The 123,335-nt window shown below is 38.8% G+C and overlaps 2 protein-coding genes across 4 annotated transcripts; both read left to right on the top strand.

Moving 5' to 3' along the window:
- The first annotated feature begins 24,965 nt into the window (after window positions 1-24,965).
- LOC150015232 (guanylate-binding protein 1-like) lies at window positions 24,966-43,990 on the top strand. Of its 2 annotated transcripts, none has more exons than XM_090269697.1 (12): window positions 24,966-25,141; window positions 27,347-27,555; window positions 28,664-28,791; window positions 29,926-30,035; window positions 30,276-30,472; window positions 31,084-31,326; window positions 32,189-32,469; window positions 33,244-33,456; window positions 33,837-33,939; window positions 34,178-34,371; window positions 35,463-35,596; window positions 43,429-43,990. In XM_090269697.1, exons 2-11 carry the CDS (start codon window positions 27,366-27,368, stop codon window positions 35,577-35,579), a joined length of 1,776 nt encoding a protein of 591 aa, XP_090125823.1. In that variant the 5' UTR covers window positions 24,966-25,141; window positions 27,347-27,365; the 3' UTR covers window positions 35,580-35,596; window positions 43,429-43,990. The 2 variants fall into 2 exon arrangements, with proteins under 2 accessions (XP_090125823.1, XP_090125824.1); XM_090269698.1 differs by having other exon boundaries at window positions 43,426-43,990.
- A 1,653-nt stretch (window positions 43,991-45,643) lies between these two features.
- Window positions 45,644-103,440, top strand: KYAT3 (kynurenine aminotransferase 3). 2 transcript variants are annotated; one of them, XM_090269700.1, is made up of 14 exons: window positions 45,644-45,937; window positions 49,645-49,744; window positions 71,594-71,652; window positions 72,199-72,343; window positions 77,325-77,474; window positions 79,883-79,969; window positions 80,762-80,887; window positions 80,996-81,116; window positions 88,113-88,189; window positions 89,182-89,271; window positions 93,056-93,242; window positions 97,707-97,780; window positions 98,052-98,138; window positions 103,247-103,440. In XM_090269700.1, the coding sequence occupies exons 2-14, from the start codon at window positions 49,646-49,648 to the stop codon at window positions 103,307-103,309; spliced, it is 1,365 nt and encodes a 454-aa protein (XP_090125826.1). In that variant the 5' UTR covers window positions 45,644-45,937; window position 49,645; the 3' UTR covers window positions 103,310-103,440. The 2 variants fall into 2 exon arrangements, with proteins under 2 accessions (XP_090125826.1, XP_090125825.1); XM_090269699.1 differs by having other exon boundaries at window positions 45,644-46,230.
- The last annotated feature ends 19,895 nt before the right edge of the window (window positions 103,441-123,335 follow it).

Below are 123,335 nucleotides of genomic sequence, written 5' to 3'. Positions count from 1 at the left end.
CTCCTCCTGGCTAGATTGAAATGACCTTAGTATGGATGAAAATTCTCCCCATTACCAGTCTTTATTTCCAAAAGTAGGAGATAGACAACCCTTACTCCCACACCCTCCCATAGAGAGGCATATGATTAAGATTCTGCCAAGCAGACCCACCATTGTGAGACTTAGATGCAGATTTGAGGCACCAGAGAAGCTATCTTTTTTTTTTTTTTTTTTTTGAGGTAGTTGCTTTCCTTCAAACTTGAACGTGGGGGAGTCCAATTCTTCAGAGTTGACACTGGTAGAGCTTCTGGCATTGGATGTGGAGATCATGGTGCCAGATGGCAGGGCCTGTGATATTTCCCCTTGAGATGCCTCCATGATATGGGTTGCTGATGCTGGAAATCAAGACTTCTGATTTGAGGTATGTTTACATGCCTCTTGGTCCAGGTGTTTAATGATCTGGACTTGCTGGTGCCAACAGTCTCTGACTGCTCAGGCCTCAGGATCTTAGAGACATCCTGTGACTTAAAAAGAATCTTGCTGAGTACTCCATCTTCCCTGATGTTGATAAGGAAATCAAACAAAACTAAGCACAAATGATCCCTTCCTGTTAGTGTTTAAGGAACAGTGCATCCCTTCCATAGCCTTAAAAGAATAACTGATTGGATTTCTGCTTTTCTGTTTTTCAATCTATAGATGATACATAGACTTATCAGGAAGCATTCTCTTCAGTTAATCCTTTAAGCTTCCTCTGTTGTAAGTTTCAAGTACATTGTAAGCATTCCTGGAATGTGCCTGTGAGCTCATTCCTGGACCCTCCCTGTTGATTAGCATATCTTCAAAATCCAATAAAAGGAAGGTGCTTGCACTGCTCAGTGCTGATCTTGCCTGAGCGAGCAGCAGCCCTCCGACCGTCCCACATTCTGTCTGCTGGAATTTCTTGCGTGCCCTCGACCACAAAGTACTACAACAGGTTGCATTGTTTCTTACTGAATAGCTGTATAGTCTGGCTCCCTCCGCATCCTCAGAAATTAACCCTCACATGTATGATCACAAGGTCTCATCAAGTCCCCATAAATGGGGAAAAGATAGTCTTTGCAACAAATAATATTGGAAAAACTGAATATCCACACACAAAAGAAGAAAGTTGGACACTTAAGCCAATATATAAAAATTAACTCAAATTATAGTATAGAGCTAAACATAAGACTGAAAAATATAAAACTTCTAGAAGAAAACATAGGGGAAAACTTCATGACATTGGCTTTGGTGATAATATCTTAGATATGAGACCAACAGCACAGGAAACAAAAGCAAAAACTGACAAAAAAGACTACATCAAATTTTAAAACTTCTGTGCATCAAAGAAAACAGTAAAAAGACAATTCGTGGGATGAGAGAAAATATATTAAAATTATATATCTGATATTCAGAATATATGAAGAACTTCTACAATTCAAAAACAACAAAAACAACCCAGTTTAAAATTAGTCAAACAAGCTGAATCAAAATTTCTCAAAAAAAAGATATGGAAATGGCCAGCAAGCATATGAAAAGATACTCAACATCACTAATTATTAGAGAAGTGCAAATCAAATATCACCTCACACCTATTAGAATGGCCACTGTCAGAAAAGTAGAGAATAACAAATATTGGTGAGTATATGAAGTAATTGGAAATATTATGAAATGTAAGTAGGAATAAATAATTATGTACCTGCTATGGAAATCTGTATTGTTGTTTCTCAAATATGTGATCCAGAAATTATAATACTGGGTATATAACCAGAAGAACCAAAGGCTGCATTTTGAAGACATATTTGCAAACCCATGTTCACTGCAGCATAATTTACAGTAGTCAAGAGGTAGAAGGAACCCATGTGTCCATATCAACGATGAATGAAGAAAAAGTGCTATATACATACAATGGAATGTTAGCCTTAAATAAAAGAAAATCTTGTAACTTGTTACAATATGGATTAACCATGAGAACACTAAGTGAAATAATCTAGTTACAAAAAGACAAATACTTTATGATTCCATTTATGTGAGGTATCTAAGGTAGTCAAACATAAAAACAGAAAATAGAACAGTGGTTGTCAAAGGCTTCAGTAGAAAATTAATGAGAAGTTGTTTAGGGTACAGAGTTTCAGTTTTGCAAGATTAAAAAAGCTCAAGAGATCTGTTGCACAACAATGTGAATATAATTAACATTTAAGTATATTTAATCTGTACACATAAAAATAGGATGGGATTTTATGTTTTATTTTTCTTTTAACCTTTAAACAGGGATGTAGTCTTGAATATGGACGGGAACGCTGAGGTAATTCCAATAAGCAGGATGAATAGCCAGTATGCACGGAGGACTGTGGCTCGCTCAGACCAACAGTGGAGAGCAGGAAGCCTCATCCTCCTTTCATTAGGATTTCAAAAGTTACTAAAAATAGAACGGGGTGTGAGCTTTACAGCCAACAATAAAAGAATTTTTACAGGTGAAAGAATTCTTACAAAGTATCATTAATATGTGAAATACAGACAGGGTAACTTCTGGTTTTGATAACATCTAACAGAAAAACAAAGCAGATCCACTAATCATCAAGGCCAGCCCCAATTTAAGACTTTATCTTCAAGGAGGAAGATGGAGTACTCAACAGACCTCTTTTCCTCAGGATTCCATGACCCAGTGGCCTTGAACAGCTTAAAGCTGCAGGCGGAGACGAGATTAGCTCATCATCTCCTGAGTCACAGGACACCTGGGCGGAGGGACATGGGAATGCCCCTACCCGGAGATCTGTGTTCCTGCAACACAGGAAAAATAGAAAGATAACAATGCAATGATATACTTAACAAATAAAACACTAAAAGGGTTTTAAAAAAGTACAGCAGTAATCCATACCCTGAAATGAAAGCAATTAACTAAAAATAGTATCTGTAAGTCAGTTTATATTTGCCTGTTATATCCAATATATTCCCAAGTCTGGAGGAACTTCACACAGTGACCCTAATTTTCACTGAGAAGAATTGGTTGGTAAGAGGAGCCAAAATAGAGCACTGGAAAAGAACCTACTATACTATTAAAACAAAATATAAGTAATAGTCATTTAAAGTATGGTATTGAATTTACTAGAATAGACAGACAACAGAAGAGAATAGATGGTTAAGAAATAAATTTAAATATAAATAAGAACAACCATGAGGCCATTAAAAAAAATTCAATCTATTTCCTATCAGTGACAACAAAATAAATTTCTCCTGGGTAAAATTTCAAATGTTCCAATTTGAGATCTTGAGACTAACTACTTCAGTAATCCGTGCTCCTCCTTCCCTCTCTTGTTCATTCCTTTGCTGTTATTATTCGGGTGCAAGTCAATCTCACCCAGTAGATTAAGTCGTTTTTAGGCCAATAATAATGTGTAATTAATCTTCATACACCCCTGAACACCTGGCACAGTGCTATGCACACAGTACATACACTCTATATATTACAGAAACAGGGGAGTCCAAAAATCCCCAGAGTTTGTGACTGGGGGATGGGGAGAAGGAAGCAGCTTTTAGAATGCCTCCACATGCCTGAGGCTGGTGGCTAGTGTCTTTTTTATGCAAAATGGCTTTAATGAATCCAAAGCCTCAGGTAGATGGGAGGGGACTTGAACCAGGGGATGGTATGGAAAAAGCACACAGAGCCTACGTAAGGTTCTGTGAATGGTCAGAACTGTTTGCAACGCCCACTGCGTCAGAGGACGCAGTCCGGGATATATAAGCAGCTGCAGACATTTTGGCTCTCTCTCGCTCATGCGCTCGCTCTCAGGCTCTCGCTCTCTCGGGTGCTCCCTCCACGTGGCTTCGTGAAGCGGCCTTCTCCATGTGGCTTGGAGAACGGGTCTCCAGGCTGCTTTAAGAGGCTCTCGCCATGCGGTTTTGAGGAGAGGAGATCCATGCGGTTTGCAGGAAGAAGGCAGTTTGCAAGTGTGAGAAACGCTCACAATAAAAACTGGGACACAGGACTTGAGCAGTAAAGCGAGGCCTTTATTCATGAGTCTGCAGAGCCTGGTGCACCCTCACAGCCAGGAGAATGTGCTCACCAAGTAAACAAAGGAAACTGGTTTTATAGTCTTAGCTTCCCCACCCTGAAATTGCCACCCTAAAGTGATTATCTTTTCCACCCTGAAATTGCCACCCTAAAGTGATTATCTTCTCCACCCTAAAATTGCCACTCTAAAGTGATTATCTTCCTTGCCCTAAAGTGAGAGCGATTAGCTCCCCCTCCCCTCTCCTTCTTCCCCGTTTCTCCATTACTGGTTACTCCGGAGTTACAATCTAACACGGTTATCTAAATGCCCCTTCTGTGGTTTGTAGATATGCCAGTGCTGTCAGCTCCCTTCTCAGAGACCCTCTGATTATATTTGCCCTTAAGACCATTTAATTACATTTGCCATTTGTTACTAATGACTTTTTACTGGTTTGGGAGTGACTATGTCCTTGTTTCTGACACAAGGAGGCTGAGAATCCAGGTGGTTCTGCATTGAGAGCTGGAGGGCACCACAGCACAGAAAGGACCTCCCCAATCAGAACTGAATGATTGGCAGCTGCTGGTAAAGCTGAACTGTGTTTGGAAAGTCGTCGTCGGCAGCCGTCCGTCTCGAGAGACGATGGTGTAGCTTCTTAAGAGTCTATCTGCACCGCCGAGAATGGCTGTGCAGTCCGACTCGGGAGTGACACGGTATCTGTCTCCTCCCGTGTTGAATCGACATCTTGCGATGACGCTAGATTGTCCTCTCCAGTGAAGCTGAAGCTACAGAGCCTGGGCAGGGTGATATGGAGGGTCTGCTGTTGCCCATGAAGCAGACCCCCCCTCTCTTCGCAGCTGAAGGATCCAAGGGAAAGACGGAGTCAATACAGCTTGGCTTCAGGTGCGCCGCAGGAGTTGCCGGTGTTGACTACAACGTCAAACCGCCTTAGGGACTCCGGCTCCGGATTTTCTGTCGGGGTTTACTCCCTTAGCCTTTCCCCTGAAGAAGTATGCCACAAGGCAGCGGAGGTTTTTTGGAGTCAGAGTTTTCCTTCTCTGATGTGCCCTGACTGGAAGATCGAACCAGCGACACTTAGCTCGCAGGCCGACGCTCAATCCACTGAGCCAAACCAGCCAGGGTCAGTTTGGAAAGTAGGGAAACGGTTTCTCTAACTTTCCTAAAACTAGCCTGGTTTGGTAGGGGGGAGGCAAGGATATGTGTTTGTGGGTGTTTTAAAGAGCATAAGACTTAACAACAGAAATCCGCAAATAACTGACTTCTGGCCAAGATGGAGGCTTAGACGGACACGCTAGGTCTCCCTCTACAACTAGAGAGGAATACAACTACTTCAAAACAAAGGATAACTAGAAATTCCAGAAAATAAAACTACACGGAAGCCCAACATATGAAGTTATAAACCAGCGGCGCCCTTTGGGCAGGTAAAAGCGAAAGGGGGCGGAGCTGTTTGCGGTCGCACCTGGGACAGCGGCGGGGAGAACAACCCCGGCTGCAGTCGAACCCCCGGCAGCTCGCGACCCCAACGCTGGGGAAAGCAGCCACCACATCGCCTTGAACAGTGAGGCCCAGGGGGGCGGGAGGACGGATCCCTGTCTCCTAGCGGAATAACTGTGTGAATCCATCTTGGACCCCCGCCCCCAAAGAAAGCGCCACAGGGCTGCGAAATAGGTCGCGGACAGGCGCCGGTCGCTGGATTGTGACGACTACACAGGCACTGCCCCCTACAGCCGGCCCAAGAAAACAAAACGCATCTGTCAAAATGAGGCAGACAACTATAGAAATCCCGGTGGCACAGCTCACCAGGCAACAGATGGAGAACCTGACAGATGAACAAATAAGAAACCTGTCAGAGGCTCAGTTCTGGACCATTGTTATCAGGTGGCTTACAGAATTCACAAAAGATCTGGAAAAAGATGAGAAAGAAGCGAAAAACACTCATAATGAAAGGAACAAAACCACATACGAGACAGATGGTGAGGAAAAAAAATCCAGAGTTCATTTCAACAAACTGGAATATGGAGAAGGAACAAGAAATCAACCAATGCAGGGAGAGGAAATGGGAAGCAACGATGAGAGGATCAGAAACCTCTGGGACAGCTATAAAAGGCCCAACATAAGAATCATTGGTTTGCCAGAGAATGAGGAAGATGAACTAGAACTTGAAAAATTGAGTGAAAATATAATAAAGAAGAACTTCCCAGACTTGGGGAAGGAAATAGACTCACAGGTCCAGGAAGCACAGAGAGTTCCAAAAAAACTGGACCCAGGGAGAACCACTCCAAGACACATTATAATCAAAATGTCAAAAATTAAAGATAAAGAGAGAATCTTAAAAGCAGCAAGAGAGAAGAAAAGAATTATGTACAAAGGGGTCCCAATTAGACTATCAGCTGACTTCTCAAGGGAGACCCTGCAGGCAAGAAGGGACTGGCAAGAAATATTCAAAGTAATGAAAATCCAAAACCTACAACCACGAATACTCTATCCAGCGAAATTGTCATTCAGAATAGAAGGACAGAGAAAGTGTTTCCAGGACAAAATAAAACTGAAAGAGTTCATTAGATCCAAACCACTGTTATATGAGATGTTAAAGGGACTGGTTTAGAAAAAGGAGGATCAAGACAATGAAATCTAAAATGAAAACTGCATCACAAGAAACAACAGAAGCTAGGGAATTGAAACCAAGGCAAACTAAACAGGCAACGAGAGTGGAAAAAGAACTATAGGTACGGAGAACATATTCGGAGGAGGTCAACAGGGAGGGGGAATGGGGAGAGGGAGGGAGATGATATAGGAATTAAGGATCATGGTAGGAGGGAATGGAATAGACAGAGAGAGGTTGAGAAGAACTGTATGCACAACTAATGGACATGATCTAAAACGGGGGGACAACTGGAGGGAGGGGGGCCACCGGGTGGAGGGGAGCAGAGGGAAGGGAAATTGGCACAAATGTAATATTATAATCAATAAAACACATTAAAAAATATATAAATAAAAAAAAAGAAATCCGCAAATAACTAAATCTATATAACAACAGAAATCTGCAAATAATTAAATCTATATAACTGTTAAATAAAGAATTCTTTTTCTTTTCACCAAACTCTGGTATTGAGAGTCATAATTTTGGTGGCAGACAATCGGGCCCCTAACTAAAGAGCCCGTGGGTTTGTTTTCAATTGGAGCAGCCCAGGGGTTCTGCAACATATACACAAATATCACAGATTGTTTTTGCTGACTTGCAAGTCCTGCTTTCATTTTATATGAGACTCAGTGACCCCAAGTGAATAAAAGAAGTACTGCGCTGAGTACCCTGGAACATACTGCAGGGACTTCTTCATCTGAAAAACACCTTAATATAAAAACATCCCGGAGAAACAAGATGGCGGAGGAGTAAGTGGAAGCTACACTAACCTCCTCCCAGAACGAGTCTGGATTTACAACTTAAGTTTGGAGAAATCATCTGGAATAACCAACCGAACACTAGCTAGAGAGAAGTCTTATAACCACAGAGAGACAGAAAAGGCCGCTACATCACAACGTGACCAGTACGGAGTGTGGAGACGCGGAAGGACTAGCTGGGCTCACAAGGGTGGCAGCTGAAGGGACTAAGAAACAGCTCAGCAGCCGGGGGATCCCCCTGAGAAGGACAGGGTCTAAACCCCCAGCTGAACTTCCCAGCCTACAGTAACAGAGTGGAAAGTAAAATAGTATCCAGCTGAGAAAAGCAAAAAGCCACAGGGTTTCTTGCTAGCCGGAGAGAAACAGCGGGAGAAAAAGAGCTCTTAAGCGGATCACATACAAAAATATTTTGCCCCCACTTACCCTGGGCTCAAGCAGAGGGAAGGCAGAGAGGACTGGAGATGCTTGGGGAGAGTTTGGTGTGGTGGCTTTGAGGGGAGAGCTGGGGAAGCGGCCGGCCGGGTCCCAGTGCTGACTCATTCCCAGTACCGCAGGCAGACCATTCCCAGCCAAGTGGAGTCAGCCTAAGGGGAAGCAAAAACCCTGCCTAGAGGAATTAAGCTGCCACACCCCCAGTCCTTAAACCTGATTGCTAATCACAGATTGAATAGATTAACAACTAAAAGAGACAGACAAAGGCAGTATATCCCTGGAAGTCTCCAACAGGCTGCCTAGGCCCAGACTGGTACAGGATCTGACGCCACCAGGGACAAATCCAGGAAGTGCAGATAATTCTAAGAAGCACCAACAAACAATAGGAGTCACAAAAATGGGGAGACAGAGAAACAACCCCCCATCGAAAGGAAAGGTAGAATCCCCAGAAAGAGTGCTAAATGAAATAGAGGGGAGCAAACTATCAGATATGGAATTCAAAGCATGGATTATGGAGAAGCTCAATGAGCTCAGTGGAAATTACAAGGAACTCCAGAAAAACTACAAGGAACTTACTGAGAATTACACCAGCATGAAAAAGGACATAGAAGCTATCAATAAGAGCGAGGAGAAAATGAAGAATATGATCTCTGAATTGAAGAACACAGTAGAAGGAATTAAAAGCAGGCTAGAGGAAGCAGAAGATCAGATCAGCGAGCTGGAAGACAATGTAGACAAAAACTCCTAGACAGTGCAACAAAATGAAAAAAGATTGAACAAGACTGAAGAGGCTCTAAGACAGCTGCAGGACAACATGAAACGTAATAATATCCGTATCATAGGAATTCCAGACAGAGAAGAAGAAGAGCAAGGGATAGAAAACCTCTTTGAACAACTAATGACAGAAAACTTCCCTAACATGAGGAGAGAACGAGTCACGCAAGTCCAGGAAGCACAGAGGGTTCCAATGAAGATGAACCCCAACAGGCCCACTTCAAGACACATCATAATTAAAATGGCAACATTCAAAGACAAAGAGAGAACCCTAAAGGCAGCAAGAGAGAAACAACTAATAACATACAAAGGAATTCCAGTAAGTCTTTCATCAGATTTCTCAGCAGAAACACTAAAAGTCAGAAGGGAATGGCAAAAAATATTCCAAGCAATGAAAAGCAAAGGCCTAAAACCAAGAATACTCTACCCAGCAAGACTCTCATTCAAAATGGAAGGTTAAATAAGGAGTTTCCAAGACAAAAGAAGGCTAAAAGAATACATCTCCACCAAACCAGCATTGCAAGAGATGCTAAAGGGTCTGCTTTAAGAAAATGAAGAAAGAGAGACAGAGAGGAACACGAGTACAAAGGGGGAAAATGACAATGAATAAGTACTGAAAGAAAGAAGGAACTTCTACCATTTGCAACAACATGGTTGGAACTAGAGAGAATTATGCTTAGTGGAATAAGCCAGGCAACAAAAGAAAAATGCCTTATGCTATCACCTATTACGGGAAACTAATGAACAACACAAACAAATGAGAAAAATTGAACGAGAGGTATGTAAACAAGGAATAAACTAACAGTAACAAAGGGGGAGATGGGAAGGAGAGAAGGGGGTAAGAAGGGGAAGGGTCTAGTCAAAGAACATGTATAAATGACCCATGGACATGGACAACTGGGCAGGGACTGAATGTTGGAGAAGCGGGGGCAGGGTGCAGGGAAGCAAGAGGGGGAAAAAGTGGGACAACTGTAATGGAAAAACAAAAAAAATTTTAGTGGGGGAAAAAATAAAAATATAAAGAATGGAAATGCATGTTCAATGAATATTGGAAGGACAAGCATTTTCCTTCACACTGTGTATATTTTCTCCCTATCTGATTCCTCCAGAGTTTGGCATTCTGAACAAGTAAGTAATGACATAAGTTTCTTTGCATAAAACTAATAAGACCAGTTGTTAATAGAGGTTTTCTTTTTTTAACTAAGACTTTGACTGGAATATCATGCCTAAAGGAGACATGCTTGGGCTTTGGTTGTTACCAAAAAGCCCTGAGGAACTGGGATTGACTTTGGAAGGTAATAAAAGTCCATGAGATAAAAGGCCTAGTACCTTGGATGGATGCGCAGTCCATGGTAATCTTTCCAGGGAAGGAATGAAGGTTGTTTTCCTGAAAGATGGCTAGATGGGACTTTAAGGCACAATGGAAAACCAGAAGGACTTGGAAAAGACAGATGTTTACAGGCAAGGCTAAATGCCAGGTACGTGGTTCTGCTTCTGTGCCTTGAAGGGCAGACTGAAGGTCACCCTCAATGTTCCTTGCCTAAGTTCCAGCAAAGCAGAACTAAAGATCATAAGTGATCATTTGCTGCTCTTGTTGTGTTTATGCAAATAACCAGGATCATTTAAAAATGGACTTAATGCAGTCCCTTTAATGACAAGGAGGGTAATCTTAGGGAGAAAAATCGCAGTTCAAGGAAAATCACAATGCTCAGTGGTAGACTATAAAGTAGTGCAGCTACCCGTCTTTAAAGTTTCTTTTCACTTAAAATTTGTTTTCACTTGAAAGTTAAACTATGTCTGTGGCATTATCAAAGATATTTAATTTACAGGCAAGAAGAATGTCAAATGCCTTGCAACTGAATGTCTTTCTGGTAAGACACTCCTACAGATTTAGAGACTTGTACGTGGGTTATGTTACATAAATTAACATGTGTCTTCTGTTTTCAAAGGGCATAAGCCTACGATCTCATTACATGAGTGATTGTCTGTACGTATAGGCCTCACTTAATCCTGTCTGCATTGCTGCCTCCTGAGACTCAATGGTTTGGCTAAACTAAGTGGCTGGGTTGGTGAAGAATGGGGTGGTCCACAGGCTTCACTTTAAAACTGGTTTCTCTTTTCTGTCCTAAAGGCTTGGACAGAAAGAGCCCAGAGGTCTGAGGGGGGGGTGGGGGAACCTAAAATATTTCCCTCAGCCCAAACTAAGTATAATGGGCAAAAGGGTTTTAGACAGGTGAGATGTACCTGGCACACCTTCCTCCAAAGAAGCCCTTCTTTTTCCTAATGTGGGACATTGAAAAATTAATCCATGCCTTTTGTCATCTAGTGGTTATGGATTGAATGATGTCCTTTAACCCTGTTGCCAAATCTGTTGCCTCCAGAATACAACAAGAATGCCAGCCTGGAGGCCATTCTTGAGGAGCGCAGGGGCAGAGGTGCGCTCATCCATTCCCCAACCGTACCCTTGGGTCGCGGGGGCGCACATAGGGAAGTGCTCTCACTTACTGGCCCAGGTGCGCGGGCCGTGAGTCCAGGCGTCCCTCGGACACTCCCCAACGGACATAAGATCAGTGCCCCAACAGGCAAAGGGAGGGCCCACTGAACATGCAGAGGACCATGCGCAGACACCCCTTGCCAGCTCCCGTGGGTGCCGGGCGCTGGGCCCCAGGCCGGAAAGCAGACCACTAGAGCCGGCTCTGTTTGTACCCGCCCAGACAGGTGAGGGAAGGCAGGCGGCTGCAGCACGGGAACAGCGGGCGGCAGCAACTCACGGACGCTCACGTCCACTGAGCACAAGTATCCGTGGCCCTGCCCTAAGAGGCGAGAGACCAACTCCCGGAGCTCGGCTCAGCGGGACTAAGGGCACCGGCGCGGCGCGCGAGTGCGAAAACACCTCAGCCAGGGGAAAATAGGCGCCAATCCCGGGGAAAGCTCTCGGGCCGCCTGCTCGTGCAGGGACCCGCGCAGGGGCACCTCGGCGCGAACGGGGAACCACAGCGGCCCAGCAACAATAGGCTCCAACCGCGGGGCAAACTCTCGGGCCGCCCGAGTGCGCAGGGGCTCGCGCGCAAGGGCACCTCAACTGGCTCCAGTGGGCAGCAAGGGAGCGCGCTGTGCCGGCAACCGCAGGCGCGCACCAGTGCTGCAAGAAACAAGAACCTCTGAACCGCTGCACTAGACCAGCTGCGGACGCAGAAAAAGAAGGCAACACAACAAGGCTAAAACGGAGTAAAAAGATCGCTTTTTTTTTTTTCAATTTTTTTCTCCCTTTCCTCTTTCTTTCTTTCTTTCTTCTTAATTCTTTCTTTTCTTTCTTTCTTTATTCTTTTCTTTCTTCTCTTTTCTTGGGTTTTTTGGGGGGATTTTGGGGGGGTATTTTTTTTTTTCAATTTTTTTCTCTCTTTCTTCTTTCATTCTTTTCTTTCTTTCTTCTATTTTCTTGGTTTTTTTGGGGGGGTTTGTTTTTCTTTCTCCCCTTCCAAAAAGAATAACAAACTTTATCTCTAACGTGTTGCATATAACCTCTCCTTCTCATCCTTTCTCTTTAATCGTTGTTTATTCGTTTGTGTGTCTAGTTTAGCCCCCCTATCACTCTAAATAATAGAATATAATTACTATATAAACCCATACAATACAATCCCACTTTCTTACTATATTATGCATTTTTCTATCCTTTTCTTCTATTTTTATTAACATACAATGTAAATATTACCTACTGGCTTGCACAGTCTCAACTATTATTAATCCATCACCCCTCTATCAAAAATTATATTTTTCCTCCCCCAAAACAACTCTTATCTATTTTTCTTATAGTATAAAAGCTCTAATCTCTTTACATTTATATTAATACGGGCTTGTTGGCTGATGATAGCAGGATAGAGTGGGGGATACTTTTTGAGGGTGTGGGTCTCCTGCCTAGGCTGTGTGTTTATGTTTTTAACAGCATATCCACAAAAGAACTCAAGACAAAGCAGATAGAGTGACTCTCAACCAACTAGCCAGAAGGAAGAAATATAACCAAACAGCATAAACAAACGACATAAAGGGTAACTCAAGAACATCAGGCTCAGGATATCAAAGAGACTGCACCACTGAAACCCCCAGATCTCCCATAAAGAATCTCACACCACAAAAGAGGGAAGTCAAAGCAGACTACCACCCCCAAAAAACAAACAAATAAATTAAAAAAAAAAAAAAATCCAACATGGTAAGACGCAAAAATAACCCCTCAATGAAGAGAAAAGAGGAATCCTCAGAAAGAGAGATAGATGAAATAGACATAGCCCAAATGTCAGACATGGAATTCAAAACAATAGTGGTAAAGAAGCTCAATATACTTGACATCCTTAAAATCAACTATGACAACCTCCAAGGAAGTTACCAGCAGCTCCAAGAAAATTACAGGGAACTTGCAAAGAACTACACCAGCATAAAAAAAGACATAGAAACTGTTAACAAGAACCAGGAAGAACTTAAGAATGCAATCTCTGAACTGAAAAACACAGTAGAATCAGTCAAAAGCAGACTAAAAGAAGCAGAGGATCGGATTAGTGAGTTAGAAGATAATGTAGAGAAAAACTCCCAGACAATACAGCAAAATTAAAAAAGATTGAAAATATATGAACAAGATGTAAGGGAATTACAGGATAGCATGATAAGAAATAATATCAGGATCATAGGAATTAGAGAGGGAGAAGAAAAGAACCATGGAATTGAAAAACTGATAGGAGAAACAGTGACAGAAAAATTTCCGAACCTGATGAGAGAAAAAGTTATACAAGTTCAGGAAGCACAGAGAGTTCCAATGAAGAGGAACCCCCAAAAACCCACTCCAAGGCACATCATAATTAAAATGGCAACATTCCAAGACAAAGAGAGAATCCTAAAAGCAGCAAGAGAAAAACAGGGAATAACATAAAAGGCAGCTCTGATAAGGCTATCAACTGATTTCTCAACATAAACATTACAAGCCAGAAGGGAATGGTCAAAAATATTTCAAGCAATGAAAAACAAAGGCCTACAACCAAGACTACTCTACCCAGCAAGGCTCTCATTCAAAATGGAAGGTGAAATAAGGAGTTTCTCACACAAAGAAAGACTGAAAGAATACATCTCCACCAAACCAACATTGCAAGAGATGCTAAAGGGAGTGTTCTAAGAAAAAAAGAAGGAAAAAAAAGAGAGAGAGAGGAACAGAGGTACAAAGGGCAATGAATAAATACACGTCAATAATAACCTTAAATGTAAATGGATTAAATGCTCCAATTAAAAGACATAAGGTAATGGAATGGATAAGAAAACAGGACCCACATATTTGCTGTCTACAAGAAACACACCTCAAAACAAAAGATTTACACAGACTGAAAGTAAAGGGAAATAAAAAAATATTCCAAGCAAACGGACCGGAAAAAAAAGCCGGTGTAGCAGTCCTCATATCAGACAAAACAGATTTCAAAACAAGGGCAATAAAAAGAGACAAAGAAGGACATTTCATAATACTTAAAGGAACAATCCATCAAGAAGATATGACTTTGATAAACATATATGCACCCAGCATAGGAGCACCCAAATACAGAAAGCAAATACTAGAAGACCACAAAAAGGATATCAACAACAACACACTCATAGTAGGGGACTTCAACACTCCATTATCAACAATAGACAGATCATCAAAGCAAAGAAACACCAAGGATATACAGGCATTGAACAACACACTAAACCACATGGATCTAACTGATATATATATAGAACTTTTCACCCCAAAGAAGCAAAATATACATTCTTTTCAAGTGCACATGGGACATTTCAAAGATAGACCACATGATAGGTCACAAAACAAGCCTCAACAAATTCAAGAAAATTGAAATCATATCAAGCATCTTTTCAGATCACAATGCCTTGAAACTAGAAATCAACCTCAGAGAAAAAAATCAAAGACACCCAAACTCATGGAGATTGAATAACATGCTATTAAATAATGAAGGGGTTAACAATGACATCAAAGAAGAAATCAAGAAATTTCTAGAAACTAATGATAATGAGCACACAACAACCCAAAACCTGTGGAACACAGCAAAAGCAGTCCTGAGAGGGAAGTTCATAGCAATACAGGCATATCTGAAAAGGATAGAAGAATCTCAAATAAAAAACCTAACCATAATGCTACAAGAACTAGAACAACAACAACCAACAAAGCCTAGGGCAAGAAGAAGGAACGAAATCATCAAGATCAGAGCAGAACTAAATGACATAGAGACTAAACAAACAATCCAAAAGATCAACAAAACTAGGAGCTGGTTCTTCGAAAAAATCAACAAAATCGACAAGCCTCAAGCCAGTCTAATCAAGAAAAAAATAGAGAAGACCCAAATAAACAAAATCAGAAATGAAAGAGGAGAAATCACGACTGGTACCTCAGAAATACAAATGATAGTTAGAAATTACTTCAGACAACTGTATGACAAGAGATTTGACAATCTAGAACAAATGGACAAATTTCTAGAAACATACAACCTTCCAAAACTGAATCAAGAAGAAGCGGAAAGTCTCAACAGGCCAATAACAAAAAAGGAAATTGAAACAGTAATCCAAAATCTCCCTGCACACGAAAGCCCTGGACCGGATGGCTTCACAGGCGAATTCTACAAAACATTCAGGGAAGAACTAACTCCTATCCTCCTCAAACCGTTCCAAAAAATCCAGGAAGAGGGGAAAATCCCAAACTCTTTCTATGAAGCCAGTATTATCCTAATCCCCAAACCAGGTCAAGACACAACAAAGAAAGAAAACTACAGGCCAATATCGCTAATGAACATTGATGCTAAAATCCTCAATATTGGCAAACAGGATCCAGCAATACATCAAAAAGATCATACATCATGATCAAGTGGGCTTCATTCCAGGGATGCAAGGATGGTTTAATATTCGCAAATCAATAAATATAATACATCACCTAAACAGAATGAAAGACAAAAATCACATGATCATATCAATAGATGCAGAAAAAGCATTTGATAAAGTACAACACCCATTTATGATGAAAACACTCAACAAAATGGGAATAGAGGGAGCATACCTTAACATAATTAAGGCTATATATGAGAAGCCTGAGGCCAACATCATACTCAATGGACAAAAACTGAAAGCATTCCCCCTGAATTCAGGAACTAGACAAGGTTGTCCCCTCTCCCCACTCCTATTCAATGTAGTGTTGGAAGTCCTAGCCACAGCAATCAGACAAGAAAGAGAAATAAAAGGCATCCAAATTGGGAAAGAGGAAGTAAAACTTTCATTATATGCAGATGACATGATAGTATACCTAGAAAATCCTATAAACTCCACTAAAAGACTACTCGATATAATAAGTGAATTTGGCAAAATAGCAGGGTACAAAATAAATATACAGAAATCTAAGGCATTTCTCTACACCAACAATAAAATATCAGAGACAGAGACAAAAAAGAAAATACCATTTACTATAGCAACAAGAAAAATAAAGTACCTAGGAGTAAACTTAACCAAAGAGATAAAAGACCTGTACTCTGAAAATTACATAACATTGAAGAAAGAAATTAAGGAAGAAACAAATAAATGGAAGCAAATACCATGTTCTTGGATGGGAAGAATCAACATCATCAAAATGGCCATACTACCCAAAGCAATTTACAGATTCAATGCAATCCCTATTAAAATACCAGTGACATATTTCACAGACCTAGAACAAATACTCCATAAATTCATATGGAACCAAAAAAGACCCCGAATAGCAAAAGCAATCTTGAGACAGAAGAACACAGCAGGAGGAATCACAACACCAGATATCAAACAATACTACAAAGCCACTGTGATCAAAACAGTCTGGTACTGGCATAAGAACAGACATATAGATCAGTGGAACAGAATAGAGAGTCCAGAAACAAACCCACGCCTCTATGGTCAACTAATATTTGATAAAGGAGGAAGGAACATAAAATGGAGTGAGAAGAGCCTCTTTAACAAATGGTGCTGGGAGAACTGGATAGGGACCTGCAAAAAAATGAAACTAGACCACCAACTTACACCACACACGAGAATAAACTCAAGATGGATCAAAGACTTAAATGTAAGCCGTGACACCATAAAAGTCCTAGAGGAAAACATAGGCAAGAAAATATCAGATATCTCACGTAACAATCTCTTCACGGATACATCTCCTAAAGCAAGAGAAATAAATCAAAAAATAAAGAAATGGGATTACATCAAACTAAAGAGTTTCTGCTCAGCAAAAGAACACATCAGCAAGATGAAAAGGAAACCAACCATATGGGAAAACATATTTGCCAATGACATCACAGACAGGGGCTGATTTCCAAAATATATAAAGAGCTGATACGACTCAACATCAAGAAAACAAACAACCCAGTTAAAAAATGGGCAAAGGACCTGAACAAACACTTCTCCGAAGATGACATACAGAAGGTCATAGACACATGAAAAAATGCTCAACATCATTAGCCATCAGGGAGATGCAAATAAAAACCACAACGAGATACCACCTCACACCAGTCAGAATGGCCATCATCAACAAATCAACAAGCAACAAGTGCTGGCGAGGATGTGGAGAAATGGGAACCTACTGCACTGTTGGTGGGAATGCAGACTGGTGCAGCCACTATGGAGAACAGTATGGAATTACCTCAAAAGATTAAAAATGGAACTGCCTTTTGAACCAGCGACTCCACTACTAGGATTATACACGAAGAATCTTGAAACACCAATTCAAAAGAACTTATGCACCCCTATGTTCATTGCAGCACTGTTTACAATAGCTAAGTGCTGGAAACAACCTAAGTGCCCATCTGTAGATGAGTGGATCAAAAAACTGTGGTACACTTACACAATGGAATACTATGCAGCAGAAAGAAAGAAGGAACTCCTGCCATTTGCAACAACATGGATGGAACTAGAGAGAATTATGCTTAGTGAAATAAGCCAGGCAAAGAAAGAAAAATACCATATGATATCACCTAATACAGGAAACTAAAGAACAACACAAACAAAGGAACTAAATAGAACAAAGAGCAGAATAGCAGTCAATAGGGGGGAGGGGGGAGGGAGAGAAGGGGGATAAGTAAGGGAAGGGTTTAGTTAAAAAACCTGTATAAAAGACTCATGGACATGGACAACGGGGAGGGATATGATTGCGGGAGAGGGGGTGGGTTGGGTGGGGGAGAGAAATTAGGGGAAAAGGGGACGAGTGTAATTGAAAAACTAAAATAAAAAAATAAAAAATAAAAAAGAATGCCAGCCTGTTAAATCAAGCATGCCATTGTCCGGAGACAGCCAACTGACCTGGAATCTGCACGATCCTTCCCCATGTGGGAAGGCCACCCTCCCCTCCACATCCCCACTCTTATTAGGGATTTCTGGACCCAAGGGTAGGTAGGACGACGACCATGTCCAGCTTGAAGCAGCTAGAGGAGCTCGAGACTTTCACCCATTGTCCTTTATAAGATTATAAAGGGTCTTAAGTCTGAGAGGGAGAGATTGCTATTTTTTATTGTTAAAATAATTAATTAATTAATTAATTATTTAGAAAAAAAAAGAAGAATATATGAAAGGGTGAGGCAGGATAGCTTGTATGTATGACCCATGGGCATGGACTTGAGGGGGGATTGTTGGGGTAGGGGGGTGCTGGGTGGAGGGGAGCAAAGGGGAAAAAATTGGAACTATTGTAACAATATAATCAATAAAATATACTTAAAAAAATAAAATAAAATAAAAAATAAAAACATCCCACACCTGTAATTCAGAGTCTATCTGGACAACATTTGAAATCCTAAGCACATATACGTATATGAATTTAATGTAACAATAACATGCAAATTAATTTGATCTGTGACTATGTTTTAGAATAATGTAAGTATTCTATCTAGAGACTGGAACTTCAATTACACTTGAAAGTAAAGAAATATAGCTTCCTCATACCCAGCATTTAAAAGAAAAAGTCCCTAGAACATTTTCAAGCATTCTGACGTATAAACAGAAAGCACAAAACCAGCACAGAATTCATTGCTCTAAATCGGAACTGTTATGTTGGAATCTAGTTCATGTCTGGGAAACTAAAAGCTGTTTCTGCTTTCACTTCCAGTTGACATGTGTTCAATAAAAATACTTTACAAGTTGTCCTTAATTGACCCAATACATTCCTTCCTAGTGAGAAAAAGAAGAGACAGACACTTGTAATTTGTAAAAAGAATAATCAGTCTGTTGTAGGCAGTGAGGATAAAGTGGAGACACGCAGTCCCAGTATTTTAGTCAACTTTTGCAAATACAGAGCTATGGATGAACCTAATTTGACCTCTTTTAACACACTGACTCATCATTTGAGAGAATTCCATATCAACCGCCAGAGTCTTGTGGCTAATGAACTGTTATTTTAAAAAACCATTAAACATCTTTAAACTCTTTACTGGTGTGTAAAATACAAATAACAATACCTACATTATACACATGTGCTGAAGAATAAATTAAGTTTAATTAATAACACTGTAAAAAATTTAGAACCACAGCAGTGCTTACATTTAGGAGGTTTTTGGTGGTTGTGGCACCACAGACCCAGCACAGGTGGGGTTTGGACCCACACACCGCACAGCGGATGGCCGTAGTAAACCACTGATGCATTTCCCTATTCATTTTTCTCTCTCTTTTTCATTCTACTAAACTGCATAAAATGACATTTATGCAAGTATTCAAAAAGAAATTGACCACACGTTAAAACAAGACGTGCTGATAACAAACGGTGACTAGAATGCAAATACAGGAAATAATGCAGAATCAAACATCATTGGAAAATTTGGACAAGGGGTCAGAAGTGAAGCAGGAAAACAGCTCATGGAGTTCTGTGAAACAAACAACTTGTTCATCACAAACACGTGCTTCCAACAACCAAACAGATGTCTACATGGACATCACCAGATGGCCAATATAGAAATGAAATAGCCTATGAAATTGGAAGCAGAAGATGGAGAAGCTATAGTCTCTCCTCCAGATACATTTTTAGGAAATACACAGTGGATTATTGAGGCATTATGTCTGTAACTAACTCTCAAATAGTTCAGAGAGAGAAAGAAAGTAATGTGGTAAAATAATGTTAAGGGATTTGGGATAAGTTTTCTTTCTATTTTTGGCCAAGTTGGTGAGGAATGGGTATTAATTCTTCTTTAATGTCTGGTAGAAATCACTAGAGAAGCCATGTGGGCCTGAGCTTTTCCTAGTGGTAGTTTAAAGTCATTTTACTTGTTACAAATCTATTCAGGTGAGATATTTCTTCCTGAGACAGTTTCAGTAGAATGTGTCCTTCTAGGAGTCTGTCTATTTTTTAGATGAATTTGTAGGCATACAGTTGTTCAAAATATTGCCTTGTGATCTTTTTCATTTCTATAACATCAATAGTGATGTTCCTTCTTTCATTCCTGATTTCAGTAATTTGAGTCTTCTGTTTAGTTTAGCCAAACTAGACTTTTAGTTTAGCTCAAAATTTGTCAATTTTGCTGATCTCTTCAAGAACAAGTTTTGTTATCATTGATTTTTTTTCTATGATGTATTTCATTATCACAACATTCATTTACAGAATTCTTTTATTTTTTCCCTTCTGCTTACTTTGGATTTAGTTTGCTTTTATTTTAAATTATCCTAAAGCTAAACCATATATAGAGTATATATCCATATATATGTATATATGTACATATATGCATACGCACATACATATGTATATACATATATTATGATCTGTCCAAAAAGTATCCTGCTATGTAATATGAAAAATAAAGACATTTACTGAAGAAGATACAAGAAACATTGTACATAGGACAATGGTGCCTCAGTTCCCTTCAAAGTAGGCACTTGAGACCTCACACAGTTCTAATCCCCATTAGCTGCCCCATTGTATTTTCCTGAATCTCATCAATGGTCTGAAATCTCTTCCCTTTCAAAGGTGATTTTAGTTTTGAGAAAAGCCAGAAGTCTCAGGGTTCCAAATCTGGGGGCTGAGTCACCTGGGTGATTTGATGTTTCACAAAAAACTCTGCACAAGACATGATGCATGAGGGGGCATATTATGGTGATGAAGCTGCCACTCACCAATTGCCCGTAGCTGTGGCCTTCTCCATCATCTGAATAGTTTCCGCGGAGGAATGTTCAAGGTTAGTGCAAAATTTGATGCAGATTTATTGTTCTACTTACTGAGTCATTTTGAATGCAATAGCCACACAGTATACATGCTCATTCAACAGCATCTACCACTCCCACTGACTAGTACAGTGAAGTCATCATTGTTCACACATGCACATTCTAGTCTACTCTCTTTAGCTTCCAGGTTACATCGAAGTCACACAAACTTTTCTCATTATATAAACAATTGTTGAACTTTTCCAGACATACCATATATATATACACAATATAATATATATTTGCCCTGGCTGGTTTAGCTCAGTGGATTGAGCGTCGGCCTGCGAGCTAAGTGTCGCTGGTTCGATCTTCCAGTCAGGGTACATCAGAGAAGGAAAACTCTGACTCCAAAAAACCTCCGCTGCCTTGCGGCATACCTCTTCAGGGGAAAGGCTAAGGGAGTAAACCCCGACAGAAAATCCGGAGCCGGAGTCCCTAAGGCGGTTTGACGTTGTAGTCAACACCGGCAACTCCTGCGGCGCACCTGAAGCCAAGCTGTATCGACTCCGTCTTTCCCTTGGACCCTTCAGCTGCGAAGAGAGGGGGGGTCTGCTGCATGGGCAACAGCAGACCCTCCATATTACCCTGCCCAGGCTCTGTAGCTTCAGCGTCATCACAAGATGTCGATTCAACACGGGAGGAGACAGATACCATGTCACTCCCGAGTCGGACTGCACAGCCATTCTCGGCGGTGCAGATAGACTCTTAAGAAGCTACACCATCGTCTCTCGAGACGGACGGCTGCCGACGACGACGATAATATATATATTTTCTAAGAATATACCTCAGTCTGATCTCTGTATCTTACGAATTTGTTTCTATTTTGTTTGCAATTTTGTTTATTAGATTTCACATATAAGTGAAATCATATGGTACTTGTTTTTCTCTGACTGGCTTATTTCACTTAGCATAATACTCTCCATGTTCTCAGAGGAGACGAGGGCTGGGGAGCTGAGTGAAAAAGGTGAAGGAATAAAGAAAAAACAGAAAAACTCATAAATACAGACATCAGTATAGTGATTACCAGAGAAAAAGGGACTTGGGGGACATAGGAGGGGGTCAAGGGGGGATAAGTGGTGATGGAACGTGACTTTGGGTGGTGAACACACAATACTATATACAGCTGATGTACTCATATTATAGAATTTTATACTGGAAGCCTATATAATTTTATTAACTAATGTCACCTGAATAAATTCAATAAAAATTTTAAAAGAATATACCTCAAGTTTTCACTAAATTAATCCCAGTGCTATTATTTTTACATATACATTACAAATTACATCTATAGAAGTAACAACCCCAGAAATACAGTTTGATAGTTATTAATTTGTATAATTTTATGTCTTTTAAAGAAGTTGAAAGAGAAAATAAATTTTTAGGGCTTGTATTAACTTTCTTACTTACAATTTCTGGTTCTCTTAATTTCTATGAGTTCAAGTTCACAATTGGTGTCATATTTTTATTTCAATAGGCTTTGAGTCCACCTACCTCCTTTGTTCTATTATTATTAAATATATAACATTTATGTATGTTATAGACCCTGCAATACAATTATATACATAGTTGTATACAATTGTTTTTTTAAACCGGTTAAGAGAAGAAATCTTCATTTATACTCTCTTTTATAATTACGTAATTGCCTAACTGGTGCTCTTTATTTTTCGCCGCGACCCGCGCAGCTCGATGTCAAAACCTAAGGTACCTGGGAGGGGGGTGACCTGGAGATTGAAAGAAAAACACAGACACAAGACACAAGACACAAGATTAATGCAAAGTGGGGGTCAGTTGGTCCATTGCTCTTGGATGGAGAGACAATGACACTGGCCTGAGTCCACCAAGTTTATTTATAATGTTCCATTACATCAGCTAACCACCATGCTGTTATTGTCTGTGTCTCTGAGTTTCAGTTTTATATCCTGCATGAGTGAAATCATATGGTTCTTCACTTCTTTTCTGACTGAATGACTTCGCTTAGCGTGATATTCTCAAGATTCATCCCTGTTGTTGCAAATGGCGTATTTCATCTTATTGCTGAGTAGTAGTCCATTGTGTCCTGGCTGGTTTGGCTCAGTGGATTGAGCGTCAGCCTGCGAGCTAAGTGTCGCTGGTTCGATCTTCCAGTCAGGGCACATCAGAGAAGGAAAACTCTGACTCTAAAAAACCTCCGCTGCCTTGCGGCATACCTCTTCAGGGGAAAGGCTAAGGGAGTAAACCCCGACAGAAAATCCGGAGCCGGAGTCCCTAAGGCGGTTTGACGTTGTAGTCAACACCGGCAACTCCTGCGGCGCACCTGAAGCCAAGCTGTATTGACTCCGTCTTTCCCTTGGACCCTTCAGCTGCGAAGAGAGGGGGGGTCTGCTGCATGGGCAACAGCAGACCCTCCATATCACCCTGCCCAGGCTCTGTAGCTTCAGCATCATCACAAGATGTCCATTCAACACGGGAGGAGACAGATACCATGTCACTCCCGAGTCGGACTGCACAGCCATTCTCGGCGGTGCAGATAGACTCTTAAGAAGCTACACCATCGTCTCTCGAGACGGACGGCTGCCGACGACGACTTGTTGCAGACATATTCAGTCAGACAAGACCTTGCAAATACCTGACCCATCAGCAAATGTGGACAATCAGGCAAGACCTTGCAAATACCTGACCCATCAGCAAATATAGACAATCAGGCAAGACCTTGCAAATACCTGATCCCGGCCAAGCGAGTTGGCCTTCCTTTTGTAACTTTGTTACAGAGACAGGGGTGTCCAAAAATTCCCAGAGTTTGCGGCTGGGGGATGGGGAGAAGGAAGCAGCGTTCAGGATGCCTTCACATGCCTGAGGCTGTTGGCTGGTGTCTTTGTTATGCAAAATGGCTTTAATGCATCCAAGGCCTCAGGTAGATGGGAGGGGTCTTGGATCGTAGGATGGTACTGAAAGAGTTTACAGAGCCTGCGTGAGGTCCTGTAAATGGTCAGAATAGGTTACCACACCCAATGCATCGGAGGACTTGGGGATTTAAAAATAAGCGGCAGACATTTTAAGGGGGCTGACCATGCGGATTTAACGGGGTCTGACGATGCAGTTTTAAAGAAGGGACGTACCTTGCTGCTTTGAAAAGGAAGGCTCTCCATGTGGATTACAAAGGACTAACCATGCAGTTTACAAGGAGGCTAAGAATCCATGAGGTTTTGGATTAAAAGCTGATGGACACCATAACACAGATGAGGTCTCCCCAATCAGAATTGAATGATTGGCAACTACTGGTAAAGCTGAACTGTGTTTTTAGAAAGTAGGGAAATGGTATCTCTAACTTTTCTAAAACTAGCCAGGTTTGATAGGATGAGGCAGAAATATGTGTTTGTGGGTGTTTTAAAGAACATAAGACTTAACAGCAGAAATCTGCAAGTAATTCAATCTATATAACTGTTAAATAAACAATTCTTTTTCCTTTCACTAAACTCTGGTATTGAGAGTTATAATTTTGGCAGCGGGCAATCAGGCCCCTAACTAAACAACCCGTGGGTTTGTTTCAATTGGAGCAGCCCAGGGGTTCTGTAACAACTTCAGCTTTCACAGTCCCCTACACTTTTTCTAGATGATTTTGTATTACTGAGGTCACTTGTTTCCTGCCCCAAAACCAACTTTTGTATTTCTTGTAAAGTCAGTATGTTAGAAATAAGGCTTCTTCGAGTCCCCACACTCTAGAGCTGATCTCTGTGTTTATGGATGGCCTCACTCCTGGACAAAAATCTTTGAACTACTGCTCCTCCCTGGAGCAGGGGTTAACCTTTGGTCTTTTACACTTGTCTCCCCCAGCTTGGAAGCTCTATCCTGCAAGTGAGCCACAGTGAGAGTGATCAGACCAGGTGGTCTCAGCCTGCTATGAGTGAACTACAGCCTTCACTCTGAACGGTGGAGATTGGAAGCCCCCAGCCTCTGGTCACACAATCCAGGAATTTAGTCTCTGCAACACTGTGTTGGAGGGGGTGAGAAATGTAGCTGAAAGATGAGAGAAGAGGAAGCCACATCTTATTGGCCATACCCACTAGTAGTGAAGCTCCTGTCAAAATGAACTAGTTGAGAAATCCTGAGATACCCACGTACCCGCCCATCTGCACAGCTTTCAGAAATTCCTTCCCTGTGATTAGTTGTTGCTCTGTATACAGTACTTTCAGTTTCACATTACTGTAAGTTCCTGCACTTCCAATTAAAGATGTTTAGGAAATCCAGAAAGCCTCATGACATCAGACGGGTGAGTTAAAAACCCATCCATCCAGTCAAAGACAGACAAGTAACAAAGCCTCCAACCTGAACTGAGGAGAAAACAGGTAAGAACTTTACTCTGTCGTCAAAGCGTCTTTCTCTCCACCTCTCAAGGCCCTGTCGTCTGAGAAATGGAGCCCAGGATAGGTCAGGGCAGGGGTGGGAACGGACTTCTAAGGGTCGGGTCATTTTCTAAAAAACGACCACCATGAAGATAGGTTGCGGCTGAGCCCAACACGGGACAGAAGTTTAGGTGAAATCCTGGAGGTATCAGATGTCAGCATGTCCCTAACTGTCCCCTCTGTGCTTGTGTGGAATTAGGCACCAGCAGACATGGGGCTAAACGGAGTTTGAAATGCATTAGGATTGTCTTTCTCTTTGCCAACACTGTCTGCGTTGGCTGAGGACACAGTAAATTTACCATTGTCTTGGATGGAAAGGCTCAATTCTGATCCGACTGCAGCTAAGACCCTGAAAGGGCTACAAATACGTTATTTTCATGAGAAAGAAAGAATAGTATATGAGACGCAGTGTAAAACAGCCACCTGACGCTGTTAAAGACTAAGAAAGAAAACCCTGGAACCCAGAGTGAAGGAAAGATTAACAAAAATACCATACTTTTAAATCAGACATATAAGCTTTGTTTCAAAGTAGATTTCTCCTCTTAGAAGTAACCCAGGTTCTGGTTGCCGGACTGGGAGAAAGGCTGAGGGCTGGGTGAAAAAGGAGAAGGGATTAAGAAGTACAAGTTGGCAGTTACAACACAGCCACAGGGATGTAAAGTACAGCATAGGGAACGTAGTCAATAACATTGTAATAATTATTAATGCTGCCTAGTGGGTACTTGACCTATTGGGGGATCATTTCTTAAGTTATATAAATTTCTAACCACTATACTGTACATCTGAAATTAATATAATATTGGATATCACTATAATTGAAAATTAATTTTATAAAAATAAAAATAGCTCAGGTTACCTAGACTCAATTCTTAGTGCAAACTCCCTTTTTACCTCTTTTGGCCGCACTACTTTACTGAAGAGTTTTCTCTTTAAAAAGTCTACTGTGGTCGTCACTAAAGCTAACATTTTGTTTGTCTGACCCCTCTGTGGTCTCAGGCAAGTTTGTTCTTGCTTTCTGGAAACTCTGCCTCTGAATTCCTTGGCTTGGTTTGAGCTTCACTCCTCACCTACTTGCCTGGTAGCTCTCTCTCTCCTTTCAGCTCTTTCTCCCCCTTTTTCTTCCCTCCCCGCCGCCCAAGTCCCGCTCTCCCACCCCCACTCTTCCTGTTTCTCTTCTTGTACCAAATGGGGAAACAGAATAAAACAGGAAAGCTAGAAGCGCATGGCTGAAAGTATATTTTCGTTTACAACGTCTTCTCTAGCTCTCATGATCTGCCTCCTGATCTTTTCAGCTATATCTCATAGTCTTTTGTTCCCTTACACACACCCATATATAGACAAACATGGTTTTTAGCAACATTCAGTTTTTGCAGTTGTGCAGTCTTACCCCCACTTAATTGGAGGCTCATTTATTGTGAAGCTAATGAAGCTGAAGTATCAGGGCCTCTTGTTTACACAGCGCATACCACGGCTTTGGGTAGGTCTCCAGTCCTGTGTTTCATATGGTCATACATTTTTATAAAATTTGCAAACGTAAGTCATATTGGTTCCACTTTTGGAACAGTAGTGCAAAGAGTTCTATGAACACTCATTTCAGAAAAGTAAGTACAACTGATAGGAAAACACCCCCACACATTTAGAATCTGTGAAAATTGTCCAAAGGGCATACATCAAATGATTAAACATTCACAGAAGTCTTTATTGATAACAAAATTAATTAATACATACATCAATACTGAATTTCTTACTTATAGCCAAGATGTAAAATACCCTCTAAACCAATTCTATTTTACATTTAATGTCAAGTGTAAAAATTTTTATGAAAATCCAAAATGAAAGTTTTCCATAGAAAATTAGATTTTCATGAAAGTAGTTAAATTTTTTAAGTATATTTTATTAATTATGCTAGTACAGTAAATGTTGATCTCACTGTCATACCAATTTTTTTTAGTGGACTACTTTGATGATACTTCTGTAACTTTCTAAAATAATACAGATCTTCCCCTCATCTATCTCACTGTTGACACAAAATTTTTGGCCATGCTGGGGAATTCTATGACTCCACTGTGTGAATGCAACATAACCAGCTGAAAGTTCTTGATCAACTTAGACTGGAAATTCTAATTCATTTCATCTTCTTGCTTGCAGATAAAGTGACATTTTAGACATGACTTCAGCGATCCACATGCCAGGCCCAGTGTGCCTCATTGAGAACACGAAAGGGAAGCTGTTAGTTAATCCGGAAGCTCTGAAGATCCTGTCTGCCATTACCCAGCCTGTGGTCGTGGTGGCCATAGTGGGTCTCTACCGCACTGGCAAATCCTACCTGATGAACAGGCTGGCTGGGAAGAACAAGGGTGAGCGACACCAGCAAAGCTGTGCTGAGTCCCTTCTGGCCATCCACACTCCCAGTGTTGAGTATGGTGTTGCAAGGAGAGAAAGCTGGAGATGGGGAGGAATACTGACAGCTAACTTTCAATCTACAGTTATGCTCTTATCCTTACTCTGAGCTGAGTCAACTCACTGTCTCTTTCCACTTTGTCTTAATTTCTCCTTTTAAAAGCATAAAATTTTATCCCTTTTCTAGAAGTGTTTAATTTCTTAAAGAAATCGCCATATCATCTTCCACAGCAACTATAGCATTTTACACTTCTCCCAGAAATGCACAGAATCCTAATTTCTCCACATTCTCCCCAACACATTATTTTGCATTTTGAGAGCGGTCATTTACATAGGTGTGAAATAGCATCTTACTATGGTTTTGATTTGCATTTCCCCAGTGAGTAGTGATGTTAATCATCTTTTTATGCGTTGATTGGTTTTTTGAATATTTTCTTTTGAGAAATGTCTATTCAAGTCCTTTGCTCATTTTTTAATTGGGTTATTTGTTTTCTGGGGTTTCACTGTAGGACTTCTTTATATATTCTTGATATCAATCCCTTAACAGATCCATGACTAAAAAATACTTTTCCTCATTCTGTAGGGTATCTATTAAATTTTATTGATCCACAAAAGTTTTAATTTTGAAGTCCAACTTGCCTACTTTCTTTTGTTGTTTATGCTTTTGGTGTCATATCCAAGAAATCATTGCCAAATCCAATGTCATGAAGCTTTCTCCCTATTTTTTTTCTAGGAGTTTTATAGTTTTAGCTCTTACATGTGGATCTTTCTGTATATCACCATTGCATGTGATGCTGGCTGAACAGTTTTCATATATGGCTTTTATTATGTTGAGTTAGTTTTCTTCTAGTCCTAGGTTGGTTTGTCTTGTATCATAAAAAGGTATTGAATATTTTCATGTATTGGATATTCAAATTTCCCTGTTTCTCTAATTGTAAGATTAACATTAATACTGGTTGTGGTTTTGGTTTTCTCTCCTTACCTTGAATATATTAAATTTTATCTCAATTTCCAGAAACATCTATTAAAACTCCACTCCCTCTTATCTCCTCTCCCCTTCTGCAGGCTTCTCTCTGGGCTCCACAGTGCAGTCTCACACCAAAGGTATCTGGATGTGGTGTGTGCCTCATCCTAGGAAGCCAAACTACACCTTAGTTCTGCTTGACACAGAGGGCCTAGGAGATGTAGAGAAGGTAACTATTAAAGATTCAGTTTGGACCCTTGACTGCTGTGGCTCAGTGGATTGAGCATCGGCCTGTGAACCAAGTGTCACTGGTCCGATTCCCAGTCGGTTGCACGTCAGGTCCCCAGTTGGGGGCGCAAGTGAGAGGCAACCACACAGTGACGTTTCTCTCCTTCTCTTTTTCTCCTTTCCCCTCTCTCTAAAAATAAATATATCAACAAATAAACAAATAAATTTTTTTTAAAAAGTCTTAAAAAAAAAGACTCAGTTTGGCAATGAGCCCCCCCATCTTTGGATATTCTCTACACTATTTAATTTTTATTCAAATAAGAGCTTGCACTGAACCAAAATATGTTTTTTTCATTTCTGTTTATGTTTTACAAGACCAGTTTTGCAATCAGGGGTCAGAAAAATATTCATAAGGCAGAACCCTGAAAGAAAAGCATAGTGGTCAGTAGATAGTGTTTTAGTTATTAACAACAGGCTATAAGCTAAGCCAGTTAACCCAGATGCATAAAGACAGTATAAACAAGATCAGTGCATGAGTCTTATCCTGCGGAGATCTTCAGTTAAAGATTAATGTTCAGATGTCCTATACTCTAGTTTAAACTTAAGCTCTATCATTAACACAGTGGCCTTAACAAATTATTTTACCTCTTTTAATCTCACTTTTCTCATCAGTAAAACAGATATAAACAATCTATATTTGCCTCATAATATTGTTTTGAATATTTGAATATTTAATAAGAATGGAAAGTGTTAGGTACATAATTGCTCAATAAAATAGCTGTATTATTACTGTTATATGGCAATTTTGCTGTAAAATGGAGAAAATTCAATACAAGTTATATTTAAAGACCTAGAACACTTACCAACCTTGACTATCTGTTTTGCAATTAGCTGCCAATGATCATAAGAGGACCTAGCAAGAATCAGTATAAACCAAAAATACTAATCAGAAAACTCCAAGTCCTACTAACAATCATTTTCATTTGGATTTGGTTTCTTCTTATAGGTCATTAATCAAAATAAACAAACAGATAAACAAAACCACTCATTAAATGAGCATCCTTTTACATTGCTGATCTCGAAAGTGCCGTGAGAATGAAACATAATCGTGGCCTAAATTTGTTCTGATTTCCAGGGTGACAACCAGAATGACTCCTGGATCTTTGCCCTGGCAATACTGCTGAGCAGCACCTTTGTGTACAACAGCATGGGGACCATCAACCAGCAGGCCATGGACCAACTGCAGTATCCTTTCTGTGGTCAAGGATAGCATCAAAATCAGAGGGAGACCTGTTAAAAAACAAGGTGCCTGAATATGAATCCTGGTGAATCAAGCAAAAAATAATACAAGGGAAGAAGAAAGATCCTATGTGCCTACTGAAGAACTGGCACTTGGGTTAGAAACAAAGGTTCCAAATATGTGGGACTAATACGGGTTGAGGGGCACTGTTCTTTTACATCACTTTTCCTTAGTTTGCTGCTCAGCTATGTGACAGAGCTGACAGATCGAATAAGGGCAAAATCTTCACCTGGTGCAAATGAGGTCGAAGATTCAGCTGACTTTGTGAGCTTCTTTCCAGATTTTGTGTGGACGCTGAGGGATTTTTCCCTAGACTTAGAAGCAGATGGACAATCCATCTCACCAGATGAGTACCTGGAGAATTCACTCAAACTTAAGCAAGGTAAAGGGGACTTAGAATTGGCTATTGGGAAGGGTGAGACATTGGAAACTATTGCTTTTTTTTTCCTACTTAGTTTTCCGCTCTTCTCAGCTGGCTATTACTAAAAACTAATGCTTGTTAATATCTGAATTAGTAGATTTGATTTTGAATTATCTTTCCCCCTGTTCTAAGAACAAGTTTTTCTTTCAGCTCTCCTTGTGCTGTGATCAGATTGATTTTACCTCCCTGCTTAGAGCTTGTCATGCTGTAATTAGCCAATGACAATGAAGTAGAGTGGGCATTTATTTAAAGAAAATAAATTAAAGCATGAACAGTGCACTAGTCCAGGGGTTGGCAAAGTATGGCCACAAGCAATTGATGGACAGTACAGCCTGCCAGCAGTCTTATAAATAAGTTGTATTGGACTAATTCTATGCCCATTCATTTGTAGATTGTCTATGGCTGCTTTCATGCAGTAATAGCAGAATTAAATAGTTGGAAAAGAGACTATCAAAGACTAATATATTTACTAATATCAATGACTTCAAAGACTAATATATTTACTGTTTGGCCCTTTACAGAAAAGGTTTCCAAGCCCCTATATTAAGCAAAGTCCTTTTGTCTTTCTTCAGGTACCAGTCAAAAAGATAAAAATTTTAATCTTCCCCGACTCTGTATCCGGAAGTTCTTCCCAAAGAAGAAATGCTTTGTCTTCGACCGGCCCACTCACCGGAAGAGGCTAGGCCAGCTTGAGACCCTACATGATGATGAGTTGGACTCCGAATTTGTGCAACAAGCTACAATCTTCTGTTCTTATATCTTCAACAGTTCCAAAGTTAAAACGCTTCCAGGAGGCATCAAGGTCAATGGGCCTCGTGAGTCCTTTTTCCAGTCTTTACTCTCAGTGTGAAGACTAAAGGAAGGTGAAGTAACATCCACCTAGTGTCAGCTTTGAAAAAAGCAAGTCTATATCTGTGGTAGATTCTAGATGACACAACATTTCTAATAGGTTTTATTAGTCAAATTCCTTGGTTGAGAAAAGATAGGAAAAGACAAAGAAAGAAAAGAGCTCTATTGCTTAAGATTGCCCTAGTAAACTGGACCTGTAGTATCCACTGGGGTAGTTATTGGACAAGTGTGGCTATCTAACTTTAAATGTAGATTCATTAAAATTAAAGAAAATTAAAAATTCTGATTACACGGCTATATTTCAAGGCCTCATATCTACACAGGGCTAGTGGCTACAGTACTGGACAGCATGTCTGGAACACGCCCATCCTCACAAAATGTCTTCTTGGACAGTGTTCTGTTAGAAGAAATAACATGAAGGACTCCTTTCTAATTGTTTCACAAATAATGATTTTACAATTGCTTACCACAGACCAGAACTGATGAGAGAGACAAAAGTGAGGGAGGTACATTTCCTATCCTAACAGTGCTTGGGGATAAAATACATGAGCTCCATACACACAGGCCTATGGAATCCAGAACAGAGGTTCTCACCCTTTGGTATGTATTCATATTACCCAAGGATCTTCCCAGAGGAGGGTCCGATTCAGTTGATCTGGGGCAGAGGCTGAGAGTCTGCATTTTCAGCAAGCTTTCAGCTGATGCTGAGGACATTGTTGCTGTGTGGAAAATGAGTGGTAAAAGATATCAGATTTATACAAAATAGACTGTTTCCTCACCACTACTACAACAAACAAACAATAATTATTATTTGTTCTCTGTCTGTAGGACTGGAGAGCCTGGTGCTGACCTACGTCAATGCCATCAGCAGTGGGGACCTGCCCTGCATGGAGAACGCAGTCTTGTCCTTGGCCCAGATAGAAAACTCGGCTGCAGTGAAAAAGGCCATTGCCCACTATGACCAGCAGATGGGCCAGAAGGTGCAGCTGCCCACGGAAACCCTCCAGGAGCTGCTGGATCTGCACAGGGCTAGTGAGAAAGAGGCCATTGAAGTCTTCATCAAGAATTCCTTTAAGGATGTGGACCATTTATTCCAAAAGGAATTAGCGGTAATTTTTTTCTTATGTTTATATGGATTGGGGTCTCAGAAAGCAAAGTACTAATAGAAAAGAAAATGGGTATTTATTATGAGAAGGAATTCTTACTAGACTTTAAAATGATAAAAACCACTATTGTTATTATTATAAGAACCAATTTTATTATGATTTGACTCAAAGCTTTGAAACATTTTTTTTACTCATAAACTAATACTCTTTCTCATAATTTAATTAAATGCATATAGGTAATAATCAGAGCTCCTAAACAAATTACATACTTGTTGATATCAGACTGATTTAATATTATAGTCCAAAGCAAAGAAATATGTAGCCTTAGTTAATTTGAGCAGACTTGTATTGAGCCACATTTATTCCACATGCAATGATTGGTCCAATTTGAAAAGCGTAAGAGTGTATTTGTAGGACTGGAGAGCCTAGTGCTGACCTGTCAATGCCATCAGCAGCGGGGATCTGCCCTGCATGGAGACCACAGCCCTGGCCTTGGCCTAGATCAAGAATGCAGCTGTAGTGCAAAAGGCCATGGCCCACGATGACCAGCAGATGGGTAGCATAAGTGCTAACACAGAGCTAGCAATCTCTGCCATAAGCTTTACCTCCAAGGAGAAAGGGACTTCAATAGAAACACAGGATCAGGAGGAAAGATGAGGGCCTCTTAAGTTTTCTTAGGGGTCACAGACTTTATTTTTTGAGAAGCTTTTCCAAAAATTTTGAGGTCAAGCTAACATCTTCTCTGTATTCCTTTTACTTCCTGTTTTCACATTAAAGGCCCAGCTAGAAAAAAGGCAAGATGACTTTTGTGAACAAAATATGAAAGCATCATCAGATCGTTGCTCAGCTTTACTTAAGGATATCTTTGATCCTCTGGAAGAAGAAATAAAACAGAAGATTTATTCTAAACCAGGAGGATATTATCTCTTTATTCAAAGGATGAAAGAGCTGAAGAAAAAGTACCTTCAGGAACCCAGGAAGGGAATACAGGTAACCAACATTTATCTCTGTCCGTTGCTCCCTCTAACCCCACACTTTCCTCCCTCCTTTCTCCCTTTACCTCCTTTCCTTGGATCTGCTTCACTTCCTAGCCAGCTCACCCCACATGGGACCACAGCACCAACAGCTCCAAAATTAGAGCCCTCACTCAAAGAACAGACTCTCCATCCATATCAATATTATAAAAGATTCTGCTCTGTAGGGTGCCATACTTGGCCATCCTGGAGCATGTGGGCACCCTGTGACAGGGCATCTTGGCCACCAGACACACCAGGGCCAAGAGAGCAATTCCCAGAGGAAGAGGGTAGGCAAATAGGAATAGGCACTTACAGCTGTTTCCTATTACTAACTCCATTTTCTCTGCATCTTAGAGTGAAGAAATTCTTCAGACATACTTGAGGTCCAAGGAGTCTTTGATTGACACAATTCTACTGACAGACCAGACTCTCACAGAAAAGGAAAAGGAGATTGAAGGTGAGGAGCAAGTCAAGAGACTACACAGCCTCAGAAGTTTTCAAAGTTCAATTACTTTGGCTAGGTGAACCTGGGGTTTTTAAACAATAGCAAAAGAGCAAAGATGCCTTTTACTAGCTGAAGTGAGCTCTGAGTAGGGCATATGCAGTCAGTAGTGAAGGCGACAGGTAAGTGTACAAAGAAGAAAAAGCAACGTGGCCACCCATATGAATTTTTCTTCTTCCTTTCCTCCTGACAGAGCAACGTGTGAAAGTTGAATCTGCAGAGGCTACAAAAAAAATGTTGGAGGAAATACATATAAAGAATCAGCAGCTGTTGGAGCAGAAAGAAAAGAGTTATCAGGAACATGTGAAACAACTGACTGAGAAGATGGAGGCAGAGAGGGCCCGGTTAAAGCAAGAACAAGAGCAGGCTCTCACTCTTAAACTTCAGGTATTGAATTGCATCACCTTGAGGTTTCTCCTTTTGTTTTCTCTCCATTCTCCCTGATCTCTTTGTGTAGCTGTTAGACCATGAAGCCCAGAAGGACTTTGCTTGCCCACTTAGACTTTTCAAGCACTGTCTGTCTGCCTAACCTGGCCCCTGCCTATGTCTGGTTATTAAAAATTTTATTGGCATTTATATTACATCTAGTCCTTTATCAGTATATTCTTCCATCAATGGTAGCTATTATCTGCTAGGCATTATAAAAATTATCTTATCTGTTTTTTTGCTTAATATTATATGAAGCAAGAACTGCTCTGTCCCATGACTTAGGTGAAGAAACAGGGGTTCAGTAAAGATTAAATAACTTTTATAGGGTCACACAGGTTGGTAAGATATCTGAACCACCTTCCCACTCAGAGGAATCCACGATGACTTTTTTCTGTCACATATGATATGACTGTAGTTCTAAAAGAACCTACGAGCAGAAAGACTCCTTACTCCCACACCTGTGTCGTTCTGCCACTCCAGACTGTGTTCTCTGCGCTACTCCCAGAGTGTGTGGTGAGCAATGTGCAGAAATCCAGTATGGACAGTTTGGGGCCTGGATTCCCTTATTTATATTCTACTACTCTTACCTCCAATCTGTGAGGCTTACATCAAATTCACTGATTTAAAATTTAGACACTTCATTTGGTTTGAAAATTTATTTGTTATGTTGTGTTATATGTGTGTATATAGAAGATTCTCTGTGTGTATGTGTATATAAGAGTCTATAATGCACAGATAAGATTTGAAAACAAACATATGATTAAGACTGCCCAAAAAGATTGTGTAGGATTAATGGGATAAAAGATTAAGACTTGTACTTTAAGTTCATCAATACATCAGAAGGCATAAGCCAAAAATCTTTCTGAGCTAAGGAGGCTCAAGGACAGTAATCACAAAGTTAGGATGCTCAAGAGAAAGTATAATAAAAATTAATGAAAGAGAAAAGTTCAAGAAGAAATTATATACTAAAAAAATCTATGAATGTGGAAAAGAGAGAAGTTAGAGATTTGCTTACTGCTACACTTTATTCACTTCTTGTCCCTTTTTAGGAACAGGCCCGGTTAATAGAGGAAGGGTTCCAAAAGGAGAGCAAACAACTTCATAAAGAAATAGAGAACCTCCAGAATGACTTGAGAAGAAGCAGGAAGAAATGCATCTTAAGCTAAAGACCTAATGAACAGAGGTTTGTTGTTCACTCTTTACTGAAGGCATAACTCACACAATTGGAAAAATGTCACGACACTTGAGAAAAAGTGACCTATTTTAACTGGGTATGGGAAGCCAGTGTGCTTGGTGGTGGCAAATGTAGCTCAGCCCCAGATTTGGAAAACCACTAGGAGTGTGGTGGCACACAGGACCCACTCCACACACTGGTTTTCCCGTGGGGAACCAGGTCTATACTTCTACAATAGCTAAAAAGCTTGCTTTCTGCTAAAGGAGCCCCTCATCCTGGGCTGAGAACAACAGATGTTCAGAGTGTAACCTTGAAGCAGTTTCTTAGGGCCTGTTCTGGGCTGATTTTCAAGGACAGGATGTAGCTAGATGAGTTATCCTTATCATCCATGCATGTGTAACATTCTTTTCTCTGTTATATAAAAGTAATAATTATATAAGGCAATGATTGGCACAATGATTCACAACTTTCTTGGATGTAATCCAGCTAAAGAATTAAAAGCCTGTTAAGGCAGGGGCAAACTGCACTTTCTCCTCTAGAAAGTGGCCAGTTTTGTCCCCTCTTCTCCACAGGATTCTTGCAGTCCATGTGTATTTATTCATTTCATTCACAATGCCACCATGGACGCTGCTGGTCGGAGGTCACAGACAACTGATAAAAGGAATCTACAAAAAATCCTTCACCTAACATAGTTAATGATGAAAAACTGAATGCTTTACCCTTAACTCAGGAACAAAGCAAGTATGTCTTGTATGTCCACTCCTGGTAAATGCTATACTGAAAGGCTTAATACAATATGGGGAAGGGGGGACCAAGAAAGGCATATAGATCAGGAAGGATAAAATAAAACTGTCTTTATTCACAGGCATTATGATTATCCATATAGAAAAATCTCAGGGAATCTAAAAAAAAAAAAAACAATAAAGAACCTTGGAACAAATAAGTGAGTTTAACAAGGTTATAAGATAAACACACAAAAAATCTATTTTCCACTGTATTTCTATATAAAAGCAATAACTGGAAACCAAAATTAAAAAAAAAATACCACTTACAATGGCTGTCTTTAAAATAATGAAATACTTGGGTAGAAATCTAACAAAACATGCACAAAATCTCTATACTGAAAACCATTCTAAAACCAAGAGGTTATGGAATCGATCATGATCCATGAATCTCCTTAGATTCTAACTCCCTTGCAGTTTTCATGATGTTCCTTTTTACTCATTATAGAAAAGAAGATTCGGGGCCTTTCTTTATAGCGTTAGCCCCGACAAAAGCATTATTCATTAAGTTCCACTGAGCACTAAAAATATGTCCATTTTGTGTGTCAGGCTTTTATCCAAGTAGAAAGAGGGAAAAAGTATGGCCCAGAACACAGAGTGCCACATAATATATCTACCATCTACACACACACACAAGCACATCCCACCCTTCCCACCAAGAGTTCTTCAGCACAGGATTTCACAGAACACAAGACAGGCAAACTTACCAGTTTTTATCATGGTGATTGTTTTCCCAACCTAACTTCAATGCAGTCCCTAGGGAATTAGGTGAGCCTGTGGGAGTTGGGGGAGGGGGGGTGGGTAGCAACTGCTTAGGCTATAGGGATCATTTATTCAAAAAAGATTGATTGAGGATCTACCACATACTCTACCAAGGAGTGGTGAATACGGAGATTAAACAAATAAGTACAGAAAACTAAATACCCAAGAAATTGAGGGGAGAGTATTTCTGATTTAGGAAGGAGTCAATCTACTCCCACTACCTCAGGATATCTCAGAAGGCTCCTTAGTATGTCTTAACCATATTCACCTTATCAGTCAATTTGTAGGGAAAAAGGAATTTAAGTTAGGAGGGGGAGATTCGAAGAGAGAGAGCGCCCAACCCCTGGCCCCAAAACACAACTTGAATAGTGTATCATGCTCACAGCATCTCTCGGAGTGAATTGGTAAGTGAAAGAAATGAAGAAAGCCATGAGCTCCATCTAGTGGTCAATATTTTAATTTCTTTTCATGGCATTTTAATCACCAATTTGTTCTTATTTATTGCCAGTCTTCCCCACGAGAATATGAGCTCCATGTGGACAGGAACATTGCCTGTTTCATTCATCACAGACTCAGCTGTCTAGAAGGGTTCATGGCACATTGTAAATCAAGTAATACATATTTTTAATCCTATGAGTATCTTACATGAAGTTTATCATCCCAACATAATTCCGGATGCTTCTACCTGAATGTGTAACATCTGATTACTAAACATCATATTAAAGATACTAGAGTAGAATATTCGCCCTCTCCCTTTCCAAAAAGGATTTCATTATTATCCCTTCTTTATAAACCTGGAGAACCTCATGTTGATTTACATTCCTGCCATTGCTTGGAGGATCTACCTGACATAAATTAAAGCACATAGCACTGACCAGCAGCAGTGCCAAAAGGATATTGCGCACTATGACAAATTGAAAGCGTAAAGGGAAGTCCCCACTGAAACCCCTCCAGGAGCTGAGAACCTGCATAGAGCCTGTAAGAGAGGGGCCTCTGAAAGCTTAAGAGCTCCATCATGAATGTAAATCAGGAACTCCAGAGGCAAAGCCAGACTGAGAAAGGGAACAGAAAACCTGCCTCAGAAGAGCAATGCCTACCAGGCTCTAACAGAGTGATACTCGTGTAGCGACGTTTTCTAATACTATTAATCAGAAGCCACACACCTAGTCCACGTCTTGAAGGACACACAATACTTGCCAAAGTTTTCACAAGGCCAATTTTTATTATTATATCTTACATACAGACCTGATGTTTTGAATGAATTTTTCCCTACCAGTCTGATTTGTAAAGTCAGAATTCTCTTTCTCTTTAAAAATTGCTCAGAGACTATGAAGAATTCCTCAGTGACTCGAGTAACCAATGCTAATATTAAATTGCTATAAATCCAGCCTTGTGTGCATGTGACTAGATAGGCAGACAGACATGTCGATAAATAGATACACAGTTACCCTGGACAGCCTGTTTATAGGTAAATATACAGGTTCTATTATGATTTTTGAAATATTTAAGCTAATGTTTGTACAGCTATTAGTATATGGCTGGAAAACATTAATTTATTTTAATAATACATACACACATAAAATCTAGCATTTAAAATAGCTACATGAGGCTGAAAACAACATAACTCTTGAAAAATGTAATTGTATATATTTAAAGTATACAAGTGCTGATTTTATATACATATACATTGTGGAATTATTTCCAAGATCAATATAATTACCACAGCCATCACATCACATAGTTAACAGTGAACGTGTGTGTGTGTGTGTGTGTGTAGTGAGAATGCTTAAGATCTACTCTCAGCAACTTTCAAGAATAAAACTATAGCAGGAATGTAAGGTGGAAAAGGCTTTAGAAACTACCTAGAGCAGGTACTTCTTAGTACAGGACTAGGGTTAGAAGATAAAGGAAACAACATTGTTCTGCCTGCCACATCCTTAGTAGCCAGAAGTGACAGCCACCTCCTGAGAAGCATTTCCAGATAATGAGGCATTGCCAATATCTTCCACCTTGATCTCCTCCCTGTCACTTGTCTATTGTCACCTGGAAGGCCCATGTAAAAGTAAAGTGGGCACCTTTGATAAGCAAACTAGGAGTCACTAAACCATCACAGTCATACCATGACTACATATAAAAAAAAAAACATATAAATAAGTTTAACCAAATTGATTTTCCTCTCATGTAAGTACAGTCAAGGGCTGGAGTGGTGGCTCCAGGATGTTAGTTAGGGCTCAGGCTCCTTCTCTGCCCCCTTTGGGCTCCTGCTCTACCATCTTCAGTTTGCAGATTCTACCCGTGGTCCAAGGGGGCTGCAGCAATCATGTCTGCACTCAGATGGACAGGGAAACCACAAACCAAGGAAGTAATAAAGGCACACTGTACCCCTTTAAGACACTTCCTGGAAGCAGCATGTCCAGCTTCCCTCAGGGGCCACAATTTAATCTTATGGCCAACCCAGCTACAACAGAGGCTGGAAATGCACTCTTTCTACCAAACACCCATGTACTCTGATGAATTATGGAGGTTCTATTACTGTAAGACAAGAGAACACTAAATATTGGGGAATAACCAGCAGCCTGCTCCTAAGGATTCTTTCCCTTTTTCTTAAAAAACCATTTTATAGTACTTACACAGAATAAGCACAGCTCTAAGTTTTTCCAGATCTATAAAATCATCTAATAGCACTATAAGTAAGGTTCTAATATCCACATTTTACAGATGAGGAAATTGAAGCACAGATAAATGAAGTAAATTGCACAGTCACTCAGCTAGAAAATTGCAGAGCTGGGATTTGAACTGGACAGTTTGGTTTACCCGCTATAGTATACTGTCTTCTCTCTGCTGTATTTCAGAATATTTTTAGAATTTTGCATGAGGCAGTGGAAAAGGCTTTATCTATCAATACATAAGGGAGATACTGTCTTTTTATTCAGAATACAAATTAGCAGAAGGAAAATATACTTATTAGCTATAAACTCTAGGGAGTAATTTATATTTCTCATTAAACACCAACATGGCTATAAAGAATAACACAAGGCTTAGCACATGAACAAGCACTCAAATGCCAACCATTTGGTCATTCCATCATTTAAAAACGTGTATAAACCAATAACAACAAGAGATGGCAAATTAAACACATTTACGTTCTCTCTCTACTTAAGACCCACTAACACAACAGTAAGGAGACTCTTTTCAGCCCAGTGAGAACAAAAACAGTAAGAGGAATGACAGTGGCAACAACATTATAGAAGTTATAAAGCAAATGGGCAGGTGGTACTTGACAGCAGATTTAAACAAGCTGAATCCTAGACCAGTCATGAAGAATGCCAAAAAGGCAACTCAGTGTACCCCCACAGAACTCTCCAAAGGTTCAGGACTAAATACAGGAGAATCATTTAAAGGCTTTAGTAAGAGAGAAGCAGATCCCCAGATCCCCACCCCTGGTCTGCTGTAGCGCCACCAGTTGCCCCCCCCCCCCCCCCCCGCTTCACCTCAGCGGGAGACTAGCAGTTTGTTCAATACAGTATTCCCTCACTTATCGTGCGTATTATGTTCTAGACCCCCCCCCCACGATAGGTGAAAATCTGCGAAGTAGGAACCTTACATTTATTTTAGTATTTATATATTTTTAAGGCTTTATAAACCCTTCCCACACACTTATAAACCATTCCCAGTCCCTTATTAACCTTATAGCAAAAAATCCGCGATAAATAATTAAATATAATATTTTTTAAAATCCCGCGATACAGTGAGGCCGCGATAAGTGAACTGCGATATAGAGAGGGACTGCTGTACTCTAGAGAGGGTAAACAGAGAGTGTCTGAATTAGAAGCCAGTGATAAAAACTAACTGGAACTTTAAGCAAACATAATCAGTTGGGAGGGTATAGGGCTTAAGGAAGTTCTCACAGGCTACTGTAATGGGAAGAACCCTACACTTGAGAACCCTACAGGAAGCACTCTATAGTAAACTTCCACGGTTCTAACTTCCTCTGCCCTTAACTTCCTTTCCCTTTTCATAAATACCCTTGCATCTTGGCCCTCAGGCCAGAGCATGCACATGGCTTGCCATGTCTGCATACAATGGATTGCAGCCCTCTTTCCCCAGAATAAATCCTTTTTGGTGACAAAACACCTAGCGATATTATTTTTCAGTCAACACCAGGTATAATTGATAGTGGAGGGGAAGTGCTGAAATCAAGGAAATAAGTGAATGTCAACATAATGACTGTTGAGATCTTTAGCTCTCTTTCCCTCCACTGTCACCACCCTAGTCGCCAACCTCATCTCTCTTAACAACCTCCTAACAGATCTTCCTGCTCCTGCTCTTGCCTACTCACAAGTCTCACCTCCAAGGCAGCTAGACAATCATTTTTAAATTGAATTAAGACCCCATTATTCCTATGCTTAAGATTTTCCAATGGCTCCTTCAGAATAAAATCTAAACTCCTTTCTATGGTCTTCAAAACTCTGCATGACCTGGCCCCTGCCTAGCTCGCCACCATAATCTGGAAGCACTCCCCCCCTGCATCACTATGTTTTAGACACAGGTGTGAGAAACACTCACAATAAAACACTGGGACACAGGACTTCAGCAGCAAAGCGAGGTGTTTACAGTATTCCCTCTCTATATCGCAGTTCACTTAGCGCGGCCTCACTGTATCACAGGATTTTAAAAAATATAATATTTAATTATTTATCGTGGATTTTTCACTATATCGTGGCATGTTGTGGTACTGTATACATATGTTGTTAAAGTTACATAGGTTTAAGAGTGTAGAATATGTTTAAGAACATAAGTAGTGTTCATAAAAGTGTGGAAAAGGTTAATAAGAGAGTGGGAAAGGTTAATAAGGGACTGGGAACAGTTTATAAGTGTGTGGGAAGTGTTTATAAATCCTTAAATTATATATAAATACTAAAATAAATGTAAGGTTCCTACTTTGTGGATTTTCACCTGTCATGGGGGCGGGGGGCTAGAATGTAATACCTGCAATAAGTGAGGGAATACTGTATTCACAAAACCCTGGCTGGTTTGGCTCAGTGGACTGAGCGTCGGCCTGAGAGCTAAGTGTCGCTGGTTCGATCTTCCAGTCAGGGCACATCAGAGAAGGAAAACTCTGACTCCAAAAAACCTCCGCTGCCTTGCGGCATACCTCTTTAGGGGAAAGGCTAAGGGAGTAAACCCCGACAGAAAATCCGGAGCCGGAGTCCCTAAGGCGGTTTGACGTTGTAGTCAACACCGGCAACTCCTGCGGCGCACCTGAAACCAAGCTGTATTGACTCCGTCTTTCCCTTGGACCCTTCAGCTGCGAAGAGAGGGGGGGTCTGCTGCTTGGGCAACAGCAGACCCTCCATATCACCCTGCCCAGGCTCTGTAGCTTCAGCTTCACTGGAGAGGACACTCCAGCGTCATCGCAAGATGTCGATTCAACACGGGAGGAGACAGATACCGTGTCACTCCCGAGTTGGACTGCACAGCCATTCTCGGCGGTGCAGATAGACTCTTAAGAAGCTACACCATCGTCTCTCGAGACGGATGGCTGCCAACGACTGTATTCACAAGCTGCAAAGTCAGGCGCACAGCCAACCAGGGGCATGCACAAGCATAATAGACAAAGAAAACTGGTTTTATACTAATGCGAATAGTTCCCCCTTCCTGATGCGATTCGCTACCCCTCTCCTCTCCTTCTCCCGTTTCTCCATTACTGATCAATCCAGGTTCATACTTTAACGCGATTAACTACTTAACTAAGGGTGTGATTAACTAAGGGTAATCTAGGTATAGGTCCATGTCCAATTTATTTGCAACGTTATCTAGATACATCTTCCCATTTCTCTGTTTGGTGATGACAGTCTACGTCCTTTTGATCCCAGATATGGAATCTCATTTCATTGCCCCTTTCCCATGATTTATCTGTTAATTATCTCCTACTTGTTTGAGAGTCACTGGCTTCTTTGTCCCTTACACGGATCCTCTCTTATTCCTTAAACATGCCAAGTCTGTTCCCATTTATGGGCCTTTTCAACTGCTGTTTTCCTTTCCAGAATCATTTTTTGCAAGGTTGCTTCTTCATCATTCAATTCTGGGTTTAAATATCAGCTCTTCTAAAATAATAATAATAATAATAATAATAATAATCCTTTCCTGACCATCCTATAGAAACTATCTACTGTCTCCACCCCTCATTGCTTCTTTTATAGCACTATCACCCTCTGAAGTCTTTGTATTTACTTGTCTATTGTCTCGCCTTCTGTAAGATTTAAGACACTTTCTCTGTCTCATTTTCCCCAGCAGCCTCAGCACCTATCTAATCAAGTCATATCTGTTCGATGTGAGAAAAAGAAAAGCAGCAGCTGATATTGGGAACTGAACAGACAAGTTTATGGCTTCAATGTTGTTAGTAACTAGCCATGGTGTGGCCCTGTAAAACATAACAACCTGACAGAACACCAGCATCAAAGTCACTCTGTGATCCTGATGAAGTGAGACAACACACAAGATCACGTCATAATCTTGCCTGAACCCAGATAAAAACAAGGTCACTCTGCAACTACGAACATACTAAACTTCCTCCTCTCCTAGTTAATAAAACCGTTGCTTCTTTACCAATTACAGATTTAGCCCTGCAATTTTCCCCCCTTCTTCATAAGCTGTATTATGATACCCAATCTTAGAAGTACACCACATCCTGACAGCACCCAAAACAGAATGAATCTCCATTTCCTTGAATCCTCCCCCCAAATCACCCAAATTCTATAATAAGTCATTTCTAATACTGTTATTAAAATGACCTATGTTTGCCCAAGGTGTGTGTTCTCTCTCATTGTGAGGACTAATAAACCCGACTTTCTGACTACAGGTGTGTTCCTGGTGGTCTTTTTATCTGGAGACTATTGATTAATGAAAGCCTCACAACAGCTCAAAATGTAGGTGCAGATTATGTACCATACACAATGATTTCTCCATTCACCTTATCATCTTCTGAACCTCCTTTTAGCTAGGTGAACAGTATATTTCTTCAACCAAAGATGATCTTTATTCTTTCCTCTAGGCCTGAATAACAGGTACTGTCATGCCTATACCATCTACCCTCTCAACTTCATAAAATAATGATAGGAGACTCAAATGTTGGAAAATTTTAGTTTCTGATAACAGCTAATAAGCTTAGTAATCAATGTATGTAAAGAGTTATTGTTTCAGGAGTTGGAGGTATGACCCATCCTGACTTCAGGAAACCAGAAGCAGTTCCATCTTTGTGCCTCAGGAGGGCTGCAAGCAATCAAGATGGTATCTGAGCCTTTGTACTCCAAGGTGAGGTGACCACTGCCCAGGACACAGATGAAAGAATGCTGAAGCTTTTATCTGATTAACCTTTTCCCTGAATTCCAAACCCCTTACCTACTCTTCTCCATATAAAAAGGGCCCATTTATAATGGAATTTAAGACAGTCTGTTAGGTTACACACTCGTTGTCTTCTCAGATCACCGACCATCTGAATAAAGAGCCCATAAAGATTCAATCCCTGTCTCTACTTATTGGGTCTGGTGGGTGACAGGCAGCACGGGCACCTGCTTTTCTGGTTTCAATAAGAGGGGAAGAAAATGTAATTATGAAACTCCATTCTTTTTTACTGTTGAACCTATTACAGATGTTTCCCCATTTTCTCTCCTTTGCCCCCCTTCACCACATTGTTGTCTGTGTCCATGGGCTGTGCATATATGCCTATACGTTTCTTTGGCTAATCTCTTCAAGCTCCCCCTCCCACCACTGCCCTCCCCTCTGAGATCTCTCGGTCTGTTCAGGGTATCCATGCCTCTGGTTTTATTTTGTTGGTCAGTTTATTTGGGTCATTAGATTCCACGTATAAGTGAGATCATGTGGTACTTATCTTTCTCTGACTGGCTTATTTCACTTAGCACAATAATAGTAGCTCTTATCCTTTGTGACAGCAAGGATGGATGAAACTCCATTCTTAACAGAAGCTCTCCTTTGGCTAACACTGCCTTCCCCAAAGGAGGAATTCACGGTATTCATTTTTCTCTCAGGCGATTTCCCTTTTTCACTTTTAAAGTGTTATTTATGTTCGTCCTAAGTCTCACACTCTCCTTTCATTCTCAGTTCTCTGATCAAACTCATTTTACTGTTTAGGAGTGTAAGGTTCCTCTCTGCTTTTTTTCCTCATCCCCACCACGGGTGATAAACGCATCGTTTTTGCACACTCTTTAACCTTGCCCTCTCTCCAGCAGCTTCTAACATTATTCTTACAACCCTCCCCTTGCCTAATCCCTATGGCTCGTAGTTTGCCTTTCTTCCAACTAAATCCCCGTCCTATAACCCGCCCCAGCCCAATCAGTCACACACATCCAATCAGAAGCCTGGGTCGGAATTTCATACCCAATCCTGGGCCACATTTAAGCCCCGCCCCACCCCACCCCTTGACTTTTTGACTCGCCTTTATCACGAGGAACGAAACCGGCTCCGCACCTCCACCTGTCCTGTCCAGTCTTCACAACCTATCGCGCCCTCAGTACAGACCCCATAGGCTATCCCCGGTCACATCCCCGTGCACCTCATCCCGCTCCTGCATTCCCTCCAACTCCGCACTTTTCACCGCCTCCTTGTCCATCCCCGTTCAGTCCCATCCAGTCCGTGATCCCCGCCGCCCTTCAGCCAATCCGTACTCGGATTCCGTTCACTTGCGTCAGTCCCAGCCCAAGGGCGCCCCCATCTCCAAATTCCGCTCCATCTGGCCCCCGAACCCTGGCGGGACTGGCGCAGGAAGTAAGGTTGTCGCGCGAAGGAGGTAAGTAGGCCCAGAGAGGGAAACTCCGGTACGCCAAGAAACTTGCATCTGGGCGAGCGAAGTCCGGAGGAGCGAGGCCAGGAAGGAGGGCGTCACGCGCCGGCGGGGCTGGGAGGAAGAGCCGGTCTGGATTTCCTTGAGGACTCGGACTAGCACTCGCACTCCTGAGCCGGAAGTGCGCTCACGGGTCGGAGCTCGGAATTTCGGCTCTGGCAGACCTCGGGGGAGGTTGAGGAGTGTCCGCGCTGCGCTGGAATTAACGGAGTTTCCTCTGGAAAGGGAATGACACCAAGGTGACTGGACTTCTAGGGTGGGCCTTTGAACCCCGGTCATCGATTGCCCTTTTTGCTCTTGATTTTGCAGTTTGGGTATTTTAAAAACAGCGTGACAGGGGTAACACCGACTCCAGTTTATTCATAACCGGGATTTTTAATTTAAAAAGAAGAAAGAAAACAACCGTTGTTAACCTGCAATATAAATGAATCTAGTTTTTTGTTGAAAGAGAAAAGCGGGCCAATCTTTCTCTTTTGGAGTTTGAGCAGCTGTAGAAGGGGGATCCCCGCACCCAGTACAAAATCATTCTTCCACCTCCCGGACTTGTAGGCTCCCCTCTAGTATCTGAAGCAAGAATTGGGGCTCTTTGCTCACGTCCATACCAGGCATCAGTAGTGCAGATAAGCCATTAGAAAGTTTTATCTCACGATGTACTAAAACAAGTTCCGCTAACACACCAGTCAACTATACTTCTTTCCTCAAGAATTTATAATTACACGAACCCCGATTTCACAGAATAGCCCATTCCGCAACTTTAGGGTCACATCTTAAGTATTGTGCCACCTAAAACATAGCTAATATTTTCCACTCTTGCTTCAATGCCATGACTTTGAGGCTTGTTCCCATTGCACTAAACCAGCCAGTACCTTGTTCACCTAGATGCCCTCTGCTGTGTCACTGTACCTTATAAATGTTCTAGAAATGGACTAACAGGTAGAGCATGAAATGTAAATAATCTTTCCTTTGGTCAGATTTTTAGCGCTAGCCTTTTTTGCAATCAGCTCACATTAAATATTCCTTGAGCTTTCATTTAACCTGAATGTTCTGGACTATGTCGGATTAACTAGATCTCTTCCTACCTCTCGTCCCCATATACAGAGTGGTTATAAGTTGATCATTTGGATCTAAGTCTAGGGCTTCAATCTTTTTACAATTCATTTCAACTACTTTGCTTACATTTTAGGTATTAATCCTGCCCCCAACAATTCCCCAACCTTCTCAGCTTCATGTCACCCCCAAATCTGCCACACATACTTTCTGTGTCTTCATTTTAAACAATTTACTCCAATAATAATAGTTAAATTTTCTGTTGATCATGCATCTTTGAAGTTTAACTTATGTGTAATATGTCATATTCAGGTTTTCTAAATCACCCTGATTCACAATTGACTGGTTTTCTTCACAGAACATTGTTTTAAAGGAGAAACTAGAAAAAATTACAGTGAAAATATTGTTTAAAATTAAAAGTCATATATATGCCTTTTAATTTTCCCCCACTTTTCAGTGACATCCCTATTTATTTATTTAGCTTATTGATGAATATACATGTGGAATGATAATCGCATTAGAAAAATGCTGCTTAAATTGTGTTTATTTAAAGTGCAGAGGAAAAATAGCTTCAGAGGTTCTGAATCTGTATCTGTAGATTTCTTTGGAGCCATTTTTTTTCACCAATTGTCCTCACAATTCCTTCCAAAATGAGATTACCTAGTAAGAAGGAAAGAGAGCCCAGATCTGAATATTGAGGAATTCCATCATTTAATAGTAGGTTGGGGACAGGTAGGAGGAAAATGAAGGGTTGTCGTTATGTCAAAAGCTAAAGGAACATGGTGTTTCTGGCTTGACCAGCAGTACTGAGGCCTGGTCACCAGAGGGCACGGCTCACCGCTTGGGGTGAAATCTCCCAAGAGGTGCCCTCTGAGTTTCTGCTTGATCAGCCAGTGACTTACAGTACCTTCTGAGATTACCTTCAAACCAAGGATCCATTTATTCATCTGTTTTGAAATATGGGGAAACTGAGGCTCAACAAGAGACAGTGATTTGTCTAACAGTAGAACCTTTTTTGTTTAAATAGAAAGAATAAAGATTAGAAGTCAGGTATCCTGATTTCTAGTCCTGTTTTCCCCCAGTTTATCTCAAGAAGGTAGAAGATATTTCTCTCATTTGTCTACTTGCAAGAAAGCATTTTGCTTATCCTTTGCTTAATACCAAAGAAATTAGGCTGAATTTAAATAAATGGATGTTTCTTTGCTGAAAAAAATATTGTCCTAAATGAAATAACTCCACGATACTGAATGAAGATTGCTTCTGTTATTTAATTATTTTTCTTAAAACTATCTCTACTGCCTAACCCAGTTAATATTTTACTGTTGAACAGAACAATTAATGACACAAGAATAGGCATGTCTTGATATAAGAAAACTTCATCTTTGAGTTGAAAGACAAAACAGAAAGGATAATTATTTACTTTACAAAATTAATCAATATTTTATAGCAGGACTTATAAATATCCATTTAAATTGTTAATTTATAATGTGATTTTATGGATTCATTCAGTCATTTAATACTTTTTTTTATCAAATACCTACTATATACCAGAGAATACAGTAGTAAACTAAATATACCTACTCATGGAATTTGTTATAAATTTGTGAATAACTGAGTGACCAGCCACACAACACACAAAAAATATTGCTTTTGCAGAAAATTAAAATAGGCTGATGTGATACAGAATGGCTAAGAGACTTATTTAAGCTGAGATTTTAATCACACTGTCAGGATTTTATATTTCTCTTTTTAAGAAACATCCAGTATATTACTTTTTGCATCTAAAGCTTTCTGTAGCCTTAACGTTAGGTATCTTAAAGAGGTTCATAACTAGCTTCAGTGGTTCCTTTGAATTCTTAGTTTTCTGTTTTTTAAGTTTGATCAGAGGGAGAGGAAATGTCATCCTCTGATACATTTGCGGAGCAAAACCCCATGAGAAGTGTCTGTTTGCCTTAATGTCCTTAGAAAGCTCAGTTTTCTCCCACTTCTAAATGATGGTATAGTAACAGGATTTCATTCTGCTTTGATCTCCCTACCTGTGATTGATAATAATTTCCTTATAGGTAGAGATGTAACTCAGAATGTATGCCAGTTATGTAACTGGAAACTCTTGCTAGTTATGGAATTGTTGAGGGAAGTATCATCTGAGAAAATAATCTAAGATTCATTCATATATTTATATCTGGGACCCAGTATAGTCTGTTCAAACAACTCTCTAAAAACCCTGTTTTTAACAACTTTACTGTTATAGATTGTGCTTTTACTAGTGACTTACTCAGACAAGTCTGAATAGTTTTTAGACTGAAATATTCTGGATTTTATCACTAGTAGAAATGGAACTTTTACTTAATGCTCTTGACTAAGTTAGAGTCCTATTTTTTGAATTCACAATATCCTTGCAGATATCTAGTTTAAAATTACGTGCATAAATTTGTATGAGAATTTTATCAGAATGATTAGAGTCCAGTGATAAGAAATTATAGAGAAAAAACTATCAAATCTTTTAATGTGTATTTGATATAAACTTATGTTCTATCAGCTAGCTATAACTGTCTGATAGCAATGTAAATAGTACTCCCTTTAAAATTTTTTCTTTTATTCTGTAGCATGTTTTTGATCCAGAGGAGACTCTGCTTCCTTGGCAGTAGAGCTAAATTCCTGAAGATGATTTATTCTCCAAAAGTCTTCAGAATCTCCACTTCTGCTGTAGGTATTGATTCATCTTACAAGTAAATTATTGTACATATTCTTTGATGTCAAAAAAGTACAACTTTTCAAATACTTCATGTTTTATTGGAATGAGCATTTCCGTTATATAAGCTGAAGTCATCTCTTGTCATTGGTGAGAACTGACATTCACTGAGCAACTGCTTGGGCATTGTGTTACCTCTTTTTATCTTTACAGAATTCTTCAAGTTATGAATTGTTACATTCCTATCTTACAAATGAAAAAGTGGAGGCTTAGATAGGTTTCGTTACTTACCCAAGGTCACACAGCTTGTGTCATAACCAAGATACCATACTCACCCCTGCCTAGCTCTGGCACTCTAAAGGTTAGGTTCTGTATACTCAAGAAAGTATATTATACTGACTGTAAGTACAGACCCAGTGACTTAAAGATCACAGGAAATATGGCAGATTGAGGTCCAGGTTATATGACAACATGGAAAAGCAAACAAATCTCATGGTTACCACCATGACTAGCATAACCCAGGGTAGATAACTGATCCAGTTTCTTCAAGTCAGTGGCATGAGATAAAAGTAGAAGAGGGGTGTTTTGGAAGGACTGCTCTGGGATAAAAAGAGTTCTAAGAACCACAACCACCAAAACCATGTGTTGACCTTGTTTAGGAATTTGGTTCAATCAATCAAAATGTAAAAAGCTATTGTTAAAGACAATCAGAGAAATATGAGAATGTGTATTAGGTATTAGATGATAACAGAAAAATTATTGTTAATTACTTGTGCAAATCGCAATGAAGTTGTATAAGAAACTGTTGATATTTTTTAGAGATATATGCCAAGTATATATGGGTAAAATGACTTAAAGTCTAAGATTTGCTTTAAAATTACTCAGCAATAAAAATTAAAAAGAAAAGTATTCGGGGGCAGGGGGGGGTGGAATGAAGCCAGTGAGGCAAAATCATGATAATTATTGAATCCGGGTAACATGTATATGAATGTTTTAGATTGTGTTGGATTATATGAAATTGTCATTTTGTAGGTAAAAAAATGGTGCATATTGGCAGTTTCATATTGTTCAAGCTAATAGCAATCTCTTAACTTTTATGTAAGTTTGAAATCTTAAGAACCATCAACTTCTCTATGTGTAAATACTATGATCTGTGCCTCATAAATGTCTTGGGTTCTATCTCTCATCTTTGTTATCACCATGACTACCTTAGTTCAAGCCCTCCATGCAGAGGTTGAAGCCAAGGAAGTGGGTACAATCACTCAGGGTGATCAGATAAAGGCAAGGTATTAAATTAAGGCTGTGTGTGCAGAATTATTATCTGCCAAGCTCAGTTAGAATGTGCATGCCCAGGACCCATTCTGAGAGAACCTCGTTATATAAGTCTGAAATGTACTTTGAAAAAATTTTTTAAGTGATTCTAAGGTACATCCCAGGTAACAACTACTGACAATGCTTTATTCATATTTGCAGATTATCTAGGCTAGAATTCAACCCCTTCCATCTTTAACAGTCACATCAGAAAGGTACCTACATTTCATCAGAGCCTTTTCAGTTACAATAGTCACACAGATGAATGTGTTCTTCCTGCTATTGGGCAAATAATAAAGCAGGCTGATCAGAGCTACAGAGTGTTACTGAACCCAACCAGTAGGGGTCCAAGGCTTCCTGCCAACAGGCAAACAAAGATGCAGAGTTCGGTGGAAAGGAAAAGAATCTTCTATTTAATTAGCAAAGTATCTGGTAAAAAAAAAAAAAAGCTGTTTAAATATGTTATTACAACTACTACATGGATTCGAGAACAGAAAATAACACAAGAACAAAAATCTGTACAAAAACTAATTTGTACATACAGTATTTCCTAGAAGGCAAGGCCCCAAAAGAAAGGAATCCTTTTATTTAACAATCCTCTGTCTCTTCCTCCCGCCGCTGACAGGCCCACGGAGCCTGCGGCCCTTCACAAGTCCGAGCAGGGTCTGTGGGCGGAGCCTCTCCCCCTCCCCTGCTGCCGTCTGCCAGGCCCGGAGTCCAGGAACGTCAGGCCCGGGCGGCCAGGAGGCTGGGGAGGTGGCCGCCCAGCCGCCGCCAGTCCCTTCCCTTAACAGCCACCCGCTGACGCCGTGCAGGCCCTCCGGCTCGGTCCGGAGTCCGCCCGCACCACCCGCAGGCTCACTCTCCCCTCCTCCTCCTGCCCCCCAGGCTCCTCACCTGCCCCCTACCCCCAGCCACCACCTCCCCTCTCCTGGGGTCCCCTCCTGGAGCCCGCCCCTGGGGACTTCCTGTGCATCCTGCCCCACCCCTCTTGCGACCCCCAGAATCCTTTGCGCACCCGCCTGCATTGCCCTGGTGCACACATGACGGTGGTGCAAGTTTAAATCAAGAACGTCTTACCAGAGCCAGCCTGCCTGCCTACTTACTGTGATCCTGTTTTCACAAGAAAGTCCTTCTCATCTATAGCAGAATCAATGTCATTAAAAACTTACTCTACAGGTTACCATTGAGGAAGGGAATGTAAAGGGCGATGGGCTGTACTTTATCTGGATCATTTGCTTTTCTCCCCCCTCAGAAACATTTGTTTTTGTAACTTTAAATAAATGATATTTTAAACGTTAAGGCAGAACGTTGCTGTTATACAGCAAGAAAAGAACCAAGACGAACCCTGGATGAAAATCACGATCTGTCCCCTGTTTTAGCACCTAGATCTTAAAGGCATAGAAACTTGAAAGAGAATATTTATATTATCCTCTGTTGCTGGGAAGCCAAAGGACAAACTAGTAGATATCTGAGAGACGGATGGGAGGGAAGAATGCAAGAAGGAGCAAGTAATTTTTCATGAGAGGTCTCATGGAACACCAACTCCTACTACCTGATAGGGTCACCCTTTGTTAGACTAGTCTTGATTTAAGGCTTAGATGTTCAGATTGCAATATGTAGCCTACTGGTTTTGTCCTCTTCTCCCGTTAATGATCTACTTATCTTCAAAATAGCCTTCCTAAGTGGAACTTCTCAGGGAAACTATTCTGTATGGTCTAAGGCTGGATGTACTAACACATTTGTCAAAACCCATAGAAAGTAGAACACCAGGAAACCTAACGTGAACCTTGGACATCTGATGAGGTGTCAATGTTGGCTATCAGTTGTAACAAACGTGCCACTCTGATGAGGGCTGTTGTTGATGGAGGAAGCTCTGTGCATGTGGGAGCGGGGAGTATATGGGAACTCTGTACTTTGCACTCAATTTTGCTACAAACCTAAAACTGCTCTAAAAAACATTCTATTAAAAAAAAAAAAGACTTCTAAAATTTACATGCCCATCAGAGAAGCACAAAAACAGTTTTATAACAACTAAAACAAAAACTTTCCTTTCTTCTGTCTATTCTTCCCTAAAGAAATCACAGCCCTCTTTTCTGATATGAAAACATTATCTATTATACATTTAGTCTATATGCAACAATGTTCTTACTCCCTGTGGTATAAAGTTACTCGCATCCTACTTGTGTCTAAGAGAATCTTTTCCACCTTCTAAGTGGGCACTATTTTTTGAGTATATGGTATGTACCAAGAACTTTGCTTTTCCACTATGGATTTAACTCATTTAATCATCATAGCAATTGCACGGGGTATGTATTCAATTTCCTTTTTAACAAATGAGGAAACTTGAGTTTTAGAGAAGTCAGGTTGTTAGGATAGGTAGCTAGTTAGTCATGAGCTGGGCAAGCAAAGGAAGGGAAAGGGGATAGATTATCCTTGTACATTCTGGCACATCCACAGGGCCTAAGGCAAATCTAAATATTACATATATCGGGGCGTAGGTTCAAGGTCATGACTAGCTGCGCATTTGTACGTGACTAATGTTAAGCCACAATGTTTAAGCTGTCAATTTGGTTACAGCACTTGTTTCGTAAAGGGTGTGTGATATTTGACCTATGCTGTAAGGTTTTTGGCCGCAACCTGCACAGGGTTAAGCTGAACCAGGCCTTACCACACTTGGACTTGCAGTCACCAGATCTCTGATTCAATCTTAGGACATTGTTCAGCCTTATAGGTCACCAGTTTCAGTCACATAGCACGTGCATAGACAGCTAAGCAAGATGTGGGGAGCTGAAGAAACAGGAGCAAAGAAGTCCAGGAAGAAAAAGCCCATAAATACCTGAGCTCTGTAATTGATTGGGGTGCTCTCACTCTTCTCAGGTGCCCACTCAGCCGCTCCCGAGTATGCTTCCACACTGCCAATGAATTCTTGCTTACTTTGCTGTACGTGGTCTCTTGACTGAATTCTTTCCTTCAAGAAGACAAGGACCATGGTCTCTTCATTTTTCCAGTAGCAAAGTAACCAACTTACTGTCACACAGTTAATATAGCTTTGATGTTTAATTTTGAACTAAGGTCTATTTGGTTTGAAAGCTCTTTGCATTAAACAAGCTTGGAAATTTTAATTAGAATGTAGGCATATATTTCAGGGCACAGCGTGGCTGGGGTTGTGAGGAGCTGTGCCCAGGCTTCCTCCAGATCTAGCTTTTCATCTCTTCTGGGCTTAAGTGCCCAGCAGAAACTACCTGTCTCTCAGTCCCAAGTCCAAATTTCCATGAATTGTCCTGATTGGTTTAACCTGACTGTCACATGGAGATGGAAAAGCAAATGTTTGGTAAATAAATGTTTGCAAGGTTGTCTGTAACAGTGGGATACAGAGAGGCCTCTGTACTCTCCAGGACTATCCATCCTATCACAAAAGGTAAGTTTCCTTTTTTATGGCTGAGTAATATTTCAGTGTGTAAATGTACCACAGCTTTTTTACCCACTCATATATGATAGGCATTTGGGTTGCTTCCAAATCTTGGCTATTGTAAATAATACTGCAGTAAACATAGGGGTGCACATATTCTTTCAAATCAGTGTTTTGGGCTTCTTCAAATGTATTCCCAGAAATGGATTCACTGGGTCATAAGGCAGTTTCATTTTTAATTTTTTGAAGAACCTCCATACTGTTTTCCACAGTGGCTGCACCAGTCTGCATTCCTACCAACAGTGCACAAGGGTTCCCTTTTCTCCACATCCTATCAACCATTTGTTGATTTATTGATGGTAGCCATTATGGCAGGTGTGAGGTGATATTGCATTGTGGTTTTAATTTGCATCTCTCTGATGATGTGACATTGGGCATTTTTTCATATGTCTTGACCATCTGTATATCCTCTTTGGAGAAGTGTCTACTCAGGTTCTTTGCCCATTTTTTCCTTGGATTGTTTGGTTCATTTTGTAAATGGAATGTTTTCTTAGTTTCCCTTTTTCATAAGTCATTATTGGTGTATAGAAATGCAACTGATTTCTGGATATTTATTTTGTGTCCTGCTATTTTCCTGAATTTATCAGTTCTATTTGTTTTTTGGTGGAGTTTTTAGGGTTTTCTATTTACAGTAATAGTCATCTGCAAATAGTGACAGTTGTATTTCTCCCTTTCCAATTTGGATGCCTTTTATTTTTTCTTCTTGTTTGATTGTTGTGGTTAGGACTTCCAGTACTATTTTGAATAAGAGTGGTAAAAGCAGACATCCCTGTCTTGTTCCTGATCTTAAGGGAAATGCTTTTATTTTTTGCCCTTTGAGTATGATGCTGGGTTTGTCGTATATGGCCTTTATTATGTTAAGGTATGTTTCTTCTATTCCCACTTTGCTGAGTGTTTTTTATCATAAATGGGTGCTGCATTTTATAAAATGCTTTCCTGCATCTATTGATTTGATCATATGGTTTTTATCCTTCATTGTATTTATACGGTATATCACATTTATTGATTGGTGGATATTGCACCAACCTTGCATCCTTGGAATAAATCCCATTTGATCATGGCGTATGATCTCTTTAATGTGCTGCTAAAATTTTGTTGAGGATTTTAGCATCTATGTTCATCAAGGATAGTGGCCTATAATTTTCTTTCTTTGTAGTGTCTTTATCTGGTTTTGGAGTTAGAATAATGCCGACCTCATAACATGAGCTTGAGAGTCTTCCCTCCTCTTGAATCTTTTGGAATAGTTTGAGGATAGGTTTTAGTTCTTCTTTGAATGTTTGGTAAAATTATTCTATTAAGCCATTTGGTTCAGAATTTTTGTTTGTTTGAAGTTTTTTTGGTTAATGCTTCAATTTCTGTAATTGTAATCTGTCTATTCAAATTTTCTGGTTCTTCCTGATTTAGTTTTGGAAGATTGTATGTTTCTAGGAACTTGCCCATTTCTTCCAGATTGTCCAATTCATTGACATATAGTTGTAATGTTTTTCTCACAGTCTTTTGTATTTCTTTAGTGTCAGTTCTTACTTCTCCTTTTTCATTTCTGATTTTACTTATTTGGGTCTTCTCTTTCTTTTTTCTTGTGAGTCTGGTTAAAGGTTTGTCAATCTTGTTTATGTTTTCAAAGAACCAGTTCTTGGTTTCATTGACTTTTTGTATTTTTTTGTTTTAGATTTTATTTTGTTTATTTGTGCTCTGATATTTTTAATTTCCTTCTACTCACTTTGGGCTTTTTTGTTTTCCTTTTTCTAGTTCTTTTAAGTGTAAAGTTAGATTGTTTATTTGAGTTTTTTTTCTTGTTTCTTGAGGTAGGCCTGTAATGCTATGTATTTCCTCCTTAGGAATGCTTTCAATGTGTTTCATAGATTTTTCTGTGTTGTGTTCTCATTTTTATTTGTTTCAAAGATATCTTTTGATTTCTTGCTTGATATTATCGTTACCCCATTCATTGTGTAATAACATGTTATTTAGCTTCCATATCTTTCCGTGTTTTTTAGTTTTTTCATATTGTGATTGATTTCTAGTTTCATACCATTATGATCAGAGAAGATGCTTGATATGATTTCAATCTTCTTAAACTTACTGAGACTTGTTTTGTGTCCTAATATGTGGTCTATCCATGTGCACTTGAAAATAATGTATATTCTGCTGCTTTGGTGTGAAATGATCTGCATATATCAGTTAAATCCATCTGATCTAGTGTGTCATCTAAGGCTTTTGTTTCCTTGTTATTTTTTGTCTGGATGATTTATCCATTGATGTCAATAGGGTGTTAAAATCCCCTGCTATAACTGTAGTACTGTTGATCTCTTCCTCTATGACCAAGAAATTTTATATATTTAGGTCCTCCTGTTTGGGTGCATAAATGGTACAAGGGTTCTATCCTCTTATTGGATTGCTTGCTTTATCATTATGTAGTGTCTTTCTTTGTCCCTTCCTATAGCCTTTGTTTTAAAGCTTTGTCTAATATAAATATTGTTACCCCAGCTTTTTATTTCGTTTCAATTTGCATTACATATCCTTTTCCATTCCTTTACTTTCAGTCTGTGTGCGTCTTTTGTTCTGCGATGGGTCTCATGTAAAGAGCCTTTATATGCATCTTTTTAAAAAAATCCATTTAGCTACCCTATGTTTTTTTTATTGGATTAATTAAGCCATTTACATTTAAAGTGATTATTGATAGGTATGTGTTATTGCCATTTTATTCTTTTAACTATGTTCTTCTGTATTGTTTTCTTTTTTCTTTTTCTTAAAGGAGATCCTTTAATCCTGTAACTTTTGCTTGTCTGGGAAGCTCTTTATTTCTTCAATTTTAATTGATAGCCTTGCTAAGTAAAGTAGCCTTGGTTGTAGATTTTTGCTTTTCATCACTTTGAATTTTTTTTGGCAATTCTTTCTGGCCTATAGTGGTTCTGTTGAGAAATCAGCTGAGAGTCTTATGGGATTTCCCTTGTAGGTAACTGTCTTTCTCTTTCTAATCTTGAAATTCTCTTTGTCTTTAACCTTTGACATTTTAATTATCATGTGTCTTGGTGTCGTCCTCTTGATTCATCTTGTTTGGGACTCCCTGAACTTCCTGGATTTGTGTGTCATTTTCCTTCAGAAAGTTAGGGAAGTTCTCAGTCACTATTTTTTCAAATGGGTTCTCATTCCTTTGCTCATTCTCTTCTCCTTATGGTACTCCCATGATGTGTATGTTGATATGCTTTATGTTGTTCCAAATGTTCCTTAAACTGTCCTCATTTGTTAAAGTTATCTTTTCTTTTGCTACTCTGATTGTCTGTGTTCTCCTACCTTGTCTTCCAAATCTCTGATTCAGTCCTCTGCTTAATCTACCCTACTGTTTATTCCTTCTAGTGTAGTCTTCATTTCAGATATTGTATTCTTCATTGACTGGTTCTTTTATATGGTTTCTTTGTCCTTTATTATGCTGCTGTAGTTCTTACAAACTTCCCCTTATTTCCCACTAAGTTCCTTGAGCATTCTTTCTTTCTAAGTCTGTATCTGGTAAATTGTTTGCCTCCATTTTATTTAGCTTTTTTTCTGGAGATTTCTCCTGTTCTTTTGTGAGGGATACGTTTCTTTGTCTCTCCATTTTGGCTGCTTCTTTGTGTTTGTTTCTATATATAGGTAAATCTGCTATGATTCCCAGTCCTGGTAGCATGGCCTTATGTACAAGGTGTTTTGTGGGACCCAGTGATGCACTCTCGTTGATCACCTGCATTGGGTACTACAGGAATTTCCTTTACATAACTGTGAGCACCAACCCCAACCACAGTGTATGAGCTGCTCTGCAGGTGCTGACCACATGGAGCAGAATTTGCCTCAGCCTGGTCTGGTATTTGCCAAGATCTCCCTTTGGAAATGCTGCTTGTGAGGCTAATTTGATTCTGCTCTGATGTTGTCTGAAGCTGGCCACTGTATGTGTTTGTTCTGGGTCCTCTTGTGAGGGACTCTTATGCTGACCAATGTCAAACACTGCCTGTGACTGGCCCTCAGCAACCTGTTTGGAGCTACAAAGCTATTTTCAGTTTGTAGCTGTCTCTGCTGGGCTTTGGGGTGTGCCCAGCAAGAATTAGCTACACAACAAGGCTGGCTTTTACCAGCAACAAGCCTGAGGGTAGATCGGCAAAACTTTCAAGGAACCCTGAGATTTGCCTCTGCGTGCCTCTGCCTGCTGGTTGCCTATTAGGCTCAGTCATTGAAGAGCCTCTGACAGTACTCTAGTTGCATGAGGTCCAGTATTCCCTCACTTATCTCAGGTATTACTTTCTAGACACCCCCCCCCCAGTTAAGTAGGAACCTTATATTTATTTTAGTATTTATATATATCTTAAGGCTTTATAAACCCTTCCCACACACTTATAAACCATTCCCAGTCCCTTATTAACCTTTCCCACTCCCTTATTAACCTTGTTCACACTTTTATAAACACTACTTATGTTCTTAAACATATTCTACACTCTTAAACCTACGTAACTTTAACAACATATGTATACAGTACCACAAAATCCCACGATGGAGTGAAAAATCTGTGATGAATAATTAAATATAATATTTTTTAAAATCCCGTGATACAGTGAGGCTGCGATAAGTGAACTGCGATATAGGGAGGGACTACTGTATATTCTTAGTGAGTCACCAGGTAGGGGTGAGTGATGTTTATCAGATCTATACAGATTCAAATCTAGTGCCAGTGCTGCGTCTAAGGCTACTCAGCAAATATCCGAGAGTATACTAACTCTAGCTCCCATCCAGTGGGTGCTCGTACACCACTGTTGTTAGAGAGGGTCTCCAGGAGTAATCAGGGTGAGGCCATCAAAATTTATCAGGCTGAAACAGACCAAAATTTGGCCATGTGATGAGAGAGCTCTGCAACAGTCAGGCATGTGAGGGATAAATGGCCCTCATCCTAGAGCCACACAGCAGTCTGTCCCAGCTTCTGCCAGGAGCCTGAGCTCAGCAGCTTGGGGTCACTGGGACTTGGGAGGGTGGGGGCAGTGGATCTCCTTTGAGGGGGAGTGCTGGTAGGCTTGGGGGAAGGAGGGAGGAATGGTCCTTGTCTGAGAGCCTCACAACTCAGTCACTCACATCCCTGAATCTGTCTGAACCTCTATACCCCTGCCTAGGCAGCTGACTCCTCAGCAGGGTGTGAACTCTGTGGTGTGGGGTGACATGGAGTCCAGGGGGTGGGGCTATGCATTCTCCGAAGCTGATAGTATAAGGAGGGGATTGCTCCATCCAAGAAAGATGGCATCTGCGGTGTGGGAGTGTGACTCAGGACAGAGGTCTCAGTGGCTATCCCCCGCCACCTAGTTCTCTCCCTAGAGCCACAAACCCTAATCTCTCCTCACACAACTCTAGTCTTCTCTGCCTTCCCTCCACCAGAGCCCAGAATGAGTGACTGCGAATGAGATTTTGTGCCTTGGCCCTTTAGGGGATGTCTGTGTTTCTAGCAGACTTCCTGTCTCTCCCTGACAGACAGAATCTCCACTGTTTTTCACAGCCAGATGTTATGTGGGTGCCTGTTCCCAGCTCTGGTGTTCTGGGCTGGGGAGCCTGGTGTGGGGCTGAAATCTCTTGCTCCTCAGGGGAAATCTTTACAACTGAGTCATTTCTCCAGAGTCTCTGCCACACCCATGGGAGTGGGGCCAGCCTTTTTTGAATCTCCACCCTTCCTACCAGTCTCAGTGTGGCTTCTTCTATAAATCCTTAGTTATAAGACTTCTCTTCAGCTAGTCTTCAGTTGGTTATTCAAATTGATTGCTCTACATTTTAGTTGTAATTCCAGTTTGGTCCTGGGAGGAGGGGAGTGTAACTTCCACCTACTCTGCTGCCATCTTGGATCCTCCTGGCAGCTTTTTAAAATCAGTTTTATCAAGGAACAATAAACTGCATCCATTTAGACTGTAACATTCAGTGATTATACCGTGAATTCACCACTACAATCAACCTACAGAACTTTGCCATCGCCCCTAAAAGGTTCATCATGTCCCTTTGCAGTCCATCCTTCACTCAACTTATTTGCTCTTCATCACCATAGTTTAGTTTGCTTTTTAAAATATTATAAATGGGATCTTATAGTATCTACTCTTGTGTATGATTTTTTCACTTGCATAATGACTTTTAAATACACCAATGTTTTGATGTATCAGTAATTCATTCCTTTCTATTTGTATGGATATAATACCATTATTCATGTATCTATTCATCTGTTGATGGAATTCTGAATTGTTTCCAGTTTTGGACTACTGTGAATAAAGCTATTTGAACACTTCTATATAAGCCATTGTGTTGACATAGGTTTTCATTTCTGTTGGGTAAATACCTAATAGGGGAACAGTTGGATTGTGTTGTAGCTTTATGTTTAATTTTGAGGTATCTGCTAAGCAGTTTTCCAAAATGGTTTTACCATTTTACATTCCTATTAGGGAACGTATAGGAGTTCCAGCTGCCCCACATCCTTGCCAACATTCATATCCATAATTTTAGCCATTCTGATGGGTTTCTAGTGGTACCTCATTGTGGTTTTAATTTGCATCTCCCTGATGACTGATGATGTTGAGCATCTCTTATGTGCCTTTTGGCCATTCCTTATCTGTGTGGTGGTTATCAGATATTTTGCCCATTTGGAACTTGATTGTTTGCCTTGTTGAGCTGTAGAAGTTCTTTACAAGTATATTCTAAATAAATCTTTTGTAAGGTGTATGTATTGTAAATACTTTCTCCTCGTCTGTGGCTCACTAGCTAAGAGATATTTGAGCCACTGAATGATGTTGTAGGGGAGGAAAAAATACAGCTTTTCCCTCTGCGCTCCTAGGTTTTCTGGCTGAGGCCCTGAGAATTAGACTGAAAAAAAGTCAGATTAACAAGAGTAAAATGGAGATTTGCTACTATTATTTACTACTAGCATGTGCCTGGGGGCATACACACTGTAGAACTCAGTGATGAGTAACTCAAAGGGGCGGTTAGTGGCATTCTAACAAAGAACAACACATTCATAGAGAACTGAAAAAATAAAGGAAAATGGGTTTCAGAATGGAAAATAAGGGTTGCTTTAATAAGGCCTATTATGTAGATTCCTCTAGTGCTCTCGACTGATAGAGTCTAGAATTGTCTCGGTGATGAATTGTCCTGCCTCTCTGGTAGAGGGGGCAAGAGCAGAGTTGCTTCTCTAACTTCAACTCTAACTGATCCTTATGTCAAAGTAGCATATTTTGGAGTAGCATTTTCTGGTTTTCTGTAACATATTAAATTGTATAGATGTTTAAAGTCAAACAATAAACACTTTTTGAGCATTCACCTTTTGTAACTGTCCTATATCAAAAGTACTTTTAAAAAAAAAGATTTTATTTATTTATTTTTAGAGAGGGAAAAGGAGGAAGAAAGAGAGAGAGAAACATCTGCAAGTGTGAGAAACATCGATCAGTTGCTTCTCTCACACCTCCAACTGGGCCTTTGATCTTGACCAGGAATCAAACCAGCAACCTTTCAGTCCACAGGCTGGTGCTCAGTCCACTGAGCCACACCAGCCAGGGCTATCTCCAATTTATTGATAAGGAAATGTATTTTGGAAGTATTTAGTAGTAATTTTTAAGCCATACTGTTAATGTCATTAACTACCATACAAAGTATGTCTCTAAGCAAAATTATTGTTAATTCAATATATATATTTTGCTGAGAACCTAATATATTAATATAAAGATATAAGTGGACACAGACATACATGTACTTTTTTTTCTAGGCAATATGAAAAATATAAGGAATGAGACAAAGTTCAGGTTCTGAAAGAAAAGGTTTGAAAAGACATGTATACCTATACCATATAAATTATCATAGAAAAGAGATCTAGGGGGAAGGTAAAGAAAGAAATGATACATTTTAACAAGGAATCTGAAAACACTTCTTAGAAGTCCAATCTGAGATATATCCTGTCAGGTAGATTGTATTTAAATCTTATATGGGTGGATATATTCTTTCCTATGGCTGCTGTAACAAATTACTACCAACTTGATGGTTTAATACCACAGAAATCTATTCTCTCGCAATTCTGAAGGCCAGAATCCAAAATTGGTATCACTGGGTCAAAATCAAGGTATCAGCAGGACCACACTCCCTCCAGAGGTTCGAGGGGAGAATCCAATTCCTTGCCCCTCCCAGCATCTGGTGGCTGCTGATATTCTTAGCAAAAGCTCACCACTCTAATCTTCATGGCCAGCATCTTCCAATCTCTGCTCCACCCTCAGGGGCCTTTTCCTCCATGTGTTTAATCTCCCTCTTGTACGTATACCTGTGATTAAATTTACGACCCACCTGGATAGTTCAAATTATTTCCCTATCTCAAGATCCTTAATTTAATCACATCTGCAAGCCTCGTCGGCAGCCGTCCATCTCGAGAGACGATGGTGTAGCTTCTTAAGAGTCTATCTGCACCACCGAGAATGGCTGTGCAGTCCGACTCGGGAGTGACACGGTATCTGTCTCCTCCCGTGTTGAATCGACATCTTGCGATGACGCTGGAGTGTCCTCTCCAGTGAAGCTGAAGCTACAGAGCCTGGGCAGGGTGATATGGAGGGTCTGCTGTTGCCCATGCAGCAGACCCCCCCTCTCTTCGCAGCTGAAGGGTCCAAGGGAAAGACAGAGTCAATACAGCTTGGCTTCAGGTGCACCGCAGGAGTTGCCGGTGTTGACTACAACGTCAAACTGCCTTAGGGACTCCGGCTCCGGATTTTCTGTCGGGGTTTACTCCCTTAGCCTTTCCCCTGAAGAGGTATGCCGCAAGGCAGCGGAGGTTTTTTGGAGTCAGAGTTTTCCTTCTCTGCAAGCCTATAATGATATATATTGTATGTAAGGTAACAACCACAGGTTCCAGGGATTAGGATGTGGTAGCTTTGGGGATGTCATTTCTGAGCCTGCCACCGCAGGAATTACAGAGAAGGTCATATCAAAAAAGAAAAGAACTTGAATAAAAACATGGGAAGCAGAACTACGCTGAATGCATCTAGACAATAACAAGTGGCGGGAGTGAAGGTTGGAAATAAATTAAAGACCTTGAATACCAGGTTGAAATTTGAATTACATTCCATAGATTGAGGAGAGTCACTGGATATTTTAGAGTAAGATAGGAACATCCCCTAATTTGTGTTTCAAGTGCGTATTCTGAGGCACTGCAAATGCTGGATTAGGGGCAGTATGCCATTGAAAAAACTCAAAATGAGGATTTCCTTTCTTTGTGTGTTCAGAAAATACTTTTGAACACATTACCAGCTTCACACCATTTTAGGTAATAGATATATAGCACCAAACAAGACAAGTCCTTGTTTTCTGAGTTTTTCATTTCAGTGAGAGAAACATAATTAACAGGTAAACATAAATAATTTGAAATAGTAATTAGTGTCATAAGAAAATTAAGTGGAAACATATGTGAAAATTCATGATGGCACCAGGGGGAAGGGAGTTGGATAGCCAGAAAAAGCCACTCTCAGTCCCTCCATGGTGGTGACATTGGGAAGCGTCACTGTTTCATCTCATTTGAAAAAAAGCAGCAGACTGACCCTGGGTAGACACTAGATGAAGCAGAGCCCCGGTGAGGTTCAGTCTCTGGTTTCAGTTTCCCTTGAACCAGGCTTCACCTCCTTCTCATGGTGACTTGAACTATCTAATAAATTCCTCCTTTTCACCTAAACTATTTCAGATTGAGTTTCTGTCTCTGTGCAACTAAAATCTGATTAATATCGCTTCGGAGCATCAAAGGCATCTATGTACTTGTCTGTTTCTTACCTTCAAAGCTAGGAAAGAGTATAACAAAGTTTCTTTTAAGTCAGGCTGGGGAACTGTCAAATTTCTAGCAGATTTTCATACTGGTAATGTGTCAATAAACTACCTTGCAAAGGGAAAGAGGCACAAGTTGTTTTTTTTTAATCTGTATTTAAACAAAAAGACTTTAGGAAGTAGTATCAGTGCTAATGAATGAAAGGAAAGATTCCAAGAGAGAGAGAGAAGAAGGAAGAATCCCTATCTATATAAAAAGTTTGATTATATATCTATGAATGATACATCATGAACCTGAAATATCACCTGCCAATTAAAAGTGAAAACTTTATGACTAAGAAAATATATTTTACATCATATTAATATAAAATTTCATAAAAGTCAAAAGGTACTATGTTTGTTTTTTAAGTATATTTTATTGATTATGATGTTACAGTAGTCCCAATTTTTTCCCTTTACTCCACTCTGCCCCTTCCCTCTAGCAAGCCCAACCCACTTAGTTCATGTCCATGGGTTGTGCATATAAGTTCTTTGGCTTCACCCTTTCCTATATTATTCTTAACGTCTCCCTGTCTATTTTGTACCAACCAATTATGCTTCTTAATCCCTACACCATTTCCCCATTTCTCCCCCTTCCCTCTCCCAGCTGATAACCCTCCAAATGATCCCCACACCTATGATCCTGTTCCTATTCTGGTTAACTTAGTTGGATTTTGTTATTTTTTAGATTCATTGTTGATTGTTGTGAGTTTGTTGTCATTTCAATGTTCATAGTTTTGATTTTCTTTTTCTTAAATAAGTCCCTTTAACATTTCATATAATAACGGCTTGGTGATGATGAACTCCTTTAGCTTTACCTTGTCTGGAAAGCACTTCATCTGCCCTTCCATTCTAAATAATAGCTTTGCTAGATAGAGTAATTTTGGTTGTAGGTCCTTGCTTTTCATCACATTGAATACTTCTTGCTAGTCCCTTCTTGCCTGCAAAGTTTCTTTTGAGAAATTAGTGGATAGTCTTATAGGCATCTCTTTGTAGGTAACTCTCTGCTTTTCTCTTGCTGATTTTAGATTCTCTCTTTATCTTGAAACTGGCATTTTAATTATGATGTGTATTGGTGTGGCACTCCTTGGAGCTAGCTTTTTTGGGACTCTCTGTGCTTCCTGGACTTGATTGTCTATTTCCTTTGCCAAATTTTGGAAGTTTTCCTTCATTATTTTTTCATTTAAGTTTTTAATTTCTTGCTCTTCCTCTTCTCCTTCTGGCACCCCTATGGTTCGGATGTTGGCACGGTTGGAGTTGTCCCAGAGATTGCTAAGCCTCTCCTCATTTTTTTCAATTCTTGTTTCCTCCTTTTGTACTGGTTGACAGTTTTTTTCTTCCTTATGTTCCAAATCATTGATTTGAACCCTGGTTTCCTTCCCTTCACCATTGGTTTTGTGTGGATTTTTCTTTATTTCATTTAGCATAGCCTTCACTTCTTCCCTTATGCATTTGCTGTACTTAAGCATATTTGTCAAGCCTGTGAGCATCTTTATCTCCAGTGTTTCAAACTCTACATCTGTTAGGTTGGCTATCTCTCCTCATCGCTTAGTTCTCCCACTGTAATCTTGATCCGTTCTCTCTTTTGGGCCATACTTCTCTGTCTCCTTATCTTGACAGGCTCCTGTGTTTGTTTGCCTCTGTGTCTTAGGTAGAGCTGTCACTCCTGTTATGTTGTGAGGGGCGGAACCTTAGGTATTCATCAGTACCGGCTACCCATTTCACTATGTTGTGGTGCTGTATATGGGGTGTGGTCTGAGAGAGAACAATGCGGCTTGCTCAGCACTTGCCCCTTTTCCAGGCACTTCTCCCATTTCCATATTGGACCCGCAACTCTCTAGCTGTTGCCCTGGTGGTTGTTCCCAGAGTGGGTGGGTTTGCAGATGTTCTAGCACCATGGGGGCCCTTTAAACAAGTGAATTCTACTGAGAGATCAGCAGTTTTTTCCTCCACCCCAATCTCCACTGGTTTGCGCAGTCAGAAGCAATGAAGCTTCATTTTCCCCGGCACTGGAACCATGAGCTTGTGTGGTCTGGTCTGATGCTGGGAGCGCTTTCCAGGTGTCCCTCCCTAGTTTTTAAAATGTGTAACTGTGCTTTCCACCGGCCTGTCACTGCCGCCATCACACTGCGTCCTCTCTGCCCTGACTCTGCCCTTCCTACCTGTCTAGATGAGTATTTCTTCTTTAAATCTTTGTTTGTTGGACTTCCATGCAGCTCAGTTTTCTAGAACTTCTGGTTGTCTCTAGTTTTGAAGTAGTTGTACTCCTTCTTAGTTGTGGAGGGAAACGCAGTATGTTTGTCTAGGCTTCCTTGGCTGGAAGTCCTACTGTGATTAGTTTAGATTGAACTAGATGACTGTAATATTGAACATATGTGTCATCTTTCTTGTGAAAATTAATACTTATGTTACAATAGAGCATTTCCTCTTCACATCAAACTTGAAAACTAAAGGAAACAGAGCAGGCACCATATAATTAAACTCACAGTAGATACACACGACCTGCAGTTGTAAAACGCTGGGAAGAACAAATACCCCAACGATAAGGGAATGAATGAGCAAAGTTATACACATGATCAACCTGAAATACTACCTACCAATTAACAGTGAAAATTTTACGACTAAGAAAATTTGTAAAATGTTTATGATACTCTGAAGAGAGAAGGCGAAATATAAAAAAAATAAGTGATTGCAAAAATTAAGTGACTTGTAGAAACATTATCTCACTCTCTCCCTTCGCCTTCATGGGGCATTCTTCCTGTGTGCCAGTCTGTCTGCAGATTTCCCCTTTTTGGAAGGACAGTAGTCATACTGGATTAGGGTCTACCCTAGTGACCTCAACTTATAACAACTGCAATGAACCTATGTCCAAATGAGGTCACATACTAAGATGCTGGTGTTAAGACTTTAATATATGAATTTTGCAGGAGATACAATTCAATCCATAACAAATACTGATCTCATTATACCTCCAGACTTCATTTCTGCCATATTGGTGTTGGGGTTAGTCATGAAATTGCTTTGGCCAGTCATATGTGAGTAGAAGTAATGAGTGTATGTCTAAGCAAAAAAATGTAAGAATTTTATTCCTTCTGCTATGAAACTGGCAGTACTTCAGCCTGTTTCTCAGAGTGATAGCAACATGGAATAGAGCAGCAGCTGACCTTCGTGTATGTGTAGCATGAAAAAGAAGTAAACCTTTATGATTTTAAGCCACCATAACCTTGGGGTCATTTGTTACTGAAGCATGAATTAACTTTAGCTAACTGACAGTATAATTACCTAACTGAAGCTAAGGAACACCATAAGTTCATTCCTAATGTATGAGTTTTTTCATTCATTTACTAGATATTTTTTAAAACTTGCTATGTAATAGGCATGGTACTATCTTGGGTACTGTAAGAAAGGTGTTGCTCAGAGAACCAAGGTGCAACAAGCAGAAAAAGGAAGTTTATTGAGGGGAGTAGCAAGGTGGGAGGGAATGGTGCTGTGAGAGAGTGGCTCCAGCTCTGCACTTCTAAGGGGAAAGTGCTTTTTTAAAGAGGAAAAAAAGGGTATTATCTTGCAGATGGCTGGTCAAGACCGAACACGGTTTGGTTTGCCATATTCTGTGATCACAGGAGGCTCCTGGCTCCAAATATCACTATCTCCCAAGTAGCTGCAATGGCAGGGTGGAGGGAGAGGGGGTGAGACATGGGAACCGCGGGGGGAGGGAGGGAGGACCGAGGCTGTCAGGTAGTGTAATAGTTAATTTTATGTGTCAAATTAACTAGGCCACAGCACTCAGAGATTTGTTCAAACACCAGTTTAGATGTCTCTGTGGAGATATTTTTTCAGAGGAGATTAACATTTAAATCAGCAGACTTTAAGTAAAGCAAATTACCCTCCATAATGTGGTGGGCCTGATCTAAACAGCTGAAGGCCTTAAAAGACAAAACACTGATGTGGGCCTCCCCAAGCCCCCAGAAAGAAGTAATTCTGCTGGCAGATTCCCTTCACACTCAAGCTGCAGCATCAGCTCTTCCTTGCGTCTCCAACCTGAAGGACTGTTCTGCAGATATTGAACTTGCCAACACACACAAATTTCATGAGCCAATTCCTTACTATTCATTCTAGAGGAACAGAATGAATAGGTCTGTACAGAAGGTATCCAGCCCTGTAATATGAAAAATAGAGACATTTGTTGAAGAAGATACAAGAAATATTGTATATAGGACAGTGATGCCTCAGTTTCCTTTAAAGTAGGCACCTTGGGACCTCACACAGTTCTCCCAATTGCTGTCAGCTGACCCATTGTATTATGCCGAATCTCATTTGCAGTCCGAAATTTCTTACCTTTCAAAGGTGATTTTAGTTTTGGGAAAAGCCAGAAGTCATGGCGCCAAACATGGGCTGAAAGGGGGCTGAGTCACCTGGGTGATTTGATGTTTTGCCAAAATCCTCTGCATGAGACTTGATGCATAGTGGGCATGTTATCATGGTCAAGATGCCAATCACCAGTTGCCCATAGCTGCAGCCTTCTGAATCATCTGAATAGTTTCTGTGAGGGAATGTTCAAGCTTAATGCAAAATTTGATACAGACTCATTGCTACATTTTCTCAGTCATTTTAAATGCGATGGCCACTCAGTGTACATACTCACTCAATGGTGTCTACCGCCCCCACTGACTAGGACAGTGAATTTGTCATTGTTCATACCAGTGCATTCCAGTCCACTCTTCTTGGCTGCCAGGTTACATCGATTTCTCACAAATCATTCTCATTATATTAACAATGGCTGGACTTTATCTGGACAGACCTATTGATTCTGTTTCTCTAGAGCAGTGGTTCTCAACCTTCCTAATGCCGTGACCCTTTAATATAGTTCCTCATGTTGTGGTGACCCCCGACCATAAAATTATTTTCGTTGCTACTTTATAACTGTAATTTTGCTACTGTTATGAATCATAATGTAAATACTGTCATGCAGGATGTATTTTCATTGTTACAATTTGAGCATAATTAAAGCACAGTGATTAATCCCCAAAACAATATGTAATTATATATGTGTTTTCTGATAGTCTTAGGCAACCCCTGTGAAAGGGTCGTTCAACCCCCAAAGGGGTCACAACCCACAGGTTGAGAACTGCTGCTCTAGAGAAACCTGATTGATACATACACCCATCAGTGAACTTACAGTCTAAGGAAGGATACAAATAGGAAAATTACAGTGTTATGTAGTAAATCCTGGAAAGTATTCCATTTAATAGGAGTACTTCCCTTGACTTGGGGAGTCAGAGAAGGCCTTCTGGAGGAAATGAAGTCTAACTTGAGAACTGAAAGTGGCAGGTGGAATAGGAGTTGTTAGCTACGTACAGGGACAGGATAGTGGGACCAGAGACTAGACTGAATATAGAACATGTATTCTCAACAGGGACTTTATTGCCCCAAAGGGAGAGAAAACTGGTGCTTGGCAGATTAAATAAAGCTTAGCTATTACAATGTTGTGACCATGCAAAGTTTAACTCTATGTGACAAAATTTTATTCCTTAGTATTTAATGAGGAAGTGGGAGAGATGATTAGAACAAATGTCTAAACTGTCTCCTTGGGTGGGGGCCACTGATGAAAAAGACGTTGAGAAACAGTGGTATGGAAGGACCGATATGGGTAGAAGAATGATTACATATGGAGCTATGGAAGTGAGAGAACATGGGATATTTGAAATATTGGAATGGTTGAGGCAGAGTTGGGAAGGACTGGAGGTAGGAAGAGTAGTGAGAGGAGGCTATTCTAGCAACAGATTATAAAGAAAATTAAATCTGAAAATGTATTTGCCCTCAATTATCTAAATAGTTTAAGTAAAATTGGACTTTGTGTTGAAATTATCTACTACAGACTGTGCTTACTTTTTACTATATAAATCTATACTTTGTGTTTGTAGTCACATACTGAATGAATCATTAAGTTTTAAACATGTTTTTAGAGATGGCAAAGGGCAATTGTTCAACTCTTTTCCTATCTATCATTATGGGACATTGTAGTTTTATAATTATAGTTTCTAGACTATCATCATGTTCAGGTGAGTACTTAATCATAATGCTATTCTGGAAGGCACATTAACCTCTGGAGAATTTTCATGTGATTTACTTCATTGGAGTTTCAAAGATTAAAAATATGACAGTAAAAAGGTATTTTTCTTGGCTCCGTTATTGAAAATAGAATGAGAACAATGATCTATTTAATAACCATTATCATTATCTTCCCCACAGATTGAATTAAAATTACTTTAATATTCTATTAGGATAATCTTTACAAATACGCTGCCAATCTTTTTTTTTTTCCCAGCGCCTTGTTAACAATGAATTCAAAACTAATTCAGTGCTTTTGAGAGATAATATAAACTTATTTCTAGAATCTACAGAATAAACAATTGTATGCTGTACTATAATTTTGACTTTGAATATTTTTCTATGACATTCCCTAGCCTGCTTAATGTTAAGTAGAACTTATCTAATGCCTAATATAATTTTTTAAGAAGCAACATTCTAATAATATTTTTAGAATGTCTTGTTATGTAAAAGACAATACATGTAAATAGTTCTGGAATGTGTTCTGGAATCAGACTGCCTGGGTTTAAATCCTGAGTTGCATCTGGTTGGGTTTAAATGTAACTAGCTTTTATAAATTTGGGCACATGTGTAGAGTTATTTGATCTTATCCTCTCTGTACCTCATTTTCTCATATGTAGAGTTGTGAATATTACATGAGTTAATTATATAAAAACAGAACAGTGTCTGGTACATACTCAGTACCCAATTACATTAGTTATTATTATTATTCCTATTATTATTTGAAATGCCTTATTAAGTAATTTTAAAACCATTTGTTGAGTGTTTCCTTTGTGCCATAGGAGAAACTTATTTTTGAAACTGTTAGTACATCTTACATAAAATGACCTGCAGACTGAAGATTATTTTTTAAATTGACTTTTTAAAATCATTATTATTCTCTTTAGTATATTTTAGTCTTTAAATTGATTTATTTTTAGGTGAGGATGATATTTTGGTGCTTACACGAGAAGATAAACATCTAATATTATAAGAAAAAGCACTCCTTAGCACATTAAGTGGGAAATGAATTCCTCTTCAGAATTTTTTATTGAAGTTTAGCATTTATAGTTATGGTGCTGTTTTTTCCAGGTTGACAATAGGGTGAAGAGTTACCCATGACTTTCTGGCATTTTTAAATTTTGATTCAGGAAACTTAAACACTTATAATATTTATGCCTTTCAGAAAATGTCCTTGAAATTTAAAAACGCAAAACGAATTGAAGGCCTTGATAGTAATGTGTGGTGAGTACAATAATAATTTGGTTAGCTTTTTTTTCTACACATTGTTATATCCTTACTTGGGAATGTTTAGCCTGGTCTATAAATAAGTCAACTTGTTTTAATTTATTCATTAAATGGAGATGGAAGGAAGTTAATGATCCATACACTGATTTATTCATTTAGCAAATGTGCTAGGCCCTGTGCTAGGCACTGGAAATAGAGAAAAGACAAGTATGGTTGATGCTGTGTGAAACTTACCTTCTAATCTTTTCTCATTTGCTCTAGTCTCTAACAGTTTCTAAGAGAACCTAGCAGGGCTGGTATGGTTAAGAAAAATATCTATATGATTAAAATACAAGTATCATAGAATTGAGATTTGTAAGAAACATTGTTCACCTCATTTTACTAAGTGAGGTCATTTTATAGATGATAAAATTGAGAACTCATTTTTTTCATCTGTTGGACTACAGCAGGTCTTATTTTTCAGTTGTATAGTAAGATTACTAGATACAAAAAGTTACCTTTGTAATTACAGTTCTTATTAATATTAGTATTTGTTGATTTTAGGATTGAATTTACCAAGTTGGCCGCAGACCCTTCTGTTGTGAATCTCGGCCAAGGCTTTCCGGATATATCCCCTCCTCTATATGTGAAGGAAGAATTATCAAAAATTGCAGCTGTTGATAGCCTGAATCAGTATACACGGGGCTTTGTAAGTACAGGAGGACCGTGTGGGACATGAGCTTGTATTTTATATTGTATTATGTATGAACATACTTCTATCACCTCTATGTAATTGGCTTTCTGGGACCAAATGTTCCATCCTGATAACCAGGGAACCCTATCCTTTCTCTTATCTTCTAGGATGAGCCTCCGTCCTCTACGTCCAGCTCCTCCACAGTCCCATCTTGTCCCTTCCTTTACAGTTGTTGGAGAATGACAACAAGGGAGGGAGGATGTTCTCTTGAAACATGGGTTTCTTTCCCATTAACACTTACGCAGCTTTAGCTTTGGCCTCTTAATTGTCCTCTTTTTCCAACTAGTCACTTTCTTCTACTCTACCTCGCTTATCTCCCCATTCTTCTGTGATTAAGAGTCCAGGATATCCAGAGATTTCCTAGATTCTTAAAAAAACAATTACTAAGTGAATTGAGCAAGATTGTAGGACACAAGACCAATATATGAAAATCAATTGTATTTCTATATACTAAAAATGGATAATCGGAAAGTAAAAATTTTTAAATACCATTTACAATAGTACCCCAAACCATAAAATATTTAGACTTGAACTTTTAAAATAAATGTAAAATCTGTATACTGAAAACTTTAATACATTCTTGAAAGATATTAAGTAATACCTAAATAAATTGATGTTCATGGATTTACGATGTTCATGGATTAAAAGACTAAATGTTGTTAAAATGATAATTCTCCCTAAATTGATCGATAGAGTTTGTCAGGCTATGGCCCGAGGCTGAATCTGATGGACTCCTGATTTTTTAAATAAAGCTTTATTAGAACATAACCATGCCCATTCACTTACATATTTTCCAGTTTTTGTAAATATATGTGAGTATATATGTATGAAGGGGGACCCCCGAAAACTGGAATTATCTTCTGAAGGGCGAGCCCTTGTAGTATAGGCTTCCCCTGCTAGATGAGTGTTCTAGGAAGCCACCTGTATCAGGGTACCAGCTGGCATTGTTGTTAGAGGCTGCATTTGGCTTCAGTGAATTTTTTGAGGACTCTTCCAGTGTCTTTGCCCATTTCATGATGGGTAATTTACGAGCACACCTGCCCACACCACACTGAGTGGTCAGCAGTTTTTGACCAATAACAGCAAAAACCCATGCTCTACCCTCCCTATTCACCCAATCTTGCCCTAAGCAATGTTCCTTTTTGTTTTGTTTTGCTGATGTGGAAGAGGTGAAACAAAATGACAGGCGCACTAGAAAGTATCAAAATCGATGAGTTCAAAAACTGTTTGAAGCAGTGGAAAACGGTCTTAATAGGTGTGTTGCATCAAATGGACAGTAATTTGAAGGTGACTGAAGTTTAAACATGTAGGAATAAATATACAATTTTAATAAATAAATTCTATTTTGGGGGGTATCCCCTTGTATATTGGTATAAGCACTGGGAATGGTATTTAACTAATACCCAGCTGAGGACATTAGTCACCTCGGGAGAAGGGAAGGAAGTGATGTTGAAGAAAAATCATAATTTTTCTTTATATGTCTTTGCCTAGTTTAATTACTATATGAAGCATGAATTATTTTTATAATTAAGAATATTTCAGATCACAGACCCTTATCATTCTAAGAAAAGATGTTTAGTGTTTATTATAATTGCTTTCAAATCACCCTTTGCTAGAATTTGTTAGACCTGGTCTTAAAAGGAAACTACAATTTTCTCTTGTGCTCTATCCAGAATTCATGTATGATTTTTTGAGCTTGAATTTACGTGGTGTTTTTCTCTCACTGTTGTTTTTTAGTTTACTGCCTATGCTCTATTACCTCTTCTATTATTAATTATCCCCAGTTTTTCTAATATTATATATAATATCTCCTAATTTCAAAATATGAGAAATATTTTGTGTTTATTAATTTTAACTCAGTGAGGGTCTGGGACATACTAGCCAGTATTCTGAAATGAATAAAAAGGTGACAAATAAATCCATCTTTGGCCAAAAAAAAGATGCCTCCTTTTCTTCATGTGAACGGGGGTGAACAACTTACAAGGAACCTCAGGCCCTTTTACCTCACAACCCTGGGATATATCCAACTAGCCTCCCTCTTCTCCTGCAACCTGACCCAGTTTATTCCTCCAGAGCACAGGTGCTTTCCAAACAAAGGCATATTACCTGTACTTGGAGACTCACTCGCAAGTGACAGAAAATCAAGGTGGTTCCCCAAAAGCAAAAAGAGAAAATAGGTGCTGGATAGAAAAAAATAAATATTGACTTTGATAATTAAAAAGACAAGAAGGGGGGGGGGAAGAGGGAAAAGAAAGAAGTGGTGAAGGGAACAGAACATGAAAGAGAAGATAGAGGAGGGAATAGTCAAGAAGTCAGGCCTCTCCGAGTCTCAGACTTGGTGCATTTACAGTCCCCTCAGTCCTCATGGTTCAAGCTGTTTTCCTTAACTACTGCTCTCTTGGCTGTCAATACAAATAACACAGAGGAACAATTTTTAACATGATTTCTGTTGAGTTAGACTTTTCAGCTGTTTTAGACTTAAGTAGGCATGCTAATTTCAAAACTGCAGTTAGTTTTTTATCATGTCAAGTTTTTTCTGTACAGTTTATCTTAATGCGACCACTCTAGGCCAGATTGAGCCTGGATCAAGGGAAGCACTAATGCTCTTCTATTGGCTGAGAGCAAACCTCCCTCCAGTGGGGAAGGGTGGGGGATGACCTTGGAGACCAGCAACAGGTTCATATTTGTCTATGCTATTCAGTTACACATGAGACAGTGTGGTGAGAGGTTGCGTGCCGCTCTATGGAGTGAATCCTATTCTGAAATGTAGTCCGAGTTCTTGTCTGTATACAAGGAGTTAGCAGGGTTTATTTTTTTATTTACATACGTACTTATTTCCTTTCCTTCAGATCACGTCTGCCCCTGCTATTTCTCGTAGTTAAGTGCCTAAACAACCCTGATCATTTTGTTATATCTGTGGCAGTTTCACCATTCCCAGTCAAAGGACAAACATCAGTGCATTTGTCAGGCAAGCCTCTTTTACATATTTTAAAGTAAAACTTGGTGATCAAGATAAGTCTTGGGCCCCCACAAGGTGTGCAAGCAGTGTGTTGAGAGTTTACGGATGCAGACGAAGGGAACACGTGTTAAATTACCATTTGACATACCTATGGTTTGGCGAGAGTCCAGAGACCTTCAAGTGACTGTTACTTTTGTATAGTGAAAACGTCAGGATATAACAAGAAAAATAAATGTAAAATAGAGTATTGTAGTCTACCATCAGCTATATGCTCAGTGCCTCATTCAGCTGAAATCCCAGTGCCACTTTTCATTGAACTACCCTCTTTCGAAAAACAAGAGTATGGTGAAGAACTAAGTGACAGCAACGATGAAGATTTTGAAATTGAAGATGACTCAGTTCGTAAGGGATTTGATCAGCATAAGTTTAATGATTTGGCATGAGATTTGGGACTATCCAAAATGGCTTCAGAACTCCTAGCATCAAGACTGCACAAGAAAAACTTGCTTGAAAAAGGAGCGAAGGCATCCTACTTTCGATCAAGAGAAAGTGCATTTCTGCAGTACTTTTGAAGTGACGGTGGCTTTGTGTATTGCCATAACATACATGGTTTAATGGAGGAATTGGGAATTCCAATCTATAAGGCAACTAAATGGCGACTGTTCACTGACAACTCAAAGCGGAGCTTGAAGTGTGTCCCCCTCCACAATGGCAGTTTATTTGGTGCAGTCCCAATGGGCCAGTCAGTTTGTTTTCGTGAAGAATATGAAGACATAAAGAGAGTCATTGATCTGTTGCAATATCACAAGCACCGTTGGATCATTTGTGTTGACCTTAAAATGGGCTGCTTCCTTCTTGGTCAGCAATGTGGATACACCAAGTATCCCTGTTTTCTGTGCATGTGGGACAGCAGAGCTTGTGAGAAGCATTGGGTGGAGTCGAATTGGCCTCCAAGATCTGACCTCAAACCTGGTGATCCAAACATTCTACACGAGCCACTTGTTGACAGAAAGAACATTATATTCCCACCTTTACACATCAAAATGGGTCTCATGAAGAAATTTTTTAAAGCTTTGCCAATGTCATTTTGGCATTTCCTAGCCTGTCGTTTGAAAAGATAAAATACCCTAATATGTATGTTTGGTAGCAGAACTTTACCACTTGTATACAATTTGACTTACAGTAACAATATATCGCCTTTATATGAATAAAATAACTCTAAATAAACAGTATATTCAGGTAATTTTTTCTTTATTTTTCTTTATATGTACATATCGTATGATTTTTGGGACAAAGGGAGGGTATCCTGTACCTTAAGAAGTTGATGTGATAGAGAAAAACTGGGGTCATTTTTGGATTCAGATGCCAAAAGTTAGTCAAAAACAAATGTCAGATCTAACTCAATGAAAATTGTGTTCCCCAGTGTAATGTTCCACTTCTTTACATTTGTTATCAGCACATCAATGCTAATGTGCATAGCTTTGGTGAATTTGCCTTTTCCCTCTTAGTCCATGGGTTTGATTAACCTTCTGTCCTACTACTTAGAAAAACAGAATCAAGGGATATATATAGTTAATGCAGGTTTTTGGCTTATTTTAATTGGGAAACATATCTATTCAATACTATTTAATTAATATTAAAAATAAATATGATCAGATTATTATCAAAATATACTGTCAAAAATATATTTGATGTTGAAGGAAATTTTTATTCAAAGCAAATAATTTGAAATTTAATATTATAAAATCAATCACTTAATAGGAAGTTTTTAATCATTAGCAAGTCTTCATGACCATTCCATATGGGAACTTTCTGAATGTTAGAAAATTTTTTAATTAACTGCCAATTAAAAATGCAGATCTTCTTTGGGTATTTATAAAACCCAAATTTTAAAAGTTCTTATATTTTTTAGAGCCAAATTATTTCAAAGAAGTAGGTCCCATAATCCAAGCTTTTTTCTTCCTTTTTATGCAACAGGGTCATCCATCACTTGTGAAAGCTCTGTCCTGCTTATATGGAAAGATTTATCAAAATCAAATTGATCCAAATAAAGAAATCCTTGTGACAGTAGGAGCGTATGGATCTCTTTTTAATGCCATTCAAGGATTAATTGAGGAGGGGGATGAAGTAAGTATGCTAACATGATCATGTTGCCTATATTCATCATGATCATTTGTCTTGCCTTGGAATCATTTACTTATTTTATGTTCTTTTTTATTTTTAAATATTTTTGAAGTATAATGCATATACATTAAAGTTCACAAATCTTAAATGTACAGCTCAATAAATTTTTACGTGCATATATGTGTGTGTATCTCCATGTAACCACAAACCAGATGAAGATATAATACATTTCCAGCACACCTTTGCCCCTTCCTTGTCTGTTCTCCCAGAGGAACTCCCTCTTCTGTCTTCTGTCACCTACTCTTTGATTTTATATAATAGACTCATAAAGTATGTACTCTTGAATTTGATTTCTCTCATTTTGTCTGTGAGATTCATCCATTTTGTTGCACATACTTTATTTTTATTTCTACAGCTTATTTAGATAAGGGCAGGTTGAAGGGGCCAGCAATGATAAGAAAAATTAATCTTAGCATTCACTGCTAAAATAACCTTTAATCTGAACTCAAATCAACAAACATTTGGTCCCTGTCCTTTTGTGCCCAGGATTGCTTGCAGGAAAGTGTGAGGAGTGTATAATAAGGAGGTTCAGTGCCTTCTGCTGTTTAGTCTTGTGATGTAAGATCCCCTGGGCACCAAGCTCAGTCAGCTCTGTCCCTACTCCATTATCATTCCAATACCCCCGCTTCAGGACTTTCTGACCTCTTTCATTTATTCAGAAATTACTGAGGATCTGCTCTATGCTAGACACTGTGGGAGAGGAGATTTTTAAAAGGCAGTTTGTACGTGGAAGGAACGCTCTGTCTAGTAGAGGTGACAGACTTGTAAACAGGTTAAGAGGAATGCAGTGTGACTGTCAGTAGCGGAGAACAAAGTTGGAGTGGTGACAAAGCGAAGAAGTGATCACTCTGCTAATGGAGGTCTGGCAAGCTCCAGAGAGTCATTGCTTAAGCTGGGTCTGAAGAATAAATACTCACCATGATGTATACTGTTAATTCCTTTCTTTGAACTCTCATAGCACTTTGTACTTTTTTCATTAAAAAATACCACTATTACTTTGAGTTATATTGTTATATATCTCATTCTCTGTACTATGGCAGACAATAAGCTAAAGAGGGCGTGTTATGAAAGTACAGTCATAATTTTATATAAAAAATATCCTTTAATCCTATCAAATAGTGGAAATTTCACCTCTGACTTTGATGTTAATCATTTGTTGCTTTTCCTTCTCTGCGCTCTCTCTGTTGGAATACCCCGAGGCTCAACCTTAGGCCTTTCCTCTAGTCTTTTCTTCCCTGATCACTTTATCTAATATTTTGATACCACACACCAAGTCACCCTCTATCATATTGACCTATTTTACTGTCTTAATAACTTTGGTTACTCTCTGGAATCATTTAATTTACTTCTTTGTTTTCTTTATTATAAGTCTCTCTCTCAGTAGAATGTGAGTTCCAGAACTGGTTTATTGCTGTACTGACAGCACCTCAAATAGTGAGTACTCAATAAATATTCTTCAAAAAGGGAGGGGATTATTCCCATTGTAACAATGAAGAAATTACAGTGAAGAGTGTCAAGTACATTCTCTCGGTTCTACCTCCCTGCCTCCCAATGTAATCTCCTTTTTTTGAGCTCTCATTTTGTATCGGGCACTATGTTGCTCATCAGGGTTGCAAAGATGGATTGCTAGGTCCAGGCTGGCAGATTGTGGGAGAGACACTGGCTGGACTGTGGGTTTGGCCCACTGACCTGAAAGCCACCCATGAGTGACAGAGAAAGGTCATGCAGGGGCAAAGGACCAGGAGAGGAACTAGGGACTAGGAAAAAGACAGAATCCAAATATAAATCATCTGCAGGGGAAATGTGGTACCAGACAATAGTGATAGCATCCTAACTGGTCTCCCTGCATCCACTTTTTGTTTCAGGGTGCTTTTGAGAAGAGGGAAGCGTCTTTAATCTCAAGAAAATACTTATAAATTAGTGTTCCACAACAGAGACCAGTGCAGTGTTCTTTCTTTATCGTCTGTCTTCTGTTACCATCTGATACTTTATTTTCTAACTTGAAATTTAAATAAACCCAATATTTTTGGCTGGAACATCCCTTTGAGAATGTGATGAGAGCTATGGCCCCTTTCCTCTCGGAAATCTACCAATGCACATATAAAACTTTGCATACAACTCCAGACCTACCTGTAGATCTCCCTAAGAGATCAACTACTCCTATTAAGGCTCCTGACAAGTTTATCCCCAAGGTCTCTTCCACTTGGATGTGAGCTCCGTGAAGCCAAAGCCTGCTTTTTTTCACTGCTGCATCTCAGCATGTAGTAGAGTGCCCCACACATAGTAGTTACACAAGTTTGTTAAATGAATTGATGATTGATATGTTCTGTTCTCATTTGGTTTTATTTCAGGTCATAGTAGTAGTACCTTTCTATGACTGCTATGAGCCCATGGTGAGAATGGCTGGAGGAACACCTGTGTTTATTTCTTTAAGATCTGTAAGTTCTCCAGTACCATTCACGTGCTTTAAGAAGTTTTGAAAATACCAACTACTTTGTCAACGATAAAGTTTCTACTTTGATTATATTTTGGGATTTAGTATATTATCTCTACTTTGACTGAAGTTAATCAACAAATAATGTTAAGAAGGGAACTTTTATTACTGTATCTTGTGTTTGCCATGTGTCTCTGTTAGATTAGCATCCACATGTAAGTAATGTTATCTTTCGTGGTCATGTATCTCCCCCACTGACTGAGCACCACTAGGTTAGAGACCATTTCTGACTCGTGCTTATGGCACTGCTCTCCAGTGACCAGCAGTATGCTGGGAGCTCAATAAATGCTCATTGAATTCTGAATGAAGTGATTCTTTTTATTCTACTATTATCTGTAGGAATATAATAAAGTATAGTACCATTGTCCTTTCAAAAATCATATTAAAATAAGTAACACACTAAGGTGAATCATAGAATCTCCTATTAGTCTTATAGTATGAGCCATGTTAACCATAGTTATAGCGGTCTCCTTTGAAAGAATATAGGCACTTTAACAACTGTTAATATTGACAGAGTTCATTTTTCTGTTTCACAGGCATGAGCATAAGACTCAAGTCTTCTTGGGATTTTAAGGCTCAACTAACGCTTAGTTAGTTTTGTTTATTGTCTTTGTTAATCATTTATTTAGTTATATTTGCCATGCCTTTCTCTAATTTTTTTTATTAGGTTATTTATTTGTAAGACAGCAAACATGATTTAAGTGAATTGAATCACATCTTTATTCTTTATTCTTAGAAACCTGTTGATGGGAAAAAATGGTCTAGTTCTGACTGGATATTGGATCCTGAAGAACTGGCAAGTAAATTTAATTCCAAAACCAAAGCTATTATACTAAATACTCCACATAACCCCATTGGCAAAGTAAGTGAGTTGTTTTTTTTTTTAATCTCTTTATACAGTCTTCTGATCCATCATTTTCTCACACATTGAATAATAATTGCTTTGCTCTTGTTTGTTTAATATGTATAGGTGTACACCAAAGAGGAACTCCAAGCAATTGCTGACCTCTGCATCAAATATGACACACTCTGCATCAGTGACGAGGTTTATGAATGGCTCGTATATACTGGAAATAAGCATTTTAAAATAGGTACTGATTATTGCATAGGGTCACAGATCTAAATGTGTTTGGGCATGTGTGGCACAACTATTGGAAAAGATCCCAGAAGAGCTTTAAAATAATCTTTGTAACGTGTGTCTGTCTGTATGAGTGCTTAAATGAGATTTGAGTAAATGGTGCTTGAGTGAGTTAATGAACAGATTGAAGGCCTAACCATACAAACTTAAGGGAAGAGATTTTGTACCACACTATAAAGCTATGAAACCAGAGAAGTAGTGTTGTAGGTGGGAATCAGGCTCTTCCATGGGATCATAAGGAAAGCATTCCAAGGACCCATGCATGGGAGATTGTGATGTGGCAGGGTTTGTTCAGGTGAAAATAGAAGCTGCCCCCTGGGTTTCTAATTTCCCATCTACCTTCGTCCCCCTGCGGAAAAGGCCCAATTTTGTCTTCAGTTGGGCCAACACAAAAGCCAGTGTCCAGAGTTACTGCTTAGCCCTTTTGGAGCCCATACCATCTGCTGCAGGTCCCAGGGCTGCTAGACCCATATGGTCACGTGCTCCTGGGTGAGAGAGAACCTGAACGCACAGGGTGAGTATGGTACCAGGTGGGTGAGAGAGAGAGAGAGAGAGAGAGAGAGAGAGAGAGAGCTTTTGTTCCCCTGGGATGATATTAGCTTGGGTTTGGGATGGACTAGGTACTTTTTCAAAATAACCAATCAACTTACCAAGATTTCATGGCCTTTTGATAGGTTTACACTCCTTAGTTACAATGACAGGCCCCTTTGGTCAAGCACCTCTACCTGCACTTCTGCACCTCACAACCCTGTGTGGGAGGAGGGGAGGGAAGAGTGTTAGTCACCTTGGTGGAGCAATGCTGTGATCCCCTGGGGTGTGAAGGTGTAGCTTCCTGGTGAAGCCAACAGGGTTATGCTTGCCAGTTTATTAAGCTCAATATCTAATTTTCTTTACCCCTCTTTCCTTTATCGATAATTAGATAAATACCAGCAGTAAAATTAGTACTATCTATATCTTTGGCTTGTTATCAGGAGATCCAGCTATAACTTGGTACATAAGACACAGGTGCTTACTTGTTCTTGAACTGGACTGTCTCTGCTGAGGAAATTGCCAAAATGTCAAGTCAACAGGAAGAAATTACAGGGACAGTAAGCTATTACTGATTGGCCCTTGCCTAGGATTTTGCCACTATTACTGGGCCATCTCACAAAGGCCATGTTGTCTTCTGGGGTAACCCAAGTTTATATCAACTATTTGCACTTGCCCTTCCTATGCCTGAAAATACTTTTCCCTCCGATGTACACACAGCTCAGTCTCTCATCTCCCTCAGGTCTTTATGACCACAGTTACACCTGTCCTTCCAGCATTTGCTTTGTCCTTTTTCTGTTCTTTTTTTTTTTTTTCCCCTTCATAGCATGTATCAGAATCTATATATTTTACATCTAACCTGGAAGAAGGAAGGGATTTTACTTGGTTTTGGATTCTTCTGAATCCTCAGTTCCCAGACTAGGGTCTTGCACATGGTAGATGATCAGAAAGCAATTGTTGAAGAAATGAATAGGAGGTATAAAAAAGTTAAGGGAAGGATAACTAAAATCACTGTGGCAAAAACCAATAAATTAAAGAAAAATTAGTGCACATATATATATAAAAATAGTTGTTGCCGGCATCATAATTACCCATACGGTGCATTACAAACTGTTATAGAGACACAGAGGAGAAAGCAAATGTTTGAGGGGCGCAACAAAAGAGTGAGCAAAAGACAGAATTAAGCAAAAAAAGTAGGGAGAAATTTTCTGTCAGATAAACTAATCGTACTGAAGCAAAAAGGCATGAAAATTCAAGATGAACTTAAGAAATATAAGTGGTTTATAAGAGTATGTTGTAGTAACTGGTAGATGTGAAAGTAGAAAAGTAGGGTGATTCTGAAGGACATTGCATATGAAAATAGTCTAAACTTTGTTGAGGAGGGTTAAAAACAAAACAGCAACAAGTATTTATTGGGGTCAATAAGAATAGCTATACTGAAATCATTCCTTCAGGCGAAAGCCCAAATAATGTTCCGATTAAGAGACAAAGGCAGTGAGTATTTTTGAGAAAGGGAAGGGGAATAATTACATCAATAGAAGAAAGGCATTTCTATTGGTGTATATAACATGTCCATTTTAAACAATGTTTTAATATTCAGTCCAGTAGTCATTAGTCCAGTAGTTTTAATAACTGTTTTCTTGTTATCTTTGCTAACAGATTTTTGGGACACAAAGTTGCTTAGTCCCAGTCCAAAGGTTACTTTGCCCTGTTTTAATAATACAAAGGTTTGAGGCATGAGACGTGCCAGGCAGTTCGTCTGGCATGGCAGCTCCAGCTCCATTTATGTGTATTATTGCTTATAGGAGGTCAGTGGTTCTGAAACTTACTTTAGTGGAAGAACACCTTAAAGCCACGATGTTTGCATCATGAAATAGTGATAGATAGCATTCCATCCTGAAACTGGAAACAATTTTCCTGACAAATTAAATAATTAGAAGTCAACATAAAAATCACAATTCTGTGCATATTTTTATAACAAAGAGCTATTGAAATAAACACATCTGAGTTTTTTCTGATTTTGCCATTAATATTCATTTACTAAATGCTCATTTGTTTCACTGTTGATAGCATTCACTATCAGATGAGTGGTAGCATTTACCTTAAGCGCTTAAGAAAATTTTGTGGAGGAAAACTTAGTTGATCTTTTAAGTTCTATACATTAATTTGATCACCAGAGAGAATACCAGTGAGCAGACTTTGAGAACTACTGCCAAAGGTGTGACAACGCAGGGGAGTTGATTACATGATTGGATTTATTTTATAAAGGTAAGAACCAACTGCAGGTGAGACTCTTTAAGCAAGTCAGGTGCCCTGGCAGTGGGAATGATAAATGCATGCTGTTTACAAGGAGAAGCTATAGGGCACAGAGTGTATCATTAGAAGGTGGGTAGGAAACAAGCCAGTGTGATTCTGAGATTTCCAGTCTGAATCCCTCAGCAGTGAGGAGGCCCTTAACCAGAGCTGGAGATGGAGAGAGGAGGAGCAGATCTGTGGGGAAGAGTGGAGCCAAGGAAATTTCAGCTTCCCATGCTTTAGTCTTGTTAAATTTCAGTGTCTGTGAGACACAGATGTCCAAAGAAAAGTGAAATTATAGGCTTGATAGTCAAGATCAAATTATGAGGGAGCATGTATAAACAGAGTAGAAGGCCAGAGGTTTGCAAGGTGTGGGGCCTGAACACAGCAAACAGGTTCTGTGTCAAAACTGCATCAGAGTTCACCTTCACTTGTCTTGTTGATGACCTTTGTCTTGGGTCATTTGAACTATTATTCATCAGTGGAAAATCAGGCCAATAGGGGCAATTAATTTTTTGGTAGACTTTTTTTAGATTAAATTTTATTAAATTATTATTTTACTTAAAAATATTTTAAATGTATTTGATTTATTTAAAATAGTTAAATTTCTATTTTGAATTAAATAATTCTATTTAATTAATTAAACTTTTGTTAAATTTATTAAATTCTTTTGGATTAAGCAGAGAGGGAGAGGCATCGATCTAAGGAATAAATATGATTTTAATTCAACCTAAAACATATGTTCATGCCTGGGCAAAAATGGCTCAAGTCTTTAGAGTTTTAGTTGACTCAGTTTATCAATATTCTTTCCACAAGATTACTTTAAATAATCTTGAAATTATTTTTTAAACCTGTATTATATTTAAATCTCATAAGCCTTTCATGGTAACAATATAACTGGTAACATCATTTACAAGAGATATCAAGTCATATATTTTTAACTCAGATCCTTTGGTTGTTATAACAGCCCATAAAGTTAAAACAAGAGAAAAATGAATTCACTGTTCCATTATTTAGAGAATGCAGTTTGGTTGCATGAAAACTTATTATATCAAATACAGTGGCTTTTGTTACATGAAAGATACAAACTGGCTATTCCATCAATTTGTAGAGTGCAATAGTAGTTCTGTAATATAATACAGTAAGGCTCTCCAGCCACACATCATGAAATTAGCATCATCTTCATGCCGTCACAGAGGCAGTTTTATCCCGTGTAGTGCTCTTCATCATGCCTTTAATCTTTATCTGACGTCTATTGAAGCCTAAGTTGCCTATGAAATAACTGTTACAGCTCCTGTGGCTGATTTAAGGATCATAACTCATAAATGAGAAGCGCAAAGACCAGTTGCCTTTCAAATGTAACTGCAAGCTGAAGTTACTGATACTGGATATAGTTTTTAAATAATCAGACCTGCAAAGATTTTTTTTTTTTTTTTTTTGACTCCAAATGACTATAGTCACAGTGTTGTGATCATATGTTCTGCCTATCTGGTTACATTAACTTCTGTGGCTCCCCAAGTCTCTGAGATTGAGAGGATATGAACATCTAGATGTTTTAAAATTATTTAGGGCCCTTGTTGTTGAAATAGTAGATTTGTTCTTGGATCAGTGCTCGACTCAAATGATATCTCCAGGTTTCAATAAAAAGACATTTTAGTCAACAAAAGAAACCTCTCTTATACAAGAGATATATTAATACATTGATATTTGTATACTAATCCAATGATATTTGGAAAATTAGTATAAAATTCTTTGTAAGCTACATCCACTTTTATATGGCTAAAATAGCCATCAACAAATTGCTCATTTTAAAATATTAAATTAAATTTGGTAGTTTGTGCATGAAACCTACATTTGACATGAGTACTTTTTAATTTCTTTTGTATGTGACTTATAGTGAAAACATGTTAGGATTGTATTAGTTTCTCGGTAATTTTTATTTTCAAAGATTTTATTTCTAAATATCGTTCTTACTAATAGGTCTTTCTGATTTTAGCTATATATTATTACTTTAAAGGGAGTGATACTCTGCATTATACAGAGTCAAACAGGACAATGGCACATGGGTTAGGTGTTCTTTTGGAATACTTTGGGAGTGTAGAAATGTCTTAGAACTTGATGGGATATAATTATTTATATCAAATATTTTGAATACTCCATCTTTAATGGACTTGCTAAATATTTTCCCCACTTAATTTTTCATTTTTGTTATACTCCATAAAGAATATAATTATAACTTTTTTATTTATACAGTTTTTCTGCCTTTACAAATATTGGCAGGTGTTTCATGATAGATTAAAATTACATATATGTTCATTTTGGATATTTCTTTAGCTACCTTACATTTTAGTAAGCACTTTACTTGCTTATGAGAGGATTACTTTAATAAAACAGCTTCCGCGCCCCCTCCTAGAAATGAGTATTTATTTTTGTGTGTACCAACTCTTAGAACAACACAACAGCATCTATTGTACCTCCAAAAAACAAGCAAAAAACTTGTGGGACTGCATGTGAAGAACTTCACAATTAAATTATTTAAGGAATCCAAAAAGCAGTGTTGTAGGTAGCATTCTGAGAAGATGAACAAGGAAATAATGTACCACTGTCCAGCAAAATCCCCAGACTCTTGCATTTTATACTTCCAGGACTTTGTTTTCTGCATTCCCATTACCCAAAATTTACCATTCTTTTCCCCTTCCTGCCTGACAGATATCTTCTGAGTCTCTGCTCAAGCATCACTGGCTGCAGAGAGCCACCCACCCCAACACCTACTGTCCTTGCACAATACTCTAGGCCAGTTGCTATTAGTGTCACGCTGTACTGCAAGCACTGTCTTACTCATCTCCCACCCCCACTAGGCATTAAGGTCCTTGAAGATACAAACTGTATCTTTCTCACCTTTGTTTCCTCTCAACCTAGCTTAGTCCCTGGGGCCTGATCGTTACTAATAAATGTTTAACGAGTGGATGAATAAATGAATGAATGATTTTATTAAAGATATCAATCAACTTGAAAGCTTTAATAGTTGTTTCTCATTATTCATGAACTCTATATTTGTGAATTCACCTACTCACTAAAATATATTTGTAATCCCAAAATTATTACAGTGCTTCTTTCTCAGACATGTACAGACAGGTGAAAAATTTGTCACCTGATATGCATGTTCCCAGTAGAGGTCAACAAGGCAACCCTCTGCCTTCTTGTTTCAGCTCATACTATATGCAAGTGTCCTTGTAATGGTGATTTTGCTGTTTAAAATGGATCCTCCCCATGGGGGGAGGTACTATCTAGTGTTTCTTAGTGCAGGAAGACTGTTGTACATTACACATAAAATACTTGTGTCAGATAAGGTCCATTCAGGCACCAGCTCTAGTGCTGTTTAGCCATGGGGATTCTAGGGGCTGATACTAAAAGGTAAGAAGCTTCTTTGGGGATGAAAAATGTTCTAAAATAGATTGTGGTGATGGTAGCACAACTCTGTGTTATATTAAAAACATTGTACACTTTAAATAAGTCAATTATGTGGTGTGGGATTTATATCTCAATAAAGTTGTTAGCAAAATACATATATGCACACACATGCACAGGCATACACAGATTGCTGGGCCCTACCTGCAGAGCTCCTGCGTTAGTAGGTCTATGATGAAGTCCAAGAATTTACCTTTCTTACAAGTTCCCCAGTGTACTGATATTGCTGGTGTAGGGCAGGATAGAGGCGAGCTAAGGAACAGCCAGAATCACAACTGAAACATGCCAAACGTGCCACAGAACGCTTACACTGAGCACACAGCTACTGATAACACCGTGCTAGGTGCCACAGCTTGTGTGGCCACCACACTGAACCAACCCAGAATGCTGCCTACTGGTGCTTCTGCCACTCCTGCCCCTGGCAATAATTTTGCTACTTAAAATTATTCAATATATTACATATTATTTTGGTGCAATATTACAGTGTTTTCAAACATTGCAACATTTTCAACTGTGCTTGAGTTAAAGTTACATTATCTTTTTAAAAACCTATTGAAATAACTATACTGGCTGCACTATGATACATTTATGTTTTTAGATTGTACCAAATGTAAATTGATTGGGAAGCAATTATTTAACTTTTTTTTTTCCTCTTCAGCCACTTTTCCAGGTATGTGGGAGAGAACAATAACCATAGGAAGTGCTGGAAAGACTTTCAGTGTAACTGGCTGGAAGGTAAGGTGAAGAATTTAATTGCTTAAAAACAAGCATATAATTTATTTCTTGTAGGGTTTTTGGTATTAAATGCAACATACATTTAGTTTACACAGGTGTTTATACTCACTGGTCTTTTGCTTATTATTTACTCATTCAGCTTTCATATTGGCCTTCATTTTCTTTGACACTTAATCATTTCTTTAAAAGTAAGAAAAATAGGTAATTTTTCATTTTATAAGTAACCAACTACTGACACTTTTTCTTTGCAAAGAACGTTCAAATTACTGCCTATTAATATAAAAAGAGAACATGTAGCAAAAGCAATATTTTGGTACTTAAACTACGTGCCAGGTTTAGTGCTTTGTATGTACTGATTTCTTTCGTTCTCATAACCACACGGCAGGGTGTGTATAATCTGTTATCTCCATTTTACGGACAATAAACTAAAGTACAGAGAATTTGGAGAACTTGTCTCAGGTTACACTGCTAATAAATTCAAGCCAGGGAACACAAGCTGGCGTCTAAATCCATACATTTAACTACTGCACTCGGAAGCACAACCGTTTATCCTGCTGAAACTTGATTATCTTCAAACCTCACTTCTAAACATGGCTGAGAAGCAGGGAGTATCAAAAATGATGCCTGTAGAGCTCTAATGGAAGAGTCCCTTAGCCCTCATTCAGAGTTACTTTAATCTATGTGTAATTCAGACAAGCGTTGGTGCTGTTTTTTAGAGCTCCAAAGTATCAGAAGTAGTGAACTAAAAGAGAAGATAACAGTGATTGCAAGTACTGTTTACCTTCTGAGAGCAGAGCTCAGTGACTCTATTTGGCAACTTATACACAGAAAGAAGAGTTGGAATGATTCTAAAACTGAACTCCTCTCATGGTGTGAATATTTTAGAATGGAAATATATTTAATAATTGCATTAAGCTTGTATACTCTAATAGATTTGGTACATACGGTTAGATTCATGTTCTGAAATTTGCTTTTATCTTTTCCTTCTCCAGCTTGGTTGGTCCATTGGTCCTAATCATTTAATAAAACATTTACAGACAGTTCAACAAAACAGTATTTATACCTGTGCAACTCCTTTACAGGTAAGTGTTATAGTAACTTGGGGTTGAAGCCTGGTCTTTTGGCGAAGGCGTTATCTCTATGTTGTTTGTTTGAATTGCCTTAGTTCTTTCCTTCATGCCCTCGTTGATCAGGACTTCTAGTATAATTTAGGAATTTAGGAGCAGACATATAGTCACGCTATTAAGAATAGTTTATTGCTCTTTTTTAAAAATATTAATACATCGGGTTTTAACTTGGAATACTCCTCCTTTGCTGATGGGATTACAAAGTACTACAGACTCTCTGGAGGACAGTGACAGCACCAAGCCAAATGACAGATGTGTGTGTCCTATGAAGCCACAATCTATCTTCTGAGAATTTGCCCTATAACTATTATCTTCACGTGTAAGAAACTCTGTGTGCACATGGCCATTTATTGCAGGACATGGGGATAGTTGTTTTCCATCTACAGGCAGTTGGTTTAAGTAAACCATGATCTACATAAACATTCAAATAGTATAGGACTGTATTAGTGTCCTATCTCTCTGTAACAAATTACCACTAACTTAATGGCTGAAAACAACACAAATTTTGTATCTTACAGTTCTAGGGCTCAGCAGTCGAAATGCATTTTGCAGGGCTAAAAGCAGGGTGCCCGCATTGTTGCGTTCCTTCTGGAGGCTCTAAGGCAGAGTCTGTTCCTTGTCTGTCCCAGCTTCCGGGGCTGCTGGCATCCTAGGCACGGGGTCACATCACCCCAGCCTCTGCTTGTGCCAACACATGTTCTCCTGCCACCTGCTTCCCTTGTAAGAATCCTTGTCATTGCATTAAACCCCAGCTGATCCATAATCTCTCCATCTCAAGATCCTTAACTTAAAACCATATTTGCAAAGTTCATTTTACCAGACAAGGTAACATACTGACAGGTTCTCGGTATTAAGACATGGATATCTTTGGGGCCATTATTCTAACATCATGGCTATTTAACAATTAAAAATAAAGAAAGGGGAATAGTAAGGGAGCTCTATAATTACTGATATGAAAAAAATTCCAGAATATAATGTAAAGTACAAAAAGCAAGATACAGAACAGTGTATATTTATGCTGCATTCTGTATAAGAAAGGGGAAAACTTGCTTGTATGTTTTTTCTTAAAAAATATTTTATGTATTTATTTTTTTAGAGGGGGGAAAGAAGGGAAAAAGAGAGAGAGATTGGTGTCCTCTCTCATGCCCCCAGGCCCACAACGCAGGCATGTGCCCTGACCGCCCTGACTGGAAATTGAAGCATGGCCTTTTGGTTTTCAGGACAAGACCCAACCCCCTGAGCTACACCAGTCAGGGCTGCTTGTATGTTCTTAAAGGATCTGTGGAAGGATCCAAAATAAAACTAGTAAAAGTGGCTCTTTGAAGGGGTTAGGGGAACAGGTGAAATTAATAGATAGAGACAGGGGTGGGTAAAAGAATTTTTAATGTATATTTACCTATATTTATATTTTTTAAAATATTTACAAAATACCTTCATTCTATGAATAATCAGAACACTGAAAATTTTTGTTTTTGTTTTTTTGGAAAGCAGTTAAAAGGCCAAAGAATGAAATACACAGTGACTCAAAAGTGATACCATGATAAAGGCTAGTTCTGACATTTGTTTTTATTATATAGTATTAAACTCATTTTACCCTCTGAAAATAAATCCATTCTCTTATTCAACAAATATTTACTGAGTATTGAAGATACAGCAGATAAAAATTCCTGCTCTTATGGACCTGCCCAGTGGGGGAGATACAGACAGTAAACAAATAAGTATTTTAGTAATATAATATGTCAGATGTTGATAGATGCAATGGAGAAAAATAAAGAAGCGAAGATTAAGGATATAATGTGCTAAGGGGAAAATATACAATGTTAAGTATAAGTTCAAAAGCCCTGGGGTCGGCAGCCTGGTGTCATGTTTGTATCAGTGAAAAGCACTGAGGCTGAAATAGGATGATCAACGCAGAAGAGTAAGAGCAAATAAATCAGAGAGGGAGCTGGGGGCCAGATCGAGTCGGAGCATGTTTGTTAGTATAAAGACTGAGTGAGATAGGAAGCCCCTGGAGAGTTTAGAACACAGGAGTGACATGATCTAGCTTGTGTTATCAAAGGGACTCTGGCTGCTTGGTTGAGTTAGAATTCTGACTGCTGGAGTGATGAAGGAGAGAGACAGCCATGGACTGAACCAATATGGGGATGGTCAAAGTGATGATTGGGTTCTGAGTATATTTTGAAGGTAGATGCTGATGGATTACATGTGGGTTGTGACAAAAAGAGAGGCACCCAGTATAATTCTACGGTGAGGACATGTTTGTGTCTCTGGGGCTTTGAATTTACTAGGGTAATATCTACCGCTATAGGGAATAAATAAGTTACAAAGGAAAAGAAAGATTCAGCTGAGAATCTGGAACACCTTTTTCAGAACCATCTTATTCCCCATTTCAGCTAAGTGGCCTGTTTTTTTTTCCCGTGCCTTCAGACAGCTGTGGAGGGAACTGGCCCAGGTTTCCCATGGAACCACAGATTCCTCAGCTGAAGCAACCTATGCTTATTTATCCAAGATTCTTTTTAGTAGTGGGGAATTATTCCTGTTAATCTTTTTTCCTGCTGAATTCTTTTGGCATGCAGTCCTCTCTCTGGTTTAGCCCCTCTGCCTCTCAGTGTTGTCTTTTGCCTGCTATTTCTCTTGCTACCTACCCTCAGCCACACTAGGTTCCTCTCAGTTCTTCCAAAAGAACAATTATGTCCTGCTTTGCTCATGGAGTTGTTTTCTGCCTCCTGTCTTCCCCTTCCCTCACCAATACACACTCATCGGAAGTTTCTTGAAAGCAGGGACTACATTTATCTTGATTATCATTATAGCCCCAGCATTTATCACAATGCTGTTTTTAACATACTCAGTTTATTTACTAATTGAATTTATCCTTTACTTCTTGACATCTCTTGCTTGTGATTAATTTCCTTAAAGTGTGGCCACTTCACTCTGCCTATTTCCTAACTATCCCAAGTTCTTGGTTAGTTGCTTGGATCTCCTGGTTTGCTCTGAGAACCAATATTTCTAAGTTGTCCCAGTTCACACTTGCCCACCAAGCTTCTGCATTCCTGCTTAGATAGGTCCATGTTCTGTTTTGTGCCCTGATTTAGACATGTTTACCTGTTCCTGACCTACTACCCTCCCAGACACCTGGCCTGTAACATTGGCTTTTCTCTGGGCCCAGTATCACCCCTATGTCTTCTGACTTTTTTGAAGAAAGCTAGAGAAGTCACTCGCATGCCCCAGAAACTTATTTCTAATACCTACGGCACTTAGACCCTCTTCCTGGAATACAAATGATTACAACAGGGATTTGCACACCTATGAGGAATGACACAGTGGGTCAGCTTTCATTTCCATTACATCCTCTAAGGTAATGGGGAAAGGCTGGCTAGTTCATCATTTCTCTAGTCATCCCTTAAGACTTAGCCCTAATAAGTCATTCTACAGCTTGCCTCAGTAGAAAATAACATCATGTCTCTTTATTTCCACGTGTGTAATCTTTACATAATATCTCTTTCAATGTGGATTTTCATGGCTTATTCTCAGTTCTTCATATTACATTTATTCATTTATTTGTAACTGATTCCTCCATTAATCTACAGAGTTTAACATAGGAATTCAACTGTAGTTCCCTGAATGACTTTTTTGCCAATAGTATTGTTACTCGGGCAGTCTTTATTTATTATACCAATAAACTCAGTAATAAATAACATTTCCATATTTCCTTTTTATATTTTTTAATTGTAACATACAGGAAGCCTTGGCTCAAGCTTTTTGGATTGACATCAAGCGCATGGATGACCCAGAGTGTTACTTCAATTCTTTGCCAAAAGAGTTAGAAGTAAAAAGAGATCGGATGGTGCATTTACTTGAAAGTGTTGGCCTAAAACCCATAGTTCCTGATGGGGGCTACTTCATCATTGCTGATGTATCTTTGCTAGGTTTGTAAAGAATTTTATTATTTCAAATGTATGGAAATTTATGTGGAAAGTTACATCAGAATTATGGAGAAAAGATTGGTGTCAAAACCATATCAGCATTTTATCTATGAAAAAATCGATTTTCACAATGTCAGTGTTTTTCTACAATCATCTGAACTTTTAAGTCCTTGACCTTAAATGTGAGTGTTGTTACATATTTAGGGAGTGAGCTGTTTTAGGTATTCTGTTAAACACAGAATTTGCCATTATCTTGTCCCAGTGTGTAAATTAAAACACAAGTTCATGAAACAATATATGTACCCCCGTTCCTCTGGGTAAAACTTAAGTTTCTTTTTACCTGAGAAAAATAAGATTTCTAGACTGTTGATGCCATCAGGGATTATTTGCCACTTTAGAATATACTGAAATTAACTAAAGAAGGAAAATTCTATTTATCGAGGGTCTACTACGTGCCTATCACTTTCAAACATCCTATTTTAGAAAGCATCGTTAGCTCCGTTTTTAAACATGAAAATGTAGAAAGTTTTTAAAAACTTGTCTGAAGTCATACAGCTAGATTCCAAATGATTTTGTTTCCCAAAAGCAATGGTCCTTTATATTACCTGAAACTGTTATATGTAACTCTGACATGCCATACAAATCTAATGTTAGAAGCATGCTAACATTTTATAGATAACTTATTTTTCTTCAAAAAATTATAATGTTAGTAATAGTAAATTTAAAAGCATAATTTATTCAGACAGAAATTATAGCCATTTTAAGTAGTTTTAAATGTTGTAAGGTTTTATTACAATGAAGAGATATACCACTGAACTTGAAAGCCTTTTCTTTATATCAAATTTTATGAAGGTGGAAAATTTTTATTTTATAATACAACCCTGATTGTTCTTATTTCTTCATTTGCTGTGAGAGAAGCAGAGGCCATGGTCACCAGAGATTCTTGCTGTCTTATTACAGAGAACTGTATTTGCCAGGCTCCTAAGCTTCATTTTTACCTAAAACCCCTTACAATATTATATACTCTGACGTTCGGAAATTAGTTTTTCTATATTGGATCTAAATGTATAGCTTATTTCATGAAATGATAAAAAAGCACAGTTTTCATAACTTGTATTTTTGCTTTTGAATTGGAAATCTACAAGATTTTCAACATGAATTACTTTGTTTAAAAGAAATTGATTTATGCTCTATCGGCTCTCCAAGAGAATTTGAACTAACTCATATTAAAAGCCTTTTATGCCATCATATACAAATAGAAACGGTTATAGTAGAAAATTATTGGAGGGGGGAGGAAGCAAGTATTTCAGTCATCTAGGTTCATTTAGTATTGTAATTAGCATTAACTTGAGACCAAATTTCACAGTAGCAAAGACAGAGAAAAATAGAATTAGTTACATAACTTGAATAAAAGGAAGCCTAACAGCCTTTCAGATAAGAATAAATCTTTCCTGGAACCAAACTTGCCCCTATAGTAAACTCTAAAAAGAATTTATCACATTGGTGACATTAAACATCAAAAGGACAATGATGCAACTTTTGCTTGGATTAATTGCATTAAGCTCTTAAATAGTTTTCCATTTTGTCTTTAGTCCATCTATTCTGCATGCAATACTAGTTTAAGTCTTAGCTCTTGAAATAGTGTGGTTGTACTAAGAGCAGAAAAGATTTTGGTTAGAAAACTTTTTGTAATGATGGAAAGAAGAGAATTCCCTTTTTTATCATCCTCCTTTACCTGTGGGAGAAAATGTAATGTCTCTAAGACTCTTCTACATATGAAGACAAATTCATTTTATTTTACTTTTTCATCTGACCAGATTAATTTGAATGTAAAAATTCTTCCATATACTAGAGGTTGGTCCCACCATTTGCTAAAGACAAAAGGATGTAACAAACTCATTTAATGGTAGCTAGAAAATAAAAATAAACTATAAAGTTAATGAACATAGCAATGGCTTACTGGTTAATATTTTTGACCATTCATGATACGGTAGGTATTATGCTAAGAGCTTAACGAGTGTTAGATTCTCTCTAAAGCCCTATGAGATTGGTGCCATTATATCTTCATTGGTAAGTGAGAAAGATGAAATAGGGAATAAACTAATAATTAGCAGAGCTGTATTCTGAACCCAGAGATCCTTGTCCTAACCAGGAAACTTATCTCATTTTCTGCCATACTAAGCAACTTTCTAGACCAGTGAGTTTCATTCTAAAACTAAAAAAGGAAACATTTGATTAGGAGACAAGATACAAATGAGGAGATTATTATAGTTGCTTTAGTGAGACAGTAAGGTCCAAAATAATGGGGGAAATAGTGGGAATACAGCTACCAGTTTTGATTTTCATAAGTTACTTAAATACCCTAATGCTATTATAATATGTTTCAAATTTAAACCTTTAATAAATATTTATTTAGTTTCTTTGAGGATCTTTGACTCAAGTATTCAAAAGAAAGAGATTTGAACTTTCTTGTAACTATAAAATCTTTATAATTGTATTTATTCCCTTCTTTCCTTTTAAGCACCATGGCAATAAATTCACCTTTTCTAGCTTTACAAGAATAAATGAGTAGTACAGCTAGTGTCAATTACAGTTAATTAAAATCCTCCTTTTCTTCCTCTGTTACCATAGGTAATCACTCCTTTCTCTGGGTTACCTTTGAATACACTACTCTTGTGTACATGTCACATGGAGTTTTCCCATAGTTAGACTCTAACTTTTCAAAGTGATCATTTTGGTTAGAGCCAAACCTGAATTAAATACCCATACATATACATAGTGTGAAATATTTGAAATAGTAATTTAACTTCCTAATCTATAAAGTGAAGATTATAGCTAACTCTTAGAATTGTGGGACAAGTAAAGGAGAAACATGTAACATGCTTAGCAAATAGTCGTCGTGGGCAGCCGTCCATCTCGAGAGACGATGGTGTAGCTTCTTAAGAGTCTATCTGCACCGCCAAGAATGGTTGTGCAGTCCGACTCGGGAGTGACACGGTATCTGTCTCCTCCCGTGTTGAATCGACATCTTACGATGACGCTGGAGTGTCCTCTCCAGTGGAGCTGAAGCTACAGAGCCTGGGCAGGGTGATATGGAGGGTCTGCTGTTGCCCATGCAGCAGAACCCCCCTCTCTTCACAGCTGAAGGATCCAAGGGAAAGACGAGTCAATACAGCTTGGCTTCAGGTGCGCCGCAGGAGTTGCCGGTGTTGACTACAACGTCAAACCGCCTTAGGGACTCCGGCTCCGGATTTTCTGTCGGGGTTTACTCCCTTAGCCTTTCCCCTGAAGAGGTATGCCGCAAGGCAGCGGAGGTTTTTTGGAGTCAGAGTTTTCCTTCTCTGATGTGCCCTGACTGGAAGATCGAACCAGCGACACTTAGCTCACAGGCCGACGCTCAATCCACTTAGCCAAATCAGCCAGGGTTTTAGCAAATAGTAAGTGCTCAATAAATGGTAGCTTATTATTAACATTATCATATGGAATTTTTACATTCTTAAAGCACAAGGGAGATTGGAAATAAAAATTATTATGTAATTATATATTAATTTTTTTTAATATAGGTAAAACTTTCTAAAATGACAAAGTTTTTACACCATTCATTTGAAGAGACCCAGTAGTAGTTAGCAGATAAAAGAAAAAAAAAAAAAACTGTCTAAATCTCTTTTGAGCAGAAAATTGTAAAATTTCATTGATTACAGTAACCATCAATCTTAGTAGCTTTGGGCCATGAATAAATATCTAAGAGCACAAGTCAATAAAATTGAAACAATATGAATTCTGGGTTACTCAAACTGAATGCCAGAGAAATAACTAGTCCAAACCTTAAGCAAGATTAGAGCAAGAGATAAGAATAGGAACATATATTTGAAGATTTCCCCCAAATTTAACATTTTTAAAAGCATAATGTATGGAAAAAAGATGTAAACAGTAAGAATATCACTTGAATGATCTACACAGATACCTCTTATAAATAATGAGTATTATTAATTCATTCACTCAAAAAATATGCTTTTTATTACTTATGTGCTAACCACTGATCTAGAAGTTGGTGATAATGATAGATGGCAATACAGACACTCTACCTTTGTGGGCGACTTTTTGGAGATATAAGAATTACTGACGAATACTAAGTTTAGGTGTAATTTCCTTAATAATGATCTTAGAGTCTTATGTTATTTCTAGACAGAAAGGCGACACTCTTCTTTCCTTTCCCTTTCCTACCCTTTTCCAGTGCTAAGAGGTATAAGCACAAGTATGATCAATCAGATGTGTATGTAAGTACTGCCTTAGATTATCAGTAAAGTTCACCTGTAATATCTCGCTTCTCACTCCTCCTTATGTAGTATGAGACTCAAGCAGATTTTGTGAGTATCTTCTAAGAAAATTTTGAATTTTGACAGACTTAAATGAAATACATATTGCCTCAAATATAATATATAGGTTATACAATTTTCATTGTTTTAGATGCAGACCTCTCTGATATGAAGAACAATGAACCTTATGACTATAAGTTTGTGAAATGGATGACTAAAAATAAGGTAATGTTTATTGGCCTTTGCAATATTGTGCTGTATTTCATAGTTAATTTATATAGGAAACTGACTGACATACTTTGAACAATGTTAACTGTAGTTTTGTTACATGATAGTTGACTAGTGGCTATTTGGAGAGTTTAACATCATTTTGGGGGGCGGGGAGAATTGTTGTGAATACTTAGATGTATCAACTTTTTTCTAATGTTTACGGCCCTAAAATTAATATTTGAAGTGTAAATACTTTTCTTATTTTACCTCCCTATTTACTTTTTAGAAACTGTCAGCCATCCCTGTTTCAGCATTCTGTAACAAAGAGTCCAAATTACAGTTTGAGAAGTTTGTGCGATTTTGCTTCATTAAAGTAAGTTTTTTTGTCTTATTAAAAAACACACTTAATAATGTTCTTCCTTCTTATTTATAAATCATCGTTTTTTTTTCTATTGCTAGACATGATGTGCTGACAAGCCATTTTTAAATTTTGTCTTGCTGCCATGAAATAAACTGCCAACCAGAACAAGTGTTGAGTTTACAACACAATCAGACTTTTTACCATGTAACATTATGTCTAGCATGCAGTTAAAACTTATTAGATGTGTGAAGCTAGAAGAAATTGTGACCCACCCTGTGAGAGAGACTCTGGGTCCCTCGTAGTGGATGAAGAAACTACTCAGACACTCTCCATCTGAGGAAGAAAGGGAGGGGGTTTTCTCTAGTGGAAAATCGCCCCCGTTTCTTTATTAGCCAGGATTTTTATCCACTTTCCACATGCGGAAGTACTTAAGGAATATATGCAGCACTTCCCCAAATGGTAGGGAGTGAAAGGAAAATGCAGATCAATACAGGGTTGAAACATCCAGGTAATTTACACAAGGTCAAAAGCACTTCCTCTTACTTAATCATTCTGTTCTTCACATTTTACTGACAAGGATTTGAGGCTTTACAGAGAAAAACAGAGCAGGTTCCCTTTTCCTTAAAAGCCACTTTGTATTTCTATTCTATCTTTAAAATCCCCCGGAGGGTGGGATTCAGAGCAGGCCTGGGAGACAACCTGCCAGCTAAGGGCCCAACTCGGGGCAGCTCTGCACAGCGGTCAGAGTCTTTTAAACCAAGCCTGTCTGCTTCCCACATCTCCCCATGCCTGTCTGTCCCCTACTACCTTGGGTGGCGGCTCAATTAGTTGGAGCATTTCCCATACACCAAAAAGGTTGCAGACCTGACCCTTGGTCAGGGCACATTCCTGAGTTGCGGGTTCAGTCCCTGGTCAAGATGCATATAATAGACAATCAGTCAATGTCTGTCTGTCTGTCTGTCTTTCCTCTACCTCTCTCTCCAAAATTAATTTTTTAAAAACATATTCTCATGTGGGTAAGGATTGAAAAATGAAATTGTGACCCTTAATGTGGGGGGGGGGAGCAGTCTAAAAACAGATCTCACGACAACTAAGATGTAGAAATTAGAAGAAAAGGATTTTAAAGCAGTTATTATGAGTATGTTCATGAAGTTAAAGGAAAATATGGATACAAAGAGTGGGCAGATTAAAACTATTAAAAAATCAAGTGAAAATTTGAGAACCGAAAGGTGATAACTGATATGAAAATGTATGTGGCTTAATACGTGGAGCACTGCGCATGACGGGGAAAAGGCATCTACTTGAATACAGATCCATGTATATTATCCAATCTGAAGAACAGAAGGAAAAATTAGTTTTGAAAACTGAACAGAGCCTCAGATCTATGAGGTAATATCAAGTGACAATGTACATGTAATTGGAGTACCAGAAAAAGAAGAGAAATGTAGCGTAAAAAAATCTTTAAGACATAATGGCCAAAATTTTCCCAAATTTGGTCTAAAGCAACATATAGATAGATCTAAAAGATTAGTGAACCAAAACAGGATATTTAAAAAAAAAAGAAAAAACCTACACCAAGACACACCATAATCAAACTGCTGAAAACCAGATCTAATAATAAGATTTTAAAAGCAGCCAGAGAAAAACTATACTTCACATATACAGGAGCAGACATGAGTGTTAGCTAATTTTTTATTGGAAACAACAGAGACTTAGAATACAATGAAATAACATCTTCAAAATGCTGCAATAAAAAATAGATCAGCCCAGAATTCTATATCTAGGAAAATATCCATTAAAACTGAAAATTTTATATACATTATTGATATATGAGAGCTAAAAGAATTCATCATCAAATCTGTATAAAAGAAAATCTAAATGTATTATTGCTATTTTTAGTGTGATTGCTACTGAAAAGATTCATACTGACATCAAGGCACTCTCTATACCAACACATTCGTCTATAAAGCCAGTCAGATTGATGTAAACATTGTTTTTAACTTTTAGAAACAAGCAATAGACTATGAAAGACTTATCCATAATAGAATATAAATGTTAACAACCTAACAATGTCAACATTTAATTGACTAAAGTGTAGAGAAAGTGTAAGGCTATTAATATTCTCATCTTACAGTGGATCTAGAAATAGAGGTATATTATTTGAATACAAATAGATCTAATAGAAGGGAAAAAAATAACATTAGACTTCCAGTTCTAAAATGATGAACACAGCTCTTCCTTTTTCTCTTCATAGGAATTATTTTTTAAAAACAACTAGGATAATGCAAAACAAATTCACAAAGTCCTCAGTATGATAAAGAGTTGCCAAAAACAGTGAAGGTAATGGTAGAGAGAATACACCTAGGAAGGTGCCTGCCTCTACGTCTTCAAATTATAGGCAGAGCCATCAGGTTGCATACTCATTACTGTATTTCGTCGTCGTCGGCAGCCGTCCGTCTCGAGAGACGATGGTGTAGCTTCTTAAGAGTCTATCTGCACCGCCGAGAATGGCTGTGCAGTCCGACTCGGGAGTGACACAGTATCTGTCTCCTCCCGTGTTGAATCGACATCTTGCGATGACGCTGGAGTGTCCTCTCCGGTGAAGCTGAAGCTACAGAGCCTGGGCAGGGTGATATGGAGGGTCTGCTGTTGCCCATGCAGCGGACCCCCCCTCTCTTCGCAGCTGAAGGGTCCAAGGGAAAGACGGAGTCAATACAGCTTGGCTTGTATTTAGAACAATGGGAACAGTAAATGTGCTGGCAGTGAGGGCTTCTGTAGACCCATGTGGTATCATGGGAGAGGTCGGGTGGAAACATACAGGCATGTCATCTGGAACCTGTGTGAGGCAGGGTGAAAAGGAGATTCTGGTTGGGCTGTTGGTTTGCTTATTCATCCTTGTTATTTTTGCTAAAAGTTGTGTTGAGAGAATGTGGAAGAGATACTTTAAATTGGAGGTAGCCAATTAAGCTAGTTGAGAAGAAATAAAGCCTGTAAGTATTCTACATCAATCATATTAAATTTTCATGTGAGCGTAGGAGAATTTCTGGTCTCTTCTAGGGCTAGTGTGGCTCCTCCAGAGATTTTAAAAAGTTTGTGGAAGACAGAGTAAGATAATCTAAGAAAATGAAATGGTAGCTGTCAGAGCGCAGATAAGAAATTCAAGGGAAAAAAAATAAAGCTATTGGTAATTGTACTGAGATTAGAAACAGCCCAAAGAACACTAAAAACTTCTGTAAGCACATTAAGGATAGAAAAGAGAGAGCAAGAAGAAGTGAAAAAGAGCAAAGAATTGAAAAATACTAGAAAAACTATATATGGAAGACAAATAAAATATGTAGTCACTGGGAAAAAAAAGAAAAAAAATGCAGAACAAATGGAACCGGGAAAGAATTTTATAGCTTTATTTTAAGAACTTTTGTTTCAAAAAAACAAATAAATCTAAAACTTGAAAAGGAATGCCTTATCTGGGGAAAAATTGTCACAGAATGATTAACTGAGATATACCTTGTTTAATATATTGGACTTTAAAGATAAAGAAATAATTCTTTGCCATCTAGACAAAAAGGTCAAGGCCTTCATGAGGGCAGGAAACAAGGATCAGTGTGACCTCACCTTCTTTACATCAACATTGAATATTGGAAGATAGTGGAGCAGCGCTGAGAAGTTCCTAGGGAAAGCTGACACAATTGGAAAGACTGAAAATAAAAGGGTGGCAAAACATGCCAAGAAAATGGATATTTTTAAAAAAGAAAAGTAGGGTTAATTTAGGGCAATATAAGCCAAAAACAGCACTTTAAAATGATTATGGGTAAAATCCTCAATAGTTGTCAAATATATGAAAGAATGCTCCACCTCACTCTTAGTAAAAGAAATGAATATTAAAACTGCAATGAAATGATATCTACTAGATGAAAAACAACCAAGACATCTAAAAAAGTTCCATAAGACACTTCCACAGATTGAGAGTGGGAGTATAATGGGTACTCTTGGATTTGTTTCTATACTTATATATTAATTTGCTTGTTTTCCTTTTGGAGGTCTGCCTTTGTATTTGTACTTTGGAAGTTCTTTTCACTTGAGATCAGATGTCCAGACTAGGATGACCTTAGAAGGTATTTTGCTAAGTGAAATAAGTGAGTCAGAGGAAGACAAATGCCATATGATTTCACGTATATTTGGGATCTAAAGAACAATATAAACAAACAAAACAGAAACAGACGCAGACACATAGATATAGAGAACAGATGGATCGTTGCTGGAGCAGAGGGGGGCTGGGGGACTGGGTGAAAAAGGTGAAGGGATTGCGAAGTACAGATTGGTAGTTACAAAATAGTCATGGGATGCAAAGTACTGCATAGGAAATGCAGTCAGTAATACTGTAATAACTATGTATGGTGCCAGGTGGGTACTGCAATATCAAGGGATACACTTTGTAAAGTATATAATTGGCCAAGCATTGTTCTGTACTCCTGAAACTAATACAAAATAATGTTGAATGTAAACTGTAATTGAAATTGTTTTAATGTTTTTAATTTTTTAAAAAGTTTTAGATTTCTTTGGTATCAGGATAGTAGCAATAAAGTGCCCTAAACACACAGCTAGCATCATAAAATAGTATAAGGTAGTGATTGGCATAAGATTTCTCTAGTTCCTCTACTATTGAGTTCTTGTGAGGTTCATTCACTTTTCTAGCCAGATAGCAATGGGACATAGCATTATGATAACTGGTTTGTTTGATTTGCTACTGGACTCCTTAAGGAGCTTGGGACCTGGGTACTCGGCCACCAAAGCGAGGGAAGACACTGCAGACTCATTTTCCAGGCTTTGTCAGTGGTCCTGCTGGGGTTATGGCTTAATATTGGCAAGGCTTCCAGTGACTCGATTTGCTGGGAAGGCGTGCCCCCTAAAGCATGCTCCAGGGCTCTGTCATGGCTGTGGAGGCCAAGGACAGGCTGGAGCTCACCTGGACCCAGGTACCAGGAGTTGAGGAGCACTTGATTCCCAAATCATCGCACAACTCTTCCTGATAAACTGACTTTAGTATATATTTTATATTTAGATCTTTACTTCATCTTGAATTTATTTTGACATGTAATAATGATTATTTCATTTATTTACAGGAAGACAGTACACTCGATGCTGCTGAAGAAATCATCAAGGCATGGAATAAACAGAAGTCTTAATAGATGCAAACTGCTTTAATGTTTCTAGTAAATGACCTAGTATGGAATTGTTGTTAGTACTGCCACTCACTGGATATTGAAAAACAAATATTTCAGTACAAATAAAATTTAATTTTTTCCAAATAAGTTAATCCCTAACAATATTGTAGAGATCTGATTTTTTTTTTTCAGTTGAAATATGTTAAAACACCTTCCACTAGTATTTTATGAGAATCAATATAGCATTTGGATAAGAACTGTGAGGTGCTGGTTTATGCCTCTCTTGCTTCAGTTTCCTCCCCATAAAAAGACTTTATATGAAGTTTATGAGTTGTGTGTGAGAATGATATGGACTGAAAAGTATGTAGATCCTGGCAAACAAACACTCAATTACTGTTAGCCTGTTTTACTTCTTCACTGCCATGTAAAAACTCTTCACGGGTTACAACCCCCCATGACTTCATATTTTGGCTTTATCTACACACCCGTAGTTCCTTTCCCTTTGTTACTGATGACTTTGAACTTGACTCACAGTTTTGCCTCTATGCCAAGTACTGCCATTACCTGGGATGGCTTCAAGGTCCACATGGATTACCTAGGCTTTTGCTACTTTGAACTCCTCATCTCTGTTGATGTTCACCTCCACTTTAGCCACCCAATTCCTTGGCCACAACCCTGAACCTTTCATCATTCCAGGCTGTTCCACCTTAGAGGTAATAAATTAGTCATCACACTCTAACCACCTATCTTTACAATATTTTTTTCAATCTATCTACCTCTCTCTCCTTTCCTCCTCTCAAAATATCATTTCTTTAAACTCAATATAATTTCAAATCTACTATTTCTCAAAAAAAAAAAAGGTCTGTGGCCCTCTTACAACATAATCAACTAGGATACTTGTTGAAAACAGATTCTAGTCTTTACCTCAGACCTACTGAATAATTATTTCAGAATCTGGCCCTTCCCAGATGATACCTAGTAAAGTCTGATAATCACTGCTGTAGTCCATGAAATGCTCTTATTTTATTCTTATCAGTTCTCTTATATCTTGGCTCCCTTTGTCACCCAGCTTAGATTTTATCATCTATCACCTGGGCTGCAAAAGGCATAGCTGGGGAGGTTCTAACAACCATGAATGCACATCATTGATGTTAACTCTTCAGTAATCCTGTTACAGAGCAAAAGGGGGTTCTTTCACGTGGCACCTTGGTGTAAAACCCAACAGCTAGTGTTGAGGAAAACAAGTCTTTATTTACAATATTACAACCTGGGGAGGGCAGTGGGCACTTCAGCTCAGAGCCCTGTTCTCCCACAAGACCCAGCACTTCCCTTGCTCCCCAAAAGGCTAGAAGCCAAAAACATGCCCAGAAGTTCCCCATCCCTGTCAGCTCTCTCCTTCAGGATCTGGGGTACAATGTCATCAGCCTCTCTATAACAGTCCAGGAAAACATGTGCCATGTTGCACTGGACCACACATGATTCTCTCTTTGCCCTTTCAAAGTCACATGGATTTCTTATATCTCCTTGCAAACCTCGTGGATCCCTCTACTCCCCAAAATAGGTGTCTCCTCATTTTTAAATCCCTGATCATGGCCTGTGATGCAGTGGCCATGGTAACCGGTTCTGACCATTCACAGAATCTTGTGCAGGCCTTGTATGCTCTTTCCTCACCATTCTGTGGTCAAAACCTCTCCCATCTCCTTGGAAGAACAAAAATCATTTGCATAACTAAGACACTAGCTACCAGCCATAGATATGCAAAGGAATCTTGAAAGCTGTTCCCTTCCCCCATCCCCCAACTGTAGGCTCTGGGGAATTTTGAGGACCTGCTCTGTAACAATCCCCTTTGAGTTTCCTCTACCTTTTACTGTAGCAGCAATTTCTAATATTCTCCCATTCTCCACAATAAAAATATCCAACCTTTTAATTCTAACACCCCAAAGTCTACCACCACTAGTACAATTAAATGATGTCATCTCCCACTTCTGAGAAAAAACAAAAAAAAACAAAACAGAAGCAACCAGACCAGCAATCTCAACAGGGATCCTATGAGTGAGCCTTTGACATGTACATCCTCATCCATCCTTTTTTCATTGCCTCCTGGGGATGAGAACAGCCTGGCGAGGACTGATGGTTAAACGGGACCAGGCTCAGCCACCCAGAAGGAGGTCAGAACCTCAAAAACCAACTATTATATAGCAATACAAATCCCATGTACATTTTTAAATTTAGCCTGAGTACTTGTGCTGGGGACTTGGTAAAAATTTTTATTCTTTTTGGCCTTAGACTAGTCCAATGCTATTCCCACTGCCTGTGCTCTGAGTCCCATTTCTTCTCACATTCTCAGAAATGGTTCAGCCCATTCTCTTGTATCATCAACCTCAACTGGCTTCCTTTCCTCAGCAATAAGACATGTTCATATCTCTCTCATCTTAGAAAATTATTTCTCTGACTCTGTCTACCACCCTATTATCCCTTCTCAGGGAAAAATTTTTTCTATCTTTTTTTCTCTCCCCTCTATCTCCCTCCATCTTTCTTTTGTTCTTCCCTTTAATAAATATTCATTGAATTCCTACTATGTGCCAGGCACTATTCTAGGAACTATATATGCCCTTAGGATATATCAGTGAACAAATAAAAGATCTTCGTCTTCTAGGGCTTCTGTCCAGGAAAGAGAGACTAACTAAATCATGAACATAATGAGATATATTGTATGTAAAATTTTTACATGGTAATTGTATGAAGAGGTAAAACAGGATAGAGGAGAATGAAAGTGTTAGGGGAGCAAATTGGAATTTTAAACAGTGTAGTCAGGGTCTCATGGAGGGACATGGAAGCAGACGTAGAGGAGGGGAGGAAAAAAGCCTTTTGAAGGTCTTGGGGAGGAATGTTGCAGGAAGGAAGGATAGCCATGCAAAAGCTCTAAGAGGAGGGTGCCTGGTATGTGTGATGAATAAAGGGTCTGTCATGGCTGACTGGGATAACCAAGGGGCAGAGTAGTAAGCATTAGATCAGAGAAGCAACATAGGACCTCAAGAACTAGCATAGGGATACTAGTTTGATCCAGAGAATCAGGGTGCCATCCCACATACTTTTATAAAATATGTAAGATAATATTTTTTGCAGCATGGTTTATAATTATTCCATACTGGGGACAATCAAATGTCCATCACCAATCTTATATTTAGAGAATATATTAACACAATGGAGTATCATGCAACAATAAAAATTCACACACTAGGTATACACAGTAACCTGAAGGAATTTCACCAATACTGTTTTCATAAGGTTTCCTCATAATAGCTTCAGAGAATAAGCTGGAGGTGTCAGTAGAATGTTCTATAATACTGTGATCATCGAAGTCTCACATGCAAGCCCCAACTCTGGGGTTCTGGAATTTCTGTGCTCACTGAAGTGAAGGCTTCTTTCCATGTTTTGGCCCAACAGTCATGCCTACAACTGGTCCACAGGGAACTCCATGTCTGTGTGGTCTGAGAGGGAGAGATTGCCATCCTTTTAATTTGGTTGCCATGAGGAGAACTGACTTGGGAAAAGAAGAAGGCATGTATTTTAAATAGGGGTCTGTGGGTAAACAGTGCAGTATTGGACCAAAAAAACTTTTTTTTTTAAAGTCTGGCCTAACACCTCTGGAACTTTAGAGGCCAAGGCCAGACCTGAGGCTTCCAGATATCTCACTAGATATCTAGGCTCAACTATGGTTAGAGACCATCACTGAAGTCATCAAGAAGCCGGGAGGAGCAGGCTTAGGGAAGATCAGGTTAGTTTTGAACACGCTGAGTTTGAGATGCCCATTAATCTTACAGGCTGGATAGTCAAGAATGGAGTTTAGGAAAAAGGCTGGATATATATACATTTGAGAGTCTGTGACTTATTAATGATAGTTGAAGATATGAGATTGGATAAGAGTACCAGATATGTCAGTATTAGCAACAAGAAGAAGACTAATGACTCCTCTTTGGATCTTTGGGAAGATTTAATGAAAAGTAGAATAACTCCTGAAAGAGTTTTCCTCATGTGATGATTCCACTTTCCCTTTCTCTCTCTCTCTCTCTCCCTCCCTCCTCTTTCTCCCTCCCTCCCTCTCTCTCTTTCCCTCCCCCACCTTCCTCACACACACAGACACACACACACATTCCTCTCTTACCCTCAACCCTCTACAGCCTGGATTCCACTGCCAATATTTTCTAAGTTCTCTAATGATCTCCATGTTCCTAGATTTAAAGGCAACTTATCAGTTCCATCTGCCTTTGCCTCCTTGTCTTTACCACTGCAGTCCATTCTGACCATCTTAAACTCAAACCTTCCTTGCTCCTGTGACACGGCACATCTGTGAATTTCCTCTCACCTCTCTGGGGCTGCTCCTTTTTTGTCTCCCTTGTCTGTTCCTTAAATATTGGTATTTTGCCTTTCTCACTAAATAACTTAATCTACAGTATATGCTAGTGACTCCTAAATCTGTATCAGCCTGGTCCTACCTGTTGAATCTCAGGCCCATATATCCAACATCCCATTTATCATCTCATGTGGACACTTCATAGACAAACCTTATCTAGACTTGTCACCTCACCTCAGTGAATGGTGCCACCAATCCAGTTGCTCAAGTCAGAAGATTTAGAAGTCATTCTTAATTTTTCTCCCACATCCAACATATCTAAATATCCTAAATATTGATCCTAAATATCTGTTAAATTAATTATTTCTCTCTGCCCCACTACCACTGCTCTAGTACCAGTCAGTATTACTTCTCAACTAGATTACTAGTCAACATCCCAACAGAACTCCCTGCCTTGCTCTTTGCAATCCACACCTCTGTAGACCAAGTGAGCTATATATAAAATGTCATATGATCATGTTACATATATTAACTAAGAACATTCACATTACAGGTTGCAGAAAGCCTAACCTATATGGGTTAAAACAAATAAAAAGAAATTGTCTGTCTCAACGGGAAGACTTTAGAAGTAGTTTCAGTTATAGCTTGATCCTGGGCTCAGATTACATGTCACTAAGCTTCATCTAGCATTTCTATCTTCTTCATGTCAGCTTTATCTCCAGGTCATCCCCTCCTGCGATAGCAACGTGGCGGCAGCAGTTTTTAAGCATCATATGGTAACACTAGCAATCCAGCAAAAGAGGACACTTTCTCTCTGAAGCTCCATCAGATAGTATGGTGTGTCTTACTGGCCCATTCCTGAGCTACCTGCTGTATGTGGCCAAGGAGGTCAGACCTGTTAAACAACGTATGCAAGGTCAACTGACCCAAACAGCATTGGTTGAAAGAAGGAACAGAATAGAGAAGGGAGGAAATGGATGAGTAAACATCTAAAGTGACTTTTAAAACCCTTTAATTACTCTCCATCTCTCTTCACATGAAAGCTGGTCTCCTCATCAGTGCCTACAATGCCCTGCCTGAAACAGTCTATCTTACTTCTTCAGTCTCATCTTTCCTGGTCATTTTTTTCCTACTTAAATGTGTAGTCATAGTAAACTTATTTTATTCTCTGAGCCCTTTCTCTTGGCCTTTAGGCACACATCATTTCCTGTCATTCAAGCATGCTTAATTTAGGCTGCTTATTAGTGGTGCTTAATTTTATGTGTCAGCTGGGCCTCAATGTCTAGATATGTGGTCAAACATTATTCTGGGTGTTTCTGTAAGGGCATTTAGGGATGAGATTAACATTTAAATTGGTGGGCTATAAGTAAAGCAAATTGCCCTTCATAAGGTGCGTGGGCTTCATTCAGTCAGTTGAAGGTCTTGATAGACAAAAGGCTGACCTTCCCCGAGCAACAGAATTCTGCCAGTAGACTGACTTCAGACTTGAACTGCAACATTATCTCTTCCTAGATTTCCAGCCTGCAGACCCTGCAGATTTTGACTTGCCAACCCCCATAATTGTATGAACCGACTTCTTAAAAATCTTTCTGTATATACAGAGAAGCATACTATTGGTTGTGTTTCTCTGATGAGCCCTCACTAATGCAGGTGGACTAGCAAAAAATGAAGATAAATTATCTATAAATTCCCTAAGTTATGAAAGAAATCATTCTATGACATTATACTGAACAATAATGAGATATGGACTGCAGAGAGTAAACAATGATGAATTTTTGAGAATTTTTAATGGAAGATAGGGAGTAAGGCAAAAACTATGGGTTGGCTAACCAAAGGTCAATGATATCCACCTTCTCCTTTAACTATTTTCTACTGTAGAGGCTAAAAAGCCCCAATACCCAATTTCTTAGCTTCCAACTAGTCAAAAATGTTGGGGAAGAGCTTCCCTAAATGGAGAAAGATAAAAGGCAAAGTTAGCCTGAAACTTTATTTTTTTCAGATAGAATGAGAATGAAGTCCTGCATAATAAGGATGGCAGAGGCTGAAAGATGGGAAGAGACTGAGACCCTGGAAGGAATTTGGAGTCACTGTAGCTAACCCCAGAATCTGTAATGCATGAGAAAAATAAGTCCCTACTTATATAAGCCACTGTAATAGAGTCTTCTCTTATTTACGGATAAATGCAAGGCTGCTTGATGTAGAGGGTATGGTAGAAAGGATATATTCTTCTTCTAGAAGATAAATTGATCTGATGAAAAGGCCTGGAAGCAGAGAGAGAGGCCAATCAGAAGGCTCCTGTAGGAGCCCAGGAAAAAGATGAGAAGGGCCTAAAAAATTTACTGTGAGAGAAGGGTAAATCATCATAAATCTTTGTCGAATTCATAAATTTTTCTCATCATTTTTATGATGAAAAATTATATAACCACACAATTATCAAATATTTTAAATAAAAAAATAGTTCCTATACATAAAACAAGAATTCTCCTTGGTTTCAGTTGGATAAGCCCATGGGTAAAACAAAACAAAAATCTCAGCTATGTTCTTGAGATGTGAGAATCCCATTTTGTTGCTGCTCTGAGAATACATCTCATTACTCAATCACTCCAATTAAATGGGAAGTTCACCTGCTGACAAACAGCTATCCTGGGATATATCAACATAAACTGTAGAAATAATTGGATTTTTCTAATCAATATTAACTTAATCATATTATACAGTTGCTATTTTCTTTTACATTTAATACAGCACTTCCCTTATATGTAAAACTTTCATTTGTAGCTAAATCTCATGATTAAAAAGGTAGATAATTTAGTCCTTTTATCAATGAGTGGTTATCCTGAGTTCAGTATTATTTTCATAAACTTTTATTCCTTTCATTAACTATCCATTAAAAGTATAAAATCATGTTTTAGCTAAACCTTAGTGCGATATCTTCTAACACCATAACTCCATTTACTGTATAAATACGTGAGATGACTTATAACACTACTTTTATTATTTTTTACTTTAAATAATTTTAATTTTTTAATTACACTTGACATACAATATCATATTAGTTTCAGGTGTATACCTCAATGATTACATAACTTAATAAAATAAAAGACATTACATAAATTAATAAACGATCACCCTGATTAACTTAGTTCCCATCGGACACCATACATTATTACAATATTACTGACTACATTCCCTATACTGTGCTTTACATCCCCGTGACTGTTCTGTAACTACCAATTTGTACTTCTTAATCCCTTCACCTTTTTCTCCTTCCCTCCCATCTGGCAACTGTCAAAATTTTCTATGTTTCTTTGAGACTCTTGTTCATTTTTTTGTTCGGTTTGGTTTGGTTTGGTTTTTATCTATTTTGCCTGGTGTACGTATTACTACCCCAGCTTTTTGTCTGTCTGTTTGTTTCCATTTTCATGAATGATCTTTTTCCATTCCTTTACTTTTCCAGTGTGTGTCTTTCCATCTGAAGTGAGTCTCTGGTAGACAACATATGTAAGGGTCTTGTTTTGTTATCCATTCAGTCATCAAATGCCTTTCGATTGAAGCATTTAATTAATTTGCATTTAGGATTTAATATTTGATAGATTTGTATTTATAGGCATTTCATTATTCATACTTCTGCTGCTTCTTTTTTAAAAAGGCCCTATTTAACATTTCTTGTAATACTGGCTTGGTGATGATGAACTCCTTTAGCTTTACCTGGTCTGGGAAGCACTTTATCTGCCCTTCCATTCTAAATGATAGCTTTGCTGGATAGAGTAATCTTGGTTGTAGGTCCTTGCTTTTCATCACTTTGGATATTTCATGCCAATTTGTTCTGGCTTGCAAAGTTCCTTTAAGAAACCAGCTGTGACAGCCTTATTGGAGTTTCCTTGTAGGTAACTAACTGCTTTTCTCTTGCTGCTTTTAAGATTCTCTCTTTGTCTTTATCCTTTATTATTTTAATTATGATATATCTTGGTGTGTGCCTCTTTGGGTTCATCTTGTACGGGATTCTCTGTACTTCCCATACTAGTGTGTCTGTTTCCTTCACCAAGTTAGGAAAATTTTTTATTATTATTTTTTCATATAGGTTTTCAATTGTTGTTCTCTTTCTCTCCTTCTGGCAACTTCATGATGCAAATGTTGGCATGTTTGAAGTTGCCCCAAAGGCTCCTTATACTATCTTCATTTTTTAATTCTTTTTTATTTTTGCTGTTCTGAGTAAGTGTTTTCTGCTTCCTTAACTTCCAAATCTCTGACTTAATTCTCTGCTTCATCCACTGCACTGTTGATTCCCTGTAATGTATTCTTCGGTTCAGTTAGTGTATTCTTCATTTATGACTGGTTATTTTTTATGTTTTCTTTCTCTATTTTTATGTTTCCTGTCTCTTTGTTGAAATTCTCACTAAGTTCATGTAACTTCCCATAAGTTCATGGAGCATCCTTATAATGAGTATTTTGAACTCTGTATCTAGTAGATGGTTTGTCTCCATTTTGTTTAGTTATTTTTCTGGAGCTTTATTCTGTTCTTTCATTTGGGACACATTTCTTTTTCTCCTCACTTTGGCTGCCTCCATGTGCTTGTTTTTATGTATTAGGTAGAGCATCTACATCTCCTAGCCTTAATAGAGTGACCTTAGGTAGTAGGTGTCCTGTAGGGATCAGTGGCACAGATTCCCCAATCACCTGAGCTGGGCACTCCAGGTGCACCCCTTGGGTAGACTGTGTATACCTCCTATTATAGTTGAGTCTTGATTGCTGTTGGTATATCAATGGAAGGGATTTACCCCCAGGCTAAACAGCAGCCACGACTGGCTGTAACCACCATGGAGGATCATCTCTGTAAGGGCCGAATCCATGATCAGAACTTCCTTCAGTGGGGCTCTGGTGCCTGCTGAGTCCACCCCTTGAGTGTGTACGTTGCAGAGGAGATTGGGTGGTGTTTTGATATGGTTTGAAGTTTCCCACTGGGTGTGCTAGTTCTGGGGCCTCTTGGGAGGTGCAGGACACCTGTGCCCTGCTCAGTGCCATCCAGCATGAGCTACAAAGTGGTCTGCAGATGGCTGCTACTTGTGCTGGATTTGGAGGTGCCCAGTAGAGACCAAGCTGTGAACAAAGGTCAGGTCAATAGTGCCAGGACTGGGTCCACTTAGCTAGATTCTGCTTGTCCAAGAGAGTTTAGGAAAGTCCTAAGCAGAGCCAAGAAGGCTGTGTGTATGGAAAAGCCACTAGAAACAGGTTGGGTGGGCCACAATTTGGGTGGAATGGGGTCTCAGGGAATCACCAAGGCAGGGTGATGGAGACTCAGATACGGAGTTTACTTAAAGGTTCTGTCAGGAGGAAGGCTAGGAAAGAAACAGTGGCCTCTGTCAGCACTTCTGCCTGGGAGAAAGCTGCCTCTCCAGGTCTCACCCCTGTGCCAGACCACTCAAGTCCCTTCCTTTGTGCGCCTAGTGCCTTTTAAGCTTCTGCCCAGTGCTGGAATTCAGTCAGTGCATCCAAGTAAATCCATGTGCAGGTCCTTCAAGAAGAACAGCTGGGACTCCAGGAGCCATCTGTCTCAGCCACAATCCCCGCTGGTTTTTGCAGCCAGAAGTTATGGGAACCTGTCTTCCTGGCACCGGAACCCTGGGCTGGGAGCCTGGTGCGGGGCTGGGACTCTGTTCCTCAGTGGGGACCTCTTGTAGTGCACAGCACAACTGAAAGGGATTCAAAAACGAAAGCACAGGCACTGTGGATAGTGATAAGGAAAAAATGCTTTATTAGGGGAAGAGTATAAATCAACAGTAAGACACAGGGAAAGGCGGAGGGGGATTTCAGGGGGAACACATTACCAACCGGGCTATCAGCACCCAAAATCACAAAGCAACATGCCATGAAGCCTTGGGGTGGCGGTGGTCCTCCAGAGCCTCAGTGGGAACACTAGGGGTCCCAGGCAGTGTGTTCTCTCCACGGGTTAGACTTCGGAGGACCGATCCCTGCTCCCTAGCTTATATAGATTTTACTAACAAAAATTATATGAAGATAATTGCCCTCTGCTTGACAAGAAACACCTGGTGGGTCCTTGGCCCCTGGGAACTGGCCAGATTCCCAGAGTACATGGAGCCACCCTGCCTCTTTCTAGCATTCAAGGTTGGTACAGTCTTGTTTTGGGGGGATGCTTATATAATAGCTCTTGGTACTTTTCCCTTCTGGGGTTGTGTCTGAAACCATGTCCCGGTTCACTTTTAGAGCTCAGCAGTACACCTCTGCAGCCAAGATATGTCTCTCAGTGTTTCTCTGGCACACATGGATGTGAGGCCAGTCCTTTCTGCGTGTCCACCCCTCCAGCCAATCTCTATGTGGCTTCTTCTTCATGTCCTTAGTTGTAGGACTTCTGTTCAGCTAGATTTCAAGTGATTCTGAATGATGGTTTTTCTATAGTTAGTTGTGATTTTGATGTGGTTATTGGAGGATGCGAGTACTGCATTTATCTATGCTGCGATCTTGACTGGAAGCCAACACCATTTTTATAATTATTCTTGAGGCAGTCTGCTGACTTATATGCATGAAAGGATACAAAACTCCTGAAAAACTATTCAGTGTTCTAAAAAAAAACTTCTCTCTGGAATGCCCTTCTCTTGTTAAAACATTGGTCTGCCTGCTGTACCTTGGGGAGTAACCATTTTAAAGTGAAGTTAGCTCATGATACTTTTCTGTTGAAACCCCCTCAATGCTTCTCTATCTCTGGGTAAAAGCCAGAATCATCACTCTGACCTTTGAGCCTCTGCAAGATCTGACCCTACTCTTCCGTAATCTCATCTCCTACTATTTTCCCCTTCCCACAACGTACTCCTTGAAAATCCCTGAACACCAGCTTAGCTCCTTTGCATCTGAGGTTCTCTCTGCCTGTGCTTTAGCCCCCCAGCATCCACCTGGCTCCTCAGATCTTTACTCAAATGGCACTTCAGGAGAACTTATCTGACCCCCCATCTAATATTGTCAATCCTGCCCCTCCCCGTCTCCATCCTTTCCTTTTTTTTCCTTTTTAGCACTTACCACCATTGAACTTGCAATAGGTTTCTCTCATCTAGTTTATCATCTATGTGCCCTCCTAATATAAATTCTATGAGGCCAGAGATTTTTAATGTTCTCTTTGCTGCTGTATCCCAAGCACGTGTTGCAGAGTCTGGCATACACTGGACACTCGACAACCAATTGTTGAATTCATGCATTTCTGCAAATTGAATTTGGCCCTCAGAACACCCCTGGATTTTGCTGTTTTGTTTTTAACCTCAGGTCTCTCTTTGGACCATGACTTTCACTTATTACTGATTCCCTGATGTGCCAAAGTTTGTTCTTAAATTTTCAGATGTGATTGGCATGTATTAAAGTCACTTCAGCCAGGCTCCTGAATCATTTGTGTTGAGGGCTTTAGCTAATGATCATGTGGGACTTTCTCTGACCTCTGAAGCCCAATCCCAGAACACAGGACTCAAAGTTGCACTTAACTCTCCACTCCAGGATTCTTAGGTTCAATACAGTAGTGGTGTGCCAGCATTTTTAAACCATGTAATGCATCTATCACATGCACACACATGCACATGCACACACATGTTTGGGATTACCTCCATCTCTTTCTTGCCTGGAAAATAGATATTTATAATCAGGGTTTGGTTTTCAGTCTAAAATGATATTGAGTGGGTGTCTCAGCCTCTGCTTCCCAAACATGGGGAAATGGGCATTTAAATCAATGCAGCCTTTCTAGATGTCAATTTCACAATATTTATCAAAATGTTCTATGAGCATACTCCTCAGTGCCCTGATTGTATTGCTACATATTTATCCTTTGAACATACAAATGTTCATCAATAACTATGAACAAGAAAATTCATGACAGCATTTTTTACATTTTATTTTTATTATTTTATTTCCCCACCTGAGGACATGTTAATTGATTTTAAGAGAGAGAAAAAAAGAGAGAGAAAAACATCAATGTAAAAAACAAAAACAAAAACTTCGATCAGTTGCATTCCATACATGCCATGACTAGGAATCGAACCCACAACCTAGGTATGTGCCTTGACCAGGAATCAAAGCCACAGCCTTTTGGTGTACAGGATGATGCTCCAACAAACTGAGCCATCCACCCAGGGTATAGCATTGTTTATAATACCAAAAAGCTGGAAATAGCCAACTTCTCTATTATTAGTGATGTAAAGTATCTAGTCAAAGAATGCAGTGCATCTCTTCCTTGGAAAAAAAAACCTATCCTATACATATGATCTTTTGTGCAAATTAAACAAAAATACATCAATAGATTAATACACATAGGTTCAATAAGTATGTGTTCTACATGATTTTGAATTATGCAAATTAGATAGTAGGCCGTTACAAATATTAATATAGTCTTGTCCTCAAAATTTTTTATAAATTTAATTTTCCCAAATATAAAATTTGCTTAAAAATACATAAATTCAAGACTGGCAGGCTGGGTGTTTATACAGTTGCAATAAGGCATTGTCACCTGAGCTATAAATCATGCTATCTTTAGGCCAGGACTCTGAGATGGGAAGGAGTTTGGGAAGTGGAAGGAACTGAATGACCTCCAGTGTAGTGAGTTGCAGCATTGATGTCCCAGCACTGTTTTTGAGCATAACTTTTGGTTCAGGAAACGGAAATAGCTGTCTACAGTACTCAGTAAATGATTTTAAGTAACATAATCTCTCCTTATTTCATAATCAATTAAATGCAATATTAATAGACCCAAATACTTCTGAGTTCCAAACAAAAGGACTCAAAGGTGTATGATCTGTCATAGTGTAGTTTAGTTATTTGGAAGTAAGCCATAACTAAATTCTCATTAAGTTAGTGTAGCTCATATCATATTACTATGGAACAATTTTATGAAAATTTGGAAGAATCAAGTCTAGTTATGTATATTAGACATAGAAATTTTTGATAATTTAGTTTAGTGGGAAATTCTCGGGCTCTCTATTGTAAAATCAAATATTAGCCTTGGTTTTGCGGAGATTAATTTTTTTCTCATTTTATTTTTTCTTTTTACCTTTTGACCCCCTTCACCTATTCTTCCCACCTCTGACAACCACCAACCTATTCCCTGTATCTAGAAGCTTGCAGGTATTTTGGTTGTGTGTGTGTGTGTGTGTGTGTGTTTAAAGATTTCATATATAAGACGGATCATATGGTATTTGTCATTTTCTCTATGACTTTTTTCATAATGCCCTGGAGGTTCATCCATGATGTTGCAAATGGCAAGATTTCCTTTTTTATGGCTGAATAATCTATTGTACATACAATGTGTACAATTTATTTATCCAATCATCTGTCAATAGACACAAAAGTTGTTTCCATATCTTAAGCTATTGTAAATAATGCAGTAGTGAACATTGGGGTATGTATCTTTTCAAGTTAATGTTTTTGTTATCTTCAGATAAATATCTGGAAGTGCAGTTGCTGGACCTTATGGTAGTTCTATTCTTAGTTTTTTGAGGAACATCCATACTGTTTTCTATAGTGGCTGCACCAATTAACAATCCCACCAACTGTGCACAAGGGTTCCTTTTTCTCCACATCCTTGCCAACACTTGTTATTTCTTGTCTTTTTGATTAACAGACATTCTAATAGGTGTGAGGTGATATTTCAATGTGGTTTTGATTTTGCATTTCCCTGATGATTAATAATGTTGAGCATCTATTCCTGTACCTGTTAAGCCATCTCTTTGTCTTTGGAAAAATGTCTATTCAGATCTCCTGCCCATATTGAAATCAAATTATTGGGGGTTTTGCTTGTGATTTGTAGAAGTTCTTTATATATTTTGGATATTAGCCCCTTATCAGATACATAATTTGAAAATATTCTCTCTCATTCTGTCAGTTGCCTTTTCATTTTGATGGTTTTCTTTGCTGTGCAGAAGATTTTAGTTTGATATAGTGTTATTTATTTTTGCTTTTGTTGCTTTTGCTGTCAGACTAAAAAAAAATCACCAACACCTATGTCAAGGAGCTTATTGTCTATATTTTCTCCCAGGAGTTTCATGGTTCCAGGTCTCATGTTCAAGTTTTTAATCCATTTTGATTTAATTTTGTGTATGGTGTAAGATAGTGGCTGAGTTTCATTCCTTTGCATGTAGTTATCCAGTTTTGAGACTTTCTTTCCATTGTATATTCTTGGCTCTTTTGTCATAAGTTAACTAACCATATATGTGTGAGTTTATTTCTGATCTCTGGTCTCTCTATTCTGTTAACGTTAATCTATGTGTCTGTTTTTATGACAATAATATACTGTTTTAATTACTATAGCTTTGTAATGTAGTTTGATATTATGGAGCATGATCCTTTCAGCTTTGCTCTTTTTTCTCACAATTCCTCTAGCTATTCAGGGTTTAGTTTAGTTTAGTTTTGTTTTGTTTTGGTTCCATACTAATTTTAGGATCATTTGTTCTATTTCTTTGAAAAAGTCATTGGGATTATGACAGGGATTATGTACATTGCTTTGGGTAGTGTGGACATTTTAACAATACTGATTTTTTTCAATCCATGAACATGGAATATCTTTCAATTTATTTGTGTCTTCTTCATTTTCTCTCATAATGTCTTGTAGTTTTTCATATACAGGTCTTTTACATTCTTGGTTAAATTTATTGCTAGTTTTTCAAAGCAACTGTAAATGAGATTGTTTTCTTTATTTGTCTTTCTGTTAGTTATTAGTATATAGAAAAACAACATATTTTTGTGTATTGATTTTTTATCTTGCAATCTTACTGGATGTATTAGTTCTAAAAGGTTTTTTTTGTGTGTGTGTGTGTGTGTGTGTGTGTGTGTGTGTGTCTTTTTGGTTTTATATACATAATATCATCCCATCCGCAAATAGTGACAGTTTTACTTCTTCCTTTCCAATTTGGATGCCTTTTACTGCTTTTTTTTTCCCCTTGCCTAAATGCTCTGGTTAGGTCTTCCAATATAAAGCTGAATAAAAATTACAGGAGTGGACATCTTTGTCTTGCTCTTGATATTAGAGGAAAGGTTTTCAGCTTTTTACCATTTCACATTGTATTCTGCCTAACAGAAAAAAAAGCAGAACATATAACCAATCTCTCATTTGCAAAGTAGACAATAATGTAGGACTACAAACAGAGTTTAACATAATGGAAAAAGTAAAGATGATAATCCATAGACATGTTAGAAGTAAGCATTTGATGAGAGTGCTACAAAAGTAGCTTGAGTGGTCAAAATACTGGGTTAGAAAGGTTAGAACAGAGAAGGCAAAAAGTGTCAAGGGCTCTTATGCAGCTTTTATATTGCTTCTTGATGCAAATGCTATAGAATAACGTTACTAAAATCAGTAAATGATGGCTAACCCATTGTAGTTTCGGTGGTTTTAATAGAAAAGCTACACTCAAGTTAACTTTCCTTTTTTTAACTTGAAAAAACCCACCCCAGTAAAAATGTTCTACATAACTGAGGGCGTAGCAAATACCCCCTGTATTAAGTTATATCTGGGAATTGCTTATTTTACTGTCATTTAAAACATTCACTAAGAGATTTGGTTTAGTAGTGAGAATATAGTTAATAGTTGGATAATAATAGTACTAGTGATGATAGCACGGACTCTTGTGATGTCTGAGCATGAGACACTGTGTAGAGACTGCCTATTTTAGGTAAGACCAGTGGTCAGATGGTGAATGGCAAATGTTTTTATTTCACAGAAGTGTGGGGCAGGCTTCATCCATCCTATTAAGTCGAAGAGAAAAACCCAAAGTAGGAAAGGTCAGAAAATAGTGAGAATGATCAGGCAGAGTTGATAATTTTGTAGAAGAGAGAAAGCACTTAGGAGAAAAAGAAAAAAAAAACAAAAACAACTAACTATAATGGGAAAACTGCCTTGGTAAACCTAATTTGGTTTAATTATTGTGAAGAACAATCAGAATAATGATGTTTTAAAATATAGTCTTTCAACTATAAGGCCATAGTAATCAAAACAGCATGGTACTGGCATAAAAGCAGACACATAAATCTAAGGAACAGAATGAAAACCCAGAAATAAACCCATATCTTTATAGTCAATTAATATTCAACAGAGGAAGCAAACACATACAATGGGTTAAAGATAGTTTACTCAATAAATGGTGTTGGAAAAATTGGATTGATATGTGCAGAAAAATGAAACTAGACCACCTTCTTACACCACACACAAGAATAAATTCAAAATGGATAAAAGACTTAAAATGTTAGACCTGAAACCATAAAAATCATAGAAAACATATGCAGCAAAATCTTGGACATTGCTTGTAGCAGTATTTTATTGGATATATCTCCCCAGGCAAGAGAAACAAGAGAAAAAATAAGCAAATGGGACTACATCAAAATAGAGTCTTTCATTCAATCCACCAATAACACATACAAACCAACATGTATTGGGTGTCTTCTGTGTGTAAAAGGTTAGTCACAAAGATCCAAAGAAAAATGGGATCTTCGGTCCTCAGTGAGGTAACTACAGTTACTTCCAAGCATGCAAAGTAACAGAATTAGCCCTGGTAAAGCATTGTTTAGAAAAGGTCCTCGTACATGCATTGACTTTAACACCTAAATTACACTAAGATTTTAGGGACTTTTTGTATATCATTCTATTTCAAAGGTATAAGTTGCTTACTGTCTTAAAACATTATAACTGAAGTTACAATTTGTCTTTTTTTAGAATTTTTTTGTTTCTAATTTTATATTATTATAAATAACATTTCAACGGACAATTTCATGAACACAGTATCCTGTCTTCTACATTGCTTCCTTACTCAGATTCTCAGAAGGGGTTTATTGGCTCAAAAGGCTTTAGACCTAAATCTTTCTTGAAGTATTGCCAGATTGCTTTCTAAAAGGTTTGTATCAATTTATAATACTGTGAGTGATTCATGCTGTAACGAGAGGAGCAATTTTATGTTCTCATCACATGGTAACACTTTACAATTAATAGTATTGGAGTTTTAATTTCATATTCAAATAATGAGATTATTTGGAAGTAGGTATATATTTTATACAATAAGGTTTTTAGTATATGATTTTAATGGAAATAACAAACACCTAATGTTAAAATTTAGTCTTTAAGAAAGTGTCAAAAACAAGTCACACAAATATGAACATGTTTCATGTTCTTATTTCCCCCAATAGTTCATCAGGGCACTTGAAAACCATTAATAGGACTTTAAAAGCAAATGTTATCTACATTAAAATAAACATACTTAAAAACATTTTTAGGAAATTATAGCCTCATATATTGTTTCACCTCATGTTTTTTATTGTAGAATGAAAAAGTTGTTATTTGGGGAAAAATTGTTGGCTTTAAGACATAAAATGAAACAACACTAACTAAATAATGCAGCTTAACTTTTGAAGTTACACAATGCCAAATGATATCTTTTTGGAAAAATATTAATTAAAGAAGTCACAAGCTATTAATACAAACCTTGTGGAATTACTTTGTTTTGCTTTTATAGGAGTGATTTAGAAATTTAAAGGAAAACTACTATCCACTGAACATTGAATTAAAAGTGAATTAGTCTTTATCAGTCTTCCTCCCTGATTTTGTAATGAGATAACAGACAGTTAATATTTTCTATGTGTTAATGTTTTAAGTCTGTATTCTACTTTCTAGCACTTCTGAGAAGTTTATGGCTTTTCTCAGTGAAAAACTGGATATATTCTTAAATGGAGGACAAGCCACCAATACTGGGGAAGCCAAGATTTTAAATAAATTAACAGATGAACAAATGGAAAAGTTAGATTCAGGATCACATATGCAAGTACTCTTAGAAATGGGATATGAGCCATGCAACATTTCAGTTTAGGGAGCACATGATCTGACAAACAGCTGTGGACAGCTGGCCAGAATATTTTAGTGCAGAGCTGCCCCCTAAAATGAAGCCCACATGAGTGCTGCAGGCACACTGGCTGTTGAATCCATTCCCTGATCTTCAAATCTGTAAATCTGCATTTTTGTATTTTAAGTTTCTATTAGGAGGCATACTTCATTGATTCTGGAGCCAAATTGCCAGGGTTCAAAGCTCTCATCTGTTATTTACTAGCTGCCTATCTTCAGGCCAATTACTTAACCATTCTGTACCTCAATTTTTCCATCCAGAAGATGGGGACATTAATAGCATCCAAATCATGAAGTTGTTGGAAAGGTTAAATAGGTGAATATATACAAAGTCTTAAAATAGTACTTGGTGCATAGTAAGCACTATATGGATGTTTGCTACTGATATTATCATTATTAATTCTTATTACTATATCTACCTGAATTTAATAAAGCTTTATAGCTGTTATTAAAGCATCAAATGATAGTGAACCCCAATCTGTATTTCCCAGGGGATAGTAATTTGGGCCTAAAAATATTGTCTTGCAATAACAGTTACATAGTAGGCAAGCATAGAAGTGGGAAAGTTTAGTCAGTTGTTCCTCACTTTTAATTCTCCCTCCACCTCTAACTTATTTTGTGAACCTGGGAAATTTACCTATTCAACCTTGCCAGGCCTTTAAAAGGAGAATAATAATACTTGCCTGACAAGATAATCAATAATTAGATAAGATAATGAATGTGAGGTGCCTGACATTGGCCTAATGCTCATGGACCTTATATCTACTTTCAAGAACTCAACTAGTACGTGCCGCTCCATGTGGTGGCCTCTCTTTTCCCTTTCTGGCTCCTTGCAACCTTCAACAGAGTCTTACTCTGCTGCCTGATGAAACCAAACACCAAGAAGCAGACCCTGGATAATCACCAACTAAAAACTTAGTGTGTAAAGATATTGTTGGTAAAGTAGTGTGTATTATAATGCTATATTAAAAAGGGTTAAAAGCTCATCTTACTTAGAAGTGTACATTAAAGTAAGAATGGGTCAAGGTGATATATGTGATTTGCTTTTAAAATACTTCAGCAAAAGGAGCGACGAAGAGAAATAAAAGGACCCATGAAACAAATGTAGCAAAATCTTGATATTATTTAATTAGGATGATAGGTGCATAGGAATTTATTATATAATTTTCTATTAAGATTTAGTTTATTGTGTTTGAACTTCATACATGATTTAAAAAATTGAAAAATGTTAAAACCCTCACATTTCTATAGGTAATTCATATGGCTCCTTAGCTACCAGGCATAAGTCTAATATTCTAAACATTTTATCCCATTTCCAAAAGAGTAAAAGTCAGACCTGGTGATAAATTTCACCGAATCTTTCGTTCTTCCTAATGTAAGAAACAAGGACATGGTGACTCCCAAACCAGTAGGAAGTCATTAGTAACAAAGGGCAAATGTAATTAAAGGGTCTTAAGGGTAAATGTAATTGGAGGATCTCTGAGAAGGGAGTTGACAGTATTAGCATATTTACAAATCACAATAGGGGATAATCGCCTTAGATTGTAACTCCGGAGTAACCAGTAATGGAGAAAAGGGGGGAGAAGAAGAGGGGTGGGGGAGCTAATTGCATTAGGGAGGGGGAGCTAATCACACTACTATGAAACCAGTTTTCTTTGTCTACTTGGTGCCCACATTCTCCTGGCTGAGGGCGCGCCCGACTCTGCAGACTCGTGAATAAACGCCTCGCTTTGCTGCTCAAGTCCTGTGTCCCGGTTTTTATTGTGAGCATTTCTCACACTAGTCCACCAGAATTTGCCATATAATTTCCAAATAAACATTTGTCAAAC

This window comes from Furipterus horrens, unplaced genomic scaffold, assembly GCF_987537825.1.
Source record: "Furipterus horrens unplaced genomic scaffold, mFurHor1.1.pri manual_scaffold_3, whole genome shotgun sequence".
NCBI lineage: Eukaryota > Metazoa > Chordata > Mammalia > Chiroptera > Furipteridae > Furipterus > Furipterus horrens.
Note: the sequence above shows the minus strand (reverse complement) of the source record. Positions and strands in the feature narration are given on the sequence as shown.

Coding starts and splice junctions, on each gene's coding strand:
- LOC150015232 (XM_090269697.1), top strand. CDS start 27,366: ATGACTTCAGCGATCCACATGCCAGGCCCAGTGTGCCTCATTGAGAAC. Junction 30,473..31,083: donor TTCACTCAAACTTAAGCAAG/GTAAAGGGGACT, acceptor GTCTTTCTTCAG/GTACCAGTCAAAAAGATAAA. Junction 33,940..34,177: donor AAAGGAAAAGGAGATTGAAG/GTGAGGAGCAAG, acceptor TCCTCCTGACAG/AGCAACGTGTGAAAGTTGAA.
- KYAT3 (XM_090269699.1), top strand. Junction 89,272..93,055: donor CCTGTGCAACTCCTTTACAG/GTAAGTGTTATA, acceptor TGTAACATACAG/GAAGCCTTGGCTCAAGCTTT. Junction 98,139..103,246: donor TGCGATTTTGCTTCATTAAA/GTAAGTTTTTTT, acceptor ATTTATTTACAG/GAAGACAGTACACTCGATGC.